General features: G+C 50.1%; 1 protein-coding gene, 1 long non-coding RNA gene and 1 pseudogene across 14 annotated transcripts; 2 read left to right on the top strand and 1 right to left on the bottom strand.

The window, feature by feature from the left end:
• The first annotated feature begins 822 nt into the window (after positions 1-822).
• On the top strand, positions 823-1549 carry LOC149128095 (uncharacterized). Its single transcript, XR_016229683.1, has 2 exons — positions 823-1167; positions 1459-1549. It is a non-coding gene; the product is annotated as an uncharacterized LOC149128095 (long non-coding RNA).
• A 41189-nt stretch (positions 1550-42738) lies between these two features.
• BCL11A (BCL11 transcription factor A) lies at positions 42739-142659 on the bottom strand. Of its 13 annotated transcripts, none has more exons than XM_051838528.3 (5): positions 141133-141876; positions 133933-134262; positions 58775-58876; positions 50854-52876; positions 42739-43258 (listed from the first exon to the last, which is right to left on the bottom strand). In XM_051838528.3, exons 1-4 carry the CDS (start codon positions 141185-141187, stop codon positions 50856-50858), a joined length of 2508 nt encoding a protein of 835 aa, XP_051694488.1. In that variant the 5' UTR covers positions 141188-141876; the 3' UTR covers positions 42739-43258; positions 50854-50855. The 13 variants fall into 13 exon arrangements, with proteins under 13 accessions (XP_051694488.1, XP_051694499.1, XP_051694509.1 ...); XM_051838539.3 differs by having other exon boundaries at positions 50982-52876; positions 141133-141873; XM_051838549.3 differs by having other exon boundaries at positions 51134-52876; positions 141133-141868.
• Positions 139416-141040, top strand: LOC149128094 (uncharacterized; annotated as a pseudogene).
• Positions 142660-142945: the final 286 nt, after the last annotated feature.

Raw genomic sequence — 142945 nt, 5'->3', positions numbered from 1 at the left:
TCAGGGCCAAGACCTCGTGGATCTTTGTAATCGCCTTAGTGACGGCACAGAGCTGCCACGCAATGCACACAGACAGGCCGTCCACAAAGGTTAGACGGAAGGAGGGACGGAGCCGTGGCTCCACACCACAGCAGACCACACGGAGCAAGGCCAGTGAAGCCAAGCCTATCTCCTGAGTTGTTCTTGGCACAGAAAGAGGCAGAAGCTCCAAACTGCAAGCCGCTGTGGCCAGAGAACGACGGGCTAGACCGCAGGAGCTGCCACAGGGCGGCCCCAGCGGCCAGGGAACCTTCCCAGAGTTGCCGCTGAACTGGGCACTTCACTAAACAAGACTTCCCGATTCCTTGCAGGGCTCCTAGCTAGATTTTTTTTTTTTTTTTTTTTTTTTTTTTTTGCAGCTCCTTTCCTGCTAATTGATTTGTATAAATTACGTTCATCAATGTAAATAATTTGCATCCTGAACTTGCTTGTTTTGCTTTATGCATCTTTCACACACTTTAGTCTCTGGGACCCCTGAGGGATGAAGTGTTGCACAAACTGGTTAAAAATTATTTTCAGGAATAGCCTATTTTTTTTTTAGGCCAGACTTCTTGGACTGCGGTTTGCGTGCTGCTACCCAGGCAAGAAGTGGGTGATTATTAGACCCAAACTCAATGCCACTCCCAGGGCACCGCCCCAGGGCCCCCCTCCCACCTTGCCACTGAAGAAGCAGTGGCTGCAGTGCACGCCCGCGGCACAGCGGGGCCGCCCCTCACCTCCCCTCTTTGTCCCATGGCCCCCAGCTGTCCCTTTCCATCACCAAGCAGGCCAGCGACCAGAGCTGAACACGTGTCAGAGGGCAGCCGCTACCCACTGCGGTCCAAGCCTTCCCAGTGAACGAGCCCAGAGCTCCGGAAAGCCCGCTCCCTGTGGGCGCCCCAACCCCTGCCCTGTGGCATCTTTGAGCTTTTGACAAGCAGCTTCTGCCGAGTTCCATTCAGGCCAATTCCGAGAGCTTTCATGGAACAAAAGCTCTGTGCCAGGCACCGTGCTAGAAGCTGGAGATTTAAAGAGGGATTCAAAAGCGGAGCTCCTGGCGGGCACAGACATGCTGACAAATGGTTAGGCGGCTGTGTGGCGGTGCCGCCATCGCAGCAGAAAGGCCAGGACGGGCTCTGGCCCTGCCCGGTGAGAGGGGGAAAATGGCGGCCGCTGGGAGGAAGAGGGGAGGGGAGGGCACGCTCTAACCCTCGGCCCCGGCCAAGTCCCCAGGCTCAGGTTTCCTACGACTTTGATGGCAGTGCTGGGCCGGGCCCTCCCCGCCACACGGGAAACCAGGCCCCCCTCCTGCACCCCCACGGCTCCGCTGCTCAGGAGGGGGCGGGGGTCGCCAGCGAAGTCAGGCCTATCAGGAGTGGGGCTTGCTGGGGCCTGGGGGTCTCCTGCAGACTAAACATTTAAAACCCTGAACTCCCACAGATGTCAGTCTGGCTGGACGGCACAGTCGGACACCTCTGAAAGGCCGGCCGGCTCCCCGTCTGAGAATAAACAGGACCACGGACTGTTGGAATTTTTTTTTTTTTTTTTTTGGCGTGTGTGTGTGTGTGTGTGTGTGTGTGTGGTTTTTCTTTAAGAAAGAAAATGGCATTTCCTTAACTCAGAGGTCAGAGGCTGAGGCCCGCCCACCTCAGCCCCCACACACCAGTGCCCTGGCCCCACAGACTTTCCCATGACTCTGATCCCCTCACCCACACCCACCCAGGGCTGAGGGCGCCTCTGACCCTCCCTTCCATGAAGAATGACTCTCTCTCTCCCTCGCTCCAAGGGGAGGTTGGAGCCACAATGGGCCATCCCTGATGGTGCATGGGGCCACGGCCTGTCTCCCAACCTTACCCTGGGAAGGGGGTGGCTGAAGGCTGAGACTGAACCAGCAGCCCCGTCGGCCCCTGCCCGGCCCCTCCATGTGGAGCAGCCTGGGCTGTTACGTGGACTCTTTCTGTAATCAACCCGGCTGGGGAGAATCATGCATCTCTGTTGCACGTGCCATTCTTTTTCAGCCTCGGCTGAAGGAGAAGAACCTGATAACTATAGACCCAGAGGGCCTAAGGGCCAACAGCTGCAAACCCATCCCGCAAACGCCACCTTGCCGCCTCTCCCACTCCCTCTCAGCACAGCAGCCTCTGCCACCACAGCCCACCCCGACTCTCCCCACCACTCTTTCCCCCAGGCCAGGGATGCCCTGATGGCCTGAGTGTCCTGTGAACAGCCCCTGGGACCCCCCCAGCACCATCAAGCATCCTTGGTGGAGGCGCTCGGGACGACAGGGCAGCCCAGCTGCAAACCTCCTGGAACTCAGAGCCGCCCGGTGTGCACATCTTTAATTTTGTGGCTATTGATCATTTATCAGCCCTTCGTAGGCAAGAAGCTTTGAGGAGGTAGACATGTGCCCTGCTAACATCTGGAACCTTGAATCTAATAGATCCATCAATGCCTCTCTTCCTTTTCCTCTTTCTCTCTTCCTTTTCCTCTTTCTCTCTTCCTTTTCCTCTTTCTCTCTTTCTTCTTTGCCATCCCTGCTTCTCCCTAAACTGGGTTTATCCTGAATTAACCTTACAGAGAAAGCTTCCCTCCCCCACCCCGGGGGGCGCTGACAGTCAACTCAAAGCCAACCGTTGGCGCTCCTTCCTTCCATCAGAGGCCTGCCCGAGTATCAAGCACCAGGGCCGACCAGGGCAGCTGCAGCCGCCTTTGGCCCCTCGTTCTTCTCACAGATCCGAGGCCTCAGTCCAGTAGCGTGGCTCAGCCGGGGCAGACAGGGGCCTCAGGTCGAGGCTGGTCCAGGAGCCAGGGCTGTCCCGTAGCTGTCCAGGAGTAGGCTCACCACCAGGTTTCCAGCTCAAGCCCTGCAAGCCCAACATTCCGCCCACCACCACAAGCACCCTTCCCCACCTTTGACTGCGTGCCTACAGTCCTGTGCGAAAGCCTTCACCCCACAGCCGGAGCTGGAGCCATAAGCGCCCCCAGGAAGTAGCCCACCGCCTTGAGTGTGCACTCGCACGCCCAGTGACATCCAGATGGGGTCCCGGAAGTGCTTTCAGAGAGCGAGCCCGAGGCCCGGGGCAGCAGCCTCTGGCGGGAAGAACCTGGGGTTTGAATTAGACAGCCTAGGATTGAAATCCTGGCTTCACCCCGCTCTAGCTGTGTGCTCTTGGCGGAGTTCCTTAACCTCCCTGAAGGTCAGGTTCTCAACCCATAAAGCAGTTGGCTCCCTGGGTTACCGTAAACAGTGAAGGTGATGGGAAAAATGAAGTGCCTGGCGCATGGTCGTTTTCTTCTATCTCCAAAGGGGCGGGGGGGGGGCACAAAACAAAGAAAACTGATACTTAATTCGTTTCGTCACTGAGCCAGAACCAGGACTAAGTCCCCCAAGTTTACATAGAAATTCAGTCAATTGGCCGGCGCCACGGCTCACTAGGCTAATCCTCTGCCTGTGGCGCTGGCACCCCAGGTTCTAGTCCCTGTCAGGGCACCGGATTCTGTCCTGGTTGCTCCTCTTCCTGTCCAGCTCTCTGCTGTGGCCTGGGAGGGCAGTGGAGGATGGCCCAGGTCCTTGGGCCCTGCACCCGCATGGGAGACCAGGAGGAAGCACCTGGCTCCTGGCTTTGGATCGGCACAGCGTGCCAGCTGCAGCTGCCATTTGGGGGGGTGAATCAAAGGAAGGAAGACCTTTCTCTCTGTCTCTCTAACTCTGCCTGTCAGAAAGAAAGAAAGAAAGAAAGAAAGAAAGAAAGAAAGAAAGAAAGAAAGAAAGAAAGAAAGAAAGAAAGAAAGAAAGAAAGAAAGAAAGAAAGAAAGAAAGAAAGAAAGAAAGAAAGAAAGAAAGAAAGAAAGAAAGAAAGAAAGAAAGAAAGAAAGAAAGAAAGAAAGAAAGAAAGAAAGAAAGAAAGAAAGAAAGAAAGAAAGAAAGAAAGAAAGAAAGAAAGAAAGAAAGAGAGAGAAAGGAATTCACTCAATTAAGATTAAAAAAAAAAAAAAAAAAAAACAAAACTGAGGGAGCGACAGGTTCTCCAGAGGCTTGCATGACAGCACGCTGGGATCTACAGCCTGTGCCTGCAGGTCTCCCAAGCATGGCCACACAGCCAGCGCCTGCCCTAACTGCTCTGCTCTGCCACTGGGAGCAGCCACAGGCATAGGGAGCACAGGTGCAAAACAGCCCAGCCATGTTGCCCTGAAATATTTCCAGCAGCTGGAGGTGGTCTGGATTTGGCCCCCAAGCCATTTGCCAGCCCCCGTTCTATGCCAGCAAGTGTCCTGCTTCATGCCTTTCCGTCCAGCTCCCAGAGGCGCCTCTGAGGGTCTTACCGAAACCTTCTGTCCTGGGGACTCGGGAGCACATCCAGCACCTTGTAGCTTCTCCAAACTGCTGCAGAGCTGAGTGAGTTCTGCTTTATTTGGTTTTTGGGGGGAAGGTTGCTGATACGTGGAGACAGATGACAGCATTTCAAAAGTTTCAGGGAAAATGCAATTTTTAAACTTTATTTGGGGCAGGGCCGCGGCTGTGGCGCAACAAGTTAAAGCCCAGGTCTGCAGTGCCAGCATCCATATGGGCGCCAGTTCTAGTCCCGGCTGCTGCTATTCTGATCCAGCTCTCTGCTGCTGTGGCCTGGGAAAGCAGCAGAAGATGGCCCAAGTCCTTGGGCCCCTGAACCTGCGTGGGAAACCTGGAGGAAGCTCCTGGCTCCTGGCTTCAGAGCAGCGCAGCTCTGGCTGTTGGGGCCAACTGAGGAGTGAACCAGCAGATGGAAGACCTCTCTCTCTGTCTGCCTCTTCTTCTCTCTGAGTAACTCTCTGACTTTCAAGTAAATAAATAAATCTTAAAAAAAAAAAAGTTTATTTTGGTAGCCCGCATCATGACGTAGCAGGTAAAGCCACCGCCTGTGATGGCAGCATCCAATATGGGCACCAGTTCGTGTCCTAGCTTCTCCACTCCAATCCAGCTCCCTGCTAATACACCTGGGAAGGCAGTGGAAGATGCCTGAGTCCTTGGGCCCCTGTACCTGCTTGGGAGACCCAGATGAAGTTCCTAGCTCCTGGCTTTGGATTGGCCCAGCTCCAGCTGTTGCAGCCATTTGGGGAGTAAACCAGTGAATGGAAGACCTTTCTCTCTGTCTCTCCCTCCCTGTGTAACTCTTTCAAATAAACACATAAATCTTTTTTTAAAAGAAAAAGTTAATTTTGGTGCCAAAAATGTTCAAATTCCTGTATAGTTAGTTTTTTTCATAATATGCATTTTAAGTTCACTTTTTGAAGGGCTGCCCGACACCAAGTCCTGACTCTGGACTGTGAGGCCACATGAGGCTTGGCTTGGCCTTGTAAGAGAGACAAGGGAGCAAACAAGACGTGGACCACTTTGCTTCCTTCCTTCCCATTAACTCAGCGCACAGCAAAACAAGGCCAGGAGCTAGAGCAGCCATTACTCCACTTTACAGCCCTGAAAACTGAGGTGGCGAGGTGAGAGCGCACCGAGTCACATATCCAGACATGAGATCCAGTTCTGGCTCTTTCAGCCACATCCCAGTCTGTCTCCCCCCACCCACCCGGTTTTTCCTGCTTTTTCCTTGATAGTGGATCTTGGGACTCGGCAGTGAAGCAGCAGTGAGCCACATCTCCCACACCGAGAGGGACTCTGTTTTCCTGAAAGCGCAGATGTGAGTGAAGCAGTGCGCGCAGGTAGGACTCAACGGCTGCTGGGTGGGGCTGGCCCTGTGTCTCAGGCACCAGCAAGAAGCAACCTCAGCAGCCTGCAAACTGGCTTGGGGCAGGTAGGCCAGGGTCAAGGCTGCAAGCAGGAGGCACCAGCCCCCGCCTCGGGCTTTCTACACAGTGCCGCTGTCCAGTCTTCCCACTGGCTTCTGGCCTCTCGCTTCTTTATCCAAGCAGGTCACTGGACAGGTATAATCTGCCTTGATCTACAAGGTCTCAAAACAGCAGCAAGTGTAAGCAGGACGCGGAGGGCTCATGGATTCTTTCCCTCCACAACAAGAGATCCAGGAGCAGGAACCTCTACAGCTCCCTCAAATTAGGGAAATCGTATTTGGATAAGAAGTGTTTGTCGATTGAACGACTCAAATCTCCTTTCTGGGAGCACACGCCCTTTCCTGTGCCTAATGCATAGCGTGAAAGGCTGCCTTGGCCCGTGTATTTACATATAACTCTTTGAAATAAGGGCTGGATATACATCTTACCAAATGAATAAGGATTAATGTATACCCTGAGCCGACTCCATTTAGGCGTTTTGCTCACAGTAACGCACACAGTGCTTAACAATAACCCCGCCACCACTAAGCCATTGTTGTCTCCATTTTTAAGAAGAGGAAGGAAAGATCTCAGAGAAGTCCCAGCTAAAGTGATGCCCCATGCACGGCCTGCTGACGCAGCCCTGGGTGCCTGGAGTGCTCCCGGCTCCACTGGCGCCAGCTGATTCCTGGAGGGGTGGCTTTCTCAAGTCTCCAGGATAAGCCCAGGCCTGGAACCACAGGCTGGGGAACTGCTATCCATAGGCAGCTCTTTCTCCTCTCTCTGCCCACAATGCCCAGTGCCCAGACAGAGACAGAAAGCGACAAACATACCCAGCAGGCCTGCCTCCTCGGAAAAGGTATCTGTGGCTGCGTTCCTGCACCACCTGTCACCTCCAGCACGGCCGTGCTCATACGGGACAGAGGTGACAGCGGTGATGTCCACAGGGGCTTAGGTGACCATCATCAAGCTCTGGTGACCAGGTCCAGAGGTCAAAGGTCAGCTGTGCTCCAGGCTCCCTGGCTCCCGCCCCTCAGCACAGCCTTGGTTTCAAATGCATCTGGCTGGCCAGATTTCTTTCATCCCCTTTGAGGTTTCTGGGGATGACCTGGCCCTGGGCTGCGGACCCCAGGTTCGCCCTCAAGGATGCAAGCAAGAAATACAACCCTGCTGCCCTGCCCCCAGCCTGCAGTCAACCCCCCAGGCCTCAGGCAGCTGCAGGATCCCAGGAGGGGAGGCAGACAGGCCTGACCTGGGAGAGAGCCGAGAACTTGACCTCCAGAGCTTCTCATGCCTCCACTTTGAAAAAATACGGACGAGGTCAAATTTCATTCATTTCTCCCAGCTTTCAAAAAGCCAGGCTGAGAGTCTGGGAGGAAAGGCGGCACAGAGAAAGGTCCCTTAGGTGCCTGTGGGCAGGGGCCAGGGGCTCACACACTGTTTGACAAAGGTGTCGTGTGATAATAAACGTGGACTCAGACCTGCAAACGCCGACCTTCACCCCCTCTCAGCCCCCTGCTCCCCCCACTTCAAATCTGAAATGTAGATTTGGCTTGAATACAAAACACCTTCCCACGACCAGAACCGAGCGTTTGCACACCCCGACTGCATTGAAATGGTACAATGCAGGGGTCAGAGTAACACAAAATACCAGGCCCACTAGACACAACACAGACTCCGGCTCTAAACACCATCATAGCCGGGGGCAGTCCCCGGCCCCGCCCCCAACCCAGGTCTCCACCGTAAGAAACTCGCACTCCCACTCCTCCCACTTGTTCAGCCTGCACTTGCTCTAGTCACTGTGTGTCCTGGTATTCATGTTCAGCTTTATTAAAAATATATCAGGATCTTGTCTAGATGCAGCCAGTTGGGGAGAAGGGCAGGGAAATCTGTTTGCACCTCGAGGAAGAATGTCCCTCTGCCCTGAGCCGCTGAAAGCTTTAACAAATCCTGCCAGCCCTCCTCGCCCAGGGCCACGACACCCATTCCAGCTGCAATGCCAGATTCCGGAGACAAGGACTTGCAGGCAAAGCCATGCTAACAAGCATCTCTTCTCTCAGTTCATTGTTGAGTTTTGCGTGTGTAATTGCCTGTGTGTTAGAGCACGTGTGTGTTAGAGCATGTGTGTGTGCATATGCATGAGTGCCTATTTGTGCAAACAACAGTGCATATGTGAGGATGAGTGAATGCATGGGTGTGCGAGTGTGCACCTGTGAGTCTATAAGTGTGTGAATGTATGTGAGTGCCTGTGTGTACATGTGTGTGTGTCAGTAGTGCATTCTGTCAGGGCGTATGTGTGTATTAGTGTGCATGCTTGTGTGCATGTGAATGTGATGTGTGTGTGAGATTTCTCAACGTTTCGTCTATTCATTTTGTTTTTCTGAAAAAGAGAGAGAGAGGTCTCCCACCCACAGTTTTACCACAAAGATGTCCACAACAGCCAGGATTGGGCTAGGCTGAAGCCACCAGCCAGCAGCTCAACCCTGGTCTGGCGTGTGGGTGGCGGTGGCCATCATGTGCTGCCTTGCAGGATATGCATTAGCAGGAACGTGGAATCAGATACAGAGCCAGGACTGACCTGTGAACTCCAATACAGGGTGCAGGCAGCCCAGGTGACTTCTCTACCACCGCACCGAATGCCTGCCCGAGTATTGTTTTGTCAGGAAGTTAGGCAGCATCTGATGAGCCAGCAGGACAGGGATCTCTTGGTTCTACCTGGAATCTGCCACCTAACCCTGGCTTCTTTTTTTTCCTTTTTAAAGATTTTATTTATTTATTTGAGAGGTAGAGTTACAGACAGTGAGAGGGAGAGACAGAGAGAAAGGTCTCCCGTCCGCTAGCTCACTCCCCAAATGGTTGCAACCGCTACAGCTGCACTGATCTGAAGCCAGGAGCCAGGTGCCCCTTCCCGGTCTCCCATGCGGGTGCTGGGCCCAAGGACCTGGGCCATCCTCCACTGCACTCCCGGGCCACAGCAGAGAGCTGGACTGGAAGAGGAGCAGCCGGGACTAGAACCAGTGCCCACATCTGATGTTGGCACCGCAGGCGGAGGATTAACCCACTGCACCACAGCGCCGGCCCCTAACCCTTGCTTCTTAAGTCAGAGCAAGGTGAGGTTGGAGAGACTTGGACAGATGCCATGACTCAAGGGCCAGTCAAACACAAAGCAGTGAGAGCCCTAGGGTCCTGGCTGTGTTAGTGAAGACTGACTGGACTTCACTGAACGTCCCAGGAATAGCCTGCCCAAGGGCGGAAGCTGATGGCAAGGTGGGGAAGTGCGCTAGAATGGAAGCAGGAGAGACGGGCAAGACTCCACACTCCTGCCTGTGTGTCCATCTCCTTAGTCAGTGCACCGGCCCCAAGCTCCAGGACCCCCATGCTGAGTCAAGGAGAAGATGCCCAGGCAGAGGGGCTGCCAGGCTCAACATTCAAGGGAGACGGACACATCCACACTGTTTCAGCCCTCCTCAAACCCTTACCCAAGTGTTTCCTCCAGCCCTCCTGCTCCCCAACACGCTAGTCACCAAATGACAGAAGACTCCAGAATTAAATTTTCCCTTTTCCCCATAAATTTATGCTCTTCACTACCCCCTTATATTTCTAATCTCCTAAACTCATTTAATTATGTCCAGAGTAATTAAACTTGCTATCAGGGGGCATCTGGAAGGCAAGTTAATACATTTTAATTTTACTTATACAATGAATATTGGACCACACATGCGGTGTGGGGGAGGGGCTTGTACACACACATTCTCACACCATGCACCGATCAGGATGGTAGGTTACAGGCTGGTGGGGTGGGAGCTGCCAGGATTCACCGGCACATGCCAGGAGACCATACCCCTGACATGGAGAAGGCCTCAGGGTCTGTGTGCTGGAGGTGGGGTAGGCAGGGATTGCCACACACCCCTCTGAAAACAAAGTTCCCAGGATTTCAACCAAATCTTCCTCACCCACATGTGAGGATTTGTATTTCCTTTTCAAGGCAGAAGGGGCAAAAAATAAGAAGAAGAAGATGTAGCTTGCATGGAGCTTCTCTCCCCAATTAAATTCTTCATGGAGCTTTTGTTCTTCAAGTAGCCTGGCAGGAAACGGTGGGTAGGAGAAAAGTCCTCCCGTTCTCCTCTTCTGGGGAGGGGTAGGAGGTAGGTACCTGCCTGCCATGGGTGCACACCGTGTCTCTGTCCAGGCCGTGCCCCAATCCCCACCCCCCATCACTTGCAAACCAAGAAGAGTCCACCCGACTTCTTGCCCAACACATAACAGGCTGCACGGCACTGGGCAAGTCCCTGTGGGCTCCCGGCAACCTCAGTTCTGTCATCTGTGAAGTGAGGAGATGAGCAAGAAGCTGCCCAAGCCCCATCAGCCAGAACGCTGGTGATGCCACACTTCTGTCCTGAGCCCTCCCCAGGGAGCGGTGCCTCCTGGGAGCAGGGCTTGCGGACCAAGATGTGCTGGCTGTAGAGTCCCCCCGCAAGGGACAGTTAACATAACCAAAATTTAATCAAACAAATGGCTAAGACGTAATCGTGAAGTGGGAGCCTGCCTAGGCCATGTGACAGATGGCATCCTCCCTAATCCTACAGCTTACTGCACTGCTGGACGCCATCTGAGGGAAAGGGTAGGACCCTGGCGGTCCCCACTCCCCTCACAGTCCGGCCCCGACCACTCGCACCCACGCACTGGGGAGGCTGCCCATCCACAGAAGGCTCCACTACATTAATCAGCAGCAGAGAGAAGGTGGACAGCTCTGGCAGGGGGCAGGCCAGCTCCGGGGGGAGGGCCTTATGGTCAGACAATGCACCTCCCTGGAAACAGATGTCCTGGTCCCATAACACAACTTGCAGTATCACATCCCCAAAATACAAGCCCTCCCATAAATCATTCAGGGGAGCCTGTTTCGTTTTCCTGTTCTGATGAAAGTGACCCGTGTGTGGGGCTCAAGGCCAAGAGCACCGCCACACTCGAGCAGCTCCACACTTCCCCACAGCTTACTGTAAAGGGGCTGGCCAAAACCACCGCGGCTGCCACCACCCCCCACCCACCCTGCAGAGCTGGCATCGCCCGGGGTTCAGTCCACAACCTGAGCTGCTGCCCTTCCGCTCCTCCTCCACCAACCCTAGCAAGGCCCAAGGCCCATCCTCGCCAGTCTCGTTCCTCGTGCCCCTCCTGGGCCATGGCACAGAAGGGGGGGATCCAGGTTTCACCTCTGAACTTCCACAGGGCTGGTCTGCCCACCTTCTTGGGGCATTCTCTGACCCTACCTTGCATTGCTGTCATGCAAACGTGTTTTCTCGCCCTGTTCTATTTTCTTTCCTCAACTTTATTGAGGTGCAGTTTGCATAAATACAACTCACCAGGTTTAAAGTGCACAGCAATGAGCACTGTCACATACGCATGGGCACGTGACCACCCCCGGAATCGTGTGTGAAACATTACGTCATCTCATCCCCTTTGCCATCTAACCCCTATCCAGGCCCCCTGGCTCTTGGCAGTCACTGATCTTGCTTCATCTTTTCCAGAATTGCACCTGCATGGGATAGTTCGGGACGTACCCTTTTGTGACTGGCTTCTTCCACTTAGCATAGTGTCTGTGAGATTTGCCCACGCTGCACGCATCAGCTCCTCACACCTTCGCATGGCTGCAGCCTCCATACCGCCGCACCCATGAGGTATCTCTCTGATTGCTATAATGAATACAGTACTGTTTTGGCCTCTGAGTAGTTCTCCTATATGAATATATCATAATTGTTTACCCAGTCGGTGACTGGCAGGTTCCCCAGTTGTTTCTGATTTCTCGCTATTACACACAGTGCTACCACAAACACGGGAGCACAGGTCTTTGCGTGGACATGTGTGCTCATTCCTGTTGGGAACACAACTAGCAGGGGGATGGCTGGGCTGGTGTGTATTTCACTTCCTAAGAAATTGCCCAACGTTGCCAAGGTGGCTGCAGCTTTCCTGAGGGTGGAGAGTTCCAGGTGCTCTGCGCCTGTGCCAATGGCAGATTTGTGTTCTTTTAGTCATTCTGTGCTGGTATCTCTTTATGATTTTAATTTGCCTGTCCCTAATAACTAATTAAGTTAAGCATTTTGTTCCATGTGTTTATTTGCCATCCCTTTTTGGGTGAAATGCCTGCTACATTTTTTGCTCTTTTTCTTATTAATGACTTATAAGAGTTCTTCACATAGTCTGGATATAAATTCTTTATCAGGAATATTTTTCACAAATATTTTCTCAATATATATGTCTTGGTTTTTTTATTTTGTTAATAGTATCTTTTAGAGAGTGAACGTTTTAAATTCTGATAATACTCAATCCATTTAAATTTTATTTTTTAATTTGGTGGACGTATTGCATTTTTTTTTCCATTTTCAATTTGAGAGAGATAGACATAGAAAGAGAGCTTCCACCCATTGGTTCACTCCCCAAATGCCTACAACAGTCAGGACAAGGCCAGGTCAAAGCCAGGAGCAGGAACTCAATCCAGGCCCCCAGTGTGGGTAGCAGGAACCCAGTCACTTGCCTCCTGGGGTCTACATTAGCATATAGTTGGAGTCAGGGTGTCAAACTGGGTGTCAAACCTAGATCCTCTGATATGGGACAAGGACATCTTAGCCACTAGATAAATACTTGTCCCTGTAACGTGCAGTGTGTGTGTGTGTGTTTGCGCGCGCGCCCTGTTTTTAAAAAATTTTGCCTAACCCAAGGTCATAGTTTTAAGTCATACATTTCGGTCTATGATCCATTTCAAGTTAATTTTGGTATATGGTGTGAGATACGAATTGAAGTCTCTTTTCCCTAATTCTTTCAGTTCATTTCCAGGAAAAAAAAAAATAAGTCTTTTCCCCTCAATTGAACTGCCTTTACGTCTTTGTCAACGCTCAGTTGATGATACAGATGTGGGTTTATTTCTGAACTCTTTTGTGTTCTATTGATCCACATGTGTATCTGTGCATCAATGCCACAAATTTTGATTATTTGAATTTTAAATCTTTCAGTCAGCTAATGCAAGGTCCTCAAATTTGTTTTTCTTTTTCAAAATTGTTTTGACTATTTTAGGAATTTGCATTTCCATACACACTTTAGAATCAGTTTGTCAACTTCAACAAAAAGCCTACTGGGATTTTGATTTGATTTGCAGTTAATTCAAATGATCAGTTTTTCTCCCCATCATGTTTTGAGCTCTGGGAGGACAAATAACCTAGTCTACTTTTCCCCGTGGTTGCTGAGTGGTGGTCAGATAGGTGCTTGTCTGTAGAAATGTGGCGGGGCGGGAGCAGGATGGCTGAAGGCAGAGTGAAAGAAGGTGGAGGGGTGGGGAAAAGGCAGCCAGCACTGTGGAGCCCAGGGCAGACGGGAGGCGAGGAATGGGAGCTCTCGGGTTGTCATGTAACCTGGGAGTGGCACAGGAAGGTGGTGACCAGGAAGGAGCCGGCTTTTCTCATAGCCAAGATCGCCATGTTTCGCCATCAGAGAAAGTCCCAAGATGCCCAGAACTTGAAATTCCAGGAAAAGCTAGGGTTATCAGGAGACGGATCACTGGGGAACGGAATAGGAGCTGACATCTCCATCTGATGTCAGTTTCCCCTAGAAAGAGCTAGAAAGGTCAGAGCTCCTCCAGCCCACACTTTACCAGGGAGCAGAACACACGGAGGTCACAGGTCAACCAGTGAATTAGCAGCACAGAGAGGACAAGAAGACAATTCAGTCTCTGTCTCAAAGGCCGCTGGCCTGTCCCACCCCAGCACAAATCCCCACTCAAAGCAGGGTCCCTTTCCCGGCCCCTGACTTCAAGCCTGGCCTCAAGCTTGCCTTGCCCGGGCATTTTGGTGAATGAAATGAGAAGTCTTCCGAACCAGGAAGCCTGAGCCAGGCTCTGGGCCACCTACCCGTCTCAGCCGGCAAATCACTTATGGTCTCCAAGTTGACCCGCTCATTAACAAGGCCGCTAAGCCCCTGCCCTGTCTGCTTACAGAAGTGCCCCCACCTGCCTACAGAGCGGCACCCGGGGGAAGAGAGGGATGCCGACCACACACGGTACAACCTGCTTGCTCTGAAGTCTCATCAGCAGAAGGGACAAAGAGGTTTAGATGCAGGTGTGGGACGCGTGCTGTCTCTGTGCAGTTTGGAAGGCTAGATGAGGTCCCTCGGGAATGCCCAGAATGTGTGTCCAGAGGTTTTGTGTGTACAGGAGAGTGGACACCTCAACTCTGTACCAACCTTTCTGTCTCCAACTCCCTTGAAATGGGACGTTCCCAAAGAGACATCAATGCACACCTGTGCTGTGGTCTTGGAAGCCCTTCCCACTCCCGGGTATTTGGCTGCTCGAGCCCTAAACTTGCAACACTCTCATCCCCTCTGTAGTCCAGAGGGACATGCAGGGCACCCCAATTTTCTTCCTCAATGGCTGTCTGAGCTCCGCCGGGCCGAGGTGCCCCATCAGGTCATCATGCCGGGGACCAGCTGTGGAACAGTGTGGAGCCCAGGCAAGCAGTAAGCGGCAGATGCACAAGAGCCACCAGCCGTGACTCCATGATGATGAGCACTGACCATCCTAACAAGCCCCGGGCAGACGGAACTGCTCTGGTTCCGACACCTGCTGCTTCTGTCCACCTTTTCTCTCCCCCCCCCCGCCCCCCACACACACACAAAAGGAGAGCCTCCATCCCTGCTCCCCCAGAGACAGCCTGCTTTTTGGTGAAACAAGCTTCAGGCCCAATTCCCAAAAGGCCCAAAGGTCCGAAACTCAGCATGCCTGGGACCAAACCATAGGCTCTGCTTATCTCTCCTGCTTTGAGCAATTTAATTAGTAAAATAAGGCAATATCATTGTTTTTGTAACCACAAATGGCATTATAACGATCCATGTCGCTAATGGGTAGCTGGATCTCCCTCCAGCCACCTCCCCCACCCACACCCTAATCACCCCACCACCCCCACCAGCACCACCAAGGACAACCACACTGTCTTGTCTCCCCGTGAGAGCACCACATTTCCATGCAAATTGAGTGTCCAGAGTGAATGGGGTGGAGGCGGTGCCCAGACTTTCTCCATGGCTGAGTTGCTGGAGTATTTGCATAATAAAATGCATTAACAGCTTGGAATTAATCATCACTGTTACCCTGAATGGCCTAAGAGCGATTTTCCAGGCCCTCTTCTGTGAAAACCATGGATGGCGTTTGCAGGCAATGGAGCCTCTGTGTGTTTTTCTAATTATCATTTTCCTATCTGTCTCCGAAGTGTGCCCTCTTCCTAGAATATCAAAAATTGTTGTAGAGGTGTTGGGAGTTTTGTATTACACAAAAATCCTTAAATGCTCCATAATTGACACCATGCATACCTGTGTACATGAGGATTACTTTGGAACAATCTGACTAGGGTTTGCACGATAGAATTGACAGGGGAATGGTTTGAATGTTCCTCTGTGGATGATTTAGGGAAAGTCACCTATCCTGGCTAAGCCTTGATTTCCTCTGCTATATAAAAGGAGACATGGAAGGTGGTCTAAAATGACCCAAGTCTGGTATGCACACTCTCGTGTAATCTCTGCCCCCACCCCCACCCCGAGTTGGTTGGACCTGGTGGCTTGATTCTAACAGAAGGAATACAGCAGAAGTGTACAGGAGTGACAGGCGGCAGTTCCAAGATTAGGTTACAGAGGAATCCCACCCCTCATCTGTGTCTATGGCTCTCGCTCTCCCATTACTCTGCCATGGTGTGGGCTGCTCTGTAGAGGCCCTCGCAGGAAGGAACTTAAGGTGGCCTCCAGCCAACAATCACTGGGGCCCTGAGGTCCTCGGTCCCACAGCCCCTAAGAGTGAAATCCTGCCAACGGCCACAAGTAGGGAATGGGGTCCCTCCTGGGAGAACCCCAGGGCCACTGCAGCGCGGCAGCTTTGACTGCAGCCAGGCAGTGCCCCGACTCCTAACTCAGGGTGTTCTGAGGTGAGAAATGTGCCACATGTGAGTGCTAGGTTTTGGAGTAACGGGTAGGTGACGACAAACAACCAATTATATTTATCATTTAGGAGACAAAATCTATACAGTAAGCAACTTCATGGAGATGTTTTCTTCTATAACAGACTTTTTAAAAACCTTTTTATTTGTTTTTATTTGAAAGGCAGAGGAGAAAGAGAGGGAGAGAGAGAGAGAAAGAGACATCTTCCATCTGCAAGTTCACTCCCCAAATGTCCTCAACAACCAGGGCTAAGCAAAGCCAAAGCCAGGAGCCAGGAGCTCCATTCCAGCCTCCCACATGGGTGCAGGGGCCCAAGCACCTGAGCCATCATCCACTGCCTTCCCAGGCACATTAGCAGGGAGCTGGATTGAAGGTGGAGCAGCCAGGGCTTGAACCAGCACTCTGATATGGGATGCTGGCATCACAAGCAGCTGCTTAACCTGCTACACTGCAACGCAGACCCCTGTAAGAGGGTTTTCAATAAGGAAGCGCCGTACAGATGTTTGCCATCTTTTGCTTCTGACCTAGAAAATAGGTCGTTTTCTAAATGCTTAATGTAAGTAGCCAAAGGAAGTTCTGCTGTGCTCCAAATGCCGCCGTCCTTGTGTTTTCTTAGGGGTTCTGTCTGTCACGGTCTTTGCCACGCAGCTTGGGAGTGGCGTGCCTAGATCGGGGGCAGGGGCTCCTCACAAAAGACAGCGGGGGGACAGTGGAGGGACGTGTGCTGACAGTAACGGGGGTGGCCGTCCCCAGTCAACGGCCCTTCCCTGGCGTCCGTCGCCGGCCACAGGCGGCCCTCTGCCACGGACTGTGCAGCCAGGAGCTTTGCAAACAGCCTTTCAGATCCTCACCACGATCCCGAAAAAGATCCAAGGCATCCCCAGTGTTTGTTCAATGGTTAGAACATGCCAGGGGTGAGGGTAGAACCCTACTCTTCTTGTTTGTATTTAGCTGTTCCTGTCTTAAATGTGGGGGGGGGGGGTGCACGTGCCAAAATGAACCATTTTCAGTGAACTTAGAATTTGTTCTGCATCCTTTCTTTTCACTTAATGTTTTATTATAAGCATTTCCCCACATCATTAAAAATTTTTTGAAAACAACTTTATTTCCATTGTCTACAACTTTTTTAAAAGTTTGTTTATTATTGATTATTTAATCTATTATTCGGCAGACAAAGCAAGAGCAACGAGAGAGAGAGAGAGAATCTTCCATATGCTGGTTCACTCCCCATATGCCAGGCAGGGATGGGCCAGGCTGAAGCCAGGAGCCTGGAACTCCATCTGGATCTCCCAAGTGGGTGGCAGGGTCCCAAGTACTTGAGCCCTCACCTGCTGCCTCCCAAGGTACAGCTGAGAAGAACTGAGTCAGAGGCACAGGCAGGCCTCCATTCCAGACGCTCGGGTTTGGGATGTGGGCAGCACCTTCACCCCCCACACCACACTCCCTGCCCCTGGACACACTATTTTTCAAAGCTGCATAATACTCCCTGTTCGGCAGATTCACCTGCCCTCGGTATTCAGCAGTCACGCTGCTCCCAGGTCGTTTGCTGCCATAAATTACCCCGTGGCCGGTGTTGTCGTTCAAGCATCTGTGATCACAGCTCTGATTGTCTTCTTAGCATACAGCACTGAAGGGGGCACTGCCAGGTCAAATAAGAAAACGTCTTTAAGGATCCTGATACGCGTTACCCAGTTGCTTTCCCGAAAAGGTTGCAGCAACTCACGTTCCCAAGGAGATAAACACTTACCTTGGAAAGCAAAGGGAGCTTAAAACTGTGAGCTGAGCCAACACCTTGTTTAAAGAAGCAGCTCCTTCCGTAGCCGGCCAAGGCCCTGGGAGAACTCCGACGGCCACGGAGCGCAGGAGCGTTGCCGGGCCCTCCTGCGTGGCTGGTGAAATTCCCAGCGTCCCAGATGTCATTTCACTCACCGTTGTAGGAGGGGATTGGGTGGGGTACAAGGGGAGATGGATGCATTTGCATGATAATAAACCTGAAACTTAATAATCATGCTTTTACAAAGCGCCTATATGGTCCTTTCTTGAGGCAGCTCTTCCAGAATTGGATGACCTTCTCCAAGGGGATAAGGATATTTTTCACTGCCAGATCTTAAGCTAGGGCATTGAAATGATTTCTATACATGCACAAAGAGAAGGAAAGGGCCAGGGTGCAAATATCTAGTCACCCAGGGAGAGGAGGAAAGGACAGTAATTCTCTAGGTGGGACTTATGGCCAAAGGAAGATTCGCAACAACTGCTTTTTAATTGTCAAAACCCTCCACTCCCATTTGCTATGCCTTGACATAGCCAAGGAATCACTGGCCTAGTTCAACCTTTGAGCACTTTCATTTCACTTCTAGAAATTGGGAGGGGAGGAGAGGACAAGTGGGGAAGGACGGCTATGGGAGGGAGACGGAGACAGAGCAGGGAGAAAAGGCCATTTCAAGTCCCTATGGTTACTTGGGTTTTCAAACCATAGGGAGGCTTCAAGAAATCAAACTCAGGGGCTGGCGCTGTAGCGTAGTGGGTAAAGCTGGGACCCCGGTGTCCCACATGGGCATGGTTCGTGTCCCGGCTGCTCCACTTCTGATCCAACTCCCTGCTAATGGCCTGGAAAAAGGAGTAGAAGATGGCCCAAGCATTTGGGCCCCTGCAACTCACATGGGAGACCCCTGTGAAGCTCCTGGCTCCTAGCTCCTAGCTTTGGCCTGGCTCAGCCCTGGCCATTGCAGACATCTGGGGAATGAACCAGCAGATGAAAGATTTCTCTCTCTCATTCTCTCCCACTCCTTCTCCCTCTCTCTCTCCCTCCCCCTCTCTTGGTAACTCTGCCTTTCAAATAAATAAAATAAATCTTAAAAAATCAAAATCAAAATCAGCATCACATACAGGCCAGGGAGAACAGGACGTGTGCTGTGTGGCATGGTTTTTTAAGAGGCTGAAAAGATTTCTGGCTGTGCCATTATTTCAAATGCTCTCCCTCAGTCAGGGCAGGCCAAGTGCTGTCATAAACAGCCCAATCCTGGTGGCGTCACCTGATAAAGCTTTATTTCTAGATTTTACCACAGTCTGATGCAGGTTAGACAGGGAGTAGGGCAGGTTAAGGAGGACCCACTCCACACAGTCATGCAGGGACCCAAGGCAGTGTGTGCCAAACCGGGAACAGGTCACTTCTGTCCATCAGATTAAGAAACTTTTGAGTTATACGACAAAAACAGGTCTGTATATATACTGTGTGATTCAGAGCTTAGAAATGACAAAATGACTCCTCAGTGTTCTGTGCCCTCCGAGAACACAAGCAAAGCCAGGGGAGCCGAGAAGTAGGTGAAAGCAAAGAGACTCGAGGGCCCCTTGAAGTGACAGCGAGTCCGAGCATTCCCATAATGCATAGCGGCTCACAGGAGGAACAGGCCACACCCAGCCGGGCCCCTCTCAGAACCGCCCTCCAAGAAGCTTTCCCTTTAAAAGAGGACATCTTGGAATCTCGAGCACAAACCTCCACGTTCACCATGGTTCTTACTTACCCGACCCAGGAGTTCCCCGTCAGGGAAGCCCCTCGTTCCAAGGCCCGGGTGAGCTGTGGTGCAAAGCCGCAGCCAGGGCAGGTCCCCGGCTCCCTGGATCTGAGCTAGGTGCTGGGGACGGGGCACGGGGTGAGTGACGAGACAGTTGCAGGAACCTCTCCTACAAGACCAGTTAGGCCAGGTCCAAAGTAGCCTCTGGGACAGGAAGCCTCTCGGGGATCTAGGCCTAGGGGCTGGGAAAGAGCCTATTTCATCATTTAAATTTCATTATTTGTCCAACAGAGACCTGCAGAGACTTCCACGGAAATAAAGCAATTGCCGAAAGAAAGTGGAGCTTCCAAGAACTCTGTCACGCCCGAGAGGTGCCGTCCCTCACCCAGGTTGAGCAGCAGCGTCACCGTGCGTCAGGGAGCAGTGTCCTTCTTGGTGGCACCCTCATTGGGGTTTGCCAGACTCTGACGGTTTTATGACTGGGGGGAGCCCCTTGTCTCAGCCAAGCGGCACTGCTGGTCCCCGAGACCACACGCCATTGTGCGGGCAGCACCGGCCGGGAGCTGCTGTGCACAGAGTGATGAGGGACTTGGTCAGAGCCACGGACGTTCTCACCCAGAGGAGCTGGGTGACGGCGGACGGCTGTGACTCTGTCCTGAGGGGAGACGGAATTTACAGCTTCGGCCCCAGCAGCAGACTTGGAAGGGAGCTTGGAGTCACCCAGTGCAACCGTGCAGGTAGCAAATCAGGAAACTGAGACAAAGAACTGGCTAAAGGCCCCAGAGCAGGAGTGTCCAGGGCCAGGCTTCCTTTCTACTTGAGTGCTCTTTCCACAACACCACAAGGCTCCCAGGAGTGCCCAAACAACCAAATCCACAGGCCCCAAGAGAAGACTCGGGACTGCCATCCCAAATCCCATGGCAAGGGGCGGGTGGACGGAGCCACGGCCTCCTCCTGGGGAGACACAATGTGGGGCCCATGAGGCTGTTCAGCACCATTGTGAGCCCCGCGTTCTTCTGGAACTCCAGCCCTCAGCTCCCCATGTCTCCTGACCAACTTCAGAGCCCCAGTCCATCTCATAATCTCTCCTCCCATCCCAACTCCTCAGGCTCACCCAGTCCTGTAGAGAAGACCAAAGCGGAGGGAAGAGTGGGCATGGCGTGCCTTAAGTTGGTCACCACAGCCTCCTCTGAGACCCTCTTGAAATTAAGTTTATTGGCAACTTGTAAGAAGCAGAGTGAAATACCCAGGTCTGGCTGATTCCACAGAAATGTTATTTCTGTTCTCTGAAAACCAAGCCAGCAGCCACGCGACTATTCACCAGTGAAGCACTTACCTGCAAGCGGATTATGTTGAAAAGGAATAGAAAGGTTTGGATCACACACAGAAAGGACAGTGTCTGCGGCGCATAACATTTGGCCCTTAGGCGAACACAGGGCTTCTAAAATCTCTGCTTTGATGACTTCCCTCCTTCTTATTTCAGGTTTATTAACCCCATCTGGGTAGATGCACCTGTCGAAAGGTCATTGGTTTGGGTATTGTTTTAGGACACGTGAGAAAATTGTCATCAGTGAGTACTTCTATTATGTCCTCCCCCACCCCCCAGGTATCCCAGAGGCACTCACTATTAAGGCAGATGAACATGGGCATGAGGCGTTGGAAGTCACTTCCACCCTGTCCAATATTTGGGGGTTGAAAGGCCACTCCAGGCAGATAGCTTTAATTCAAAACACGTGACATTGCAAAAGGTTAAACATCCACTCTGGTGTCCCTCCGCACCTCACCATCCGCCCAGATTCCTCTCTGTTCTGTGCCCTGAAAATCTTTGTTGTACTCTGAGATGCAGCTTGAGATCTTCCCATGACACCTGGCCAAGCCTCGGCAACCCCCACCATTCTCCTTTCTCTGAATTCATGTAGCGCTTGATGTAGGCACTTACTTACAACATACATGACATTGTGCTATGTTTGATTTGCCCCTCGGAGTACCCAGAATGTCGTTTGACGGGAAATGCTCAATTAAGAAGTGTTAAATGAATGGATTTTCAAGTCAGAAAGACCACATTTCACTCTTCCTAACTAGATGCCCTTTATTAACTCAGTTAGCTAGTTTTAGCCTCAGTTTCTGAAAAACATTATGCTGAGTGAATTAAGCCAGTCCCAAAGGGACAAATATCATATGTTCTCCCTGATCAGCGACAACTGAGCACCAAAGGGGAAACCTGTTGAAGTGAAATGGACACTATGAGAAACAGTGACTTGATCAGCTCTTGTCCTGACTGTTGATGTACAATGTAATACTTTATCCATTTTAGTATTTTCTCTTTGTTTTGTTCTAGTACTCTTGGTTGAACTCTGTGATTAACACAGTTATTCTTAGGTGTTTAAATTTTAACTGAAAAGTGATATCTGTTAAATATAAGAGTGGGAATAAGAGAGGGAGGAGATGTACAATTTGGGACATGCTCAATCGGACTTGCCCCAAATGGTGGAGTTAGAATCATGCCAGGGGATCCCAATACAATCCCATCAAGGTGGCACGTACCAATGCCATCTCACTAGTCCAAGTGATCAATTTCAGTTCACAGTTGATCACACTGATAGGTCTAAGAGTCAAAGGGATCACACAAACAAGACTAGTGTCTGCTAATACTAGCTGATAGAATCAAAAAGGGAGAGAACAATCCATCATGGGAAGCAGGATATGCAGTAGACTCATAGAATGGCAGATGTCCTAAATAGCACTCTGGCCTCAGAATCAGCCCCTTAAGGCATTTAGATATGGCTGAAGAGCCCATGAGAGTATTTTAGGCATGGAAAGCCAAGACACCCTGGCAGAAAAAAAAAAAAAAAAAAAAAAAAAAAAAAAAAAAAAAAAAAACCCTAAATGGAAGATCTTTGCAAGTGAGATCGCAGTGGAAAGAATGGGGCCATCAAAGAAGGAGGGGTACCTTTCTCTGAAGGGAGGAGGGAACTTCCACTTTGACTATGACCCTGTCAGAATAGGATCGAAGTCGGTGAACTCAAAAGGCTTCCATAGCCTTGGCAACTCATGACTAGAGCCTAGGGAGATTACTGACACCATAAACAAGAGTGTCAAATTGTTAAGTCAACAACAGGAGTCACTGTGTACTTATTTCTCATGTGGGATCTGTCCTTAATGTGTTGTCCAATGTAAAGTAATGCTATAACTAGTACTGAAACAGTATTTTACACTCTGTGTTTCTGTGTGGGTGCAAACTGATGAAATCTTTACTTAATATATACTGAATTGATCTTCTGTATATAAAGAGAATTGAAAATGAATCTTGATGTGAATGGAATGGGAGAGGGAGCGGGAGATGGGAGGGATGTGAGTGGGAGGGAAATTATGGGAGGGGAGCCATTGTAATCCATTAACTGTACTTTGAAAATTTATATTTACTAAATAAAAAATTAAAAAAAGAAAAAAACACTTTTTTTTGACAGGCAGAGTGGACAGTGAGAGAGAGACAGAGAGAAAGGTCTTCCTTCTGTTGGTTCACTCCCCAAATGGCCGCCACAGCTGGCGCTACACCGATCTGAAGCCAGGAGCCAGGTTCTTCCTCCTGGTCTCCCATGCGGGTGCAGGGCCCAAGCACTTGGGCCATCCTCCACTGCACTCCCGGGCCACAGCAGAGAGCTGGACTGGAAGAGGAGTAACTGGGACAGAATTCAGCGCCCCAGCCAGGACTAGAACCCAGGGTGCCGGCACCGCAGGCAGAGGATTAGCCTAGTGAGCCACAGCACCGGCCTAACTTCAGTTTCTTTATCCAGAAAGTGGCAACACCACCACCTGGCTCAAAAGAATAAATGAAATACACTCAATCTACGTGCTTAAATATGCAACGTCCTTCACCCTCGCCAAGCGTCCGACGCATAGGAATTCATTTACTGATGGCTAAACCAATCCCCATGCCAGAGTCTATTTTTTGCTTTGGACATTATTCATTCTGGAACACATCTTACCATATTTTGATTAGGATAAAGTTCAACGCATCAATTGTGAAAAAGTTTCCAGGAGCCGAGACCAATTCCTACAGCAAAAAAGACACACAGAAGGCAGTGTAGAGATATGTGTTGATGCGCCTTCTTATCAGAAAAGGAAGATTCTCCAAATGACTTACAATTCAGACAACGTTTTTTGAGCCACCTGCTGTGGCCCTACTGTATTGTTCATTGTCAATTCCTTCACTTGGTTCCCTGCATCTTGCAGTTGTAGACATAGTGGACTCTGTTTGCATTTGTAAACTGAATCACAGGCATGGTCCAAAAGTGTTAGGAATTGAGTTGGTCAGGGCAGGCGGGGGGGCGGGGGGGTTGTTTCCAAGAGGCATTTAGTTGTTGCAATAAATGGAACTCTGAGACAGAAAGCCAAAGGATCACCCGAAGCTGTGGCCACGACAGGCTGGGCCAAGGGTTGTTGAATGGTGTCCTTTAAACTCTGCCTCATAAATACTCCAGGCTAATGAGCCCATGCCCCCAAGCAGCCCCTGAACTGGTCTACTCACCCCAAGAGAAGTTTAAATTTATGATTTCTAAACAAGATAAAAGACTTGATTGGATTTATTTCCTTTTTGAACAAAAAACATTCCACTGCTGGCCAAGCCGGGACCCTGCACAGGCTGGTCCCCTCCTCGGGCAGACCCTTCTGGGGAAGCTCCTGGCGTTTGTAGCAGCCGCCTTCCTTCCCGACTGGCATGAGCCGACACCCCCCCCCCCACCCCACCCCACCCCGCCCCGCCAGGGACTCCTCTGTGGCTCACTGATCCCTCCCTGGCCACCACCAACAGCCGGCTGCCTCAGGTGCCTGCCTGGGTCTTCTGTTTCGGGGAAGGTCATAGAGAACCTTAGAGTCTGAAGTGACCTTGGAATTCATTGCTAGAGAAGAAAATGAGCTGCAAGAGAAGGGACTTGGCTCCAATCCAGCGCCATCCCGAGGCACGTGGCCCGAAGCCACCCAAGAAGTCGACCTGCAGAAGGCTGCACCCTCCCTGCCCACAGCCCGGGGGCTGCAAGCTTCTCTTTGCTGACTTCCCTACATGTCGGCCACACACGGTTGGACAGGGAGCAACCATGGTGAGACGCTGACCGGCAAATCCATCTGAGAGGTGGACACTAAAGATTCCTCCCAGAGAATCGGAGAAGAATGAAGTACAGGCCCTCTGAAGGTCTGACCAGAGCAGGACTTCGGCACTCAGAGAGTGATGGGCAAGCTGATCTCCTAGAGCCCAGGGGGATAGCAGCTGGCCAGGCTCAGACGGGGTCCATAGCATGCAGGTCTTCAGCTTCGTCTTCTTTGCGACCTGAGTGGAATCGCTGAGAACCGTGCTTCGAGATCGTGAACCCGACACCCACACCATCTCCTTCCAGGAAAGGGTCTGTCCTCGATTCCCATCTCCCCTCCATGGCAGGGTTAGGAGCAGCCTCAGCCTGAGCCTTTCGCATCTTCAAGAGCCACCTCCACCCCCACATTTACCCCACCACTTCCGGTACCTTCCCACCTAGCACCTAGTGTGAGTCCAGACCTGGGAGTGGGCATGCCCAGAAGGGGCAAGTGAAACCCCTCCAGGAAGTCTGCGGCCTGAGTCACAGTAACTGGGTCCTGGCCACTGCCTCTTCTCCTGACCGGTCCTGTGGCCTCCACCAACCAACCCACTGGACTGCCCTGTTCATCAGCCCATTCACCTGAGAAATGAGGGTGATGGCATACCTGGGTGACATGGAAACAAAATGAGAAAATAAAAACTCTTCCACATGGTGGGGCAGGGTGGAAGAGTTACAGAGAGAGGTAGAGCCAGAGAGAAAGGTCTTCCATCTGCTGGTTCACTCCCCAGATGGTCACAACAGCCAGAGCTAAGTGGATCCGAAGCCAGGAGCCAGGAGCCAGGAGCCAGGAGCCAGGAGCTTCTTCCAGGTCTCCCACACACGTATAGGACCTCAAGGACTTGGGCCATCTTCTACTGCTTTCCCAGGCCATAGCAGAGAGCTGGATCAGAAGTGGAGCAGCCGGGACTCAAGCCGGAGCCCATTTGGGATGTTGGCACTGTAGGCGGCGGCTTTACCTGCTATACCACAGTGACAGCCCCCTCGCCTTTGCTCTTGACACCTGTTCTTGCTCTCTTTCTGATGGGCGCCCAGACAAAACACACACTTGCACCATTTCATCCGGTGTTCACACTTTGCATTCCAAGGCTTTAGCCATCAGAGTCGGACAGAGAGAGAAACATTTACCATCTTGCCACTGCAGAGGGATAAAGGCAGAGAGGCTTCTATAGGAAACAGGGGTGACCACATAAATCGACACAGGCACCTTTAGAGTCCCAGTCTCTGGATCCAGCCGGAGCACACGTCCAGATGCCACAGCTTTTCTGAACAGACCGTAAGGACAACGTCAAGCTTTTAGAGTCATAAAAGGAGATTTCATAAACTGACAGTCAAGAACCTGGCCTTGGATGAGGCAACATCTTAGGTGACTTGGGGAGGTTACCCCAGAACTTCAAGATGCCCAACTTCTCGCACTTCCTAAATGCTCGGAAATTGCTTAAAAGTGAGAAAAAAATCAAAGGTAGCAGCATCCGCGGAACTGATAACTTCCCCCAATTTCCTCCTCCACAGAGGCCTTTCACTAAAGCCAACAGCTCCGAGGGCGCAGTCCCTGGAGAAGCATTCCCGTCCACCACCGGCCTCCACGCGGGCAGAAGTAGCAGGTGGGCTTCACAGCCGATTAGCTCACTCTGGGGTAAAACATAAGTAAACCGGAAAGGGACACTCTCCCTGGGGAGATGCACCTGCCCAGGGCTCAGACTCCCTGCCATGGAGCCGGGGAGGACACTGGGACCGTTTCTCTGCATGAACCTCAGGACCCCAGTCCAAGGTCACGGCCCTTGTCAGAGCCCTGGCTGCACCCTTCCCAGGGATGCCCTGTTCCCGTTCCTTCTTCCGCTTTGCATCTTTTGCTTCACTTCATCTCTGCCACACCAGCCCCCCCCCCCCCCTTATCTTCCTGCCTCTTCTTCTTTCTTTGCCTCCTCTTTTTATTGTTGTGATTATTATTGCTTATTGCCACACTCTGGAGATAAAACACATAAATAAACTGTTTGCTGTTTGGGTTTGTTTGCTTACTTCTTTCGTTCTTTTTTTTTCTTTTAAAGCAGAGCAAGACAGAAAGAGGGAGATCTCCCACCTGCTAGTTCAGTCCCCAAATGCCCACAGCAGCCAGAGCTGGTCAGGCCAAAGCCAGCAGCCAGGAACTCTCTCGTGTGTGTGGCAGGAACTCAAACGCAGTCGGTTACATCCTCTTCCCAATCCCTCTCCCCACTCCGGCAATCTCTACTCTAATTTCTGTCTCCGTGAATTTTCCTGGTGCAGGACTCCTCATATAAGCAGAATCATTATTGCTCCTCTTAGGCCTGGTTCACTGTCATTGGCATGAAGTTTCCAAGTTCTGTCCACACAGTAGTGTGTGTCACCATTCCATTGCTTTCTACGGCTGAATACTATTCGACTGTGTGCAAATCCCATATTTTGTCTATTCACTCATCTGTTGACGGACATTTGGATTGTTTCTGCTTTTCAGCTACTGTGAATAATCTTGCTATGAACATGAGTGCACAGTTACCTGCTCAAGCCTCTGCTTTCAAATCTTTTGAATATACACTTGGGAGTGTATACTGGATCATACAGTAAGTTCTACATATAACTTCCTGAGAAACTGCCCAATCATTTTCCACCGTTTTCGTTTCCACTAGCAAGGCATGACAGTTCCAATGTCTCTACCTTGTCACCAACATTTGTTTTGTTCCCTGTGTTACTCAGTTGGTTTGTTTCCTTGTCATAGCCATCTTAGCAAGTGCTAAGTGGTGTTTGCTTGTTTTTGTGATGGGGGCAGGAGGGATGAGTAGGACTTGTCCCGAGCTGTAAGTCAACCTCAAGGCCTCAGAGCTCTGTGAGCTGGCTGTGAAGAGAGCCGAGGAGACTCTACCGGGCACTGATGCGATGCTTCCACAGCTGGCCCCGGACAGGGCCCTGCACTTGCTCAGAGTCTTGGTGGGAGGAAGAAGCATGGCAGAGGTTTTGAACTTGTCAGACATAAGCAATGGTCTACAGATCTCCCTTCATGCCGTCCTCTCCCAGTACTGAGACATCCCCCCTGGGTCCTGTGTGATGTCACAGAGCTCCAATCCTGTCTGAGTCTTAGTCTCCCAGACAGGGCAATGTGACAGCGCGTGCCCACAATGCTCATGAACTCCTTTGTCAACTAACAGTTGGGTACAGTAGGAAGAAGAATACGGCCGAGGAATGCAAAAAGGGTTAGAGCTCTCTGCACATTTCTTTTCATGCCTTCTCCAAAACCCAGGGCTGCCCAGCGAGATTCTTGGGTAGTTCAGCTTCCTCTTGTAAATGGTTCCTTCTGATCCCACTTGGCAAAGTCAAATGGTGGGGCAGGCACCGAAGCCGCCTCCTGTGACGCTGGCATCCTGTCTGAGCACTAGTTCCAGCCCCCTCCTGCTCTGCTTCCCATCCAGCTCCTTGCTATTGTACCTAGGAAAGCAGCAGGAGATGGCCCAAATGCTTGGCCTCTGCCACCTGTGTGGGAGACCCTGATGGAGTGCCCTGCTCCTGGCTTTGGCCTGACCCAGCCTTGGCTATTGCAGCCATTTGAGAAGTGAACCAACAGATGGAACCTCTCTCTCTCTCTCTCTCTCTCTCTCTCTCCCCCCACCCCCAATGTGTCACTCTGCTTTTCAAATAAATAAATAAATCTTTTAAAAAGAGAAAGTCAGGCGGAAGCAGTGGCTCCCTCTGAGAGGCGCTCCTAGGGCACTCCCTTCTGAAGGAAGCACTTGGAGACAAGGTGTCTCAAAGCTCCCCCAGAACTGAAGTCAGAGTCTGGATCAGAATGATTCGAAAACCCAGCCTTTTGATCCACATACTTGGAACGCAGTGATTCGCAATCTGCCCCACCCCACCCCATCCTCAGTCCATACCCATCTGAGCACATTAGGCCAATCTGGTGGTGTAATCAGAACTCCAAGAGCCTCAAGAGAAAATGTCTACTTTGCTTTTCAAACATGGAAGAAGAAACAAAAAAGGAAAGTTACCCCAGAGACCTGGATGCACGTGGCTGTTCCGGTGATAACACAATGAGTAAAACTGATCCTTGGAGAGGAAGCGATCCCAGGAGCTTTGGTTGGCCCTTCCAACAGCCACTTACTTCTGCCCCTCTATACCGAGATCAGTCACCCCTCAGGAATGGCGTGCAGGGCACTGCACTGGCTCCAAGGGAAGCCACAGAGTGTGGGATGGGGACGGGTAGAGAGTTGAGACGTTGAAATGCAATGCCCCAGTTCATAAAGCCCTAGGAGGCAAGCGCCTGGGTCTGAAATGACCTGGGTTTAGTAAGCAAAATCAAAGCTCTGAGATGGAATAATGCAAAGGGAGCGGCAGCCCTCGCTTGCCTTGTGAGTTGGTAACTGACTGCTGCTTACCCCTTCACTAGGCCACACTTCAGTGTCGCCTCAACCCAGCTGTTTGCCCTACGAGCATTTGCTCTGCCCTTTCCCCTTCTCCCGGTTCTCACTAACGTCCACTCTTAGGAGGTACCTGGCCTAGGACTGCAGAAGCCTGGGCATGGGCAGATCCCCTGCTATCCACGGCGTCTTCTTGGGTCTGAGCCAATGATCTCCAGGCAGATGCATCCCCACCACAGGCTCTCCGAGTTCCCGCAGGTTGGACCTGCTCCCCTCCCAGTCAAGGTGACCTGGACGTCCTCAAAGGCGGTGTTTAACAGCATTCCGTGCGTATGCCCTGACAACCTCCAATGCCTACCTATGTCTACCAGAATATGTTTTCCCTCTAATCACAAAGTTTTGATCAGAAGAAGAAGAAAATATTTGAAAGACCCTCTTGAGGTTTTGGACCCTAAATGATGAATGTCAAGTGTGCAGTAGGTCAGAGGGTGGGCTTAGCCATCCTCCTACAAAGCTAATGGACCTCATTAAAATGCAGTCATGACCCGGCAGCTCTGAGCAGGGGCTGCAGGTCGTGTGTTCCTAGCAGGCTTGGCTGCCAGGTGACCCTGGAGGCCTTGGAGCCCCAGGTGCCAAGGGCTTATGAAAGGAGGCCAGAGCGGAGGGACCCTTCCTCGCTTGTTGAGACCCCATCCATCCTCCCCAAGTGACTCTGAGAGGGAAGCATAATTCAGCTCCTGGGGAGGGGGGTGGAAGTGGTGGCAGGAAGCCCGGGTGCACCCAGCAGGCTGTTTGTGCCGCCCGAGGAAAGAGGAACCGACCTTGTTCTCAGGGGGAAGTGCACCTTCCCTTCTAAAAACCGCAGGCTACCAGGATACCAGCTCGAGTGAAGTTCCTGCGATGACCACTGGGCGTGGACCTGCCACTTCTGGCCCTGCCCAGAGGGGCTCCCCCCGCCCCGCAGAAGGACCCCAGCCTCCCCAGTCTGGAGCTCAGCCCCACTTGGCTTCAGCTGTGTCTCCCAGCCGAAGCCGGGAAGGAAGCTGTGTGTGCTGACACTTAAATTAGATCCTGGCAATTATCTCTCCATCCTGGCTTTGCCCTGTGCTTCTTTCTCACTTTTTTTTTATAGCAAAAGTTACTCGCCCTCGTTTTGAGTACATTGTGCATAAGGCATAGGCCAACTTCTGATATATTCCCACAAGCAAAATTAAATACCAGTAACATGTGTTTTAGTGAATCGGGTGCCTCAATTTGCATCTTATAATAAGGATGTTATCACACTGGTTTATGGCTCAGCTCTTTAGTCTTTGTGTCTCTGGGGCTAGATTCCCCCTCATGAGTTCAATAGAAGTCTACAAACTAATGCAATTTTTAAAGCACTCTTTTTCTGTGTTATCATTAACACCCTTAAGAGTGAAAGGGTTTTCCTCCCCGAAGTGGACTGACTGTTTGCATTCACCGGGAGGCCTCGGAGGGGATGTCAGCCCTGGGGGACGCCCTGGTTGCTGGTGAGAAAGTGGAGTTGGGCTGGGATCCGGTCTACATCTACAAAGACACCTTTTTCACCTCTCTGCACCGAGGCATAATCTCTGGTGTGTTCCTTCCCTTACACTGAGATTAATTATAAAACATTGTCACCGGAATATTAAAGTAATGTTTAATACACAGAAGGGAATAAGGTATTCTGGAAAATGCATAATTTCCCTATGATGATTCTGCCAGTTGCATGCAATATGATCTTTTGATTGCCAGCTATAGAAATATTGTGACTAAGCTTTCACTAGCTTTTTATTTTTGCAACCATCCTGTCATAGCACTTTGAAAACTGTAAGCTTGGCCCATCAAAAAAAAAAAAAAAAAAAACCCAAAGGGTGCCCATGCTAAAGAGTTCTGTCAGCTCAGCTCCAAGGGAGGGTGATGAAAGGCAAGGGTGAACAGTAGATGGGTAGATGGGTGGCACCTTCCACTTCACCAAGCCTAACACAGCTGGGGGGCTAGGGTAGAGAAGGGATGCATTCCCACGCTCCGTGCAAGCCCAAGCCACGTGTGCGCGCACCATGTCCTTTGAACACTGGAAGGTGTCAACATTCCCAAATGGAAATCTCAAGCGCTCTCACTTGCCTCAGATTTTCCAAGCTCGACCACAGCCACGCACCCAGGAGGAATCATCTAAATCCACACAGAGTAGCAGCAAGCAGAGTGCTCCTTGCCCGCAGTGGCTGAAACGGGACCTCAGGGGACTGGTTTCCTCGGCCACCTCCCTCTAGGCCCTGGGCTCCGTCCTTGCTTGTGTTGGTTAACAACCAGGTGTTGTTTCCAGCCGCTGGCGCCTGTCCTTCGAGGTCTCGCTCCAGGTCTCTGCAGGTGAAACTTTCCGACTCCCTCCTCGCCGTCAGCACTCACAGGGCAAGTTGACGGCCCTGTTCTTCCATCACACCATCAAGGATGCTGGTAAGATGCTTAAGACTTTTTAAAAATGGAATTAATTTTTAAATATGTTTTTTGAATTTAAATTTTATTTTTATTTGAAAAGCAGAGAGAGTCAGAGAAATTTCTGTCTCCATCCATTGGTTCACTTCCCAAATGCCCACATTAGCCAGGGCTGGGCCAGGCCAAAGCCAGAAGCTCTGATCTCAATCGAGGTCTCCAATATGGGTGGCGGGGACTCAAGTACTCAAGTCATCATGTGCTGCCTCCCAGGGTGTGCATCAGCAGGAAGCCGGATTGGAAGCCGAGAAACTGGGACTCAAACCAAGCACTCCAATACAGGGTACAGGCGTCCCAAGTGGGCACCCAACTGTCACACCAAATGCCTGCCCCTCATATGTTTCCTGTTGATCCATACCTCCTAACAGCAATGTACCCAACACCTGGCATCTTGTTTCTGTTCTCTTCAAGGCTTCCTGAGTCTCTCTGACCTCCACCCTCTGCACTTCAAAAATATCCTGGATGTGAAAAACTGAACCCTCTTTCTCCAAAAATCCCCACAGTCTGGCGGTTTAATTACCTCTCCACTCGCAACACGGAGGCCTGCAGCTCACAAGGAAATGCGATTTCCAACAGGCGAGGGGCCAGGTTTCCTCTGCGCCTGCGCACCTTATGGCTGCTCTGCATGCGCAGTGACCCCTCAGCCTGGAAGAAGATAAGCAAATCTTCTACAGTCTCGCTTTCTAGGCTTTGTCCTTAACCGTTGTAGAAGAAGAGGAAGAGCACGGAGTGAATACAGTTTCTGAGAAGACTCTAGAAACCAGGGGCAGTGACTATCAAAGATCAAGACCCAGTCACATCATGAAGAGCATCACTGTCACTAGAGATGAGGTGGGTTTTCCTGCCTAGATGGGTGTGTCCAGGCGGCACAAGAAGACATGGATTGGCTTGTACCGTAAATATATACATGAGGAATTAGATGCGCCACTGTGCATATATCACACTTCCTGTACGTACACCGGGACTCCGCTTCGTGGGGAAACAGCGCGATTCAATGCCAAGTGTCCCTTGGAATGTGCACTTGGGCTTCCCCAGTCCAAATGTATATGGCTTTAGTGATTATGGATTGAGTCTTGCGCTGACAGAGAATTGGGGGAGCTTAGCTAGTGAAGGGAGCTTTGTCTTCTGCTCACAGGCTTCTCACAGAGTCCTCACTTCCCTCCCTCTTCCCCATTGAGGTCTGTGGGGGATACTTCACTTTTCCTGTTACGCTTTACTCTATCTCAGCGGAAGGAGAAATATGGGCCATCCTGGTAATATCAGAGTGTCTCCACACTCAGGGGAATGTCTCTGCTCGTGCTGAACCCCTTGGGCAACTCCAGCACTGACAACTAAGGCTGCGCTTGCGTTGGCATTCTTGTGCCAGGCCATGGTCCTGAGAGGAGCAGCTGTTACTGGGACGGGACACAGGCACGGGGAGGGGGCTCTGGATGAAGCAGGGGTTTACAACCCAACATCCAGATGAATTTTTTATGTACGCTAAATATCCTGGCTTAGGACAGTGGACAGTCATAGAGCAACCCTGCTTCCAGGAGGAACAGGATGGGAGACAGGGAGAGGGAGGTATAGAAGGAGACCATATGACATAACTCATGGATGCATTACAAAAATATAAGGCTTCTATTTGTTAAACATAAGCTCCCAGAGAGCGAATCCCCCGCCTGCTCTGCCTTTGTACAGAGAATGCTTTCCTGGTTACATCGGGCATATAACTTACTTCCAATTCATGCCTTCATTACACAATTCATCTAATGCTTTGAGCAAATGACAATAAAATAATTTTATCACAGGACTTGACTTATACCAGCAAGCATATTGCAAACAAGAAAAAAAAAACTCAACATCATACAACTTTCATTAATAGTCAGACAAATTTAAAAATTCTTAAATGTTCTCCTCCAAGAAAGAAAAGTTCTGGGGCCAGCCTTATGGCATAGTGGGTAAAGCCATTCCACTTCCGATCCAGCTCCCTGCTAATGGTTTGGGAAAGCAGTGGAGGATGGTCCAAGTGCTTGGGCCCCTACACCCACGTGGGAGACCTAGAACAAGCTCCTGGCTCCTGGCTTTGGTCTGGCTCAGCCACTGCCCCACGGCTGTTGTGGCCATTTGAGGAGTAAATTAGCAAATGAAAGATCTCTCTCTCTCTCTCTCTCTCTCTCTCTCTGTGTATGTGTGTGTATGTGTAACTCTGGACTTTCAAATTAAAAAACAAATCTTAAAAAAAAAAAGCAAGTCTTTGGCGCTGGCTGCAAGGCAACTGTAGCTTCCTCTTCTTTTTCTGGTTGAGCTTAACATTTAACTTTGAGATATCCTGCTGAAGTGTTAAAAGCTTAATGTCCTCCTTTGTTTTGTAAAAATAGTCAATTTCTAGGAACCAACAAACCTGTTTGGCCTCAAGGTCTTTATCTTTAGACTCTTCTTTGACTGGGCTTCCTACAGACACCCCTAGGGAAGACCTTTTCTTGGCCGCTGAAGACAGTCTCAGGTGGGCCTGGACCAGGGCAGGTGGGAATCCAGTCAGACCGTGGAACACCACATCACTCTCCATTTGCTGGAGGCGAGGATGAGCGCAGAAAGCCCTTCCTTTGTAAGGAAGGGGACCCACTGCCCATTGGCCTCCTGGCTTCCTTTGCCAGTCCTTCAGTGCAGTCCTTCCATGGCCTGCTACATCCTTCCTAAAACTGTTCTGTGGATATGATTTTGAAAAGCCATATACTGACTGTAGGATTTTTTAAAACTTCATTGACTATAAGATGAAACATAAGCCTAAGTCCATCATATTGCATTCACCTCCAACATCATCTTCCGGTATTTTGCAGGCAAATCTCATGCCACATTGGTCTAGCTATTGCCCTCCAATCCTCACTGTCATGCCTTGAACTGGTTTGCTCTCTTCTTTTCTCTTTATCATCTAAATCCTAGAGTACCTTTGGTGACCAACAAAAAAACTCAGTGTCTCTGTGGGCCCCAGAGAAATTAGCTTCCTCTGTTTTCCTCCAGTCTGTGGCTTTCTTTTGTCAATGGATCACGGTGCAACTTTCCATTGTGGTGTGCTTGCCTCCAGGCAGGACTGACTATTATCCCTTTGAGGACAGAGCTTGGGTCTTGTATCTCCTCGTATTTTCCCAGAGTGCATAGAGCACCACCTTGCACACTGGGAGGGGGACCACTCTGCTCCTGCTGATGTTCTGAGAGAGATCATAGTACTGCACATGGGAGAAATATAGATGTATTTGTCTATTCCATTTAGAATGAATGAGTGACAGGTAATTGGCTACAACAGGGTAAACTACAGGGATTCATTCCCTGTCCAGGTCACTTGTCTTTGATCACAGGACAAAGACTGTTCCTATGACAAGTGCTACCCTCTTTCTAAATCATCTGGTGTTATTACTTACAAGACTGGGCCTAGTGTGTGAGGAAATGTCATTGCATAGTCATCCCGAACATTTGAAAAGCAAGTGTGCCTTCTACTGACAAACTATAAAGAGTAACATTCCCTGGATGCGCATGTGGCATAGTAGCAAAGACACTGCTTGGGACACCCTCAGCCCAAATTGAAGGGTCTGGATTCAAGTCCTAACACCGCTCGCTATCCCAACTTCCTGCCAATGTGCACCCTAGGAGAGGCAGGTGATTCCTTAGAGCTGGCTCCTTGCCATCCACATGGGAGACCTAGATTGAGTTCCTCATTTCAGCAAAACAAGCCCTAAGTGTTGCAAACACTTTGGGGGAGTGAACTGACGGATAGAAGATCTCTCCTCCTCTCTCATTTCTCTCTCTCTCTCTCCCTCCTTTCATCCCTCCCTCTCTATCTCCCTTCCAAATAAGAATAAATAAATAAACATTTTAAAAGAAATAATAACATTCCTTTTCATTCCCTAGCAGTAAAACCCCTTGCCTGGGACTGCTATCCACATTGGCAAAGTGAATTGCATATTAGCATCTTAAAAGGCTCACTGTTCTCACCACATCAGCTTAACTGAGACCAGTTATTTAGTAGGATTCTAATTAATTTAATTCTCCACTGGTGGCAATTTCTGACGGGCAGTGACTGTACCTTTTACCTCTTTGCTTCCCTTCCCCAGCACTTAACTCAGTAGGTTGCATATAGCAGAAACCTAATCAATATTTGTAGATTGAGAAGATTCAAAAGTGAATTCCTCAGATAGGCCTCACAAAGCCCCAACTAGCCTTCCCAGTGCCAAGGACAGACAGAAATGCACCTACCACAAGAGATGATGATACTAGCCTTGCTCCATAGGCAACGGGACCAGAACCCTGAAAGCAAAGCCAACTGCAATAGGCTTCTCACTCAGTTATAGCAGCACCATGGTTAATTTCTTTTAATGTGGCACACTCAGCCTTGGGCCCTGCACCTGCGTGGGAGACCCAGAAGAAGCTCCTGGCTCCTGGCTTCGGATTGGCCCAGTTCAGGCCTTAATGGCCATTTGAGGAGTGAACCAGCACATATCTCTTTCTCTCTCTCTCTGCCTCTGCCCCTCTGGAACTCTGTCTTTCAAATAAATAAATAAATAAATCTTTTTTTAAGAAAAAAAAGTAAAAGTTCTGGAGTCAGATCACAGTGGCAGTACTGGTTGTATATCCTTTAAAAAGATTTACTTACTTATTTATTTGAAAGGCAGAGTGACAGAAAGAGAGGGACACACACACACACACACACACATCATCCATCCACTGATTCATTCCTCAAATGGCTGGAACAGTTGGGGCTGGTCCAGGCCAAAGCTGGGAGCCTGGAACTCCATCTGGGTCTCCCACATGGCGTCAGGGACCCAAGTACTTGGACCATCTTCTACTGCTTTCCCAGGCACATCAGCAAGGTGCTAGATTGGAAGCCTGAATCTGCACTTCGATACGGGATGCCAGCATGGCATTATGGGAGGCAGGCACTGCAGGCGGCGGCTGAACATGCTGCACCACAATGCCAGTCATGGTTTCATGTCCTTGAACATGTCATTTAATTCCTTACGCTTTGGCAGATGGGAATAACAATAACCGTACCTGTTCTACCAGGTAGTTCTGGTTCCACGCACGGAAAACACATACTGCTGTGCCAGAACACAGAAAATTTGCAATAAGCAATAGCTGACACTGCGAGTTCTACTTTAACCTGTATTTTCCTCTTTACCAAGCTCCATGCAGTCCGCCAGTCAAGGAAAAGAAGGGCTGGGTTCTCAGCCAGAGATTACGCTTCAAACCCATTGTAGCCCTTGATCTTCGGGCAACAGAAGGTGCGACAGCCTTTGCCACCTTCAGGGCGGCGCGTAAGGCCCTAGGGGAGAGGGCTCTCCTCAACACTGTCCTCCAGCAGGCCGAGGGGCAGAGAGGGTCCTCCAGAACCTCCAAACCCAAGGTGCAACCACAGCAGTGAAATGCATTGAGGACGCAACTGGTTTTTGTTTTGTTTTGTTTTGTTTTTAACAGGCAGAGTGGACAGTGAGAGAGAAAGAGAGAGAGAAAGGTCTTCCTTTTGCCGTTGGTTCACCCTCCAATGGCCACCACGGCCGGCGCGCTGTGGCTGGCACTTCACGCTGATCCGAAGCCAGGAGCCAGGTGCTTCTCCTGGTCTCCCATGGGGTGCAGGACCCAAGCACTTGGGCCATCCTCCACTGCACTCCCTGGCCACAGCAGAGAGCTGGACTGGAAGAGGGGCAACCGGGACAGAATCCGGCGCCCCAACCAGGACTAGAACCCGGTGTGCCGGTGCCGCAAGGCGGAGGATTAGCCTGTTGAGCCAAGGCGCCGGCCTACACAACTGTTTAAAACTGCGAACAGGGCAGACATTTGGCCTGTCGGTTAGAAGCCTAAATCCAATATCAGAGTGCCTGGGTTGATGCCTGCCTGTGGCTCCTGACTCCAGCTTCCAGCAGGTAGGGACCCTGGGAGGCAGCGTGGTGATCTAAGTGGCTGAGTTCCTGCCATTCAATGGGGGACCTACTTTGGGTCCTGGTTCTTAGCACTGGCTCTAGCCCAGCCCCAGTCATTGCGGGTATTTGGGTGGGAACCAGCAGATGGAGGATTCTGTCTTTGTCTCTCTGTTTCTCTGCCTCTAAAATAAATGTTTTTTAACGTGAACATATTTTCAAACAAAACTCACTGCCACATTTTTCCCCCTGTGGTGTAAATGTATAAAGCAAATGTGCTTACTAGCCCACAGTGAAGGAAATCCCAGCCCTAAAATTTTTAGGACTACGTTTCCACTTCCTCACAGTCATCAAGCCTGGATGCTGGGCCCCTACCCCCACCCAGGGCTCAAACACTTCAGTGCCTCATCCTGTCACGATTATGGTGTGCTGCTGGCAGGTAGGAGGTAGGAAGCAGAGTGTGCCCTTCCTTTTTTGGGGGAGGACTGGCCATTAACTGGGGTCAAGTTCAGAGACAGGGGACATCAGATGGGGCAGCGTGGCAGTGATGAAGCCAGGACCCCCAGCTGCGCTGCAGGATCAGCGACCAGCACCTTTCACCAGAGTGGACCAGAAAGCAGAGAAAGCCACTCCAGACCCATCAGCCTGTGTCAGAGGGAACAGGAAATGTGCTCGGAGAAGCTGAAAAATGAAGAGTTTCACAACAAAGCAGAGCGAATGCAGGCAAATCCACACACAGGGGCTGCTTTGAAGGCAAATCTCTTGCACTCCTGTGCTCTGAGCCGTGGGTGTGTTTCTGAAGAGGAATATTAGCCTCCTGGCTTAGCCTCCTTGTTGCAAGCAACAGGCAAAAACCAGGCCCTTGGAGACAGAGCTCTCTGCGAATCCTGGAGCCCAGCAGAAGGTCACGTCCGCATCCCTCATCGTTGGCTTTCTCTGGATGCAAAACGAGAGGACAACGCAGCAGGGGAAAGAGCAGAAGGGACAGAGATGGCTGCAGGAGACGCCTGTCTACATCATCTAAGAGATCCAGGGGACCATCACTGGGGGGGAAAGCAGGCCTAGCACTTCCTCTCCGACCATCCTCAACAGGGATGTCTGATCCTCTGCTGTGAGGGAGGCTGCCCGCTGCTCCCGGAGCTGCGCTCTGCACAGCTGCCCCGCACAGCACAGCCACTGCAGCCCCCTCGGCCCCCAGGCATTCAGAGTCAACCTGTATCCACTGGAAGAGGTAAGTGTGACCACAAGAAGAGAGACGCATGGAAGAGCTGTGGACAGCAGATCTGATATGGGGGGGGGGGGGGTGCAGAACATGCCCACCTCTGAATGACCCGAGGAGAAAATGGGCGAGGCCTCCTGCTGCGCGGAGGACTGACCCCCTGCAGCCACAAGCCCTGTGTCGCTGCTGGGGCCACTCTCCCTTTAATTCACAGCAAATTCACCGCCGCGGGCCTCAAAATTCAGCAACCCCAGTAACAAGATTGAGGCCATGCTATTGGCGATTTGGATTCCCTAACAGGATGTGATGTGGCCTCGAAATTCAAATGAAGTGGGTGTTTCTCTTAAATCCTGTGTAGAGAATGGAACAGATTGTGAGATCTATTTAAGTCATTTGAGATGAATTTGGTTTGATGAGTAGCTCTTTTTTATGCCCTTTTAACTTTGAAAGCCATCTCTCAGCAATTCTTGCTCCCTAAGTTTCTTTCTACGGTTGCGAGGGTGAATTCGGGAAGAATCCTTCCAGGTAGTGACCTGAATGTTCTGTCGCAGGGCTAGGACTTGGGAACCCTTGGGATGGGGACAGGCATACGTGTCTCCTACTAGGACTGCTGCCAAAAAGCAAGCTTTTGATGTCATTCTTTTTTTTTCTATTATTAAAGATTTATTTATTTGAAAGACAGAGAAAGAGAGAGGAAGAGAGAGAGAGAGAGAGTTTCCTTCCATTGGCTGGTTCATGCCCCAAATGGCCACGACAGTTCAAGGCTAGACCAGCCTGAAGCCAGGAGCCAGGAACTCCATCCTGGTCTACATGGGTGGCCAGGGCCCAAGTACTTGGACTATCTCCACTGCTTTCCCAGGTGCATTAGGGGAGCTGGATCTGAAGTGGAACAGCCGGAACTTGAACTGGAGCTCCTGATGTCATTCTTAAATCCTTGTGAACTTAAAAATGCATACCATTCTGCAACTCGTGTTTCTGAATTTAGTGGTTCACAAAGGAGACGTTTGCTGACTGAATTCCTTCGCACAGGAGCTGGAAGACTAGAACTCCAATACGGGCTCAGCCACTGTGAGGTTTTGGGCTTGGTTCTGCCTTTTTCCCCTCCTTTGTGATCTTAGGGACTGCAGCTTTGGGCCTCTGTGGTGAAGTGAATGATTGCTATGGTTCCTCTCAGCTCCAGTCTCATCTCTTCCTACCTAATTTATGGAATCGCAAGGAAAATTGATGCCATCGCGTATGTACTGGTGAAAGCACTCAGTAATAAAGTATTTCCTAGGAGCATTTTTCAAAAATATAAAGCAATGGGAAAGATAATGGGATTAGCAATAAGGTATCTTAATTTCCACCATGGTAGGAAGGAAAACAATGACTTTGGAATTTTGCCGGAAGTGTGAGGTTCTTAGGCTTAATATAACCCCAAAGAGTGCACCCTAAAGAGTGCTGTCCCTGCTGGGGAGTCGGGAAGGAACACAGTGCTCTTGTCTCCATGCCAGCGAAGCACCCAGACAGCAGGAATTCTTGAAGACGGGAGATGTGCCCGCAACATGTGTTCTTGCTGAATTTCCACCAGACTCCAAATTCCTCACATCTGTTTCCCTCACTCTGCCCCACGAGGAGCCAGAGTCTGTGGCAAGCTGTAAGGAGAGCACCAGGGACCTGCAGCAAACTTCAGTTCCGGTCCTCTTCACTGCTACTCCTGGGGGTTCTCGTTTGCAAAATTAGCAATGTTTTCCTAGGAATAAACATCAGCGCTAACATTAAAAGCCCACTCCATTAATAATTCTTCTCTTCAATGTTAGTCTCACTATCTAGCCCTCCAAAACTTCAATCCAATCCAATCGTGTGCACGCACATCTACAAAGCCTGAGAGGTGTTCCTGCCCACATGAGGGCTCGTCTGCTGCCCAAATGTTCCCAAGAACCCAAAGCCAAAACGCCCAGGCAATAGCCCGCCAAGTTTTAGGCACACTGAAGCAGGCCTGCAGCTTTCAAGTTTTCTCTCCTTGCCTAAGGTGTTTTGCAAACCATCAACAGCTGTTTGATACGATTGTTTTCAAGGTACCAGTGGTGCTCACCCCAACACTCAGTATCCAAGGGCACTCAGTATCCAAGAGCTGAGTCTCTCTCTGCCATCCAGGACGTTAATGTCCAAAGGACCTTTTCCTGGATCTGTGACAGTCCTGACAGAGCACAGAATTGATGTTTGCAGGCCAGGCTTGGGAGGATAAGACCCACGCCCCACGCATGGTCTCCCCCGCACCCAGGTGCTTGGACTGTGCTCTCCAATCCGTGCTCAGTACACGCCTGCAGTCAATTAATCTCCCAGCAACTTCAAGTTCCACTCTCCAGAGAGGGCACGGTGAAGACCCCCGTCAGATTTGTCAGCCCCTTCCCCTGCCTCCAGCCTTGCAGAATAACCATGACCTTGACACACAGCACAGAGAGATGACTTCCCTAATCACAAATCCTGGGCCGGGGAGCGGTTCAGCAGCTCCAGCCCTGGCACAGCGCCGTTTCACAATGAATTCCATAAACGAATTTTTATATTCTTCCAACTAAAAAGGATGTGGAGGAAAAACTCGGGTTGTCATTGCTCCTTTGCTTGGGTGTTTTTCCCTTGTTTGTGTATCTGTTTATATGTTTGGTTTTAGGGAGGAGGAAAAATATCTCCTTTATCCATTGTCATTTTCCCCTCCCCCCAAAAAGGCCCACTTCTTGAGAAACCCATGTACTCACAAACTGGGAAGAAATAAGAGGCAGGGGAGAGACGCGGACCAGAGACGTGCTTGGTTACCACGCTGAAGTGCTGGGAGAGCCCGAGACCTGCCCTGCTTCAGGTCTGGGGCTCCCCTGGGCGGGGTCCCTCTCCAGAGGTCGGCAAGAAGCTCCCCTCCTTTCCGGAAGCTGCTCTCAGAGGCAGAAGGGGCCGGCTCTCCACACTACAGCTTCTTATCTAAAGTCCCATCCTCACTCCAAAACCCCCGAGGCCACTTGGGCAACCTGGGTTCTCTGGTCATAGAAAAGCCGCAGGGGAAAGAAGCCGGCAAGGAGGACCTGGCTGCCAGCTCCCTTCTGCAGTGTACACAGCGCCTGGCGGAGAGACCTTGTAGCGCTGCACCAATGGACACCCTTGGCCCGGGGCTGTGTATGCCACAGGTGTTTCTATGAGTGCATGGCTTGGGTGCTGACCCAGGGGAGCGGCACCCTAGGGAGAGACAATCCCTTTGATGAGTTCCACAGAGGTCCGTGGCATCAGCTCTGGACTAGAAACCAGAAAACCTGGCTCCTCTGCTGCCCTCTTACTGGCCCCCAGCAAACCCTCGCCTTCGTGAGCCTCAGTCTCCTTGACCCTAAAGTGGCCATCGTAAAACCCACCGCAGAGGACCAGGAGACATAACGTAAATGCTAGGTAGACTGCACAGGGTGCGCCAGGGTAAGGAGTCATTATCTGTGATGAATAAGCAGGAAAGAACCCAGATGCCAATTATTGGGCTATCTTTTCACTAGGCTGGGTAATGTAGCCGCGGGCGAGTGCTAAGATGTTTCTCAGTTAGGTTCACAGCCAATATGCAAATCTGCGATACACAGGTGTTTGAGTTCTATTATTTATAACTTATTTTAATGTGCTGTATTGTCTCTGACACCCTGCTGGATCTCTGCGCAGCAGGAAACACCAAATGGAGAACGGGTCTTTGCAAATTAACTGGGCCAGAGTGAGTCTCTGGTACCTGTGTGTGGACCTAACTTACTTGTGTCACTCATTTCTAAAGAACGGGGCATTACTGTAATCACAGCGGTCTTGTCTGACGTGACCTCCCTCCCCTTTATCCTATCTGCCCCCAATGTCCTGATACAAGTGTGAAAGAAGTTTTATGTGCGTTTGTTTGCCTGTATTAAGAATGATTTGCTAAGGGCCCAGGAGCCTAAAATTAGAATATCTAATAAGCAACCCTGACATTCATCACCTTCCTTAGGATTTACCACTCATCCGGTGATGTTATCGTTCCTGGGCTAAATTAAAAGACAAACTCAAATCCTGCACGGTAGCCACCACAAGCATATATTTGAAAAACAGGATTCAGTGTGCTGTATTATGCATTATTTAATGGTATGCAAATTATAGTCAAGACAGTTAGGGAAACCACACTTCCGCATTAATAAATAGCAACGCTACTACTACATTAATTATGATATTGTGATTTACTACTAAGTTGTGCATTTTGATTCTCGAAAATTTATACCATCTGATACGCGGTAACCTATTTCCCCTGGTCTTCTACCCACTCCTCGAGTCTTCCTCCTCCCCGCCCAACGGGTGCCTGTAGGAAACAGCCGAGCTACAAAGTCCTAAAACAGCTGCACCGTCTTAGACGCGTGATAAGTTAAAGAACAAGCAGACACCACCTAAAGCTCCAACATTTATTGTGTCAATGTTAAGCACACTTTTTAAAAGACAACATAGAATGTATAGAAACAAGGGGCCGGGGACTCATGCTCATTTCCACAATACGGGTAGTTAGGTTGGCTGGCTTCAATAGGGCCGGGACGTCACTCGGGTCGGCGATGCTCCGGGGGCCTTCGCTATGGGACGGATTCACTGTTCCAATGTGGGTCTGTTTTTGTGTTTTTACTTTTTATTAAAAAATATAAATAAAATGGCGCTGCAGGCCCAGGCTGGGAGGACTCCGCAGGACTGTCTTCGCACAACGGCTTCTTGGAGGCTACTGTCGGAAAACATCACAAACTAGCAGGGTGACAGACCACGCAGGCGGCAGGCGGCAGGCGTCGGCGGGCGGCGCGCGTCCACCCCGCCCCTGGGGGCTTCACATTTTCTCAGAACTTAAGGGCTCTCGAGCTTCCATCCGAAAACTGCCACACATCTTGAGCTCTCTGGGTACTACGCCGAATGGGGGTGTGTGAAGAACCTAGAGAGAGGTTGGAGACAGAGGAAGGGGAGGGAAAAAAAAAGTACAGGTGTGACTTGGCCCAGCGATTTTCTGTTCTCTGACTAGCTTTTTTAAACGCCAACTCCAACCAGCCACAGGTTGAGCCACGGGTGTCTTAGGCGTGAGTTTCAGACTCAATCTCCCCTCCCCACATAGCCCTGACCCCGGAGTGGAGTGGCTTCCCCAGGCCGCCCTCCCTCCCACCCCGCCGCCGCCGCCGCCCCCACCCCGCGATGGCCCTAATGAACTCTGGATACACCTGGCAGGAAACACTTTCCCTTACATCTGAGAGAACTTAGCAGGGAACAGTCCTTTGGTTGAGGAGAGTGGGGGAGGGAGGTGGGGAGCGGGACACTTTCTTAAAATAATAATAAAATTATAAAGAAACACAAACTCAAAATTGATGTAAAAGCAGCACAACGAAAACATGAAATGTCATCAAGTTCAACGTCAAAGCAGCCAACGATTTACAAGAGGCGAACACATCTCTCAGAAGACCAGAACCCAGAATAGTTGCTCTCAAATTGCACCAAAAACTGCCTGCAGTTTCTTGCCAACATGCAGTTTGTTTTTTTTTTTAATTTTTGTTTTTTTGTTTTTGGTAAGTGGGGAGGCAATGGAGAAAGGGGAGGCAGGAGTGGTCAGTTTCCTCCGGGTTCCTCTCTGGCTGTGGACATTGACTTGAAGTAGCAGAGCTCAGAGTCCGGTGTGCCCAGGGGGAGGCTGCCACAGTGGCATTCCAGGCCTCGTTGCCATGGCGACCTGAAGCTGGGGGCTTGGGGCCTCCTCTGCCCTGACTCGGCGCCGGCAGGAGGCCTGGGGTCTGGCGCTCAGCTGCTCTCTCGCATCCCCCACCCTGAGCCGTGGAGACCTGGGCTGAGGGCCCGCAGCTGTGTCCAGGTGGGCTCTGGGGAATTCCCAGTGCCCCTCCCCAGGCCCTGCCGTTGTAGCCACTGTAGCGGACACCCCAGTCCAACCTCTTTGTCTGACCTGCTCCCGATGGCAACACCCTAGCAGGAGAGCCCGGGCACGGACCACAGCCCCCTGCGGATGTGGGGGCTCCCTCTCCCGAGGGTCCGTGGGGGAAACCGCTTAATTTGTCTTTTCTGTTGTCTGCTATGAAAGACCTGAAACATATGCGCCCTTCGCATAGCTTTAGCCACTTTACAGAAAGGAAAAACAGTATTTGGATAAACCGGTGAGCTGTGTTAGCTAAATTTAGGCAGGTAAGTAAAAGGACCCACTTGAGCCGGTCTCCTTTGCCATTTGGGAGGGAGGGATTACTGTATTCCACATCCACAGATGACACTGGGAAACAGAGAGAGAGAGAGAAACAGGCCCGCCCCTGTGAAGGCTGATGTCCTGGCCATGTGCTGTAGGAAACGGACAGCGGGCTAATGGGATCAGATGAGGGCAACGTGTCTACAACCTGTAGCGGCCGCAGCCATTGAATCCCAAGTGTGTCCACGTGTTCTGATGTCCATTCCTCTAGAAACGAGTTCATTTACTCTCAATCGGGAAAGTGGCAGGGCCTTAAGGAGACGCTTGGGAAAACATGCCAAGCCACTTAAAAGTTAGCAGTCTTTAAAAAAGAACACTGCCAGTCCTACCCTCGTACTGACAAAAGGCGCCTCGGTCCCTGTTCTTATTATTTTTTTAAAAAATGGGAAGTTGTTTATAAAAAAAAAAAAAAAAGAGATTGGGTTGAGAACATTCCAGAACACATCAGGCCCAGGGACAATGGAGTGACAGAATTCCTAAAGAAGCTACACAACGACAATACTGTCCTAAGAAATCAGGGGGTGTGTGTGTGTGTGTGTGTGTAGGGGAAAACCCACTGTCTTTCCTCCCTGAAACGCTGTGAGTTTACAGGTGCTAGCTAGCAGCAGGACAGGATGGAGCCTGCGGCTTCTCAGCTCCGTTTCAGGGTGGGTCCCCCAATAATCCCGGCCCCGTTTAGCAAACTCTTGGAGTGTCTGTGAACAAAGCACCTCGCTTCCTTACTTCTCCGATGGAAATTACATCTAATCCACTCTTCCCCCAGCCACTTCCTCTCAAATTCTCACTTCAAGCGTTATGAATATATACAATATGTACTTATTGCATATACAAAAAAATGGTATTTAAATAAACAGTTCTATCCACAGAGTGCCCTGGGAAACACTCGACTACTTCACACTTCCTGCCATGGCTCGTACAAATGAAAGACGTGTTCGCCTCACTCCTTAGCAACCTTTAAATGTGTGGGGTTCGGTCCTTTTGCAGGTCCTAAATAGAGGGTAGCAGAGGGCCTTGGCAAGGGGAGGGCCTGTGCTTTGGAAGAGTCTCTGGGTTAAAACCTGTGAGGAGAGGTATTTGCTGTCTTCCTGTTTATTAAGCTGAAGGTAAAAAGGCACATTTTCAGCATCAGGAGTTCAGGTAGGGAGAGGACATTCCATCAGCGCACCAACAGGGTTACCAAACTTGACAATTCTGAGAGATATTAATGTCCTGATTATTTCCTCATTTAACAAATATATCATCACTCCACCTTGAAAATTGGGGTGTTTTATTGTTGTTGTTTTATATTTAAAAGATTTTAAATTCTAGGATTTCCGGATACAAAATGTCATTTACAAGTTAACATCCTTGTTGGCTAGGTTTTCAAGCTTCTACTGTTCACTCAGCTTCACAAATGATATTTTATCAGAAGGCTTCAGTAAGTCAGAGCCTACACTAAAGACTGCCTCCCAATAAGTTGATTGAACTTTGAGACCATGTAAATCAGACGTAATCTGTGATTTATCACCAGATATTTGCACCCTTTCCCACTCCCCACTTGATTTAAGAAATCCAAACATGCAAGTATACAGAATCCACCATCAATTCTGTCTGTCAGGATGCAAAACCTAATTATACTAACAGCATCATATACTGATAAATTAAAATGAATACTGGAGATAAAGCCTACACAGCTGCACACATAGCTCGAGTAATAGGGACACTTGGAGGTTTTATGGACATTTAATATGGCAGGGCAGGAGTCACCACACCTAGAACGGGAATGGCGCTGGGGAACAGCTCTGTCTTGAACAGCGATTCGGGTTCAGTTCTGGGGTAACCTAATCTAAAACACACATGTTTCTTCTCAACATCACGTTCTCCACGGCAACTTCCCCACCGCATCCCAGCTCCCATGCAATGTTCCCCAAAATATCTCTTTCGTGGATTCCTCCCTGCCCTACTTTTTTTCAATACCCACCTTCACTATATTTTGGAAAGATAAAAACTATTCTTGCCGCAGATAAAAGGCATTACATGGAAGGTCACCTCACAGGCACTAGGGCACAAGAACTGAGCAACAAAAAAATGCTACCACAAGACAACAGAACAACTTTTGTTTTGGTTTTTACAAAAAATAAGAACAATGTTGTGTCCATTCATCTACACTGGAAACAGGGAGACAGGATCACAGAGGTGTGTGTTTTCATAAAGCAAATAGATGCTGCAACATGCAGGATTTGTTAAACTGACAACACAGATTGCTAAGGAGGGGTTTTTAAGATAGGCCCAACTTGCTTTTCAAATACACTTCATAAATCTGTTGGTCAAAGAGAACTGAGGGCTAATCCTCCCTTGCTGTGAGCCACGAAGACCCTACCAACACACCTGAAACAACCTGTAGCATCGAGGGTCGTTGGGACCTCAGATCCACAAGGCGGACCAACTTGTGTCTCAGGGAATCAACCAATGGCTTATTCCAGAGACTTGGCTATGCCTGGTTGCCCCTGGTTGCCCATTTCTTTTCTTTTCTTTCTCTCTCTCTTTCTCTCTCTCTTAAACCTGGTGCCTTTGTCTCTGGATTTTTACATTTGAGGAGTGGGGTTATTTTGAGAAAGATTCTTACGTGGAAACTAAAGAGCCAATTAAAAACACACACACAAACACCTTCTTTTCTATGATGTTCTAAGATAGGGCAAGGATGGGAGAATAGAAAAGAACTTTTAGACAGGACCAGCAAAAAATCCAAAGGAAATAAAAGTTGAAGACGCTATTACCAGCAAGTTTTTCACTTCTATCTGAATGGATTTCTGCTAAGAGATGGAGCAAAAGTTCTTAGCATCAGACTGAAAATAACTTCAGTTTCTTGAAAATTATTCTAGAACAGTAAAGCCTACAAACTATTTCCATGGTTTGTGATGTCTACTTTAATTAGTAAGTACTTTATGTTCCTTTAGGGTATAATACATGCATCAAAATACCCATAGAAATAATACTGAAAAAGACTGACTGGCCTTCTCTTAAAACCTGTTATTTTTCTTGGAAGTAATTTACAGAGTGTGTCAAATGAGGACACAAGAAGCTGACATTGTGTACTTTAATTTTTTTATTTTTTTCAATAAAGGGACAAAATGGGTGTATGAACAGGTTAATGCAGACAACTGCCAAAAAAACACAGACAGTGGTTTTTCCAATAGAACTTAACAAAGACCAGAAACAAATACAATAAAAAGCCAGGTTGTAATGACCTTTGGTCATCCAAATTAAAAAAAAAAACAAAAACAAAGAAAAATAAAAGATCAAATTCAGTGCCTCTGTTTTGAACAGGGCACACAAGCAATAATAAATAGTGACTCCCATAGTAAAAGATAAAATTTCAAGTTACGACAAACAGCTTTCATTACAGGAATAGAAAAGGCCAATAACAAAATATTCTGCATTGCCATTTACAAAAAAGTATTGACTAAAGCGGGCTTTCTCTTTAATATGCTTTGCATATGAAATTCTTTCCAATCTAAATATAAAGCACCATTTAGTTTTTGGCAATGAAAAAAACTGCAAAACATTGTTTTTTTTTCTTTTTTTTTCTTTCTTTCTTTTACTGCATATGAAGGTAAGATGCTGGAATGTAGGGTGATAGAAGGAAAGGGACAAAAAGCACACTACATAACAAACCAACGTTATTAGCTTGCAGTACTGCATACAGTATGGCAGCAGGAAAAAGGAACAAAAAAGGATATGTACAACCCCTATGACAGCCATCGGTGTGACATTCTAGCAGGCTCCCCCAAACCGCCATTATATGGCTTCTCATCTGTACAATGTCACACTTTTTTGTTTCTCTTTTTTTGAAGCATACAAATAATTTGCACTATATTATCCTGCCAAATTAAAAAAATATACTGTGGCAGCCTGTCTTTTTTTTTTCTACTACCAAAAAAGGTACATTGATACCTTTTAAGAGAACAAGCAACAGTTAAAAATACAAGCTTCAATATAAATACTATAGTGCCTAACACTAGATGAACATTTAATTCAAATACCATTCTAGAAATACAGAAAAAAGACCATAAATGTGTTTTAGCATAGGAATCAACATGAGTGTGCATTTTCCTATATTTAATTACTATATAATCTTAAACCTTTCCCCAATGTATGTTTTTTTTTTTACAACCTGAAGAGCGGTGTGTATCCAAGGCATAGAGTTTCCACTACCATTTTTAAATGGATAACAAGTCTTGTAACACCACCAAGACAATGGAACCCTAAAATGCAGTTCCCCCCTAAACATAATGAAGTGTTTTTTTAAAAAATTTTTTCTTAACATTTATATTTAAAAAACTTTTGTACAAAAAAATCCTTGCACTGTAGAAGCGAAAGCAATCATTCATTTCTATGTTAAGTGTATCCTGTTTCCATTCACAGCGCTTGCAGTGTTGCGTCCGAGTAAGTAAGCTCATTAGTCAAGTAAATGGCTGGCAAAGGTTTTTTTTTCTAAGTTTTTTTTAAAAAAATGCTCATCAATGAGATTGTGTTCAATTTTTTTTTCAGCATTCTTGCAACTTTTCCCTTAAGTATAGACCTGTAAACTGGGAAAATTGTACAGTGCACTTAATTGTCCTATCTGAGCAGGTTTATTTTATACTCAACCTCTGTATCTCTGATTAGAGAAAAGATACAGATATCACAGGCAGAGTCAAGTGCTATTTGAACACCAACTGGGGCAGATGCTAGCTTAATAAAAAAGAAAAAATTAAAAAAAATAAAATAAAAACGATGAATCCTCTTCCATGTTAACACAAATAGCACACAGTGTATGGAAAAGAAATGAAGTACAACTTTTAGGGAACACAGACATATATACTGCTACTCTTAAAACTCTTTTTTTTTAAAAAAAATCACATTTAAACGCAAGTCTTAAGAATTCATAGTTAATCATCATTGTATCAGTATTAGCTTATACACCTGTTCTAGTTTAAATTGGCAAAGATTACCACGTTGTGCTAATAAATCACATCTTTTTTTTTCCTCTGTTCCCCTCTGTCAAATCTTATATTGTCAGTCTCTTTTCAATATGGTATGCAAGGTCTTAAAGTTTATCATTTGATTGTCCATTTGACAACCAAGTGGGTCTGGATCTATTTGTTTTGGTGCCAGAATTTTTTTTCTCAAGACAGTATTTAAAACAAATCATCTTCATCGAACACACTCCATACTAACGCATTTTAATGGTGTCACAGGGCTTTTGCATGTTACACATTCAATTTAATGGTCATTTAAAAAAATAAAAATAAAACTTTGGGCCGAAGAGCCCATTTCTTTTAAGCTCTCAACAGGAGCAAAGTAGCTTTTATACTGGTATAATCAGTTTTTTGTTTACAAAATTAAAACTAAAGGGAAAATGATGATTAACTAGGACATAACGGGTCATACTTTTAGGTAGCCTTTGTTGTGAGAAATACAATATAGAATTAAATGCTAGGTCCTAAGGTTTATGACCTCACCCACTGCAGAATTCAGCTACATGTTTATAACAAGTAGAAAGAACCATCAATGTGGTCTTGATAGCTCCAAGGCACTCATATTTTAAAACCAAATGATAGAATAAACTTTTCTGTTTTTCTCTGAATTTGTCAATTCAAGGCCTTTTTTTTTCCTCTCCAATTGATACATTTAACCCTTTAGAGACAGACATTTAGCTCACAGAGATTTTTATTTCAGTGCTGTCTATTCTGTCTATAGAGGGTTACTCCAAAGACTGCTTTTCCTCCTCACATTATAAAATAAAACTGTACATGATATGTATCACAGAATGTATGCAGCATGGACTTTTTCTCTCTCTCTCTCTTTTTCTCTCAGAACGGAACTGGAAACAGCAACATGTTTGCTTAGCAATGAATTAGGGACAATTTAAAATAGCCATAACATACCATACATGCTGTCTAAGTTTCAGAAAAAAAAAACATACACAACATGTAAATTATTGCACAAGAGAAAGGCTCAAAGTTTGCGTAAAATGCAATAGTATTGCCCCGTACAGATCATGCATTCAAACGGTGAGAACATAAAGGAAAAAAGAAGAAAAAAAAAAAAAGAAAAAGAAAGAAAAAGAAAAAACAAAAAACAGGTGTGCTGGTGACAAGCACTCTCATATTCTTAGCTTCCGTTACTTCTGCTTGCTTGCTTGCTTGTTTGTTTGTTTAAATCACATGGGACTAGAAAAAAATCCTACAGGGGGAGGGGGCTGGAGGGCGATGGGGGGAGGGGGTGGTGAGAAAGGGGGTGTCAGGTGGGAGTGGGGGGTATTAATATACCTCTATTCAGTTTTTATATCATTATTCAACACTCGATCACTGTGCCATTTTTTCATGTGTTTCTCCAGGGTACTGTACACGCTAAAAGGCATCTTACAAATTTCACATTTGTAAACGTCCTTCCCCACCTGGCCATGCGTTTTCATGTGCCTGGTGAGCTTGCTACTCTGGGCACAGGCATAGTTGCACAGCTCGCACTTATAAGGCCTTTCGCCCGTGTGGCTTCTCCTGTGGACAGTGAGATTGCTACAGTTCTTGAAGACTTTCCCACAGTACTCACAAGTGTCGCTGCGTCTGCCCTCTTTTGAGCTGGGCCTGCCCGGGCCCGGACCACTAATATGGGGCGTGCTCCCTCCACTTCCCGTGCCGCTGCGCCCCGAGATCCCTCCGTCCAGCTCCCCGGGCGGCGTGGAGAAGCGCAAGCTCCCGTTCTCCGAGGAGTGCTCCGACGAGGAGGCAAAAGGCGATTGTCGGGAGTCTCCGAAGCTGAGGAAGGGATCTTTGAGCTGCCTGGAGGCCGCGTAGCCGGCCAGCCACTGCGAGTACACGTTCTCCGTGTTGGGCATGGCGGCCGGGGGCAGGTCGAACTCCTTCTCGAGCTTGATGCGCTTGGAGAAGGGGCTCAGCGAGCTGGGGCTGCCCAGCAGCAGCTTTTTGGACAGGCCCCCCGAGGCCGACTCGCCCGGGGAGCAGCCACGGCCATTAACAGTGCCATCGTCTATGCGGTCCGACTCGCCGGCCACCGAGTCTTCGTCGCAAGTGTCCCTGTGGCCCTCGGCCTCGGCCAGGTGGCCGCGCTTATGCTTCTCGCCCAGGACCTGGTGGAAGGCCTCGCTGAAGTGCTGCATGGAGCTGAGCACCATGCCCTGCATGACGTCGGGCAGGGCGCGGCCCTCGTCGCCCACGCCCACGACCGCGCCGCGCGAGCTGTTCTCGTGGTGGCGCGCCGCCTCCAGGCTCAGCCCGAAGCCGTAGTCCACCCTCTCGCTCTCCGTCAGCTCCTCCTCCTCCTCTTCCTCCTCTTCTTCCTCTTCCTCGTCGTCCTCCTCTTCCTCCTCGTCCCCGTTCTCTGGGATCAGGTTGGGGTCGTTCTCGCTCTTGAACTTGGCCACCACGGACTTGAGCGCGCTGCTGGCGCTGCCCACCAGGTCGCTGGTGCCGGGTTCCGGGGAGCTGGCGGTGGAGAGGCCGTCGTCCGACTTGACCGTCATGGGGGACGACTTGTGCATGTGCGTCTTCATGTGGCGCTTTAGCTTGCTGGCCTGCGTGCACGCGTGGTCGCACAGGTTGCACTTGTAGGGCTTCTCGCCCGTGTGGCTGCGCCGGTGCACCACCAGGTTGCTCTGAAATTTGAACGTCTTGCCGCAGAACTCGCAGGACTTGGACTTGACCGGGGGCTGGGAGGGAGGAGGGGCGGACTGCAGAGGAGGGAGGGGGGGCGTCGCCAGGAAGGGCGGCTTGCTACCTGGCTGGAATGGTTGCAGTAACCTTTGCATAGGGCTGGGCCGGCCTGGGGACAGCGGTGGGCTAGACGTGTTCCCTGCCAGCTCTCTAAGTCTCCTAGAGAAATCCATGGCGGGAGGCTCCATAGCCATCGGATTCAACCGCAGCACCCTGTCAAAGGCACTCGGGTGATGGGTGGCCAGGGCCATCTCTTCCGCCCCCAGGCGCTCTATGCGGTGGGGGTCCAAGTGATGTCTCGGTGGCGGACTAAACAGGGGGGGAGTGGGTGGAAAGCGCCCTTCTGCCAGGCCGGAAGCCTCTCTGGATACTGATCCTGGTATTCTGAGCAGGTTAAAGGGGTTATTGTCTGCAATATGAATCCCATGGAGAGGTGGCTGGGAAGGACATTCTGCACCTAGTCCTGAAGGGATACCAACCCGCGGGGTCAGGGGACTTCCGTGTTCGCTTTCTAAGTAGATTCTTAATCCATGAGTGTTCTGTGCGTGTTGCAAGAGAAACCATGCACTGGTGAATGGCTGTTTGCAAGTTGTACATGTGTAGCTGCTGGGCTCATCTTTACCTGCAAAATAATACAACACCAACATCAATGTTTAATCACCGAGGCGGGCATCAGCAATTGCTTATTTATGTTCCGCTTCCAGCCTTTCCTGCCCCCGCCCCCACCCCCCGGCCCAACCCCACGGTCCACCCACCGCCCCCCAACCCTGGGATGGCTGCATGGTGCCTGGTGCCCTATGATTATCTGTCCAACATGGCTTCTTCCGGCCAAGGAGCTCCATTCTAAAGGATTTCATCTCCAATCCCCAAAGTAGAATTCTAGCTTGAGGAGGAGGATCTCCACACTCAACTCTCTTCTGAAGCTTCCAGTCTCACCTGCTGCAGCTCGGGGCCAGCCATTTCATCTCCTGCTCTGTTAAAGGAGGGACCTGGACAAGGCAAGCCAAGCCCTGTGCTTCCTAAATCCCCGTGTTCTGTACCCCCTGGGGGAGCAGGCAAACTTCCTAAACAGGCAATGCTTTCCCAGATATCAAAACGGAGATGGGCGACTCAACTCAGTACAATTCCCCATGCCCCTAGCGATGCTTTGCGTCCTAGCCCGAAACACAGCAAGTGTTGATTAGATTAAATACGGTGTTCGGGGAGACTTCTCTGAGAAACTCGCCACTTTCTCACATCCCAGCCCATGTGTGTCTGTGTGAGAGAGGGAGAGTCAGCGTCAGTTTTGGCTCCACAGCACCCCACAAAGACAACCATTTTTATCTCAAGGGAAGTTGTAAAAATCTCAGAAGGAAAGTATTAATTAATTCAGGGCTCACTGATAGGCTGTATCACATCTCCAGGAGCCATCGCCCTTGTGCAGTAACTACAAAGTCTAGAGAAGTTAGGGGGAGCGCCTGGTGCCAACCTCAGTAGACATGGCATCCTAGTTGAAGGCACAGTTTTCAGCAGCCAGCACCATGACAGGCAGCAGGCTGAGAAATGCTACACCAGCCTCCTCCTCATTATTTTGAGAGGCTAACAACGTGAACCAAATTATACAACATCCTGAGCCCTCGGCTGAGACTCAACTCCAGTTGAGAAAGAAACAGAAAGCTACAGTTCAGCTAGTCAACTCGTTGGCCAGTAGCCAAGCTGTCTGGAGAGGGGCCCTGCTTAAGTCACATTATTTCTCTCTTGCTGAAAAGAACCCCAGAGTGGTAAATGCCACTTTGGCAAAGAGGGGTCGGCTTGACTTCACAAAATCATTCATTTTTGGCGATAGCTAAATTTAAATATATATAGCTAGATAGCCCATGAGGGTGACTAACCAACAGTTCACCAGGCAGCTGCAGCATTAAAAAGCGCCAAAGTGATGGTGGCCAAAGGATAAGGATGAGAAAAACAGATAACGTCCCAGTGATCCCCAAAACAACAGTGCTTAGAATAATAATAACTAAGAAATAAACTTCTCGGCCGGCGCCGCGGCTCAATAGGCTAATCCTCCGCCTTGCAGCATACCGGGTCGGGGCACTGGATTCTGTCCTGGTTTCCCCTCTTCCAGGCCAGCTCTCTGCTGTGGCCCGGGAGGGCAGTGGAGGATGGCCCAAGTGCTTGGGCCCTGCACCTGCATGGGAGACCAGGAGAAGCACCTGGCGCCTGCCATCGGATCAGCGCGGTGCGCTGGCTGCAGTGTGTTGGCCGCAGCGGCCATTGGGGGGTGAACCAACGGTAAAGGAAGACCTTTCTCTCTGTCTCTCTCTCACTGTCCACTCTGCCTGTCAAAAAGAAAAAAAAAAAGAAAAAGAAAAAGAAATAAACTTCTCTGCCTCTTCTCCAAGCAGGGCTAGAAGGCTTTCCTTAAGCTCACAGCTAGTATTCGTCAGCAACTTTTTTCAAGAGGACAAAATTGACCATGGAGCTACAAGAGTGAGAACGAGGAATGAATCAATTATAAGATTCCTCGGAAGGCAAAGCTGTCTCAGGCAGGGCCCCAACGCTCATACTCCAAAACAAGCCAGCCCTGCTCCAGCACTTGTCTAAGTAATGGACTCCTGCCCTGACCTTGTAATTTACTTTACAATGCATTTATAATCTCACTCAATATATCCCACTCCTGGGCAAATCTCTTTAACGAGATTAGATGGTAAGATACCAAAATTAGGTTTCAAACATTTGTCTAATGTGGAAGGGGGGGGGGGGAGAGCAGCAAGATTTTGAAAGAAAACGCTGACATTAGTATCACATTATCTGCCTATTTTTGTTTGCCGCCTCTCTCCAAAGGGAAATAAAAAGCTTCATTGAGAGTATTTTCATAAATTTTTTGTTGTTGTGGAACAATGACTTGGATCCCAAATGGGCAGGAAAAAAAACTATGTGTTTCCAACGACAGTGACCCTCAGTGGCTTTCTCCTGTGCCTGGCTTGGGACTTGGGCTGTTGTCATACTTTTAGCCTGACAATCAGAACTGGGCAATAAGAAAGGAGATTTATTAGCTGAAGCAAGTCCTTAACACTTTTCATCAGTACAAATGCCTTAAAATCATGTTTTACCTTCTAATATTCTATTGAAACCCAGGGCTGGTCCCTTCACTAGGGCCGCTGGTTTTGCAGGCACCGTGAATACGGCCATTGCTAAATGCCGAAACCTGCAGCACACGGCACTGCTACATCAAGGATCTCGTTTGTGTCCTTTCAAAACGGCTTAAATGAGCAAAGTGTATTTTATTTTGTTGCCCTGCGCTGCCTCACATTTTTTTCCTGAGCAAGCCAGTTATGTGATCATACTACAGTATGTTAACACTGTGACGCTATCTTCCCCTCTCTCCTACATCAGGTCAGAGAAAATGGCATTTCATCTTATAATGAGCACACAACATACAGTTTTCACTACTGCATTTTAGTATTCCCATCAACTGGATATTCTAGATCATGAGGGCAGCCAGTGTAATCATAATGTCAATGAGAAGGGCTGTTACGATTGAGACTAAAGATTACATGGAAAGCGCTGCTTTGAAACTGGTAATTATTACCAGTCCGCTAATAGCAAATGATGCATTACAATTTCACCATATAATCTGTATTTCACTCAGCTCACGCTGGTGCGCCATATTATATTACAGTGCTCACCGATTCTAAATTCCTAAACTGCAGTCATCAATAAATGTGTTACTTGCCATAATTTGTGAAATTACTTTGTTCATAACATCTTTGATGGTTGAGAAAGACCAGAATTGATTTCCTGCGTGGCAAAATTAGGGCTACATTGATTTATTGACGTGTAAAATATAATAATATTCTTCATTTACTCTGATGAAAATCAACTTCTCAATTCGAGAGCCTCGTTGGGCATTCACGGGGATTGTTTTGATTTAAAGCAATAAACCAGTCCCCATTGATAGGAACGTGAGGCAGTGAAAGGGTTAAACGCAGCTATTAGCCCACCTACTGGCTTTTGTTTCATTTCATTTTATGGGAAAGAATAACCCCCATCTCTAATGTGTCACCAATGCTAAAAAGTCCCATGATCTAAGCCTTCCGATGGAGAACAAGGAGGTGGTCTGAAGCTCTGTTATTTACTAACTTGCAACCCTGGGACAGGTCGCCAAGTCTTAGGATGCCTATGTGTGAAGTGAGCATAAAGACAGTACCTTTAGAGAATTGTTGTGGAGTTCAAATGACAGAAGCATATAAAAGCCCTCTGTAAACTATCGGGGCCAACATGACTGTGACTTTTCATGACTACCAGGTGTGATTAATGACCCAGGGTAATGACTAACCACACGACACGCCCAGAACAGCTTCCAGAGGAAGGTCCAGGCCTTACCCCCAGCTCCCAGCAACCAGGTTCTGCTTAGTGAGGTGGGAGGGGGCGACTTTTAAGTCAGATGCCTGATTCACAAGCAGGAGGCCCCCAGGCCAGGGCTTGAGGACTCTGAAAGCCACGTGTGGCTGGCTAGTGCGGTGCAGTGGGCACCAGCTTTGTTCTAGAGCTTTCTGGAACCCCACAACCCATTTCCACATACCTTGTTCTGGTCACTCCTAAAGTGGCTATGCCGGCCATGGGCACCAGCAGAACCACGCACCCTCCCTCTGTGGGTAGAGTGGAGAGGGCACCGGCTCCATATCCGGCTCCAACTCCCCACCCTCAGAAAGGCCAAGTTGAAGAAAGAGAGCTGAACAGTGTCCCGGGCCAGCAGCCCTTGGCCTCTAGGCTCCACCCTCCTCTCAGCTAGCCCACTGCCTTCCCTCCTCTTCCCTCCAAGGGTGGCACTGTTCCCACAGCCCAGTGCAGGCCCCAGGCACCCCCAGCGAGAGGAGGAGAGCGCTCCCCACCCAGCTAGCATGTAGGGACTTGAAACCCTGAGTGCAATCCCCTAAACTCTTTGCAATCTGTGACCTAACCCAGGCTTAGGCCCAGCTGGAGGGGAGGAGGAGGGCAGATGAGGTGCTTTTAACCCCTGCACCACCCAGCCCTCAGGGCTCAAGGCCTTGTGAAATTCACACAATAACTCTTTGTTACCTGGGATTACCTAGGAGTTAGCACAAATAAACAACTGGCTTTGCACTGGGTCTCAGGGTGCGTGCCCTGCAGACGCCACTCACGAGATGGGTGAGTCTAGTTTCCCTCCCATGGAAAGCCAGACCCTGCGCAGCCTTAACTCTTGCCTCTTGCTCGTGGGCACTCTCTTCCCATGACCCTTTCCCCATCTTTTCTTGTTTCCTTTCCACTTACTTTCCAAATAGCAACTAGATGGCCACACTTCTTTTCTCCCTTTGAACCTGCTTTGTTCTGCTGAGGGTAGAAGCAGCCGCTCCCCCCTCCATATTTTAGCCATGCATGATTCATGCCATGTGTTCCTACCCAGAGAAGCACACTGTACGACCTCCTCAAACAGCACCTTTCCAAAATCGCTGTTATAAACATGCAAATCTAAATGTCATAAAAGGTTCCCAATTTCCTAGAAAAGTCCTCACTATCAACGTTGGCTTCGACGAGTGACTGGATGATGGTAGTGGTGGTATCTTTACATTTTAACTACAGTGCTGTGTATTTTTCTCCAAAACTAGGAGAAAATGGGTAGAAATCATGTCTGTGTTATGCCTACATACGTGTATGTATACATGTATGCATATGTATCGTCATCCCTCAGTATCTGCAGGGGATCGGGTCTAGGACCTCTTGGATACAGAATCCATGGGTGCTACATAAAATGGCATAGTATTTTCTTACAACCCACACACATCCTCCTGCATACTTTAAATCACCTCTAAACTACTTACAATACCACGCACAATGTAAATGCTAATAAATGGTTGTGAGGCTGTGTTGTTTAGGGAGTGACAACAGCAAGTCTGTTCATGTTCAGTACAGAGGTCATTCCTTTTTTTTCCTGAATATTTTCGATCCCTGATGGGTTACTGTGCAGATGCTGAACCCACAGATACAGAGGGCAGCCTGTATATGCTTATACTTGCACATACATGATGTGCCAGGTATATGTAGAAGTATGCCACGTTCAAATACAAATGTAAATGTATCAATAACATGCAGCAGAGTGACTGCCAATGGACTCCTTTTGGGTCTGGAGTCTGCTGGAGGTGGACATCGTGGAATAATCCCAAGTCCTCCGTGAGGCCCGGGAGTGAGTGTCCAGCTATAACACAGACTCTGCACACACAGCTGTATCCAGTCCCCAGCCTGGAGCCAGCCAAGACCCTGGGGAGCAGACCCACAAGGGAGAGCTGCTGTCAGCTCCGTGCCTGCAGTGAGCAGAGGGAAAAAGGAGAAGGGGAAAGTCACTCTTGGGGCTGAGTGGAGCCAGGGAGCGGGTGCCAAGTGAGTAATGGAATAATGCATCTGCGGGTGCCAGCCTATTTTGGAAGTAACTCCCTTCAGTACTTAAAAAGTAAGGGTAATTTCCAGCAACTCCCATCTCTATACACACGGACACTTGTAGAAGAAATAATGCTCAACTTACAAATACCCTGCGTGGCGTACTCTGCGCTCATCCCGGGCGTGGGGATTAGAGCTCCGTGTGCAGACCGAGGGGAAGCCAGGCCCCTCCAGTGCAGAAGTTTATCTGTGAAAGAAACCCAACATCAGGAGCTGCAGCCACAAACAACACACAAACGACAGGACAGCACATCGCGGTTCCATCAACACAGAGTAACATCATCGAACAGCCTTGCACATAGTGAACAGGCCCAAAGCCTGAGCAAAAGAACACAGGTGAGTGACTTCCCCCAGTTTTTGTTTTGTTTTCAACCCTGGCCTTTTTTGGCTAAAGGAAACAGGCTTCTTACAGGTATGGTGGGAGAGTCTTTGGTTCACCTGTCTGTGGCTGTTTGATTATTCTCTTACGGTAAGAGATGCGCAGCAAGGAGAAAGTGGGGGATACCACAGGTAGGTCGGCAAAATGGGGAGACCTCCCTGCAAGGCTGGTTCCCAGGCATACATTACTTTAAAGACAAACACAAACAAAGAACAATATGCTCATAAAATGAGTGGATTTACCAACCATTTTTTTTAATAGGATGAAGTCCCACTCTCCCTTCCCCAACACACTTCCCGCTCTCCCCTCCCAACTATATTTATGATATGACCTTCAGTGACAAGGAAATTTGGGCATTTTAGGAGTTGGCAGGTCACCTTCTAGAATCCTACCCACAGGGTAGTGGGTGTAGGCATCACTTCTCACAACACACAGCACTGGAGAATAAAGGATTAACATAGCTTTGGCCCAGGACCCCCTTGAGAGTGAGGAATTAAAGCATTAAAGAATAAGGCAAGAACCCTTGTGCAGTAACAGTCACATCCAGAAACCACAGCCTACCGTCCCAGGTCCTCGGCTCCTGTGGCACTCTGGTTAGGACAGGTGACTTCTTGCACTAACAATCATGAACCTAGCAATCAATCAAGCATTTCTGGCACTGATATATTTATTTGTAAGGGAAGTAATTGGTTTGTGCCCCCTGAGATCCTGGTTTTTCCAAATCCAGCTTCCACAAACTGACCAAGTGGATATCCACTGTGAGGAGGAGTGGAGGGTGGACAGGGTAGGGGACACTCCCTATGTTCTGGAGGCCTGCAGTGTGTGATGACTAGGAGAGGTGAGAGAGAAGAAAAACAGATTTCGAGGGTGAGCAGAGTATGTTTTCCATTAGCTTAATATTAAGAGAACTTCGAAGTGTGTTGTTGTGCTCCAGGATAGCAGGTGTCCGGTGTAAAACCACATCCTGTTCTCCTTATACACACCTCAATGCCAAGTGCAGCCAGGGTAGTTGGGACAAGGTCTCCTTTCATGAGCAGCCGGTGGGTAACAGCAGTGTGTTGCTCGAGACAGCTCTTACAGTACAGAAAGCATAAATCTATTGTCAGCAGACCTGCAGTGGAGGCACGACCCAGCCTGAGACCATCTAGAGGCATTTCCTCCGCCCCGACCCAACACACAATAACAACCACAAAAGGAACCAGCAAATGCAGGAAAACCAGACTCAGAGACCAAGTGTGTCTACATCTGACTATCCATGTTAAATGAATTCAGAGTACAGAGTAAAATTAACGACAGATTTAGTCCTAGTAGTTTTCAACAAGAAATCTGAGAATCCATTTTTGCACTTGTTCTTGCCTTGGCTGTTTAATAAGTTTGCTTGCTGCCAAGACTGAAATCCTTTTCTTAGGAAACCCATACAACTGAGGTATCTCTGTGACCTCAGCTTAAGGTCCTTAGACATCCTGCATGCAGAGAGTCTAATTTCAAATTCCCTGCCACTTAACCACGCCAGGGGACCCTAAGGTGCTTCGAAAGGCCTCCTGCGAGAACTGCTAACCTACCCAGCTCAGCCATTAGCATGGCTCTCCAACTGGCAAACTCATCCGCACCCTGAGCGGCTGCAGCCACCGGATCACGCAGCAAAGGGCGGCCTCACCCCTGACAGCATCTCTGCATCTGTCTTCACAGCTTGCTTGCTTTCTAAAGATTTACTGTATTTATTTATTTGAAACACAACAGTGACAGAGAGATCTTCCATCCACTGTGTCACTCCCCAGATGCCCACAACAGCTGAGGCTGAGCCAGGCCAAAGCCAGGAGCCAGGAGCTCCATCTGAGCCCCCCATGTGGGTGGCAGGGATCCATGTCCTTGGGTGATTGTCTGGTGTACCCCAGGTGCATTAGCAGGAAGCTGAATCAGAAGCGGCGGCGGGACTCAAACTAGGGACTCCAATATGGGTTGGGGGAGTCCCAAGAGGCAGCTCTACAATGCCTACTGTTTTTTGATTTTTTTAAATGTTGGTTAAAAAAAAAAAACACCTTAGTGCTCCTCCAATCTGTGCCTAATTGCACAGGTGGGGAAACGGGGTCTTGAGAAATCAAGTGACGTGCCAGTGGCTGTACTGACAGTTCATCACCAAGCAAAGATTAAAACCGGTCTCTGACCACTGCTCTCTCCTGGCGCATCTACTCCACCCTCTGCTGACCCTGCCTTGGTCCTCACTGCCCAAGAAATGCCACGAAGGAGGCTTCTCCATCTATTCATCCATTCACCTCTCAGCGGAAGGAAGAGCAGCCCAGCCCAGCAGTGTCCAGTGGGGCCTTCCAAAGGTCCCCATGGAATAGGAGGAGGAGGAGGAGGAAGGGTGGGAGTGCAAGTGGGGGGTGGGGGGGGTGGGCGGGGAGAATCACTATGTTCCTAAATTTGTGTTTATGAAGCTTATATACCTTAAATAAAATGTTTCTGGGGAAAAGAAAGGACTGAAATAAAAAAAAAAGATCCCAATGAACTGGGTTTCACAACTAGAAAATAGAGCCTGTTCTGCCACCTTGGGGCCCCTGGACTCACTTCCACAGTCCTCCTCCTCTAACTGCTTCCCCTGCAGAATTAGCCCACTAAAGGAAAACAAACCATGTCTCAGCCTGACAAGCCATTCACATAAGCAGACTTTGTGCAGAAGCTGAGGCCGGCCTTGATCTCCCTCCAGGAAGAGGGACAAAGCAAAGCCACATGGGCACCCGGCTTATTCTGCTGCTTCTTCCACCAAACGTGTTCCTAACCGTCTCCTCGGGAAGTAGAATGGGAGTTCCCACGAGGACTGGAAATGTACATGTGAACAGCCTCCCTAGGGTTTAACTTCCTGCTACGATGCCTTCAATCATTTCATCATGGCCTAGGCCAAGCAAAGTCGTCACAATGAACGCTTCCAAGGATCAAACTCAAGGAGCAGCTCTGCCTTCCGAGGTTGGGGACTGGGAGGTGCAGCACTGGCTGGGTGCTCTTGCTAACCCCACGCCCAGGGGCAAATGGTCTCGGCAGCTGGCTGGGAAGCGGGTGTCTACTTCTGCCCTCTTCTCTGGTGCTCTCAGCAAAGTGCTCTCAGAGCACAGATCTGGGCTCAGCAGCATCACCTGGGAGCTTGTTGGAAGGGCAAATGCTTGGGCCCCACCTCAGACTTACCGAACAAGAAACTAGGGCGGAGGGGGCTATGGGAAGCAACAGTCGCTGTGGCGTGAGCCCTCCCGGAGATTCTGATGCACAACCAAGTACAATAAGCCCTGCCTCAGTGGGGGTGGGGGAGCCAGAAGCGCTGATGCTCCCAGCAGAGACGCCCAGGTACTGCCCCTTCTGTCTGGGGCCTTCAGTCAAACGTGGGGAACCTCCAGGCGTCCTTCCATGTGGAATTCGTGTGGTCCATCCTCCTTTCGTCTGTCACTGACCAAGACAGGGACAGGCCAGTCTCTATCAAGCATCAGGACAACACCCAAGCCAGCTTATGTCTGGCAGATGGTGTCCTCAGTGCCGCCACACAAGCTGCAGAAAGGAGCCGAGGCCCTCAGCTCAGATGGAGCAAGACCTGGGCTCTTCTCTGCCTCTCTGGACCTTCAGATGTGCCCTTTCTGAATCGGCCTCCTCTAATGCCTTGGGCTCCTTGTAACCTGTTCTGTGCCAGGGAGCGTTCTTGAGACCCTTGAAGCCTCCGAAACGCAACGCGCATTGTAAGGTTGCAAAGCTGCCTAATGGCTGAATAAAATGATGAATCATGTCCAGGTCTCACTAAAAAAACCTGCATCAAATTGGGAATGGTTTTGATTTAGTGTTCGGGGATGGACACTTTACATTTCTGCATACGCTGGGTACCAACTTCTAACAGAGCTCCAGAAGCCCAAGTGGATGTCCCTGGAATGTAAGGTCAGGTAATCAAGTTTTTGGTTTCCTCAAGAACATCCCAAAGAATCCTTGACTATTAACATGCTATTTGCATCTGAAACTAATCACTGGGCATGTAATCCAGGCACACTGTCTGCTAATCAGCAAGTAATACTGCTGATCTCCAAATATGCCGAAACAGCTAAGCACAAGGCATCGCTTCCAACACATTTAATGATGGCTTTGGAGCCCAACTTTTATCAGGTTATTAAAACTCTCTACAGGAGTACACAGATGCGTGCTATTCACTGGAGTGTGTGTGTGTGTGTGTGTGTGAGGAAGAGCACCTGAAAAGGTTTGCAGGAAATGGGGTTAAAGATTCATGTATTTTGATGCAAAAGCTTCTTGAAACCCATGCATATATGGGATCTTCAAAATTTCATGGAAATGTGTATTATGACAAAACTATGTTGACTTTTGTAAAATTTTTTAACTAAAATAAATGCATCTTCTAATTCCATTATTCCATGAATGTCTGAAGGCACTTTCAGATATGCTTTTCTCTTAAACAGCTGCCTTCAGATAATGGCCCTGTTGTTTCAGAGGGACGTGGCACAAATGCTAGAATGAACTATCCTGTACAGCTGCAGCCTCTCTTGCATCTCGGGTCTTCAAGACAGAACGACGGCGACTCATGCAATGGCAGGGCAATCCCTGCACCGGTGACCAGCCAAAACCAGAGCACTCTCTTCCAAGCCCTTCCAAGCCTCTCCTCCCCCTCCACGCGGCCAGCCTCTGCACCCGGGAGTACCCAATTCCAGCTCTGAATCCAATTACTGGATTCCAGCCACACAAATAATGTGCCGATGGTCTGGGCTGGAAGCTTCTTTCTCTTAACGGGACAGCAACCCACGGAAATGTCATTTCTAGTCAGAGGCATCTCAGCTCTTGACCCTCTGTTTCCCACAGTTGCCAGCTCCTCCCTGGAGTTCCGTGACTGATCAGAGCATTAGAGAGCAAACAGTAGCCAGGCCTGTGTCTTGAGTTGTGTCAATCTGCGCTGAGACTGTGCCAGGCTTGATCATTGCTAACAGACCTCTTAATTAACCTCCTGATATTGTCAAAATCTCACTGCCTTTTGTTCTAGAAATGAGCGTTTACATGAGCATTTTTTTTCCTTCACGGTGTCTTTCACTGGTGAAAGTTTAACGAAATCATGATACTCGTGGAAAGGGTGCATTCTGCAAAAACGAAAGTAAGAGGGTTTTTTGGTCTTTTTTTTGTTTTTGTTTTCTGAAACTTGCTCCTGGTCCTTGCATTACGGGATATTTCAACGGTGACTTTAACCACATCACTTGCTCATATAAAAACTCTTTTTCCTTCTTTTTGACCAATTTTAAGCTCTCAGAACCTTAATTATCCAAACAGGTGTCTAATTTCACCTTTTAAGAGTTCTCATCCTAGGTCTTCTCTCATAAGGGAGGAGGAGGGGGATGACATCTTTCATGCCCCTTCATCTATCAAAATGTGAAAACTGCAACCCACCAATCTGTCAGGCCTAAACAAAAATTTCTGCAATCTGTGTCTTTAACATAAGCAAAGCATATAATTCAAAAAAAAAAAAAAGGCTTGCTTCTCTGAAGAATAACTAAGCCAGAGACATTGTGTTCCATCTTTGTGTTGAAATGCAGATTTCCCACTAAAAGGCAAATCCTTCATTTCAAAAGGTTGAATAGGATGGTACTTAAAAAAAGAATTCCAGCTGGTTAAATTTAGGGTGTTGAAAAAAGTTCACTCCAATAATATTCTCTGGCTCTGGGCCCAAAGTATTTTCACTTGATCGTGTGAATTAGATAAATTTTTATTACACTTTAAGCTTTTGCTGTAGAATGGTGGAACTTGTCTAGGAGACTGGAAGGGCAGCTGCATAAAAAGACAAATTGTCTTAGGACCGTATTTTTGCCTTGTTTGTTTAACCATGTACCTCACTATGCAAAATGTGTGTTCCCAGGATAAATTCCATTCGTTCATTCTTTCATGCATTCATTCAACAAATATTTACCAAGTGCTTACAATGCCCAAAACAAGAGGCCAGCCTCTGTGGGCAGCACACAGAGAACTCAGGCACAGGCCTCCCCACAGGAGCCCTCACAGAACCTGCCTCACTGCAGTGCAGAAGTGTGTCATGAGACAGATGCAGACTGCTATGGAAATTTGAATGAACAGAAATGACGGCTGTTGTGGTGAGGGACTGGCTCCAGGATGCCCAGGGACCCCAGAATCTGAGGATGCTCAGGCCAATTGTACAAAAAGGGCACAGTATTTGCAATAGAACCAAGCCATATCTTCCTGTACACATCACATCATCTCTAGATTGCTTATAACACCTAATGCAATGTCAATGCTGTGTAAACAGTTGTTACACCGTGTTGTCTAGGGACCAATGACAAGAGAAGTCTGTACATGTCCAGTGCACATTGCACATGCAATTAAACTAGATGTGTATTTCCAATCCGCAGTCGGTTGGATCCTTGGATGTGGAGCCAGCGGACAAGGCGGGGGCTAACTGCACTTGCATTTGGAAGGGAGGAGAGGCTGTAGGGGAGAGGCAACTCTGAGCTGGACCTGCAGGGCCAAGAGGAAGGACATTCTAGACAAAAGGAAAAAGCCTGGTCAGAAAGAAGCCACGCCCACAGCACCTGCACAGCACAGGCTGCCCACCAGGTAGTGCAGTGCACCTCAATCAGTCCACTGAGGATCCATGGAGTCTCCCACGCTCACAGGTGCAAATGCAACACCTCCCTAAAGCCAGAGGGGCACAGGCAGGTGGACTATTGTGAGACCCGAGGAAAGCTCCTGCGTCCTGGCTTTGATCCCCCTCCTCACTGAAGGGTGGGTGGGCTGCTAACTGCTCTCTGCTGTTTTCTTCCTGGGAGCAGCCCCACGGCCTGGCTGCAGCACGCGTGTGGTTTCAGACACGGCGCTGCCACTTGAGAGACGGGCTTGCCCTTGCTGACACATTGTCGACAAATGACTGTGTAGGAAATGTTGAGATTTTCCTCTCCTGCCTGGGCTCTTCAATCATCAACTTGACCTCCCCACCAAACTTCCCCTCTTTTTCCTCTCCAAGGCCATGGGGAGGGTGGGCGTAACCTTCCCCAGCATTCTGTCCTCATTTGTGGATTTGGGGCTGGGGGAGGGTGCCTGAGGTATTTTCCAGGTTAGCTGGGGGAAGTTTGGAAGCATCAGCTAAGGCAAAGACACCCTTGCCTGGTGAGTCGCACTGCAGTCACCCCAAGGCTGCCTCCATCAGGAAGTGAAGTCCCCATTTTTAAGCCTAATTCTGGTCCTCACCACTTGTTTGGGACTTTCAGTTCCTTCCCTCCCCTCTCTGGTCCGCAGATTGCATCGCACGGGAGATACCTCTCTCTCCTACACCTCTCTCCAAGGCTCCGTGGCCACGCTGGAAGCCAGCCTGGGCAGGCCTGCATGGCTGTGACCCCGCCAGCGATGAGGAGGAAGCTGCAGAGTGTGGAGCAGCGGGGTTCCACCAGCAGGCTTGGAGAGTGAGCCTGTCAGGGGATTTCACCCTCCTGGGGCGCGCCTGGGCTTCAGCAAGGCCTGAAGCCAATGACACGGAAGGTCAGAGAACCAGGAAGAGACTTCCCGCAAGCCCAGGCTAAATGTCAAGGGAAAAGGTCTCCGCGGCCAGTGCCAGAAAAGCCAGCGGCATGGCTCGGCCTCACGCCTGGGCCTGGCACCCACGGCGCATGCAGGACTCCAAGAAAAGGCTCCGTGGTCCCGGCCTGAGTTCCTGGAAAGCCGTTTCCATAACTCGAATCACACCAACAAACTGACCCATCTCCAGAGCGCGTGCCTCGCCCTTCCAGACCCACGGAAAATCCAGCAGGGCTTCCAACATTTTACCTTTTAAGAGCGCCCTGCTCTCCCGCTCTCCTCTCTGTCAAGTAGCTAATGATCTGTAAACAAACACTTTAAATTCAGTGGGGGAGCTGAACCCCGTGGTGAAACCTTTTGAAAAGTTAACAATCTTTGGGTAATGTGAAAAATCACCCTCTAATTTATCAGTTTCCATTGATGAGATTTTTGTGTGTCTTGGGCCTTCTCAAGGTGAGGTTCAACTGCAGCCGGATGCCTCTGTGCTGGGAAGGACAAACGACTAAATAAAAAAAAGGAGGCCCTAAGCACACTTCTGTCACTCAGCGTCCAGGCTCACCGGAAGTTGTTCCCAGAAAATATTCATGCCTCCCTCCTTCCTCCCTCCCAGGTAGAGGAAGTGGATGGAAAGCCACAACCCAGCCGTCCACAGCACCAGCCTTGCAACCCACACCTGAGTGTCTCCCAGACTCAGTATCAGGTGCCCGAGGAGCCCTTGCAACTGGGAGTGGGGGAGGCACTTGGGCTGTGAAGATGGAGCCCCAGGAGTGACCAGGCGCCTGGCAAACGTTGATTCTGATAACACCTGCCAGGGCAGAGAAGGCTCGTCTATCAAAGCCAACAGAACACGAAACTCCCACATTACTCTGAAGAGGCCCCCCCGGCCGTTTTATCTATGTCAGCTCACAACGAACAGTAACGCAGGCCTCTCTATCGCCATCGTGATCCGCCTTGAGACAACACAAGGAGCAGCTAAGGAAAATCAAGCACGGCAGTTCTAGAGGACACTCGATGCTTGTGTTCTGGGCCGTGGTGCCAGGGGGGCGAGGGAGAGGGACACAGGCCACACAGACAGCTGGAGCCCTTTCTGGTCCTGCCGCCCGCAACGGACCATGGCGAAGGGGCCAGGAGCACAGCAGCCCCAGGCAGGCTCCGGCCCAGGGCTCACCCGTCTTGAGGAAGGGGATCCTGGCCGGGGTGGTAGGCGTGAGCTCCTCGCCCTGTGCCACAGGAGAGCGTCTTCCTTTCCTTGCCTGGAGGGGATGGAAGGATGCAGGGCACAGGGCTGGACCCCAGCATCCGGCCTGCCTCTGGTGTCCGGCTGTGGACACTGCTCCTTACCACTCACCTCAGAAGCCCCCGAGTGGGGTCCGGCCCAGTGCGTGGTCTGCACTTGCGGCCACTTCCAGGCAACCACTTGCCCTTCTGCAACCATCCTGGAGGAGAGGGTATGTGGAGAGAGGGAGGCACAACCCATGGGGCTCAGATTCAAATATTCCTGGCCAAGAGATGCAATTTGTAAAAAGTTTCACTTATTTATTTGAAAGGCAGAGAGAGAGAGAGAGAGAGAGAGAGAGATCTTCCATCTGCTGGTTCACTCCCTCCGATGCCTACAACAGCTGGGGCTGGGCCAGGCTGCAGTCAGGAGCCTAGAACTCAATCCAGGTTTCCTGCATGGGTGACAGGGACCCAACACTGAACCATCACTGCTGCCTCCCAGGGCGCACATCAGCAGAAAGCTAGAATAGAAAGCAGAGCCAGGACTCGAACCCAGGCACTCCCCTATGGAACCAAGCAAGGTCTTCACTGCCACACCAAACACGCGGCCCTGGCCCAGAGATTCTCAGAGTCAGAACTGGCCACTCTCCAGAAATGAAACCTATCCCGTCCTGTGGCTAACACAGAACTGCTCAGAAATTACCAGGACTAATTTAAGGCTTCAAAGCTCTCAAAAAATGAAAATGGTCTAGCAGGTCAGGCTCTGACATCTCTTCAGGAACAAAACTAGGCTGCCCTCTCGCCTGAGGTGAGCCGAGACAAGGAGGGGGCCGGAGCTGTGTGGAGGGCTCGTCCTTCTTTCGGAAGCAGGCCTCTGCCCCGGGCAGGCGGCCATCGCTCCCGTCCCACTGTCCCTCGGCACCTCCCGCCTCCCAGGCGCACAGCAGCCCCGACCTCTCTGACAGAGTCCCGCAGAACAAAAGCCAGGCCTGCTTTCTGGGCTGCACGGTGATTTTCCTGGCTTTTATTCCAGCTCCTAATCCTCCCTTTTCCACCGCTGACTGATCCAGGAAGAATCTGTCCCTTGGACAAAAAGGAGATGCCCACAGGCCCACTCCGCGCTCACCCGAGAGGCCCGATGTGGCCGTGGGGTGTGGAGCTGCCGGCTGCCCCCAGCGGGACTAGGTCTGGTGACTCAACAGCAGAGACAGCGCCTCTGTTCCCGTGCCTCAAGCCCGGCCTGCACCATCACCACGACCTCCCGCCCCCCTGGACAGACAGGTCCTCTTGGGAAGCTGGCCCGTGGAGAAACAAGCCTCTCTGGGCAAAGGGGCCAGGCTCCCTGGGCGTGGTGGTGGTGGTGGGGAGGGCCAGTCAGGGGACCCCACGGTGTCAACTTTTTGCTTCCAACCTCTCTGGGCTGGCCTGGGAAATGACGCCCCAGAGGTGCAGCATCCCCAGCCTCACGGTCCCGGATGCAAAGCGGATCTGAGGCCACCAATGTCTCAGTGTCTCAGGTCTACCAGGAATGCGGAAGGTCTCCAGTCTCCCCTAACAAGCCCCTCAGGCTGAAATCCTTTTGCTTCCAGAGCCTCCACCTTCGACTGCTGGGAAGAAAGCCCCCACCCCCACCACCCCGTCCCTGCCCATAGATCTCCGTGCCGTGGCACTCAAACCCTGTCAGGTGGAGGGGAGCGTGGACAGCAGGGCTGACATGGTTTCAAAGGGGCCGGCCAGGCAAGAACCATCCTGTACTCCTGCCCGGCTCTAACGCAATAAATGTCTTTTATCAACGTAATTCAAGGCAAGGAGTCAAGGGTCTGTCACCATCTTAAAGAGGCTTATTACATGGCCACAAAAATCTGCCTCAGGCTCAAACCTGGCATGTAAGGTATCAGCGTGGGACAGGTTCTTTTGATTTGATTTTATTTTCTTACAAAATCTGAAAATGAAACGCTTCTGTCCCTCCCTTCCACCAACCGTTGTTTGATTTATGGAGAGGAGGAAAGAAATCTGAAGTTGACAGGTTGGGACAACTCCACTCAGCTTTCTCACTCAAAAGCTGCTTTTGTTAAATCATACTTTGCATTTAAGGCCTGCGGCTCTTGGCCGACTCTGGCAGCTGCTCCAGCACAGAGCAGGCTGTGGACTTCCCCGGGCCCAAGCCCCACTGGGATGACTGCTCCCTCTGCACCAAAGGTGGCCAGGGCTGGGGCCAGTAAGGCCACAAAGGACATGCGTGTCCCTGGCTCTCCATGCAACTCGTGTGCATCTACCACAGTTCCCCAGCTGAAGTTCAGGCCCTCTGAGCCTTAGGAGAACTCAGATTGCCTAGCACTGTGTTAGACAAACAAGAGCCCGTCAATAAAAACTCACAAGTCAAGGGCTGTGCAGTGGACTTTTCTTCCTGTTGGAGAGCTGTGCCGAATGACCTACTGGAAGGACAGGGCCATGGAGCCAGCGGTGCCCAGGGAAAACCTTCCCTTTCCCAAGTCATCCAGGTCTGCCTGGTAAATGATTCACTAACCAAGGAGCCTCTGGGTCAGCCTTGAACCAGATGATTACAGCCTCTTGGAAGTGGCTGCTGGTCCACGGTTCACTGTACTATTTTGGCAATCTGTAATTGTATATTTACTCAATGGTTGTTATAGACAATCAGGTTAATCATTCACTTTCCAAATGCTGTGCAATTACAGTTAGAAGAGCTACAATGGATGTCAGATTTCCTTAAGTCTTCTGATGAATTGTTACAATTACTAGTCGGGGTCCCGTTCCTCTTCCCCTCTTGACTTTTTAAGCAATCATTCCTTTTCCTTTATTCTCATCCCCCACCTGCACCCCCAGCTTTCTACCCCGAAAGAAAGAACATTGTGACGACCATTCATTCATATAATGGTTTGCTCCATTCGAAGGGCTTTATAATCAGGCCAGGACTCTGGGCATGGAAGGTGCAGTCAAAGTTGGCTGGATGCCCCTGTCTGCCTCAGCTGCAGGAGGAGCACTTGCAGCAACCTACACCTGGTAGTCCAAGTTGCACCAGATCCCGGCTGAGCCACAGCCCAGATAAGAAGGAATGCAAAGCCCCCACATGCTCTGGGAGGCTGGGGGATCCCAGCCAAATGACCTGCAGGGGCCCTGGAGTGGGAAACCATGGCCATGGACTTGCAGGACCTCCACCCCTACACACACACCAGCACGGCTCTGCATGGGATATGCTGCAAGATGTGGGAAGAGAAACAAATACAGAAAAAGCAAAGACATTCAGAACTCGGGGCCTCACTTATGTCTCCCAAGAGTTAAACCGAGTCCTTCACGCCTCTGTTTTGTGGTTTTCACACGCTACACTTCACCCACCACAAGCATATAAACATGCTCTCAAGGATCAAAGTAATTTCAACATCCCCCCACCCCCAATAAGGCAGTGTGATCAACTGACCCAGGTCACCACGGGCTGCAAGTGAGTCCCCCGGGCACCAGTTGGAGGAGTCTCTAAGCAAGGACAGTGAAGAAGTGGGGACAAGGCTAATTGTGGCTGGCCCCTAGCTAAGAGCAACTGTGGCAGGGACACTGTTTCTTCTCCATTTTGATGCATTATGAGTATTTTAAAGTTTCCTGGGGAGCCAGTGTTGTGCCACAGTGAGTTAAGCCGCCACATGCAATGCTGGTATACCATATCGGGGCACTGGTTTGAGTCCTGGCTGCTGAGCTTCTGATCCAGATCCCTGCGCATGTACCAGGGAAGGCAGTGGAGGATGGCCTAAGTATTTGGACCCATGCCACCCACCCACGTGGAAGGCACTGATGGAGATCTAGGCTCCTGGCTTCAGCCTGGCCCGGCTGTTGTGGTCATTTGGGAAGTGAACTAGCAGATGGAAGATTCTCATTCTCGTCTTCTCTCTCTCTCCTGTAGCTTCCGCACACACAACCCAGAGCCCTGCCATCTCCAATATCTTTTTATAGATGAGATTACTTTTCTTTAAAAAGTTTTTTTGATCTTATGTATTGGAAAGGTAGAGGGACAGAGCCAGCCAGCCAGAGATCTCCCATCCGTTGATTCACTCCTCAAATCCCCACCAGCTGGGCCAGGCTGAAGCCAGGAGACAGGAACTCCATCCAGGGTTCCCACATGGGTGGCAGGAACCCAGCTACTGGAGCCATCATCACCTGCTATCTCCCAGGGAGTGCGTTAGCAAGACGCTGGAATAAGGAGTGGAGCTCTACCTCAAACCCAAGCACACCGATACAGGGGATGCAGGGGTTCCAGGTAGCTTTTTAACTGTTGCACCAAAAGCCCAGACACTGAATACCTCTTATATCCTCGTGGGACAGACAGTCTTTGGACCAGCACAGTGTCCAGGACTGGTAAGAGCCCTGCCCGCCCTCTGAGAAAACCCTCCTCGTCAGGTGGTCCTACAGGCATTCTCACACTCGTGAACCCTATCTAGATACGGAGACCTTAGAACCTCTGCCTGGTTCTCATCCAGAGTCAAAAAAAAAAAAAAAAAAAAAAAAAAGATGGGGATGGACGTCTGTCACTTTCAGAGGTGGCATTCAGCTCCTCAGAGAGACAGATCTCTTAAACTGGAGCTTTTCTATGAGTTTAGTACATTTGGGACCATTCTATCTGGGAGCCAAGTTTGGCTGGAAATTTCTGGGTTGTTTTTCAGGTTGTGGTTTCTTTTCCTCCATGCAAAAAGAAACTGGAGCTGAATTTCTGTTTCCTGTTCGTGGAGCGGACAGAAGGAGGGTGTGCAGTGGAGGTGGTGTGTGGGGAGGAGGCTGAGAGATGGAGCAGAGCCGAGAATATCCGGAACTGGAGAAAAGTGAGAAACGGAGCTTTTTCTTGGCTTCCAAACAGTTGTAATTTCTACTGCCATTGCTTAGTTCCTGGGCACCAGGCTCGGAGAGTGGGAAAGGGGCATGTGACAACTTCACCACAAATCAGGATTTGGCATTTACATGCACAGGAAGCAAGAAGAATAGAGGGACTGCTTATTTATAGACTTGCAGATGAATTGAATGAGATAACCAAAATGCACTTCTCGTGTATCTGAAGGAGCAATTCCATTTTCAGAGTTGGAAAGTTCCCCATAATTGAGTATCGCCCGACCCCAGCAGCATACTGCATCCCAAGGTTAAGACGAGCTTCCTAAAAGCAGGCCGAAGGCTGCGGCTTCAGCTGTAGCTCAGAAATTCTACTTTGAAGGACAGGTTGGGACTACACTACATTTAACTGGATTCAGTTCATCTGATTATACAGTGCCTTGCTTTCTGGAATATGTAATCATCTCTTTCTGATGACATTTTAAATATCCAACTAGACAAATAATTGCAGCAATAATTGATAGCAGAGTCAGGCTGGAAGATCATTGATTGGCAGAGTCCCCACCGAAACAAATCTTCTTTCTTTCAAACATTACAGGAATGATGCTTAAATCTAACTTTTGCTGATAAATGCTCAGAATCTGATTTACTGATAAAGGCACCGCAAGGAAACCTGCAGCTCACCCTGTGATTACTTTGTGAGATGTTTGAGAAGAATCAGGCAGCGTGATTTATATTATTTTATTTCCCATGAATAATTGCCAGGATAGTGCGGGGAGCTCAGAGAGAATCAATACAGGCAAGAGTGTGCTGCTGCTTCGTGAACAAGACCGGCCGGCCGGCCTTCAGGGTGCCCAGCACCGACCCCTCTAACTCGTACGTGGGGGCAGAGAGGTGGTCTTCCCAGAGGGAACACCCAGAAAAGATGACAGGGAAACGATGGCTCCACACAGGCCTTCAAGCATTGCTTTAATCAATCCCCTGAAACAGGACTCAAAACCCCCTGCCCTGTGCAGACAGCGTGGGCCAGGGTCAGGAGGCCTAAGTCCAGGCAAGTCCAGGTGACCTCAGGCTGGCCCAGGGTACTGCTGCAGTTCCCTTAGCCCCGTCTGTCCCTCCCTCCAAGGAAAGACCCAGCGAGGTGGATGTCTCCGCTGCGTGCTTTGATTGTAACACTGAAGTTGGGGCCCTGCGTTGGACAATTCAGGCCCCGTGGAACGCTGCAGTGGTCAGAAATAACTCACAGAGGACGCTCGTCTCCAGGAAACACGGGATGAATGAGCTGGCGTATTAGCAGCGAGAGTACAGTCAGGAAAGCCTCAAAGAGAAGAAGGTTCCGAACGCTTCGGCCGGCAACGAAGGAGGCATTCGGGGATGCGCTCTGAGCCCCTTGCCCGAGCACTGCCGTGAGGGCTTTTTTCGTTCTCTCTCCTATTTCCTTTTCTTCTTGTTCCTCTTTCTTTTTCTTTCTGGGTTGCTTCCCCTCCACCCCTCCCACCCCCTTGAAACTGAACCCTCACGAGCGCGCTGGTGGCACGGCTGCTGCTCGGAGCCAGAAGCTTGTTACACGTGACGAGGATCTGCATGGTGACACTGCCCGCGTGCGAGGGGCTTGTCGAACAGCAGAGCGCCTCCATTAATTAGAAGGCCCTCGGATTTGCTGCAAACGCAGGTCACTATCGACAGCTCATGCTTTCGGTGTCTCGCCTGTGACGGTTGTCAAGGCGCCCTTCCAGGAGCTGGCAGGGTTGTCCAGACTGCAGCAGTGTCAGCGGAGCCAGTCACCGCGGCCGCTGCGCGGGAAGTCACAGCAAGGTCCGTCCGCTTCTCCCCGGCCAGGAAGCCTGATGAAATCTGCACTCCCGTTCCGCTAGGGACAGCTCAAGTTTCTCTCTTCCCCTGTTCTTCTCCTTCCCACCTCTCCTTCCATCCTCTCCTCCCAGCTCCCACCTTCCCTCCTCCAGCCCCAGGGGCCGGGGCTACTGGAAACCAGAAAGGGAAGTGAGTTCCACAGATACAGCAGGTTGCCTGGTATTGAAATAGCAGTGAGGGTGGAACAGAAACTCCCTCCCCCACTCCTCTTAAAAAATATTTCCTATTATTTTGTGCCGGTCAGCAGTTGCACCTGGTGAGCTGAGGTCAAGTCTATACTTCCAGCATGGTGCACTTGTTTTTCTTAAGTGAAGGCGTACATTGGTGGGGGGAGGGGGGGAGCACAGGGGTCTGAGGTTTCCAGCCCTCACCACCACTGCAACATCTCCACGTGCTAGGAATTCTCACCTGGGAACAGGTCGTCATGGGACATTTGCTCTGGGGTGGGGTGCTGTGTGTCCAGGAACCATGGGGTACTCGTGTGCTCTATATTTCATCTGGTTCAAGCCAAAAAAGAAATCCCGTGCTGCACTTGCCTAGGACTTGACCAAGAGCAAGATAGACTAATATTTAAATCAAAATAGGAACTATGAAAACTACTTGCTGGGGCCGGAGCTGTAGCGCGAGTAAAGCTGCCACCTGCGGTGCCAGAATCCCATATGGGCACTGGTTCTAGTCCCGGCTGCTCCACTTCCAATCCAGCTCTCTGCTGTGGCCTGGGATAGCAGCAGAAGATGGCCCAAGTCCTTGGGCCCTTCATCCACGTAGGAGATCTGGAAGAAGCTTCTGGCTCCTGGCTTTGGATCCACGCAGCTCCGGCCGTTGCAGCCATATGGGGAGTGAACCAGCGGATCGAAGACCTCTCTCTCTCTCCCTCTCGTTGCCTCTCCTTCTCTCTGTAACTGTGACTTTCAAGTAAAATAAAATAAATCTTAAAAAAAAAAAAAAAAGAAAAGAAAACTACTTGCCATCGCCACCACCGAGGCATGGCCCTGGGAGAACAAACTGTCCCTTGCAACCACAGTTCCAAGCTGACTCATCTCATCACAGGCCAGAACCCAATTCCCTAAGCAGGCCCCTTTTTCCTTGAGGTCCCTGCAAACAAGAGAGTGGGCAGAAGGTAATGGCAGTCTGGCCTTACAGTTGCTAGCTTACGACATGCAACAGGATGGGGTTGGGTAGATGTCATAAGCCAGACCATGCATGCACACAAACCCAGAATGCACTATGACGCAGCGTGAAACAAGAGGACTCCAGAGAGGCCCGAGCCTCCTTGCTGCTATGAGCCTGGTCAGCTGCTTCCAGAAAGCAGGCCCAGGAAAGTCTTCTAGGCTGAGGGGAAAACAGGATTGCACGAGCCAGATCTCCAAATCTTTTAGGTCCTGTGTGTAAAGGAAAAATAAACCTAGATCTGAAAAATAACATGAAATGTGGCAAAACCCAATCAAGTCATTTAAGAAAAACCCTCCATGCCACGTCACAAAGCTACCGACTCCTAGGTTCCTCAGAAGCTGCCCCAGCAACCTAGATATGGGAAACAATGCTTGCTATTCTGGGTGAGAAGTTAAGCGCCTTTCACTGGGACCGGCAGGCATAGGCTATAAATACCAGCAATGCCCCCTGTGAACAATGGGCTGAGCTCATCCCAGAAGGACAGGGTTTCCCTAAGGTTACACTGCAATTCCAGGCCCCTCAGATCGATCCTTCACCAAGTAGGTGGCTTTGTCTGCTTTTGGAAACACATCCTGCCACGTCTGACTCCCATGTTCGACATGAAGGCTGGGGAATGAGACTGCACATTTTAGTGTCTCTCTCCCTAACTTTCTTTCTCCAACATTCTGCTTTGGTTCTCTTTTCTCCCAACCACAAGAAGAAGAAAAAAAAGATTTTGTTAGTATAGTTAAGGATCTATTTCCACATCCAGCCAAAATCACAAAGACCCCTGCCCTGTCAGCAGGTCAAGAGTAGACAAGCTGTTCTTCACTCAGAAATGGATTTGACTAAAAAAGTGTTGAGGGCCAAGACGCCCCGAGCAGCCTGGTACTGGTGCTTTGAGGATCACTGCTCTCTGTGGGTAGACCTCATCTCATTTCCTGAGAAGACTTCTGATTTGTTCTCTTCCCCACACATCAAGTCGAGACACCAATCGCAGCTCCACTAGCCCACTCTGCCCCACCTCCAATTTGGCACCCATGCCTCCTCCTCACACATTGAGAGAGAAGGGGTGGCCAAATTGTGAGAGTTCCTTTCAGGCACATATGTGTAGTTAAGTACTGACGTAAGCGAGAAATTCAAGAAACCCATACTTAAGACACACACACACACACACACACACACACACTTTAAGAGAGAATTTCTAAGACTTACCCATCTAAGATATTGAAAGAAAATGGGTACATCAAATCTAGACTTGGGAAACTCAAAGCTAAGGCAAATGTCTCTCCTATCACCTACCTCCCCTGTTCAGACATCTGGGAGCTTGTGAGCAGCGAGTTTTCCCTGTTTTGACCAGTTATTTCCCACAGAGCAGCAGAGGGAAAGGCAGCACGACATCCCTAAGTGCATGAAGTGCTAACCTTTTGCCACATAATGATTTACTTCGTATATTTTGTCTTTAATCAAAGAAAGTGTAAGATAATTTGGTATCCCATAAAACTGCCTAACCTATATTTTGCAAGTCAATTAGCCAAGCTCTTGGCACTAATGTCTGCGCCCCACAATGGCACACACCGAGCGCCTGGGGAGAACCCTCCACAGGGGAGCAGTGCAGTGGGCAGTCGCTCTTGCGTCATCTCTGTCGTCTCCTCGAATGGAGATTATCTTCCCTTGGGATTCTTCTAGAGCATGAATAATAGAACACACTAATCCCCAGTAGACGGTAAAAATGAATGCAGAATCAGATTAAGGAAAAACTAAACGATGCCCTTATGAAACCTAGAGCAAAACCAAAAAAGGCATGGAATAGAGGTCTTAGCCCATCCCTCTTATGCTAGTCCCATTCTCTGGCAACCAAGGCAGCCGTTCGTGAGGGCATTCAAGTAACTGTTTCTCACTCTCTTATTTATGAGCAAGGGGACATTAAAACAAGAGGCCTGGCTTGAACCTGTTGACTTTCCCTACAACCAGCCTATCTAAGGAAGCTGCAGGAAGGTGAAGAGTGGAGATGGACAAACTTATTGTGGGCAATCTGGGTAAGAATTTGGTCTACACCCAGAAGGAGGAATGTGAACAGGTGGCACAACTGTGAAACCCAGTGGCTGACACTCCTGGCCTCTCACATCTCCTGGCTCCATTTCCTCAGCTCTAGAATCGATCCCCCTAAGTAAGTCTGGGCGAGCATGAGGAATACTTAGATGTCAAACTCCTAGACAGAGCTCTCTTTCTGCCTTTACATTTTTTTTTAAAGGAAGATTAATTTATTTATTTGAAAGGCAGACTGACAGAATTGTCCAGTTGCTGGTTTACTCCCCAAATGGCCACAACAGCCAGATCTGGGCCAGGCCAAAGCCAGGAGGTCAGAACTCCATCTGGGTGTCCCACATGGGTGACAGGAGCCCAAATACGTGGGCCATCCTCCACTGCTTCCCAGGAGGCACACTAGCAGGAAGCTGGACATGATGTGGGCCAGCTGGGACTCAAACCGGCACTCTGATATGGGATGCAGAATTGCAAGTGGCGGCTTAATGCCCTGCACCACAATGCCAGCCCCTGCCATTACTTTTGACCTTGGTTTTAAAAACACAGTAATAATACTTACAGTCATTCTCACTATGCAGAAATAATAATATCATCCTGGAAGAGTTTATCTCATTGGCTGTTAAAAGACAGCGTCTCTTTCCTTCTAGGAACTTGAGCAGTAAATAGGACTATCTCATCAAAGTTTGCAAAGGATACCTGAGTTATGATTTTTAACAGAACAATTTCTCGACAAGTCAGTGGATGAGAGGGGGTGACTGTCTCTTTGGTGTGTTGGGAAACGCCACAGCGTTCTTCCTGATTCTTGTCCTCTGTCCTTGGCAATCCAGTTATGATTTGACAGCATTTAAAGATGACAGTACTTGAGGTAATAGGACAATGCCATAACGGGATTACAGCAAATGTGAAAGAAAGGACACACGTAGGTACTGTCATTTAGGTAATGTCATCTACGATCAGTTTTTGTTTCCTTTTTTGCTGACACAGAAGTCAGTATCACTTATACAATTCATTGCAAACCCTGTTAGGGCTGTGAATAGTTTGCTTCTCCAACGAAACGAAACACTTACTATAGAGCAGGGAACTCAGTGAAACTTTCTGCTGTCAGTTGATGTAAAAATAACAAAAAGACCTCAAATCAATAGCCAAAGATTCAAAAATAGCCTGAAGTATACCCAAAATGAAATTATCAAGAAAGAAAGAAAACACTGCTGCTGGCCACACACAACAGGTAGCCAAGGTCTCTGAAAGATATCTTGGGCCCCAGTGAAACCGCTGCCATGCAGAGTTTGGGCAGATAAAATAGAAACATCTAACTAAACAGAACAGGGGCAACGAGACAGCACTAGCCTACCTGCCGCAGGGCTTTGTCAGTCCCCTATGTTAGGTCTCATTCTACCTCCTATATGTCAGTTTGCCGACAGCACACCCAAATCCGTATACTGTAAGCCTTTGGAACCCAGTTCTAATCTACTTTCTAACCAATTTCTGCCACTGGGAGTTGTCTCCAAAGCCACCAGGTCTTCTGGAAGCCACTATTCCTCTGTAGTGAACACATGGCCGCCCTGCCATCATTAAAACAGCCTTCTCATTGTCCAGGACAAGGAGCCAGGCTATGCCACGTTGAACAACTACAGTATGAATGACCAACACCAGTGTCAAAAGAAAATTCTGGCTGGAAAAGGAAGTACCAGGAAGGAAACTGGAAAAAATGTTGACGTTTCACACCCTGAAGAGTCCAGCTCTCTCTAGAACATGCTGGGTCCCTCAGAACCCTGCTTGCCATGTTCTCCAGCTAATCTCCTGGTCCCCAGACCCTCTTTCCTTTCCAACTGCCAACTCACTATCTGGTTTATTGACCCCACCCAAAAAGTTCATTCAAATTCAGGCACATTTAATATCCTCCAAAAATAGGGAGGTGCTACTAACAGAGTCCATAAGGAAATGAATTTTGGTGGCTGCTTTGTTTCATCACAGGCCACCTGAATAGTAAGTGTCATCAGGAAGACCATATCCGTGCCATGAACAATCCTCCAGGCATGGATGCACTGGAGGAGGTGGACAGGGGGCCAGCATAGACCTGATGGGCTCTCTCCTCTCGACTTCACTCCTGCCCACTCCACAGCATCAACAGATGCCAAATGAAAGCTTTCCAAGATCCGGCTTGCCTTTGCATTAGTGACACACCCATGTGCTAGTGCCCTACAGTGTTTAGTTCAGGTTCACTTGTGAAAGGAACACCTGGCCATCAATCACATCTACCTCCAGAACTCGGAACTCAGCGCGAGGACATTACACAGCCTCTCTACAACACACAGCCTTCAGCTTGGGGCTCCCAGAATGCTGCCTTAAGCAAATGAGCATTTCAACAACTCCCCCTCATTCTCCAGAATGAGGTCCAACTCCTTAAGCCGTAAGTCCAGAGTTCCAGCAAAAGATCTCTGAATTTCTATTCCAGTCTTAGGCCCCTCTACCTACAACAAAAATATTCTGCTCAAGTGAAAAAAAAAAATCTCATTTCCTTTCTGGCTTTTCTTCTTCCTCTCTCACTTCCTGGATCCTGTTCATGCTCCAGGGCTTTGTGGAAGGTCTTCCTTGGCAAGAAGAATCACCCTCAACCTTCTCCAGCTTCACAGAGCCCTCACACTGCACAGTGCACCTAACCGTGGGTCTGGGCCTTACACGGCTAGGTACCTTTCTAGTCTTTGGTTCATTCTAAGTCTTCTCAATGCACTCTCAAGTGCAGGGACTCTGTCTTCTACTTGTTTTCATTTATTCCAAAGTACCCAGCACACATGTGACATATGATATTCAGAAATCCTAAAGAATTTAACAAATAGTGGTTAAATGGTTGATTTACCTTCCTAAAAGGGAAGTTATTTTTCCAAGTATCACTTATATTCAAAATGGTAATTTTAACCTTCTCAGTACCCACAAACAGTTCCTTCTGATGTCTGCTTGAACTTCCAGATTAAAAAAAAAAAAAAGGCATGTGGCAGTAACATGTTATGCTACACCAAGATTAGCATTAATACCCACCCTCTCCACCCCCTGCAGAAGAGCAAATGTGAAGTTCATGCACCAGGTCGATCAAGTCTGACTGTCAGAGCTACCACAATCTGCCACTACCTTCAAAGTTGGCTGTGTAGCTTGGTAGCTGTGTTTCAGCCATGGTCATCTGTGAAGCCAGGCTCAGCATGAGGACATCCTGAATGCAAAAAGCTAAGTTCTTAAAAAATCTATTTTTAACACTCTTAAATCCAGCACCACTAAAAAGAATTTCATTTGGTTGCCAAGGAGCAGCTAACATAGACATCTTGGCCTCCGTGAGCTATTGGGTGTGGTAAAGGGAAATCCTACAAGCTAGTTTAGCTACTATTTGAAATGTTACCTACGATTCTCAGATGGGGCTGGCTGTTGTATCAAAGCACCCCAGGCATCCTCCTTCCACCCAGAGCACAAAGTCCTCAAGTAAGGTGTGTGGCCAAGTGACTCCCAACACTGCACACACAGGGTCAACACCCACATCTACGCAGCCCTCAGCACCACAGAGTTCAGAAAAGCACTCCACATGAGTCTGCCAAATCAATGAGTTCAGATCTCCCATTTGTGCTGCAGAGAAGACAGGTGTTACAAATAAACAGCTCCCACCTTACAGGGCACTCACCCGACCGTCACACAGTGAGGGTCCCCACCCAAGGAGATTATCAGAGATCAGGACTGAGTTGCGTACCCTTCTTTTTATTTTCTGACCCCACTGGAATCCCATGGGGTACATTCTCTCCCTTTGCTCTCCCTTTGCTCTCCCTTGCTCTCACACACTCACAAGTGCGCCCTCGTTTCTCACCGACACACGTGCTCTGCTCATGGTGGGGAACCCCATCTCAGTAAGCCACTATGGAATCTGCTGAGAACCCAAAGAGCCCCCTTATTTTCCTGAAATGCATTTTAGTGTCCTCCCCAACCCCAGAAGCCAGGGGAGCCCTAAGGACACCTGTGGATAGGCAGCCAGCCTTCCAGGCTGGTCCGATCCAAGTGGTTGGTGCTTTGTTTTTGTTGGCTTTACCAGGGCACAACTTACATACAATAACGGTCAGTCCTTTTAACTGTGCAGCTTGATGCATATTGCAGCCTTGTAACTGCCACCAAAACCAAGACAGGAGGTCTCGTGCCCCTCTTAAGTTTCCTCCTTCCCTAACCCTCTGACCCTTTGCTACCCGGCATCTGCTTCTTGCCCACTATACTTTTGGAGTGCTTCAGAATTTTGAATAGATGGAATCGTTTTTAAAAGTCCATGGAAACATTTTTGTATTATTTAAAACTGTGAATGGATTTCAGAAAATTTTTTAGCCAAAGAAACTTAGCTTTTAATTCCATTTCCCATGGACTGGTTGAAGCACCCACTTGCTAACTTTTCATTCCTGTACCGGTGAGTTATATTCCGTCACAGGGTTGACTATCCATTCACCTACTGGTTGGCATTTGTTTTTTTTTTTTTATTATACTGAACACTTTTTGATTATAATGAACAAAGAACAATGAGCACTGCCTATATGTGAGTTTTAAAAGATATTTGAGAGGCCGATGCTGTGGCGTAGTGGGTAAAGCCACTGCCTGCAGTGCCGGCATCCTATAAAGGTGCCGGTTCTATTGCTGGCTGCTCCACTTCCAATCCAGCTCTCCACTATGGTCTGGGAAAGCAGGAGAAGATGGCCCAGGTGTTTGGGCCCCTGCACTCATGTGAGAGACCTGCAAGAAACTCCTGGTTCCTGGCTTTGGATCGGAGCAGCTCTGACATTGCACTCAATTGGGGAGTGAACCAGTGGATGGAAGACCTCTCTCTCTCTGCCTCTCCTTCTCTCTCTGTGTAACTCTGACTTTCAAATAAATAAATAAATCTTTAAAAAAAATTTGAGAGGTAGAGAGATAGAGACAAGACACACAGAGAGCACGCTCCCATCCACCAGGTCATTCCCCAAAGGCCCTCAATGGCTGGGGGCTGAAGCCAGGAGATGGGAATTCAATCCAGGTCTTCCACACCAATGGCAGGAATTCAAGTACTTGAGCCATCACCACCAGGGTACAACACTAGCAGGAAGCTGAAATCAAGAGCCAGAGACGGGACTTGAACTCAGGCACCCTAATGGGAGACATGAGCTCTTTAACAGACATACTAACGTCTAAGCTGAAGGCTCGCCCCTGTGAGTATGCGTTTACATCTTCACTTCTCTTAGGAGAATTTCTAAGGCATTTGGAAACACAGGACAGGTTTTGAGAGTCCAGAGAGCCCCCATATTGCATATTGTCATCCTGCAGCCTGCCCCACTTCCACTTCATTCCCCGGGGAGTGCAACTCCAAAGTCGGCGTCCCAGCCATCTGTTTGGCTCAACCGCCAAATGTCACCTTATTCTGTGCAGAAACCTCTCCACTACTCTAAGGAAACGATGGGGAAAGCACCCAAAACACTGTTGTAATGAACACTTGTCTGGACAGAGGCTCCTTCTGGGTCAGCAGTCACAGTTAAATGCGATGGTGAGAACCCTAAGCATCCCCACCTGGTGGGAGACAGGGTGGTGGACCAGCCCCTTAGCAGGACAGCCATGGCTCCCAGACAGAATGTCTGCCTTGCCAAAAGGCCCTGGGAAGAAAGTTAGCACCCAGGCCTCAGGTAACACCCCAGGAGGAACAGTGCTGCCCAGCACTGTGGAAAGCAGACTTGGCGCTGGATATGAAGAGTTGCCCTCTTCCCGTGCCCACCCCTCCTCAGCTCTCGCAGGGCAGGGCTGGGGGACCAGAGGTGAGCAGGAAGCAGGAGGACCCCTGAAGGAGCTAGGGCCTTGGGACTGGAGCTGCCACAGCCCAGGCAGTGGCAGAAACCAAGTATGGGAGGGCATGGAGAGGGGCGGAAGGGGACAAAACAGGGGCAGCCACTTACTAGAAAGAAAACAACTCAAGCCGCAGAAAACGAAAGAGAGACGGCTTCTGGCAATAAACTGGAAACAGTAAGCAAAGCCCCATAAGACACCTGCAGCAACAGATCCTGAAGCGAACTAGACCAGGAAGCAACAGGCAAAGAGCACGGTGGTGACAGAGGGGCAGGAGTGATGTGTGGGCTGGGGCTGGGGGTCTTGGCTGCTCATCTTACACTGTCCCTAAAATGGTGGTGGCCACGGACAGGACTCCTCACCATTCTGAACCTCACGTGTCCCACTGTCAACAGATAGGTTGAGGGGTGGGCACCTGGCCTAGCAATTAGCGTGTCTACACCCCATATCAGAGTGTCTTGAGTTCCAGCTCTGGCTTCCAATCCCAGTTGCCTGCTAATGCAGCAGGTGATGGCTCAAGTGGTTGGATCCCTGCCACCCACATGGGAGACCTGGATAGAGTTCCAGGCTTCCAGGCATTTGGAGAGCAAACCAGCAGGTGGGAGTTCTCTGTCTCTCTGCCTTGCAAATAAATTTTTTTAAAAAATATTTTTAATTAAAAAAAAAAATAAGTTGGAATATATTATCTGTAATACCCTAATGTCTTCTAAATCTTGTGCCACTTCTGCAGAGATGGGATACGGGGACAAGAGAGTGGAAGCAGCTCAGAGCTCACTGCAGTGAGACCAGAAAGGGGAGGAAAAGTGCTCCACATCCCCCTACTCTCCTTCCAGTGGGCAGTGCCACTCAGGAGCCAAGATGGACAGCTCTGGGATGACAGGGAGCTCCTGGCCCACTCCTAATGAGTCACCACCGGCTTCACTTCTTCAGCTGGAATTTCAAAACATGGACTCATCTGTAAAATGAGAATTGTCTGCTGCACAGTGTTGTTAGGAAAATTAGCTCATATCTGTACAGTTCTCAGGGCAGAGTCAGGGCTCAGCACTGGTGAAATAAAACCCCTACCTTCTGGTGTTTATTAGTTACACCTCAGCAAAAATGAGGTTTTCAGGCCCTTTCCCAGGAACAAGCTGGGGTCAACAGAATAGGGAAGAGGGAAAGATAAGAGGGAAAGGGAGGGGAGCAAAGTCGACTGGGAATGCAGATTTTCATGCAGTGGCTGGTACCTGATAGGTGCTTCTGTGTGAGGGACAGCTGGACAGACAGCAGATGAAAACTGGAGGCCATGGACAGGAAGAGGGCGGGAGTGCACAGACAGGGAACCTTCACGTCCTTTGCAATTGAGGGAGGGCCAATCCAACCCACCTGGCCTGGTGTGCTCATCACTTCATCTCCACTGAGAAATCAAATCTAATTCTCCACCAGCAAAACAGCTTCCTGGGGCCTTCCGTGATGAAAGTGACTGAGACAGCAGAGCCCAGCGCTAGGGCTGCACTGATCCCGGTGCACTGTGTCTGCGAGTGGGTGCCCTATCTCCTCCTGGTCAGGGTCTGGTCTGCTGGAACCCTGTACTGCCATCAGCTACCTGCCCTTACTTACGCATACCTGGCAGAGACAGCCCCATGTAGCTCTTCGGTCGTAGCCACTGTAGCGAACTCTCAAGTCCCACCAGCTTCCTTCCTTGTTCACAGGGATGACAGCAGGGTCTGCCAGTATCTGAGAGCGGAAACCCCCTAGAACACGTCTGGCTCAGCCAGTGGCGACAGTCAGCTGCCTTCTGGGCCGGGGCACAGACACACGCATGTGCTGTGGCCCCCGAGGCTGGACAATTTGGGGCTTCCCTGAAAGTCAGAGTGTTCAAAAGGGACCCTCAATCTGTCACACACATAAGTGGTGTCTGGCAAACCCCCAATTCCCTTCCTGTTCACACACAGGCCATTTAACACACCTGCAACCCACAGACCTTGGCCCGTGGGAGCCTGGAGCAGAGAGGGCACAGTGAGGGCAAACTGTAGTGCCTGCTCTCAATGGTGCAGCCACTGCTCTGAGTGTCTCCAAGGTGCAAGGATGCTGCCATCCTTCGTAGAAGCATCCTGTAGGTGTGGGGAAGACTGCCACCCTGCAGGGGTGTTGGGGGGTGAGTACACACCAAAAGCAGGGGTCCAGAGGACACCCACATCTGCAACATCATCAAGGAGAAAGGCTTTGACCCTAGCAAGAGGGGAAATGACTGAAAGCTATGCATACAACAAAGGAAATGGGTTAGGAGACCAGAATATTAGGAGCAGGCAAAACCAAGTGTGACCTAACAGTGGCTTGCCTGGCCAAGGAGTGCGGGCCTCAGGGCCAGGGCACCAAATGAGACGGGTGCGACCGAGGGGCAGTGCGGCTACCCTAGGAGGCAGGTGTTCAGGGAAGAATGGTTTTTGAAAGTTTTCCAGGTAGAGACAGAGGGCTAAGCTAGTGCCCACAGTCTAACAGAGGTCACCATCGGCCCCTGGCCAGGTCTGCACGCATGGTGATGGTGAGGCTCCAGGAGCCACTGGCAGGAGCAGGGAGAAGATGATGGCATCTGTCTTCCACTTGGCCACAGGTTCAAACCTGGATTCAAGCCGGCGACCCCTCCTGGAGGAGCCTGCTGAGGGCACCACCCCTGTCTGACACAACCCTTGCTCCTCCTTCTCTCCCTGCAGCAGCAGCCACGGGGGCCTGGCCATTATCAAGAGCAAACCCTGACCGCACAGACTTACATTCCAAGTCAGCCAGTCAGTATTAGCCTCTGGAGGCCAGCGTAAGTGCTCGCCATACTCCTGAGAGGAGCCTTAGGTCAGCTCCTTCCTCTCCTTTCCTTTGCTGTATGCTACAGCAGCGTTCCTCAAAAAGCAGTGTACACCCTGGATTTCTGGAAAGCAGGACCTATCTTTCTACTGAGGATCCTAAGAGATAAGTGAATACAACTTAGCACTTAAACTGTCTTCATGGTAAGTCTGGATTCCAAAGAGAGTGTAAGTTCTCAGATGGAGGAAGCCTGTTCTCCACTCGTGGCCCGGGATGAGGGCACAGGGAGAACTCAGCAGGCACCTGTTGGCCGTGCAATTCTAATTCTCCTTAACCAGCACCACTGAGCTGGGGTTTACAGCCTGCCTTTTCTCAAAAGTCCAGCTACTGAGTCATTAATGACCTGTTAACACGTAACAGAGATAAACATCCATCAAAAGTACCACTGTGGATCCTTTTGCAGGGTGAAAAAAAAGAATCTGCAAAATGAAACACCGCCTTTTAACTGCTGTGGTTAATAAATTTAGATTTTTCAGTATAGGAATGATTAGTGTTCAATACCAGTTGCCTTCAAATCAATCTGTAGAAACTAACATTCAACTTAGCAGGCCGGGGATACATACTGGAAAGCTTTTAGGTCTGGACTCAAACCCTCACTCCTGAATTGAATTGCAGTGGTCCAGGTAGACAAATCCATGACCTCTAACATCAGGAACTGGCTGGAAACTTGATCCATGCTCACCAGTGACCACGTATGGCACCACCATATCCTACGGCAGTGACGACAATGACCATGAAGATGACGACAACAGTTTCCACTGGACAGCACCTTGCAGCTTAGAGAACAATACCACCTTTCCTTCCACGGGCTCTTTGGTCTCCTTTCTCCCTTTGCTAATGGGAGGACCACGATCCAATAGGAAAACCACCAAAGGGGTCCGGTGTGGTCCTAACAGAAGCCAAGCTTCCCCTGCACAGTGGGATGGTGGAGGTGATGAAGGAGGGGTCTGGACCCACGGCTCCATCAGCCGAGAGCCACTCATGGTGCTGCAGAGACTGCTGCAGGTGAGGGACCAGGCAGGCCCCAGAGAGCCAGGTCTAGTCCTTCGGGTAAGGACACTGGCTCTGAGCAGGGCTGGATGAGTCAAAAGTCGGGCAGGCGGAGATTGAGTCAGACTCCAAACAAGGGCCCTTGGGTAAATGAGTGTGTGGGGACACCCCAGCCCTGGATACAGTGGTGGTGAGCAGAGATAATGCCCACAACGATAATCAGCAGGGCCCTGGCAGAAGAGGCCCTGGACACTTCAGGCTGGGCACAGCCTTGGGGACAGCTCCCGGGACACGCAGCCATGTGCTCGGAGGACTCCTCCCCACCAGTGACCCCTATCAGTGCCGAGCAAGTGCACAAGACACACACCCAGGCTGGGCTGGACAGAGGGGGTCCCTGAAAGGTTGCAGGGTGTGCCCTGAGGAGGCCCCAGCCTCCACCTATTGCATCATCGTGGTATCAGGAAGGCACCGGGCTCCCCATACCTACTTCATTCCTAGAAGTGGTTAGGGACATTCAAAATCCAGCCACCTCTGGCACCTGCATTTGTTTTTCAAATTTTAACAGCAAATAGGTTGAGTGTGCTGAATAGAACTGAGCTGGGTGATCTGGTCTCTGCATCGACTTGCCACACATACGATCAGTTAAGGGATGGAAGCAGGCAGATGAGGTGAAGAGGCCACAAGCCAGAGAGGTCACCTGCACGTCCAAGGTCACCCAGAGCCATCCACTGCTGGCTGCTGATCTTCTGAGAAGCCTGGAGACTTTGTGGCGTGGGGAAGCCCCCTGGATTTATACATTACTGTGTGTGCCTTACATATACACATGCATGAGTCACCCGTAAGCCTTGACCAAGCAGAGATGGCTGTCTGAGGCAGCCAGAAGTGACATAATAGAACAGGAAGCATCAGGCAGGGTATGGGGTGAAGGCAGGGGCAGTGTCCCTTCCCTTCTGTGCCCCCACCCCCACCCCAGCCCCTGTCCACACACAGACATCCAAAGGAAGGATACTACAGCCACAGCCATTTATCTCTGTCTCTGCTGAGAGACGACCCTGGGACGTGTCCCTTGGTACTCGGGCTTTCTGGGGCTGCTGCTATCTTCTCCCGTCTTTGGAGCCCAAGGCAATGACCTGGAGAGCGATGCTCCACCACGGAGCCTGGGAAGGCAAGTGGGGCCAGGTGAGCCGCGTGCAGGGTGAACAGGCCGTGCCCATCACACCTCGGCCCCTGCCGCACACTCGGCCTTGGCCAGTCACGCTGAAGGCTGCAGTCCAGGAAGCCCCAGGGCTTGCTCCTCCAGTGGAAGCCGCACATCCTGCAACAGGGCAGGAGTGAGAGTCCAGAGGAGCAGCTCTTCCCACGGGCAAGAAAGGCAATTAGCCCCATCCGACAGATAACGAGCCCAAGGCCCACAGGGGTTGATCAACTCATCAAAGGCCACCTGGCCAGCAGGTAAAACATCTCCGCTGCACCTGGCTCTGGAGCCTACGATCTACCTTTGCAGCTCCGGGGCAGCGGGGTGTTTGGGGAAAGGGATATTCCGAAGCTGCTCGGGCCTCTGTCATCTCTGTTCCTGCTCCTCTTCCTCCCAGCCAGCAAGCTCCAGAGCTGGCAGGGCCTCGGGAGGGACTAAGACTCAGAGCAGGCGTCAATCTGCCTGCTCCCAGGGCAGGCCAGCCCAGGCCAGCCCTCCAGCCAGGGCACCCACCCCACCACCGGCCTGTTTACTCTTAAGCTGGCTTTTGTCTCCTGTCTGCTCTCTGCAGCTCCCTTCCCTCCTTCTCCTCCTCTCCGGTCTCTGCCCAGGCCTGCCTGAGGCTGCTTGCCAGAGTGATTGCATGTCAGGGCTATGCCCCGGGCACCAGGGGCTGGGCTCTTGGCCTCCTGCTGCTCTGTCCGGGTCTGGGGCAGCACAGGGGCTTATGTTCCAGGGTGGTCCTGAGAATGGGGTTCCCCAAGACCGGCCCAGGCAGAGGAGGGGGCTGAGGGCAAGTGAGGTGCCCTGGGACTAGTTCCCCCAGGATGCCCTGCACCACGCCTCTGTGGGCTCACAGACGTGCCTCCAGAGCAGGGTGGGGTGCGGCCGGTGGCCTGGCCAGTGCAGTCACCCAGGCAGGAATGTGCACGGGGGCAGGCACCCCACCCAGGAGCCAGCGGCGGGAGGAGAGGTGAGGCCCTGTGCAAAGCAGGAAGAGAAGGGAAGGGACAAAGTGTAGGCAGGGGATGAACCAGACACCCCACACTTCCCAACTCTGGGGACAAGATCCAGAGCCAGGCACCATGGCGGGGACAAAAGCAGCCAGCAGCCAAGATGCAAGGCTAATGGGCCTCAAACAGCAACCTAGAGGCTTCCCGCTGAGATGGGTCAGTAGGTGAGCATGAGGTACCTGGACAGGAACCTTCACCTACCACCTCGTCCTGGCTGGGAGCCCACGGCGGTCCTGAGCCTCTCCCAGCCTCAGTTTCGTCACTGGTAAAACAGAGCTTGGCGATCTTGTATCGCCAGCCTCCTGGGAAGTGCTGCATGTGCTGTGTGTGCACTCAGCTCCCAGCAGGAGCACAGGGACCCTCGGAACTCAGGAGCCGGGGCCGGGCCCAGCTCAGAGTTGACCGAGTCGGCATCACAGGTCTCCCAGGGCCACAGGAGCCCTTCCCCACTCGACACCTTGGGAGCGCTGGGGTTCTGCCCCCTGTCTATACCCTCACTTCAGAAACACGACCTCCATTCGGTTTGCTATGTAGTCCGCTCGTGTTCTGCTCACGGGAGGAAGAACCAGAGGCACTGAGCCTCATTCCTTGCCCTCCGGGAGCTCCCTGTCTAGTGGCTCCATCTTCACTGAGCTGTAAATACACGTGTACGTGTCCCAGGAAGCCCTGGGTCCTTCAGGGAAAAGGAGGACACTTCTGTAATCGGATTAAAACCTTCCAAGTCATGTACCTGGTTTGTAAGTTCTCGTTCAGGTGCTCACCTGAGTGGCCAGAGACAAAGGCCTTTCGCAAGCGCTTACAATTCTTTCTTCATTTCAGCCATGTGCTCATCTCACATCAAAGTCAAGAAGCGGGAGTGGGAGCACATTTCCTGAGACGTTAGGCTGGCCTCTCTGCCTCTCTGCATTCCAGGACGACCTCTGATTCTAATCATTGTTACTAGGGAAGGAAGGAACCACATCATTTTATGTTTCTTTCTATGGTAGGTGAAATCCCAGGCTCGCAGAGCTGCGGGGGGGGCGGGCCACACGGGAAAGAAACATCCCTCAGTGCACAGAGCACCGGGACCACCAGGAGTTCTGGAAGGCTTTCCGTCCTGCCTGTTGCAACAACACAGCTCCAGACTACCCGAATCAGAGAAATATTTGTGCACACCCTGATCCAAGCATCCATCAGAGCTCAGGTCCCTCCAAATGAGCTGCTGCGAGCATGGTTTACTGTCCTGATTTGTCAAAGTCAACGAAACAAAACACTGCACAGATCTGCTGAGCTCCGAAGTCAGAGAGCAGGTAAGCAGTGCAAACCCGCCGGCTCCCTCCCCGGCCCTCCTACAGGCTGTGAGCAAATGGAAAAATAAACCACGGGCTAAAAGCCTGAGCCTAATGAAAGCACACAGGCGGAGGAACTTCTCTGTGGAATTTGGCAGTTGTATACGGAGTCGCGCTAGCACATAGGAGGGGACTTCAAAAAGTCCATGGAGGGGCAGGTTAAGGTTGGCCTAGCAGTTAAGACACCACTTGGGACACCTGCATCCCACATCGGAGTGCCTGGGTTTGATCCTTGGATCGACTCCCAACTCCAGCTTCCTGCTAACACCAACTCTGGGAGGCAGAGGTGATGATTCAGGTAATTGGGTGCCTGCCACCCATCCGGGAGACCTGGATTGAGTTCCAAGTTCCCAACTTCGGGCTTCAGTCCCCAGCCATATCAGGCATCTGAGAAGTGACCCAGCAGATGGAAACTCTCTATCTCACTGCCTCTCAAATAATTTTTTACAACTCCTGAAAATGGAATTACATGATAAGTTTACTTTGACACAAAGAATTTTGAGACCCACATGCAGTTTTTCTTCATTATAAGTATTTTCCACCAATTTTTCAAAAGCTCCCTCTGAGCTCTGCCAACACACTTTGCACACAAGACAATCCTGCATCCAGAATTGTCCCCAGTTGGCTTCCTTTCTGCATCTTCTTCCTCGATCAAAAACTATCGCTTGCACCAGGGTCATGCTACTTACAGTAAAATACAAGTGTAGAAATACCAGTAAAATAGGGCTTTCTAAACAACAAAGTCCTGAGTTCTGGTGTTCTTACTATGTTTTTTTAATCATCAGAAGGAACGGGGGGTACTCAGCTGGTGACATGGACATGGGTTCTGGAGCTGTCACTCAGAAGCTCTGTGGCCAGGAGGGGCCGATTCCCTTCTAAGGGCAAAGTGAGAAAGACCCAGGGGCCACCTGGGCTCCGAGAGACACAGGAGGCTTCTTGTCTACTCTCTCCCAACACCTCGCTGTCTGGGAGGCCCAAGGCCCATCTAGTGGGGACGGCTGCTGGCTTGGAGCAAGCTCATCTGAATGCACACAGGATATAATACTTGAAATAAAGATCAAGGCAGTCATGAAGGTCCCTGGGGAAGGGTGGGAGCAGATCCACTCCCTGCACTTGCCTAGGTGGTGTGAGCAGGAAAGGAGGCCACTTCCTCCATATCCAGTCCCTCTCAGTCCCAGGAAGGAGGCCACTCAGCCCCCTGCCCTCCATCACCGACCCACTCAGAAGCCTCAGCAGTCTTTGGGCAGGTGCAGGGACACACCAAAGTCCAACCGGGAGTCCCAAAGGACGCTCACTTCTCTGGCGATTCTGACTTCATCCTCAAACCCTCGCTCATGCCACCCACCCCAGCCTGGCAGGCACTCCAGGAACCGGCCTTCCCGCTGGGAGACAGCTGGCTCTCACTTCCTTGCAGCCCTGCAACACTTTCTCTGTACCCTCTCCTTCTGTTCCCAGGCCAGGGCACAACCCTTGCAGCTCCGGGTGAGACCGCCCCCGCACTGCCCACAGCCAGGCTCAGCGCTGAGCGCTGCCCAAGCTCCCGACACTGGGGCCTGTTTCCAGCTTCTCAAAGCCTGGACGGCTCCACACCCTACCCAGAACTGAAGAGCCTTCATTAAACGCCCAGATGACCCTGCTTCACCCTCCTGGAGACCCAGAGCTCTGGCCAGGAAAATGTGACACTGCGTGAGGATGAACTGGACCTGTCTAGGAGATCCGGGGGATGAGACACAAACCCAGCGCCCATGGAAAGGGCTGGGACTCTGCACCTCTTGTCAGAGTTTAATTCTATTTATAAAACTTTTACAATTAAACTCTAATTGGCATTCATCTAAACCACCTGAAAATGTTTATTGGCTGCTTCATTGACGAAGGAAAGGTGGAAGGACAGACGGATGGACAGAGGAAGGAAGGAAGGGAGGGAGGGAGAGAGGGAAACACTGTGTTAAGAACCAGCCAAGCCAAATCCCAGTGCCTTCTGGAAGCACCGTGGCTCTGGGTGACACACTGAGAACTCTAAAAAACCTTCAGCCTACACCGCCCCGTGCCACAGGGCTCTTGCCTGGCAGGGCAGGACTTTCCCCCACAACAGAAGCACTCAGCTGAGCTCTCACAAAGAGAGTGGGGCCCAGGACCCACACCGCACGGTGGCCTCCTCTGCAACTCCAGACCCGCTGTCCACGGGCACAACACGGGGGCCGTGATGAAGACACGCAGTCTTCCAGAGGTCAGTCTGGGTCCATCCCACCCTTGCTAATCACCGCGGGGCTTCACCTGGCCCAGTCACCCACTGCGAAGGCAGAGGCAGCACGGACATAGTGCTAGAATATTACACACACCTGAACCTTCCAGCCACTGTTGGCCTGCTCCCCCGGGGAGGGTAGGATAAAACAGAGAAAGTCCACCTCTGATGACCTGTGGTCTTTGTATTTATGCTAATGTTCTTCTTAAAAGGGAGCTCGGCAGGGAAAGCAAAGTACAAGGCAAAGAGCAAATGGCAGAGTGAGTTTGCTGAGCCAGCCAGCGGCATGTCTGCCTCCCCCAAACCCTTTTCTTCCAGCCCTCTCTCAGCGCTTCCGCAAGACAGCCGAAGCCCAAGAAACAGGCAATGCTGCTCCCTTGGAAGCGGAGCAAACAGCGTCTCCAAGTTAACCCTGACACTGATGCTTAAGGACTATGGCGATAAAGCCTTGAGACTACATTAAGAGACTGAACGTCAGGCACCCCTGTCCCCCCAAACCCTAAAATGATTGTAATCCCCATCGCCTGCCTCGCCTACCAGCTTCCCCCACCAGCTGCCCCACTCCTACCAGCTGCAATACATCTTCCACTGTAAAAACCAGCTTTTGGCAAGTTGAGACTCCACCCCAGGCCAGGCTGCAGGACATGTGGGGGTCCCCCGCTAAGGGAGGCAGCCTGGGTTGGAATCCCCAGTCTACCCCTGCAGCTGGGTGACCAGAGATGCTGTCTGACTTCTTTGGTTAAGAGACCACCTTCTGATGCCTCCTTCAAAAGGCTGCTCATCAGATGAGGCTCAAATACGACACGGCTGTCAAAGAGCTTCCTCAAGACCCCTAAAAACACACGGTGATTTTTATCACTACCTTCTTTAGTAACAGCACAATGGACATTGGCAAGGGATGGGCCCCGTTTCTTTCTCATAAATTAAAAAAAAAAAAGGAAAAATGCTGAGGGGTTGCAGGGAGGGGAAGGATCAAGACTCAGAAGCTGCTTCCAGGTTGTCCTCTGGAGAGCCCTTCTAGCAGTTTCTCAAATGCCTGCTGCGGCAGCACCAGCCCCAAAAGAACTTAGAGCACTTTGTCAGGACTTGCAGGTGCAACGTGCCGGAGCAGCTGTCAGCTCGGGGGAAATCACTCAGCAGGTAGTCAGCCGCACACGGCTGCTTTCCGCTGGACAAACACTGCCCGGGCACTGGGAGTCTCCTGCCCTTCCCTCCTCTGCCACACCAACCCTGCTCTCCCTTCTCGTCCAGCCGAGGCCCCCTAAGCCCTGGCTCAGGGGACAGACAGCCCTCCAGGCCGCCGAGGGAGGAGTGTGATGAAAGCGGCTCCAGCTGGCTGCTCTGACCAGAGTGTGCCGCCCCCGGATGTGGACCTGCAATGTTAGATTGCGTTCTTCATGACAGGCTCCACCAAGGACAACTGTACCTGAAGGAGGGGCAGAGGGCCTGGCAAAGCAAGGCTGCCCAGGAGCAGCCACAGGCCCAGCGGGTTCACCTGCTAGACAGGGCGGCAGCTGGTGAACAACTCCAAGCGGGACTTTCCAGGCACTGGACGCAAGCTAGCCTTGCAGCCCGGGGTGGACCAGATGGTGTGAGACAGCACTGACTCACCCACAGGCCAGAGACCTGTCCTTAACACACCCGGGAACCCCTCTTTCCAACTGTATCCTTTGACATCCCCCACAGTAAGCCACAGGGAGGTGGCAAAGAAGACAGGTTCACCTGTCCTGTTCACCAAGTGCTCTCACTCAGTCTGCAAGGCCTGTGGGGAAGGTGGCATGACTGGGCTCTGGCCTGTTCCTGTAACCCCCTCTGCATCACAGGAAAGAGGGCTGGGTCTGATGAGCCACATCCCAAGCCACAAGGCCCTGCCCAGGGCGCTTCCATTCTTGTCGGTAAACCCTCTGCCCCCACAGAACCACGAGACAGGTTCAGGGCAGAGCTGGCTTGGGGTGCCCAAGTGCCCCAACACTCAGACCCTGCAAAGTGACAAGGACCTCACCAGACCACTCTCTTCTTTACAGCCCTAGGAAGCCGGCCCAGGCTGGCCTCTGCCTTCCAGGAAAGCCCTGGCTGTATCGAGTGCAGCACCCACGTGCCGGGTGCAGCACCACTCAGGGGGCTAACGACTAAGGCGGCTCATAAGGGAATGGTGTGCCCGCAGCCTCCACAATTACCAAGGCAGCATTTGCCACTGATGAGAGACGCCCTCACGCTGCCTCCGAAACGCCTGATATATATGCATTTTTCTGTCAGCCACCTCAAATAATGTCTATAATGCCGAGATTTATACATGTGTACTTATAAATGTTATTTCATTATAGCCCCTGCAAAACTACCTTTCCACCTAAACATTCAATTAATGTAATTAAATTGCTACCTGATGGCATTATCTAATTTAACTTGGGATCCAAACTATTGAAAAACATGTGCCTTTTAACCCCCTGACGAGAAAGGCACATGATGAACAGAGCTATAAACATGATGGCGGAACCGAGCTGTTTAAAAATAAATTAGCAAACTATAAAAATAAACAGTAACATACATGTGTGCTCAATTATGAACTAACTCTAATTTTTGTTCTGAAATACTGTCTTTGACCTTAGTCATAAACAAGCACTATTAAAAAAACATAATATCCCAACAGACAGGAGGCCAGGGATTAAACCGTCTTCCAGTTCAGCAGAATGCAAAACAAAAGAAAATAAAGGAAGGAAGGAAGAAGACTAGAAGAAGAGAAAGCATTCGTCTTTCTTGAAAAGCTGGAAAAAGAGTGTACAAAATCTCCCAAGTCTGCCGCAGCCCAGTTGACTTGAAGCCGCTTCTGTGTCCAGCTGGGAGAGTGAGAGCCTGGTGCAGCGCTTGGGTGAGGGAAGAGCTCCTCCGTTCACAGCACGCCTCGCAGGGCCAGCCGCCCCCCACCTGCACTGACTCGCTGTGCGAATGCACAGGAATGCACAGGTGCCACGGCTCCCTGCACTGGGGCCCGGCTAAGACATACGGCCGAAATGCAGGAACCGCCTCCCAAACAGCACCAGACAGACAGGGCAGGGGGAGCAAGCAGCAACACCAAGCTGTTGCAAGTGTACACAGGCCACGTTTGCACACTAATCCAACGCTCCTATAACAAAGCACAGCATACTATGGGGTGATTACTGTGGATTATTACTACAGTTTCTACAGCAAAAGAACCAGAAAAAGTCACTGACGGCGGACGACACACAGAGACTTCTACCGCTTTAAACTCCCATGGCCTCCATTGGGTTCCAATGGGGTCACAGATAATGCCCTAAGTGAGCCGGACAGATGCAAACACAATCAACCTGGATTTCTCTCCTGTCTGGGTGCTGGTGTCCTTTATTTCATAAACAAAAGTAGCTGCGCAGTGGCTAAGAACTCACTCTTCCAGTAGAATCAACCTAAGCTGCTGACAGCCCATGGTTGTCTGCCCCGCCCCCAACAACCACCCAGAACTCACAGGAGGAGGCTCACCCCGGGGGACACACATGGCTGGGACCCTGGAGAAGATGAGAAAGAAGGGTCTGAGAAAACGGTCCTGGGTCTGCAGAATTACGCGGAGGCCCTAGTCCCAGGTCCCAGGCCCCAGGCCCAGGAGTCAGACCTGGACACAGACATCCCCAACACGTTTGCACAGGGATACGACTGTCAGCGCTGCCCTGGGTTCTCCCCATTCCGAGAGGGCTCCGCCGCCCACCGGGATGGGAAGGCTGAACACTCAGCTCAGCGCAGCGGGCCTCTGGCCTAGCGGAACGCCATACCCAGATCCAAATGCTCCGCTCCCATTCCGGCTTCCTGCTGACGCACACCCTGGGAGGCGGCAGGCGAGGGCTCAGGTACTTGGGTCTCTGCCACCCATGTGGGAGACTCAGATTGAGTTCCCCGCTCCTGACTTCCACAGTTGCAGCTTCTAGGGAGTGAGCCAGCAGATGGGGAGTGCTCTCTCTCTCCCTCTCTCTCTCCCTCCCTCCCTCACAAATAAGTAAAAATAGGCAAGTAAAAAATGAAAATTTGCTGGAACTACAGCAAACTAAAAGAGGCAGAGCCCTAAGACCCAGCCTGGCTCTCGGGGAGGGGCTGGCTTTGGGCACAGGAGGAGCCTGGGACTGGCTGGAGGCCTCGCATTTCCCTGGGGGTCTCCCTGAGCATGCAGCTGGGCCTCAGGGCTGGGAGCTGGACGCCTTTGAGGGACTCTCTCTGGGTCACAAAGCAATTCCCAAATAATCTGTGCTGCCTGCGAGGAAGCCAACAGCATAGAGGCGACAGAGCGGAAACCAGGGCCCCCCCTGGAGGACTGCTGAGCCTGTGCTACCGAAGGTCCTGTTGAGACCCCAGGACCCCAGTGCTCTCCTGCTCCACTGGCTCACTGGCGAACCCCAAGGCCCCCAAGAGCTCCTCTCTCAAAAGCAGAGGCCCAGATGAAAATGTCACCACACTCCTCAAATCCGGGGCTGCTGAGCCAAAGACGGAAGCGGGGGTCCGAGCAAGACAGCCACTTGCCCGAGTCGGGTCCTTGCAAACTACCCCCCAAATGATTCACTTGAGCTCAGCTCTGGCTGCCTTGGGTGTCTGGAGGATTCCAAGAATTATTTCACTTTTCCATTAGAGGGCTCTCCAGTCTCCTTTCAAGGAAAAAGGCTCTGTGTGCCAGCCCACTTCTTTCCAGGAATGGGGAGCGGGAGGAGGCGGCCGTGGGGGTTGGAGGAAGGGATTTCCATAAGCAAGTCCAACCCGCGGGCTGACCCCAGCACAGCCCAGCCACGAAGACCTCCTGGGCGAAGGACTCTTGGCCGGGACCAGACCCGGGGCGCAGCAAGTCCAGGGACACACGCAGCTCCGAGTTCACCTCTGCGCCCCAAGCATCATCAGCAACCCCCGGGTGGTCTTTGGCAGTGAATGAAGAGCATGGGGAGGGGGCACCAGCCTTTGCTGAAGAACGGCAGTGACAGTCTGACCCAAATCCAGCCGGGGACAGTCGGCTGGCGCTCTCCTTTCCGAGGGCCCCTCCTGAACAGGGGTGCCAGTCTAGCACCCTAAGGCCCCCAGAGGGGGAGGAGAAGTGGGAGGAGCCCGGCTATGCTCAGCCCCTCCAGCTCCTCCCAGTGAACAGCAGTCCCAGGCTCTGTCAGCAAGCCCCCGAGGGTCCCCCTGGACTGCTCCCTTCCTCTCCTACCCCACATCCAACCTGTCAGCAAGTCCCTTCCCACTTCCCCAGCACCCTGCTTCATCATCTCGCCTGGATTTTGGCAGCACCTCCTGACTTCTCCCGCCTCACCTCCCCCCACGCTCGATTCTCAGAACGCAGCCAAACTCCTACGACATCACTCGTGCAGTGGCTCCCATCTCCCTGGGGGTCAAAGCCAGGGTCCTTCCCATGGCCTTCAAGGAGCTGCCCCGCCCCAACACAGGCCTTCCCCCACCTGCTGCCTCCAACAACCAGACCTATGATGGCACCACCTCTGCACCTGCTCAGAACCCTCTCTCCTACTTCCTCACCTCCACGGGGGCCTTCCCCACCATCCCGTCAGAGAGCATGCCGGCCACACGTGCCCCGTGCCTCTTCCTCGGTGAGGCCGTGTGACCACCACCCACACCCACTGCGCCTCTGCGTCCTTGGCTCTCCTAGCCAGAACGGGGGCGTCCCGAGGGCAGGAGCTTTGGGTTGCTTTGACCACTGCCGTATGCCCACCTCCAAAAACAGTTCCCGGCACATGGCAGGTGTTCAAAATATTTGCTGAGAAATGAGCGCACAAACCTTCACAACTCGCACCTGCCAGGCGGCCGCTCAGCGCCGGGTCTATAAAACTGCCAGGCAGCCCGACCCAGGGCGCTTAGCTTGGGAGCCTGGGTTAGGGCCAAATCCCATCTTCTCCACAGGCCCTGAGGCCTTGGGGAAAGAGCCCCTTATGTTGTAATTTAGGGACACAGAGAGGAGCTTGGCTGGTTTGGGGGAAGGGAAAAAGGGGGCACCCTTGACAGGAGCCAGCGAGAACCAGAGCAGAAGCTCCTTCCTGAGGCTTCCGGGGAGCCTGCAGCAGGAGAGGCTGAGAGCCTAGGGGATGCCTAGCCCAGCAGCTCCTCCGGGCTGGTGGTGCCAGCGCCCCCACGGAGCCCGCTGCATGGCCAGCACACTGGGAGGCCCCCCTCACACCAGGGCAGCCTAAACCCCAGTGATGCCAGCTGCCCCCTGGCCTGGCAGGGCTGGTCCCTCTGTTGAAGGGAGGGGCAGCAGGAGCAAAGTGGTGGGGAGAGAGAGAGAAACCCCTCACACCTGAGAGCCCAACACACAGCCAGAAACACGGAAGCCCTCTTTCCGGCCTTGGCATACATTTTGACAGGTGAATAAATGCTCCCCAGTAGGCAATAACAAGGAGAAGTCTGAATTAAAAAGAACTTGCCAATTTGGAAAGTAATGCCATTCTCTGTGACTCCACTCTATTCTGTTACCAATAAAACACTTAAAGATGCCATTCATGCGGACATAAAGTGCTAATGGCCACTTGTTAACATGTTTCATAATGCTAATATTTCCCTCTGATTTCCGACAGTTCTTTTTTTTTTCTCTTTCTTCTTTTTTGGGGCTATTTTGAGTTAACAGCACTAATCTGATTCGAAACTGAAGACTTAAAGACCTACTCTCTACATAACTGCACTATTAATGACAACCGTGGCTTTACATGTTGCACCATTTCACGAAAACAATCATCACTCAGTCAACGTATTTTCCAAGCCACAGAATAGCTGAAAATGCAGCAGGCAAAGCAGCTCGTAGTGTAAGACATTGGGGTGCGGGCCACGGTGGCAGCGGGGAGGGGGGAGGAGGCGGGGGGCTGCCGTTCATTCTCCACGCTTATGAGAACTCTGTTGCTAAGAAGGCGAGAAGAGGAGGAACTGTCAAGCAAGTCGGGAAAAGAACGGTTGTCTTTCAAATCCATCAGTAGGACTGGGAGGTGCTCCATCTCTTACAGCCAGCAGCCCAGACTGGCCAGGCTGCCCTAGCACCTGGAGGCGTGATGGGGCAGGTAGGAGATCCGAGGCCACAGGAGGAGAGGGGCTCAGGGCTTAGGACTAACAGAGCCAAAGACACGCAACTCTTCCAGGGAATGCAAGTGTCACACATCTCCATGGCAGCTCCAACTTTATTCTAGCAAGCTGCAGGGCTAAGAAACACTGAAGCTGGGGCACCAGAAAGGATCTGTGTGTCTCTACCAGCCCTGGACAGGAAGTCTGCTTACCTGGAGTTTTTGAAAGGGGACAACTCAGAAGCCACCTAGAGCCCTGCCTACAAGTTCTATGGAGCTGCTCCAAGTAGCAGCCTGATGTGCTAGAAAAACCCAGAGCTCTGGGGTTGGTGCTGTGGCGCAGCAGCTAAAGCCACCACCTGCGGCGCCGGCATCCCCTATAGGCACCGGTTCAAGTCTCAGCTGCTCCACTTCCAAACCAGCTCTCTGCTATGGCCTGGGAAAGCAGTGGAAGATGGCCCAAGTCCTTGTGGCCCCTGCACCCACGTGGGAGACTCAGAAGAAGCTCCTGGCTCCAGATCGGCATGGCTCCAGCCATCACGGTCATCTGGGGAGTGAACCAGTAGATGGAGGACACTTCTCTCTCTCTCTCTCTTTCTCTCTCTCTGTAACTCTGTCACTCAAATAAGTCAATAAATCTAAAAAAAAAAAAAAAAGCATAGCTCTGGGACTCAGAAAAATTTATGTGGGTTTGTGCCCAAGCTCTGCCAGGCAGCTGGGTGGCGCCTTGGCCTGGGTCCTTCAGCTTTCCCGCCTCCAGGTCTTGCTCTCCTTCCCCCTACCCCTGCCCACCCCGCCCACCCACATCTCAGATGAGAAAGTGAGCTGCCTTGCCACCCTCACTCCTTTCCAACACCCATCAGGGGCCTGGCACAGAGTAAAGACTCAACGAACACATGCTGAAGCTTTTTCAAAAGTGAGATTAGATGATGTCTTCCTTCAGCTCTAAATCCTCTGGTCTACAGGAAACCAAGGCCCCCAGGAAGTACGTTTCGCTTATGCGCTTGTCACTTAAGACGGCTTCAACGGTGCAAACACCGGGGCTTCCCTGCAGTACTTGACGCTGGCTCATAGTCTAGCAAAGACGGTTCACTCCCTTTCAGTTTCTCGGCTGAGTCATCTTTGACGAGGGGTGCGGGAACAGGCAGGTTTTACTACGTGATACGCCTCAAACAGATGAAAAGATCATCACCCCCACATGGCGTCCATTTGCAGAAAGGAGTTTTACCTTGGACATCTCAGAGATGAACCTGACCCTGACACAGACGCCCAGGGCAACATGTGACAGACAGGTCACACTGGGCCACGCCACCCGCCATGGCTCCCCCTGAGAAGGGATGAACAGACCAGGGGACTCAGGCACCAGCTGGGTTCCCAGTACACCCCTATCACACCCCAGCTCAGCCCATTTTCTCTGCCGCTGACACTGCCCCAGGCCGGTGGGTCGTGGGACAGGGAATTCAGTCCCAGGAGTGGCACTACATGGGGTCCTTGCCCTGGTGGGTGCCTGCACTCCGCAGGGGCTGCCAGTGCCAGGTGGTGAAGGAGAGGCCGTGTCCACGCCCACACGAGGCTGCGTGCAGCAGGGGCCAGGGCCCGGGTGCTCTGCAGCCAATCAGCGCGCACGCGCTCTCGCCAGGTGTGGTACTGGGTAAGCCCTGAGCGCCACTCCTGCTCTACTCTTTTTGGAGCACGCGTTCATGTCCTGCCAGGATCTTCTCTGCCTTTCCTTCTCCCTTCTGGAACCTCCCACTTCTCCAGGGGCCGACTGCCTCCTCGGTCTCCCCATTCACACCCCCAATAGGTCCGACTCGTCTCTGGCCAGGAAAAGGCTTCTGCCACAACGAACGCTGCCACAGCCTCACCATCCGCGAGATGAGAACTGAGCGCTGCCGGCGGAGCTCTGGAGCTATGGCACGTGGCAGCCTGCCACGGGGTGCGGGGCTACAAATACACAAACACAGGGGTGTGAAGGGCAGCGGCCCCCTTTCTGCACGCAGGCACCTCCATGGGGAGAAAAGCTACTTCCTGGCCTGCGCGGGGCAGAAAACCTGGGCCATGTCAAGAGCCTTGTTCTCCAGCTCCACCATCTTGAATTCCTAAGCCCGCGGTCCTCCAACTCCCAAGTCTCCAAGAGGGAGTGCAGGCTTGCAAGAGGGCAGGTGGGCAGCTGGCTGGCCAGGCTTGGGCTGAGGCAGGAGCTGCTGCACAAGGCTTGGGGCCACCTCCAGCTTGGAAAGAAGTGGAAGCAGAAAAGGTCATAGCTGTGGGCCACCCTAGCCACTACTGGACGGCAGTCCTGGGACCCAGGGGAGAAGCCATGTACACAGACATGAAGTTTGGGTGGCTTTTCCTTGGAAAGAAATGAAAAGACATAAACCCTCCTGTACCTGGCCACATTCCCTCCACTGAGACAGGGTCTGGGCTGTTCACGGGATGCTGCTCCCAGCTTCCCATACCCCAGGGGATCCCCTGCTCCCCAGTGTCTGCCCAGCTCTGAGGAGCCTCCCCCACACTGACTTCAGGTGAGAAGGGCAGAAGCTGCAGGCAAGCTCCCTGCCTGGCCACGGAGGGCAGGTCACAAAGGGCGTGTCCCACCCTCGCCCCATACCCCACCCCTCCACTCGGATGTCTTCTCCACTGGGAGAAAGGAGGAAATCAACTCACAGCCCCCCACCTTCCCAGGACACAGAGCCAGGGACCCGGATCCAAAGCCAGCCCAACCCATATCAACATGCGTATAGTGGACACCATGAAGATACAATAAACACACTGTGAGCCTCACCCTCAAAAAGGTTATCGTTTTGGAAGCAGAAAATAGCAGCAGCCCCGAGGGCACCTGAACTGAGCCCCTTTCCCTAGTCCCAGAGTGACACCCCTCCTAAGGAAGCAGCGTGCTGGCAGAGTCAGGCCTCGGCCGGGCCACCACCCAGAGACTCTCAGTCACCTAGACACATAGCCTGGGGAGATCTGGCCCACCGGGAGATACCGGGAGTGCAGTCTGGTGCAGAGCATTTTTTAAATCCATGCGTAATTTTTTCATGCCACATATTTCCTATGAACTTTTAGAAGACCCCTCTCAGGCATACATTTCAAAACTTTATGCACCAAAATAAACTTAGCTTTTAATTCCATTTTCTATGAACTTTTTGAAGTATCTTTATATTAGAAGCAAGCATTTAATAAATGTCTTTGGGACCCTCTTTGACTTTTATTTTTCCATTTTATTGAATGCAGGAGAGACAGAGCTCTCCCACCCACTAATCTACTCCCCAAATGTCTGCAATGGCCAGGGCTGGATCAGGCTGAAGCCAGGAGCCTGGAACTCAAACTGGGTCTCTCACGTGGGTGGAAGGTACCCACACACTTGAGCCACCACCTGCTGCTTCCTAGGGTGCACATTAGCAGAATGCTGGATTGGAAGTGGAGGATCTAGGACTCAAACCCAGGCACTCAGATACAGGATGCCAGTGCCCCAAGCAGCACCTTAACCACTGCACCAAGCACCCAGCCCCAGCCGGGTACCTCTTTGAAACACAGCCCCGTGCTCTCAGGCAGGGGCAGGCGTGAGCAGGGTCTGACACAGACACAGGGGTTTCCTAATGACTCTTGATCGTCCAATTCCCCAGCTTCCCCATTTCTGCTCCTGACCTGAGACTTGAGGCAGAAGTTCCCAGGCACCCCAGCCCAACGTGAGGTCACACCGTGGGGATTACCGAGTCGCCGCCGGGCTGGGCAGGATGGGGAGTGAGCAGGCCAGTCTGAGAGAGGAGCAAGCAGGGGTGTCGTCTGGGCACTGCTGGGCCAACACCACAAGGAAGGGGTCCTGGGGGCGCAAACACCTTGGGTTCTCAAGGGCAGGTGGCCCCCCATCTCACCACTGCAGCTAAGTCTTCACTGAGTACCAAAAAAAAAAAAAAGGAGGCAGGGACTGGAAATCTAGCCTGTGGCTATGAGCCTGTGATTACTCATGCCACATTGGTGTTCTGTGAAATGCTTTCCCATGTCTGCAATGCTTTTCAGATCATCCTACACACTCGCTGTCACCTCTCCTCACCCCGGCACACAGAAAGGATGTGCTTATTACATGCACGCGGGTTCTGTTGTACTGTTAAACACAATGACCAACTGCTATCATTTTAACACAGGTTTTCGGAAACTCAAAAAGACTTGGCCCTGCTGGCTCGTGGGGAATCTGGGCTCCGCTCCTCCAAAACCTTTGTTCTCCAGATGTCAGAGGAAAGTTATGAACAGCTCGCCACACTGCCGCCCTCAACCCCCGAGCTAAGTTACTGAGCAGTAAGTGAGGCAAGATAGGCCACTCGCTGCATTTCTCAGCCTCTAGAAAGTTGTCACTGGGCAAAGAGCCAAGAGGGAGGAGGCACCTTTGGAGATGGGATCGTAACTCTCCATCACCCAGTGAAGGGGAGACGGAGTCGGGGAACTTGTGTCCAAGATGGACAAGGACAGAGAGAGACGTCTGGGGAGCCATGTGGCATCGCTGCAGCTGGGAGTGACAACTGAACTGCACTCAACCTGGCTGACGAAGATCTAGAATTCCTAGTGGACCTCAATCCGAGCAGCAGTCACCAATGAAGCACTGTTTTTGTTAAAAGGCCAGCAGGACAGAGGGGTGCAGAGAGAAGAGTGAGGAAGGTGGAAAACACGGAAGTATCTTGCCATTGTCCTCTGCTAATCAGGCTAGCGATTTTGAGGAAAGAGTCTGGGAAACCAGCAGGTTCTAAAGAGGGGCACAGAAATGCTAAGGGGGCCCACAGAATAGATCCATCAGTTCAAGTTCAGGGAAGAGAGGTTATCAGGAAGAAGCAGTGGCAGAGCAGAGCAAAGAATTCCCAAATCTGAGGAGTTTTAGCCCAAAGTTGGTAATGGGATACTTTGTCTTTTCTGCAATGAAGAGGAAACGGGTTTAAACTGAAGCATGAGGGATTGAAGATAGACGAAAGGAAGGATTTCCTGCGATTGAGAGCCGTCTTTAAAAATAGAACCCATGTGGTGTGGAAGAGGTTGGGCTGGCCAAGTCTCAGGACTTGCAGTCTGCCCCTGAGAAGGTACAGGTTGCTCCACCCCGCTGGCTCCATTTACCCCAAACGTCAGGTTAGCTGGATCCAAAAGGCACACCATCCACTGCAAGCCTCCGACCTGCGGCAGGATGGAAGCCCACAAGAGGCTCGAAGACAGGACAATGACGGCCTGGGCCAAGGGCAACAGCAGAGGCGGCTCTGAGGTCAGCACAGCTGCGAGAGCCCCGTGCTCTGTGTCAGCAAAGCTCCCACTTGGAGAAGGACCCGGCCATCACACGTCCAAATACTGGCACATACTCATCAGCACAGCCCCAAAGGGCCGCCCTGGTCCCTGCTGGCCAGGGGAGGCTGTGAGAGCTGGCACAGCCAGCCAGGAGTGGAAGTGTGGAGCCCCAGGCTTGGGGCCAATTCTGTCACAGCCTAGCAAGTGGCCCCTGGCACACAGTTTCTCTCCAGCCTCAACCCTTCTCACCTGTAAAATGAGAGGGTCAACGACACGACTTCCGGGTTCTGTCTACACAGAAGATTCCCAATACAAACATCCTCTGCTCTCCCACAAAGGACAGCGCCTGTGTTCAGAGACCTATTCTGTCTTCTGCGATCCCTCAGATAGCTCTTGTCAGACACATGAACAAGAGCCTCACCCTAAAAGTCCATTTTAGGGGAAGAAAGACATTTTTGAAACTCTTTAGTTATACTGAGATTTAGCTATCTTAATGTAAAAGAATTAGGCTCTGTTTTTTTCTGGATTCAGATTCTCTCCAACAAGCCCAGGGCTAAAATCCTCTTGCCTGGCTCCCCCAGTCACTGCTAACTCACACCCTCTAGAAAACATCACAGGGGAAGGAGGCAGCAAATCGGTCCACGGATCCACCCCAGCGTGGGATGGCCTGTCCTCAAGTGGACCCGCAGAGCGCTGTGGCAGCTCAGGGCTGTGGCTTGACAATTACTTGCTTTTTCAATGTCTGTGTTAGAGTAGATGACATCCCAACACACCTCCACACCTGAACTGCAGGGAGTTGCTGGGGTGGGAAGTAAGAGAGGGGCACTGAGCAAAAGCTGCCCAGGGAACGGCAATGCACCGGCCACTGCCAGCTCCTCACGTGCATGGGCACAGGGGCAAGAAGCTTCGTGGAGACCTGAGACTCACTCCACCCAGAGAGGTCCAGGCTTAGCACACAAACCCAGCAGAGAGAGTTGAGGACATCTGGGTTTTGAGAGCCTACTCGTCATCACAGAGTTCCCCTCAAAGTCCCTCTAAAATTAGAATGTGGGACAGACACTTGGCACAGGAGTTAAGACGCCACTTGGGACACCCACAGCCCGTACTGGAGCACCTGGGTTTGAGTCCTGGCTCCACTCCCAATTTCAGCTTCCTGCTAATGTGTACGCCGAGAGGCAGCAGCTGACGGCTCAAGCAGTTAGTCCCTGTCGCCTCCATGAGAGGCCTGCGCTGCGTTCCTGGCTTCGGCCTGCTCCAGCCCCAGCTGCTTGCAAGGATTTAGAGTGAACCAGCAGATGGGAGATCTCGCCCTCTTGCTCCCTCGCTTTCTCTCTTTCTCTCTATCCCTCTCTCTTTTAATTACATAAATAATTTTAAAATAATCAGAATGTAAGAGGGGGTGTCACAAGGTTTTCTGGGGGAGGGGCCATTCTAAGGACCCAGGCAGTTCAAGTGAAGCTGCTTCATGGGCAAAGATCAACACGCAGTCACTCACAGCTGTATTTCCTGGGGCTGCCTGTCATTCAAGTTGGGACTTGAAGTCACAGTAAGCAACAAACCTGTCTCCCTACCATCCACAGCAAAAGGGGAGCTCATTCTTTAAAAGAGCTGCAACACACATCTCTCAAGGCACAAGAGAAAAAGGAAGAGAAGTGGAAATGTTCAGTCTTGACCCTAGCAGGAGGCAGGGTGCCGCTAGTGGGTAGTACCAAGGCAGGAAGTTTCTTTTTGCTCAAGTGTACCAAGGGCGCCTTTCAAATACAGGTGCTACAAGTAGCTGGGGGCGGGGGGAGTGGAGGAAGAGGAGAGGAGGGGGAGAAGAAGGGGGAGGAGGAGAAGAAGGTGTGAAAGGGGGTGAGGAGGGAGACCACGCTTGCTCCATCTATGCTATCAACATCTTTAAGGCATTTTGCGGCCTTTTTGATTCTATAACCTCCATATTGAGAAACATAAAACACAGACCATTACACCTGTCAGGTGCTGCGCCCTGAACTGTCTCCAGGCAGCTGAAAGTCAGTACATCAGACTTTTAATGACGTGAAAGCTAAAGATTAAAAACATGTTGGAACGCTTACTTCATGCCGTGCCAAAAATGTGTCCAGAACCTGTAAGGAGAGATGGGTGTGGAGCAGCGAACGAGAAAGACTCCTGCACTTGCCTCGGAGGAGACAGAAGGTCCTCACTTGGCTTTCTTCCCTCCCTTCCTTCTCCCTTCCTTCCTTCCTCCTGAGGGAAATTGCTCCTGAAATCTTATATGCTCTGCACCAGTAGTAAGGTCGACTGCTCAAGAGACAGGGGCTGGAACCACCGGAATCCTGTGCAGATTCCGGAGGCCAATTCTGCTTTCACACAAGAGTGGGGGGTCGCTGGTGCGGGCCTGCATATGGGCGCGGGAGCACGCTCACTCACACAAGGGCTCCAGTCGCTTCCTGTATTCTCCAGCAACACTCCAATGACAATAAAAACCCACTGTTGGGGTGGGCACATCCCACATCCCAGTATCTAGGTATTTGAGTCGTGGTTCTGCTCCTGATTCCAGCTTCCTGCTAATGTACACCCTGGGAGGCAGCAGATGATGGCTCAAGGAGTTGGGTCCCTGCCTCCCATGTGGGAGACCTGGATGGAGTTCCCAAGCTCCCAGCTTCGGTTTGGCTCAGTCCCAGCTCTTGCAGGCATCTGGGGAGTGAACCAGCAGATGGAAGCTCTGTACTCTCTCACTCTCTCTCTTTCTCTCCCTCTCTCTCTCTCTCTGTCTCCCTCCCTCCCTCCCTCTCCCTGTCTCTAACATAAATAAATAAGACACTGAACTCTGTTTCTTTCCTGCTCTGTCTCTCTGATAGTTAAATAAATAACCCACTGAGAGGAAAGAGGCTTTTCCTAGGGCACCTCCATTTGCCAACTTGCAGCTTAGGAATTCCTGGCTTGGCTAACTCTCAACATAGAGCTGGGTTTCCACCTGCTAACTCCTGCCCCTCCCTGGCAAGAGGATCACGTCACTGGTAAACAATCATGAGACCCTCTTCAAATAACCCAGCCTGGATTTTAATTTATTGCTCACAAATGTGTATAGAACATGGTGTTACAGTTTCTTTTTTCAAAAAACTTGAAAAATTCAGAAGGCCAAAGATAATATAATATACCTTGAATGGCATGTCCTATGGGTAGAAGCCCTCCCCCCCCCAAAAAAAAAGCCTTGCACAATTACTTATGTAGGAATATTAAAAATTTCCTCAAAAGTTCCCAGGCAAATGGGTGTCTCTTTAATTTGCACCCTTACAATAAACTCTTCTACAGGTTTTGTTTATTTTGAGGAAACATTTCACTTTTTTTTTCCAAGACATGAGGTGTGAATGATGCAAAACAGTATTTGGATATGTAAACTGAATGATTTGCATAATGCATTACTAATCAGTGAGTATAAATTCTGGAATCTGAGGAACTGAAATCAGGTGCCACAGAAATTTCTAAAAATCTCGATTAGAAAAGTAAAGAGCATCGCCCTTTGGTGGAATAATGCCCACATTTGCATTCCATTTATAAGAAGGAGAAAGTACCCCAAATTTTCTGAAGAATTTTAAATCAGTAGCCTTTGATGTGCACTGCTTTGCTCTGACTCAACCCGGTAAGGCAGAAAGGCACGGAGCTCCAAGGCCAGTGCAGATATTTGCATCCGAAAGGGCAGCCCATCTCCATTTCCTCCTTGTGTCTGCCTGATGAACCTGGAGGTGCGTCCACCAGCACCACCAGCACATCAACTCGGTGGCCACACAGCCCAGAGCCAAACCGTCTACACTTTCCTCCAACTGGATTCCACTGGTGTTTTTCATGCAAGTTAACCCTTCTTGGCAGAAAAGCGCTGACATGGAAGCACAAAGAATAGAAAGAAGGAAAAATGACTCCAGCTTTGTACACTTCCTTTGTCAACCAAGCATGATGAAGCCAAGATTGAGAAACAAGTCGCCGGAGCAAATCTAAGGAAGGAATGACACCGGGAGAAGAGACGCCAGGAGATGTGGCCTAGTGGTCATGCCCAGACAATGGTGCCTTCCCCATTGCCACAACAGAGGAATTGGTGAGTAGCTGCTTAGACAGCTCCCTAATCTCTTGAAAGTCACCTGCAGGCTCACAACTCCCAGATGCAAGCGTGTGCACACACACACACTCACACATGTGTGCCCGCGCACATACACACTCACACCGATCCTGGAGGTGCCAGCTTCCATTTCTACAACAGCTGCTCCTATTGTCTACTACCAGGGACGCTAAACCAACCTAGAATTTAATTTAATCCGCTGTAAGCCCAAGTGTCAGACACTTAGATGGCAGCTAAAAAGCAACACTCTCAGATAACTGAGTGACACTTGCTAATAATAGCCTCTGCTTGAAGCGAACGGAGCAGACATTTTGGGAACCCAGAGTCTCAGCTTCTAGGCGGCAGCTCTGGCAGACACCAGGCCCACAGGCTCCCAGGTGACTAGCTGTGCAAAGTCCAAGGGTGGCCCTGGCCTTGGCCTTGGCTTCCAGGAGAACACCATGCCCTTCTCCAGCTCAGCCACGGCTGCACGGCTCCCTTTCCTCTGCCTGGGCTGTACTCCAGTTGTCCACTGGAGGAGACCCTGTGTTACCCAAACTGTGTTCTTTGCGCCTTCTTTTTCAGAGGGTGGCCGGCGTCTTCTCAGGTGAGTCATCTTCTTTCAAGGCACAGAGCCCAAATGACCGTGTCTCCATCGACACCCTCAACCAAGTGGGAGTCTTCCTCCTGCTTCTTCCCAACACCCACACCCCCCAAAAGAAGCACCAATCTCCTCTCTCCAACTCTTCCTCACACACTGAGAAAGTCATGGGACCTCCTCTTCTAGGAGAGCAAAGTACGGTGCACCATACAGACCTTGCAACAATTCCCTTGACCGGAAGCCTTGCCGATCCAATGCCTAAGCACTCAGGAACTTTCTTCCCCACAGGACGTCCACGGGTCTCCTCGCTCCCTCCCAGCTGAAACCTTGGGAAAGAAAACAGCTCCCACTGGACAAGGCCATTCGCTCTTGACCAAGCACACAGTATCGTTATTTTCTGGAAAGATCTCAAATATATATATATATACAGAAGGAAAGTATGGTAAAAATCCATCCCCCAGCACACATAACACAGCTTCAACGACCAGCAACTCAGCCACTCTTATCTATAACCCTATCGCCTCCGCTGCCCACTGCATTATTTAAGCTGATCCCAGACATCCTATCATTTCATCAGTAAATACTTCAGTATGTATTTCAAAAAGATAAGAACTCCTTTTTTTCCCCTCTTAAGCACAACCGCAAAACTATTATCACACCTAAGAAAATATACAATGACAATAATGTCTTATCATCAAATCGGAGAGTGACTTTAAACTCAGAAATGCTTCTTCCCTTTGGGCCATGCTTTGGGGGTGGGGAGAACTCTTCCTCTCCTCCAAGTCTCTCCTTCAAGACTGAGGCTGCCAAGGACAGCCTCAGAGAAGCACACTCCCTGGCAGGGCCGTGGACTTCGTGGGAAGCCACTCCGCACTCAGCCCTAGTTCCTGCCCCTTGCAGTGGGCTTTGTCCTATTTAGGGCCAAATGTACCCTCTGGGAGTCCTCTGAGACAGTCCTCACACTTCTGGACTTCCTGGCAGGTCCCAAGCCTTCCCCACTCCCCACCACATGGCCCATGACCACCCAGGATGGGCAGGTGCACTCCCAGTGTTCAGAACTGGTATTTATTTTTCTTCCAAGCAAGCGTTCTCCGGGTCGTCTCTGCACAGAATTTCATTCAAAGAGCATGTCTTGGATATACAGCTGACTAGATATGTCAGTTATGTTCCAAATGGGTTTTCACAGGTCAAGGTTCTGCAGGCAAGAGCAAATACTATTTTTAGACAGGATAAGGTCACATAGCTTTTAGAGACAGTGAGGTCTACAATAAAACCTATTGATCAGTCTCTGGAACTAGTGCTCCAGAGAGACACAGAGATTGAAACAAAAATTGCCTGGCCATTTTCTCTGCAGATTCGGTGGGTAAAAAGCTTGTTGGACTTAATATCTTTCAGGATATAAAACAAGTAAGAAGGAGCAGCGGACAGATTACTGAAGTCCACTTAACCAGATGCAGGGGCGGCTCGCAGGAAGCACAGTCATGGTGGAGCGTTACAGGAGGGAAGCAGTGAAGAAGGAACCTGGAGGAGCCGGGTCAGCTCAGGGTACGCACGGAGCACAGGCCACTGCCCAGGGCTGTGGGAGGAGCAGACACTCGGTCAGATCTGGCCAAGAGGGAGTCGATGGCAATCTGACAAAAAATAGTATCTGCTAGGGCCCTTCAGAAAGTTTGTGGAAAATACAATTGACAGAGTTTATTTTGGGGCCAAAAAAATTGAAATCCACATACAGTTTTTTCGCAATACACGTTTTCCATGAGCATTTTGTGGACCTCTTGTACACGGACAATTTTTTTTAAGCTTCTACAGTGAATTAATGGAATCATGCTAAATATTTTCCTATTCTCTATCTCTCAGTATGTATGCATATATACTTACATATCTATACACTATACATCCATGTGTCTATAGATAGTAGTGGTCTATTCATATCTGTATGGATGTGTGTGTGTGTGTGTGTGTGTATGCTGTATCTTAACAATGACAGTGCTGGCATGCTGAGGTTTCTTTTTTTTGAAAAGAGATAATAAGCCTTTTATTTGTGTGCCACATAATACGCTAGTAAGAAAAATCATTCTTAGCCAGGAGATACTTGAGAAGTAAATATAAAAACATACAAACACACAGGGGCTCAAGCGAATGGAGTACCAAGGCACATAAAGCCACTGGAAAGTTACTTAGCCTGAAGGCTCACGAATTTACCAAGGTTTTAGCAAGAAGCCCTAAATAATTTATTTAAGTCAAACAGGAGCTTCAGGCAAAGATATTCATGTAATGGACATTCACATCTGAAACTTCGGCCAGGGATCTAAAACTTCAGTAAATTACGTAGCCATAAACACCTCTTCGTTATCAGGGCCGCCTCATTGTTTTGAAGACTGGGGATCACAGGAACGAGTGTGAAAACTGTAGGGTATCCTCATTTATCATCTGCTCCCATCTCACAGCCCAGCTCACAAACAAAATACGCCACGGTAAACATAATCCATATATCACATGGTGACACAGCTGACCCCATTAGTGAGCCACGACTGTCCGGGCAGCGGCTTCTCACCACACATTAACAATACAAAGGCTGCTACATTAGCACAGTGCCAGGAGGCTGGGGAATATCTGGCTAGGGAATCCTAAACTTCACGTCTGGGCACCTGCTTCATCTCCAAACTCTGATTTCAGGCAGAACCTCTGGTGGCTGCCACTCATTCGGTCTGTCCATCATCTTCGTTTGGGTTGGGTGGGGGCTAAGCTTTCCTTGCGCTTTCCTATTCGGGGGGGGGGGGCTCTTACTTTTCGCCAGTGAGAGAAGAACATCCAAAGTCTGAAACAGCTGATTATCAGTGCCCTGATAGAGCACTCCTAATAAAAATCCCCAAAACATTATAAATTAAAGAGGCAGTAATTTAAATAAATTACTTTTTTATTGACGCTATAGATCTCGAGAGTGCCTGTGTCCTACAAGGAACACATGATTCATTTTCCCCTCACTCGGAGCCCATGGGATAATAAAAGAAAGTTTTAGACAATCATTATCCCTGGAGTAACTGTGAATGCTCTTTTTCAGTATGCTTCTCAGAACATCATCTAATTTAACGCCGCATATAAATGGTATCTGCCGGACGGTGAGGAAAACAGAAACTTCCGTGCTCAAAGTCCATGGTAAACACCAAGTTTAGAACATGGATTGCAAAGACTGCATGTCCCAGAAGAGGCCATATGCTTTTACCTACATGACGAATAAAAAAAGAATGCTTCCCCTCAATTTATGCCGTCTTCAACACTAACAGAGGGAGAGCTCTCCGAAACATGCTGCCTCAGATGCCTGTGACAAGCAGGGATCGGTAACTCCACGAACTCGGCATATGCACGCCACGTCCAGACCGGGAAACCAGCTCTGGGGAGGAGGCAGGCGGAAAATATCACTGTGTTTGGTCAGTTACTTGAATTTAAAATACCTGGGTGTTGGAATCCAACCGATTTCTTTTTCAAACATATTTCTATTTTGACATAGTTACAGTTGCCCAAAAAAAGCAAGCTGGGAGAAAAATACACATTACATTTTTTGGAGTTTATCAAAAAAACAGCTTGCGACAATTAAAAGATGGAGAAATCTCGTAAGGCTTGAAGCGCCTGTGAATTATCACCATTCCATTATACTGCGCTTCAACTTTGCTTCCAGCAATTTGCAAGACTTCGTTAAGCTTTCTGCAGGGGACCATGAGCCCAGCCTAGTTATCTCCACCACAGCTCCCATGTTTGAAGCAAATAAAAAAAACAATTACCCTGCTTTCTTTGCAGGTGAGCCCCATTTGGCCAGCAGGTTCCTAGGAGAGCAAAGTGGAAGGGGGCCCGAGGTGCTGACAGTACACTGATACACGGTGGGAGCTCAGAGACCCGCCCAGGCCCGGCTACCTGTCTGATCTGTTTTACAGATGAGGAAACCAAAATGCCAACACGTGAAGGTCTCACATCCCAACACAGTCAGGGTCACAACCCAGGCACCTTGGTTCTCAGACCATGTACCTTTTCACTGTCATTAAAAGTCACAGTTTGGTTCTAGCAAATTCTATAATACCCCAAAGCCCTCAACTCCTCCCAACCAATCTGGGTAATTTTTCTACTTCTCCCATGGAAAGGTAAATATCTAGTTGTAAGGCCCATACTAATTTTTATTTTACTGCTTGATAAGTAACAGTTTATCATAATGCTCAGTCTTCACATATAGGCAGATGTTCTAGCAGGCACTGACAGCAGGGCTAGGAAAAAGGATGCAATTTTTCTCCAACACCGTTAGGTATTCTCCGCAAGAACTACTTCACATCCTAGGTACAAAACAGGTCTGAGTCCTTTCCCCCTTAACTTGTGCCAGATCTGAATCTCACCAAATTCAGTGGCGATCTGAGTACATTCAGAACCCCACAGTTTAGGATGATAATTTCTGGCAGCAAGCTACTGGTTGGCTATATTTTGGTTCTTTCCTCCCAACACCCCAAAAAAGATTTTGAAATAGTTTTCACATTTAAAAAGATTTCAACTTTGGACTGCGCCAATGCCAAAGTCTCTATATGTCTAATCAATCAATCAATCAGACAAACAAAGCAGCATGTGTTTACCCTTTACCATTTGGAAGTGTACATTCATTGCCACGGATTGTCTCCTAGGCATCCCGCCCCCCTCCTGGCCACTCCAGACAGCCGTGCTCAAAAGGGTCCCCAAAATAAAAACGTATGGGGTAATTAAATGGATATTTATAATGAGAACTTAATAACTGGCATCAGGGACAAATGAGCGCTGATTCTAATCTGCAGCACGCTTAGATTAGCCTGGAGATAGTGTAATTTGATGGTTTACAGGCTTCTTCTCGGATTAGCAAACAATGCCAAGCCTTCAAGTGCAGCGTGTCCGTGGCAGGAGTGTGCTAAAGAAGAAGACGCAATGAAAATGTTTGACAACGTGAAAGCAGCCATAAATTACATGACAACTGTGTAAAAGTCATGATGAAACAAATAAAGGGCTGACCCATAATGCGTCTGACTCATTGTGACACACACAGCTCCCTACACTAATCTCTGCCCAGCCAAGGCATTCCTAAGCAGAGATCTACTTAGCACCGGGAACGCTGTAAATTATCACTAGTCAACAGCATTGATTTTTAGTCGACATTTCAATCAGGTTGAAGTAGAAATACTACCCAGCTCATCCAACAGCCTCTTAACCAGTCGGCTGGCCCTCGGAGGTCTCCTCAGTCATGGCTTTGTTAAATTCCCATTGCTCTCACCACTCGATATTTATTGTAGCTTTGCCACATCCAGGCACTTGGACTGAAGGGTCACCAGCCTGCCCCCTGGGACATTAAATTCCTGCTTACCTTAACGAAGACAGAACCAGAAAAAGAAAAAGAAACAAAAGGCCACCATCAGAGATCTGGCCTGATTTTCAAGGGAACAGAAGGAAAACACGGGGAAAGAGAGACACATAAGGGTTCTAAAGCAATGGTGTTCCTTTTATCATGTCAGCTTCCCAGTCCGGGAGTCCCAGCAATCGAAACCAAGAGTTCTCCTCCAGGGAGATCTCGAACCAGGGGTGCGAAGAGACATGGGGCAGAGTCAGAGGGGGAAGGAGAAGGCTAGGTCCTGAACGAAACCCGCGGAGGGTGGACATGCGCTGGACACGCATGTCCGGGGCAGCATGGGAACTGAAGGTCTGTAGCTCTTTGCCTGTCTTCCCAGCGGCCACCTGCAGGCCGGAAATCTGCTGGCCCCATACCACGGCCAGTCTCTTGGTGGTGGCCCCAAGCGGCCTGGCTCCTCCTGACACCTCTACACACAGTAAGGGCCTTCCTAACCCCTGAAGCTGTGTCTGCGGTGGGCGGAGCTGGCCAGCTGGAAAGGACGAGGACTGTGAGGGGGAAGTAGGGACATTTGGTATGGGGGCCCCTGATGTAGTCCCTCAGCAACGACCCTCAGGTCTTGATGCAGCAAATGTCACCAGTGTCAGCCCAGGGGCGGGAGTGAGGGTGGGGGTGCTGTGGGAGGCCAGTGGCTGAAAACTCGCCCCTGGGAAAGCCACATGTGGTTCCTACGGAGTTGTAGATGCCACACTCCTGCACCTTCCAGACCTGCCTCACCACAGGGCTTGCTCGGCCAGAAATGAAAACAGATCCCGACCCCTGGCACCCTTCGTCCCCAACACACTCACCCTGGGACTCAACCCCAGCCTTTACAGGTGTGGCCAGAGAAGCACACAGAGCTGTGGGAAGCCAGCCCAGCCCTGCCCAGCCCTTCAAAGCCTTGGCCTGGTCTCCTGCTCAGCCCACTGTTCTTCTCCTGGTCTCCTGCTCAGCCCACTGCTCTCTCCAAGTCACACCTCCTCCCTCTTCTTCACAAGACCCATGCCCAGTCTCTGGCTCCTAGAGAACAGATGGGGAAGCGACTACGTGCAAAGCAGGATCCCTTACACTGTAACTGTTCCAAAGCTCCCAGCCTCCTCCAATATGCCCAGAACAACTGCCCAGGGGCTCGATGGGAACATTCTTCTCTTTCCCAGACTACTCAAGAACCTGACCGCAGAACTCACGAGAGGGACTGCTCTCCAGTGCCACAGGTTCCTGCCCAATCAGTGCCTAGCCCCACCACAGAAAGCAGCAAATCTTTTGACGAGGTAGCAGAAGGTGATGCTGGCGGCTGAAGGACTGAATCCTTAACAACCATGGACACTCAGAAAGTTATTCAGCCCTTCCTGAACCTCAATTTCCACCTCCACTGTTGGAGTATTTCCCTCCTGGGGTTATGGAGGAATGGAGTAAGAACGTGCCAGACACCCAAGAATGATGACAGCAACCTTCGCATCCTGTGTGGCAAGTGACTTTGGTGCTGCCTCCCTCCATCCTGGAAGGTAGAGGCCTTGGGCTGCCTCTACTTCACAGAGTTAAATGACTGCCCCAACCTCCACCAACCAGGCAGTGGTGAGGCAGAAATCTGAAACCAGCGTGATAACATCATGCACCCAGGAACACACTCCTGGGGCAGGGGGCAGTTATGGGGAGAGGGCAATCCCAGGAACTGCCAGCGGCCCCAATCACCCCACCTCCCCAGATCTCTCTACCCATGCACCCTGCACACCCCGCTCTGGCTGACAGGAAGAAGCCCACTCTGAGACATAGAGACTGAGCTCGCCTCTCATCCCAACCCACTCCCCCCACACACAAGGCCACCACACTGAGACCTCAGTTCTTCCAGGAGGGAAAAAGCTCCAAGCCAGCAGTCACAGCCCTAGTAGTAACTGGCTTTGGTTGGAAGCTTACCTCATGTCCAGCAGTGAGCCGCAGGCACCAAGTGCGCTCATCTGAGGCTCAAGGCCCTGTAGGGGGAAGGGAGGGACTTAGACTCCTCCCACTTTACAGATGAGGAAACTGAGGCTTAGACATGAAATCTGCCCAAATTTGCACAACCAGAAATAGCACTACCTCTTAACCTTCAACCAAAACGATTGCATTTCATGTAGTTGGAGGCTGAAGAGGAAAAAACAGAGTATAAAACACATTTTCAAGGGCATAATTCCAGTTATAGCCCCTCTGCCCTTTCTTAGCAGCTCAAGTTATAAACACGTACGTGAAGAAGACTACAATAATAATGCTAGGCTGAGGCACAGTGGTTAAGTTCCCACCTGGGACACCCCCATCCCATATCAGGGGAATCCCTGATTGGAGTCCTGGCCCTGCTTCTGATTCCAGCCTCCTGCTGATGCACACCCCAGGAGGCAGTGGGTGATGGCTCAAGTACTTCAGTCTCTACCACCCGTGTGGGGGAACTGGATTGAGTTCCAGGCTTCTGGCGTTGGCCTGGTCCAGCTCCGGTTGTTGTGAGCATTTGGAGAGTGAACCAGCATATGAGAGGATGTGTGTGTGGGTGGGTGTGGGTGTGGGTGTGTCTCCCCTGTCTCTCTGCCTTTCAAATGAAAAGAAATAAAAAACTTTTTAAATGAAAGCTTGGCTTAGTTGTGTAATTTACTTGCAGATCAGAGGACCCCAGATTTTCTCAGTTTCTCTTTGCTACCAGGTTAGGAGGAAGAAAACCCAGCTGCCTTATGAGGCTCCAGCCTGGAGAAGTAAGCATGATTTTTCCCCTTGTGTACGGATGTTCTCAACAGCAGCTTTTGAAGTCTATGGTGGGGGAAAATGTGTTAGTGTGTGAAGCACACTGTAGACAGGGCCTCAAACCACTTGGAAGCCCTCTTGTCCCCCAGGTGCAATGCTATGCACCTGGCTCCAGCCGAAGCAGCCCCTCTGGTGGGAACCAGAACATGCCTCCTGCCAGGAAGTAACAGGGAAATTCAATTACCTGGCCACTTCTGGCAGAAGGGCAAAGACGGCACATTAAAAGAACTAAAAATGTCAGGAAGTTCCTGGGCTGATGACTCCTGCTTGCCAACACTCGTATGTGAATGCATAATGTCACAATAAACTAGAAAACACAGAAAGCGCGCGCACACAGACCCAAGAACAGAAGATAATCGAGAACAAAACAAGCCCAAACACAAGGGCTTGCCATCAGCCCTGCAGGCGAAAGGCTGTGCTTCCCCCAAACCAAGGGTGCCTCCTGCCCACCCCTGCTTTTCCTGCACGTAATCTCTCTCAGCCACCAACTCATTAATTCACAGGCCCTTTCCAACAAGTTAAACTTCAGCCGTTTAAAAAAAAAACAATTTCCCCAGATTTCCTACCTGCACAGCAGGCCCCCTAACCATGCCCCAGCCAGCTGCACCCAGGGGCTCAGAGGCTGGCCTCCTGGACACCTGGCAGCCCTCACCTGCCCACCCCGAGGGGCCCTGGGTGACTGGCGTTATTGTCACAAGTCTTCTCCTCTCCCCAGTGGCAGGCCAGGAAAGATGACAGAACCCGCATCTGCAGCCAAAAGATTGGCCTCAACTGGCTCAAAGGGGGGAAAAAATTGAACTGTGTGTGTCTTTTTATTATTTTTGCCTTTAGCCAAAAGACCTGGGAGTATTTGATGTATAGTCAGCAGGTACTTTGTAAAAAATAGGAGAAAAATGAGGGAAAACAAAACAAACTAACAAAAACAAAACAAAACAAAAAAAAAAAACACTGAAAAGGCCTGGCTGCACTGGAGCCTGCCACGCTCCCATCTAAAGCCTGGCCCTCCGCCAAGTTCATCTGTTAATGGACAGCCACAACCAGGGCCTGCCCCTCCCCCACCTCCCCGGCCCCTCCCCAAGTCTTCTCTGTTCTCCTACCTCTTTCCAGCTCCTAAAAACTAGACATCGATTATGTCTGGGCTTTTCCCTTTCTATTCAAGATAAACAAAGTGCTTCAAGTTCAGGGCGCACCCTGGGACCCTTGACAAAACAATCTATCATTCTGTCTGCTAAACCAGTCTGGCTACACCACGGCCAGGGAGAGCAACGCTCCCAACGTACAATTTTCCCTTTGTGCTCCTTCCCTCTTGCCACTAACCTCTTTTCTTTACCACCTTCTCCGGAGCAGATGGACTTGACCACTTTGCTGAAGTCCCTCCTGGCAACCTCAGAAATTAAAGAAAAGGGCTCCCGGCTGCCCCTCCCTCCTGTGCACGTCCCCTCCCCCCACCACCCCCCATCGCCCCCTCTTGGTCCTGCAGAACCACAACCTGATTCCCTTAGACCCCCAGGGTCCCTTCCACCCCCACACGGGCAGACACTCACCCAGAGAAACAAATGAAATGCAGGGGCTGCCCCCTCCTTTGCTCCCTGCAAGAATATTTTAAGTGAGTTTTGTTTTAAATCAGATCCATTAATTTATCCTGACTTGCAATTAAATGCAAGTACACTTTTTACAACCCGTACGGAATGTATTAATTATAACTACAAATGGTCAAATGAGAGCACAGTCCCTCCTAAAAATATTAATAAAATACATAATAAATAATATTAATGAAACAAAAATAGATTCCTAAGCCTTGGCCAGGGCTTTTATTATTTCACGCGAGCGGAACTCCAGCCAAGGAAACTTGCTGCACACACTTTGGCAGGACCCCGACCAAACCAACCACCACTCAAGATCGGGCCTGGCCGTGGCCCGGGGGACCGGCCCCGTGCAGGCGGTGGGGCCGCGGGCAGCCCAGGGCCCGGGGTCCTTGGTGTTCACCGCCCCCCACCCCCGCCCGGGCTTTCCCGTGGGGCCGGCAAAAGTTCGCCACAGGCTGCCTCTCCATTCTAGGCCAGCCGGGGTCGTTTTGTCCGCGTCTCCGTCCCGCCCCTCACGGGACAAATGAAAACCCCCAGCCCCAAATGGGAAAGGAGCCCAGGCAACTCCCAAGGGCTCGGCATTCCGGCACCCTCAGCATCTGGGTTAAGACATCACCCCGCGCGCCAGCACCAGCGCTGGAGCGCGCTTTTGTTCCCGCCGGCCAGCCAGGCCCCTGCCCACCTGTCCCAGCGCACCCTGCCCCTGTCACCACTCCTCCAGTACCCCCTGGCCCACCTGCCCACCAGTCCAAGGCAGCCACCGCACAATTCAATCTCATTAAGATCAGAAAGAAATCTGCATTTTCTTTGCACTGTACACCCAGTAATCACAGAAGTTCTTCAAATTTCCAGAATTTTGTTCCTCTGCTAATTATTTCCCTCATTTTGCATTTCAAGGCACAAAGACAGTCTCTCTCACTGGTGGTCTGCTAATAGTTGGAAGTTGGGAGCGTCAGAAGGTGGGGCTCCCCGTTCTTTAAAACTCTTCTGTCATTTCCAGCTTTGTAAGGAGGTTTTTTTGTGGGTTGTGGCAGAGGTGGCTAGTGTGACTTCAAAAAGACAGCTCTGTGCCATTCTGTGCGTGAGGATCTGGCTCCCCTTGGAAGAGTTAGTCTGCCTGGTTTACTGATTTACAGAACCCTGGTATGTGAATGGCAAAGAAAAGAAAAGAAAAAGAAAGAAAATTCCTTGGCATAAGTATATGTTTGCTGATCAAATTTCAGATCATGTGTTGTTCATTATTATGACTTTCCTTGAGAAACAGCGTGCCACAGTGAGATGGATTCACTTTCTCTGCCTACCCCTTCACTCCCTTTAAGGACTTTGAAAAAACATTCTCATTTTTTTAAGGTGCATGGAAAGCATGAGCTGGTTTGGATTAAAACAATGCTTCAATGTGTATAAATTCCCTCAAAGTACATTTTCCAAAGACTTATGCAAAGCCACACATGATTTTGAGGGAACTAATGAGATTGTCCCACCAACAAAATTTAATGGTGATTTAAGAAATTCTAATACTTTTCATTTACTTCCTGCAGAATTATTTGTGTACTTGACATTTATACAGTTTCTCCATTATATAACAATCCACCCTGGGTACACTAGATTATGCCAATCTATTAGAAGGAAATTTGCACTTCATATAAGCAGAAGTTGCCAGTGGGTTTTGACTTACCATTATGTTTCGCTGTGCAGTGTTATTATAGCTGAGGACGAAGCACAGCTACTCCTTGCTCACGTTTTTAACTCTAATACTGTAATCTTTCTTGCTGCTTCTAAGGGCTGTGTCAGTGTTTACATTCCTGGAAGTTAAATAAACCGACATGGCAAAACTCCTGGATAGACTGAATAATAAGGCTTGTGATGATGAAACTGTTTACTTTTTACCTTGTTAGGATCCCTTCCTCGTAAAGTTTGGGGGAGAGACAGAGAGGGAACATAGGAGGATGAGAAGAGATAGAAACAGACAGAGAGAGAGAGGAAGAGGGAGAGAAAGAGATTTATACACTGGTATCCATATGTCACAAAGGCCTTCCTAGCCACAGTCCACACAATTGAAGCAGCCTTGTCCAGGTTAGTCCTGCCTGTTTTGCTCTCTGTGTTCAAATACCAGGCCATCTGAATACCCCTTTCTCCACTCCCCACCCACCCCCCAATATAAAGTATGAAGATATTTTTGCCCATTTTCAAATAGCAAATTATCCATTAGATTTCATCATATCTTAGTAAAGCAATTACATCAAGAAAATGATAGTGCGTGTGGAATCAATTATGCATGCAGTTGGCCAGAGACCAAAGGCTGTGAAGTCGGAGAGGGCAGAACCGCTCGACACACACAAATAAAAAGCCCCTGGATCTCACAGATGGACCCCATCAGTTCATCTTACTGCCTAAAAAGTTCATGCACTTAATAATTTATTTGTGTTCTGGATACTGTTTCCCAGCTGAATATTAACAACTTTGAACTGAAGCATGCTTTTAGCATGGTATGGATGGAAGTCACGGTAGGGCAACGCTAGGTCCCTCGGAGGTTAAAATTATAGTTATGTTTCTTACACACTGTTCAGTTGCCATCACAATTTATTTTCTTTCATTAAACATTCCTTTTAATCAGAATATCAGTTTCAGTGTTCTGATTCTGCTTGTTAACCAGTGATAAACCCATAAACCGAAGACGAACATCAATAATACAGCACAGGCTATTCAACAGCAAAGGTAAACACCAAATCACAGGCTCTCAAAAATCGGAAACGGTGAGTTAGCACCTTGTTTCCACAAGCAGGGCATTCCTGTACCTGGAGGGAGGCCCTGGGAGCGGGGCGGTTTGCTTTAGTGCCCAGAGGAGGATGCTGAGTAGCTTAGAGCTGGAGCTGAACAGAAAAACTTGCTTGATCTCAACAACAAACAAGGCAGCCAGACCCTGGCCCAAGACATTCAGGTGCTAACCCTACAGTGAGAGAGGCAGCCCAAGCCATTGTTGGAAAGATTTGTTAATTCTGTAGCCTTCTCTCCTCCAGAGCGGGAGCCTGATGTCTTAATACTCCGGAATATCCAAGCCTCCCTGCCATCAGCCTGCGAACAATGAGAGTGCCCAGCAGTGCTCGTGGGGGAACCTAAGAGACAGGCGACCCAGACCTCTGTCCCTCTCTGGATATGCCTCCCTCCCAGGCTTCAGTTTCACAGTCTTCTCCCCAAATGAGAACGGTTTCCAGCCAACACGTCCACAAACTGTACTTAACGTTAAAAGAAAACGGATAAAACATATGTAATTACTCAAGGTTAGACTTCTAATTCCTCAATTCACTAAAGGAAACTTGGCAAGAAGATGCCTCATTTTGCTTCTTTCTACTGGGGCATCTGAGGAGGAGAGCCACTGAGGCAGCTAATACACAAAACATGATCAAAAGTGATTAACAACAGCTTCATATGCAAATTGCATTAATGAAGGAGTGCAAAGTCATCATGTAAATTAAATATGTCAAATCTCTTGGTGAACTTTCAATCTTGAGAAGAAAAAACACTGCTTTAATTTTTTTACATCATCAATTTTGCAAGATTGAAAATCTAAGAATCTTGGTGCTATAAACAATTTTCACCTTTTTTTTCTCCTTCAGCAGGCTGACAGGCCGGCCTGATGTGCACCGAATGTACATGTTAATAGGCCAATCAAAAATGCAAAACAATTCGCAATTACTGGAAGGACCTAATGGTCATTAGAATTTACAACTAGGTAATGAACTGAAGTCTGCCCACACCATGCATATTCATAAAGCAATTTAGCCTTTGAAGATTAAAGAAGTGCTTAAAATTCAAATGAGCTTTAGCAAATTATCAGTAAGATTCATCCAAAAAGCAAAGGGTTTTTCTTCCTATGATTTCCTCATTTTTTTAATGCAAAATTGTTATATCTTCCAGACTGAGCTTAAACTAAACATAGAGCTTCCAGTCAAGCCAAAGGGGCGACGCAGACAAACAGAGGCTGCAAACATCGTTACGGACTTTGTTCATAAAACTAAGCCCTTAAGAGCCAAACCTATCTCTAAACATGGTAATTTATCAAAAACAGCCCAGGGTTGCTCGCAGGCAGCACTGCACAGCCCTCCAACAGAACAGATTAACACCCCTCCACCCCCCAAAAAGAGCCTTTCTCCCCTCAAGTTGCCTCTCCCGTGTAAACATCCACTGTGGTATAAAAACAGCTTTTTCATGGGCACGAAGGGTAGAAGCTTCTGCTTCCACAGGGAAAAAGAGCAAGACAGGAGAGGCACAGCAGGCCGGGGAGTGAGGTCTGAGGAGGCAGGGGCCTGACCTTGGTGTGTCTTTCTGATGGCCCCATTCTGCACCGACAGTGAGGAGTCCAAGAGGAAGGGGCTGTGCAGACATCAGTTGAGGCTGAGAAAGTTGTGGTGCCCACCACCCCCCACACACACACACACTATCATCCCATCTCAGTTATTAGAGTATCCTGGGAATTGGGGCTTTCACGCTTCCCAGTTGCCAGTCTGCAGAAGCAGCCTTCCCCTGAATGCTAACTGGCACCTTACTAACCTGACCGTGTTAAAAATTCCAGGGACAGAATTCCCAATGAACCCCTCCCTTCCCCCCACCCCAAGCACCCAGGTGAAAGCACAGAAGTACAAGGAAGTCGGATCCCAGCTGGAGAACAAGTCGGACGGAGGATAACAGCTTGGAGGGCCACGTGTCAGTGCTTCCTGCTGCACTGCTGGGCCCACAAGGCTCCCTGCTAGCGGGATTCTGCTGAAACTCTCACAGTACTATATCCCAGTGACTTCTCGCTGCCACACTCCTGCCCCTCCACCTCCCAAGCCTGGGACTTTCTGCGGCAGCTGATCTTACCTGAAATGTGGGTGGAAGTGGGAAGGGGGCAGAGAGGGAGGGGAGGGAACCTCAGGTGCTCTGGCTGTGGCCTCCCTCTCTGCTCAGATATGTGCCACATCCTCGCTTTATGAAGAAGGATGGGGCGCAGAGCTGCACGAAACCCGCATCCAGCAGCACCTGCAGGAGCCACAGCCCCGCAGTCTGGACGGATTCCATCTGACACTAATGTTACTCCCCATGAGCAGAGTTCAATGAGGGTTGATATGGGATGTGACAGGGTAGATCAGAATTAGATTAAAAACAAAAGTTTAGAAGCCGATGCTACACTGCAGAGCAAATGGGACCTGAAGGCCAAATTTCCCCCTAACTGCCTTCAAGTCGCTCTCCCCATTAGAGCAGCTGCCTGGCACCCCCCTGCTGGCACGGCAGAAAGCAGAGTGCGCGAAGGCTTGGGACGCTCCTCTTTAAATGCAATACCTATAGATTTAATATCCAGCAATTAACTTCTGGTCAGGAGTCTGCAGGCAGCAGGCTGCCCCAAGCAGATAGGAGGGGAGGAGGCCCGGGAGCTGGGACTAGCACAAAAGACAGGTCCAACAACAATGCCTGCTGTCAACAGCTGACTTATTTTTATACAGGAATTTTTATCTCTATTGTACAAACAAGTACGTGTCTGTGCTGACTTGTTAAGCAATCCACTTGTATGGAGAATAAGAATTTTTTTCTTTCTTGCTACCAGTCACACAGCTCCAAGATCAGAAGAAATACATGGTCTTTGAAGCTGCTCAAATGTTTTAGTTAAAAGGACAGCAGTTGTTTTCAAAGATCCAAGAGTATCTTTATCAGAATTAAATTTTTCCTTATTGATTTTTTCCCCTTAACATAACAAAAACATAACATGAGAAGGTTACGATGTATTATTAAAATTTTTTCAGCCTTTCAATCGTTCTTCAGTAGCCAGTGTTCACTTTTAAATGTAAAGGAATAATTAAAAAAAAAATCTCAGGGTGGGATGAAGTAGGGGAGAGAAACTCAGGAGATTTAAAATTTAACATGGGTTAATGCATTGTTTTAACTATGAACTCAGAGGATTTGCAGTGGGGGAGTTGGCATGGGCAGCACATGGTAGACATGCCCCTAACAGGAACTCAGTCATGAGATCCTCATATACCTTGAGCTGGTGACGGGAAAATGCTTCAGGTTTCTTCCTTTTTTTTTTTTTTTTTTTTGGCGGGGGGGGGGGGGGGGGCAGGGGTTGGGGCTGGTTGTTTGTATGGGGTTTTTGTTTTGCCCAAAGAGAAACTCCACATTTAAAACATAAAAGATCAGACTTGGCACGTGGAGCCTTGTGCTCCAGCTAAGGTAAGAACCCACACTTTATCTTATTTCCCTGCAAATTAACAGAGGTGACTGGTTTTTCTGCAGCTTTCTCAATGCACCACTACATATAAGAAAATGAACAACTGATGGACAGAAATGCAAATGCCCTGATGCCTGGCAGGCGGCTGCCTTGTTTTCCAGAAAGTTCAAAAAGAAAACAGCAAGGGCAGGGGGTACACAGCAGCACCTGTGTTCTGTCTGAAAGCACCTCTGCACGTCCCACAATAATTCCATTCTTTATTTTCATGGGAGTTTTTAATCAGTGGATCCACCGCTATCTAAAACGAAGATCAAATTGTAGGTGTAATTGTTCAGCGGCTGCGCTAACAACAGCGAGGATACAAACAAAAACTCATTGTGAGTGACCAAAGGTCCCCAGGTATCCCCTTCATCAGCAGCCCTGCTCCAGGGCCCCGGTGGGAATTCCCTGGCGGAGAGCTACTGCGTGCTGAGTCGCTCCCGGCCAAGCCTATCTGGGAGCGGGCGTGCCAGGCTCCTTCTCAGCCCTCTCTCAGGAAGTTTCAACCTGATCAGCTCACCTGTAGGTGGATAGAACTTGTCCTTTAGCACTCCAAGAACCTGGCCGTTTATCTATCTCAGGAGATGGAACTGAGAAAAGGAGAGGGGAAGAGGGAGTGGGCTGGGGCCCAGGCCGCTCAGGTGCAGCACACCCGCTCAGGTGGCCCTGCCAGCGGCCTTATTGCATCAGATCCTCGCGGCTCAGTCTCTGGGGTGAACCCAGACGGGAGACGCTTTGCCTGCCCGTCTGCAAACTTCTCACTCGCCAGTTCTTAGCAGCTCATTTCTCCAAGTGTTTTGCTTCAGAAAACGTGTGTATTTTTTTTCTTTGTACGTTTGTGTGGATTTACCACAACTGGATCTGACAGCTGTTGATTCTGTTAAATGAACACATTATAAAAATCCTGTTTAAAACCTCTAGCAACAGTGAACTCAAAAATATAATGGAAAAATATTTTAATGGAGTTCCAGTGAAGAGTTGCTTAAAAAAAATTAATAGAAGTACAAACGAAGGTACAACAAGGCCCTTCAAGTCAGCACTGGATTTAAACCAAATGTCAGTGTGTGTGTGTGTGTGTGTGTGTTGAATGGGGAAAGAGGAGTGCTGCAAATCACCACAAATATTTACACTGTAATCCCTTTGTTCAAATCACATACTTTTAACAGGAAAAGCTGGAACTGTGGCTATTTAAAATTTTAAATATTCAAACGCCTGTAATTAACCATATGAAACAAATTATGGCGCATTTCTTCATACAGGCACATGCAAAAAAAAAATCCTGCCAGTGGATTGGGAGGTGGCAGAGTTGGGGAGACTACTCCAAGAGAAGGAAAGAATGATGTTTTCATTCTGCTATTGATCAAAAGAGAACAAGGATGGGAAGCGTGGCCTAGCAAGCACTTTTCCACTGCTGTCTTTCACACTGGGCTATCTAAGTTTATACAATTCCCCAGACTGGCTGCATATTAAGCTCACCGTGTACAGCTTTATTACTGAGCGGTGCTGGAAGAAGCATGACTATTGGGCTCTGCATCTGACAGGGCATTTACATGCGCCCATCTGAGCGGCACGGGAGAGCTCCTCCAAGGTGCAGGGACTGTGCGCCTATTGTAAAGGCAAATGAAGCTCACCTATTCCCTGCTGGGATCACAAGTGACCTCACCACCCCCCATGCCTCAAATCCTTCCCTTGCCAACCTAACTCCGTGCCACTGCAGAATGACGAATGAGCTCAGAAATAGACCTCAAGTTACTCACCCTGCTAAGGACAGCAAAAGGCTTTGCTGAAATGTTTTAAAAATGCATAGGCAGTGCAGCTGGCCAGTAAAATGCAGGGGCACAAATTCCAGCAAACCCAATGTGGAATACGTTACAGTCTAGAACTGATGAGAAAGACAGCCCCGTGTTTACTGGCTTCCAACGGACTCTGGCATCAGGCATACTGGCTTTAATAATGCTAGCATTTTTAATTATTATTATTATTATTATTTTAAATCTGCCTTTGGTCTTTAGGAGCACATTGAGAGAGTTAAAGAATTCTTATTCGTCAGGTTGCATTTCCTGGAAATTAAGTTTGTGACAGAAAATGACTTCAGTAGCAATAATATGGTTTGTGCTCAAATTAATTAGGTCATTGTTGTAAAAACTACATGGCAAATTACAGAGGTAAATGTGCTGATACTGGCCAGTGCTCTCTCCCCTGGCAGGGAGGGGAGAAGCAGTTTAAGGATGCTTATTTATCTGGCTGGGAAAGAAGAGGAGAAGGGGGAGGGACACAGTGGTCAATTTTCTGTTTGTACTACAAATATCGATATCAGCCATTGAATTATACAGTCTGCACATATTTTATGAACTTTACACAATGTCCTCCAAATTGACACATAAAATAAAAAACCTGCTTGGTCTGAAATAATGTCAAAACAGGCCCTAAGTTAGAAATCTTTTTTCCCCCCTTTTTAATTCTTGAAATAACAACACTGCTGACATAGTCATGACCCAAATGAAATCTGAACAAGCAGACAGGTACTAAAGATCCTTGGTGATTAAATCTCATGCTAAAAAAGTGGCAAGATGCCAGGCTGGGCCCAGCCTGATGCTAAGTGCTTTCTACTGCATAGAGCTTGCACTACTACTCTGCTAGAAACAGATCTGGGCTTAGGGTAAATTCTGTCCAATGATTTCTTTGTGCAATAAGGGTGTGAACAGACCAACCAAAGTAGATGAAACCAACACCCAGTGACGCAAGCAATCTCGGTGCATCTCCCTAGCTGAGCCTACTACTTTGGTTAAATTTCATATTCTCCTCCAAAGGAAAGCCAAACTTTCTTCCTCGCTCACTGGGGAGTACTGCCGAAGCCACCCTTCACCCGTTGCCCTTATTAAACACTTTCAATTAAGAAATCCTGAAAATCTGAAAAATGTCTCCCAATTCAGCCCTCCCAGATCAGCCCAACGACGTGGAGGCTGCCGTGTGAAATTAATGATTTTCCAGGACGCTAGCCTGTGCCATTAATATGCATCCCACTGGCCTCCTCCCTGAGCTGAAGGCTGCCTGTCCTGACCCTGTCTCTACCCAGTCGCCTTTGCAGCCCACGGGCAGCCTCAGTGAAGTGCCACCTCCACCAGCAGAAGGGTGTGCAAAACAGGGTTCAGGTCCCTTAAAGTCAAAGGCACAACTTCCGACACCACAAGGAATGGAGTGATTTCAGAAATTACAGCTCTGTTTTTTTAAGCTTTCACAGAATAAACACAGAGAATGGGAGGGAAACTCTGTCCCCCTCCTGTTCTTGAAGTGAATACATATTTGTGTTTCCAATAAAAGGCCATTTTTACATTAACTGTCTGTAACAGCAGGAGACAGAAAAACTAACACAATCTCCACATCACACACAGGATGCTCTTCATACCACGTGGACCTATTCTCACAACCATTATTTATAAAAGGCGGCACAATGCCTTCTTTCTGTGTCACCAAAAGGATAACTTTAGGATCCTTGGGATCTTCTACATTTTAGATTTTTTAGATCTCTCTCTCTCTCTCTTTTTTTCTTTTTCTTTTTTTTTTTTTTCCTTTTTGGTTTTCCGAAGTAAATTTAGCAGTCATGCGGGCCATGGTGTTTAATTAAGCTTTCAAAAGTCCTCTGACAATGCCAACAATTGTAGGACACTTCTGCGGCCCCATCATGCAATCACTGTGACAGTTCTATTTACAATTTGTCTTAGAAAGAGTTTCTCTGACATTGTACTTTGACAAAACATCCAAGCTGCCAGTTCACAACCTTTCTCTGTCTTATTTACAAATACAGCTTGTATATAGGACTCCCAGTTTCATGCACATGAGTCTTTGGGTAGTGGCCTGGCAAACACAGGCTCTGGAGGAAAATCCCAGGTATTTATTAGAGAAATGATACTTTTCTACTTTGAGGACTCTGGAGATAACAGAATGTTCATCAGTATATTGTTTCTCTTGGTGGTAACGGGTTTTTGTTTTGTTTTGTTTCAGCTGCTACACTGAGAATTCGCTTCAGAGGTCAGTAGTTTTTATTCAGAATCACACAGATAAAGAGAAATGAAAAATAGGTAGTCATAATAGGATACTCTAATTTACAGTCTCATTGACAGTTACAGCATAGCGTACACAAACACATCCTCCAGTTCAGTCTAAGAGAGAATGAGAATGGGTACAAAAGGAAAAGGCAAGTTGACTCTCTAAATTATGAAAAGCATAAGCATGTTATCCTTGATTCACCTGTAACACGCTCATGGATTTCCATTGTGAATTACCATTGCTCCCGTCATTAGGGAATCTGCCTTACATATCATTATCTGGATTTGCACTGTATTGTCTAGACAAAAAACATTTCAATACCTGGATATCAGTGTCTGTGTCCATGATTTCAAAGAGAACAAAGTTATGTGTCCACAGCAGCAGACTTGACTACGTTTTATAGGACTTGTCATATTCTTCCTCATTCTCTCAACACACTCACTTTAGGATAGCACAACCCTGATTTAAAGACTCCCTATGTGCAGGTACCCCAAACCTTGAATCTGACACTGTGGGATCACGTTTTTGCCTTTTTCTATAAAGGAACAGCAGGAACCTTCCATGAATATTCTCCGCACCCCCCCCACACATCGAATATGAGACTAGAAAACAAAACACAACCCTTGTTGAATGCTCTGACTTCCAGTAAAGGCTGCTCGTATCCAAGGTGGGTGTTTGACACACATCTTGATACACTGGGCTCAGACAATGTAAGTTGCTAATTTCCAGTCAAATTAACACTATTTCAGTGCTCTCAACAGGCCACAATCACACCATATTTTGAACATTTGAATAAGGTGGAAGAAGCAACCTGATCAATGTCTTATGTGTCTAATCACCACACATACATTGATGAAGTGCAGGCACACAGACTCATCCGTTTTCCAGGTAAGGACCATCTTCTCTGAAAACTGCTCAGCTCCGGGTGGGGGTGGGGGTGCTATGCACAGTCCAATGCATACCATTTTACTGCTCATGCAAAGAACTCGACCTTCTTCTATTTGGAAGGCCCCAAATTCTAAGCTCTGTTTCTCTTAGGAGGATCTGTCACTGTTTTATTCCTGCTCCCTGCCTGTAAAATGGCACAGAGCACTCAGTGAACTCAAACCCAACTTACATCACTTTAACAAAGCCTTTCCCAACCCAGCACACTTAAATAACTACATTTTATGTGGTCACCAAACGTATCCTCCTAGAGATTCCTTAATATATCTCTTTCCTGATACACAGCAGTGCTTCCCCTTTCTTTTTGCCACAATTCAAATATCTATTGAATGACGACTGTTATTGTTTCCTTCCTCATCATAAAAAAAAAAGGAAAGCAGACTTGGAATTGTGGAGATGTGTGCTTTGGAGCAGCGGGCTGGGACTACAACCGCCGTCTTCCGGAACCGCTTCAGGCGCACCTGAGGGCCGCGGCATCATAATTTACGTGCAACGGTAGAATGTTAATTTCACCATAGGAAACTCTTAATTCATTACTGTGAATTATGAGAAGTCGTGATTCTAGTTACTGACATCTCGCTTTGAGATGTGACCAGGCTATTTATGTTCAGCCAATTCCAGGGTGGGAACAGGTGATTAAACACAATGAAAGGAATCAAGACTTTGTAATTATTCGTGCATGAAAGGTCTGCCTCACCTGGGTCGTGGCCCTTATGCACCCACCAGGTTGCTTAGCCACCTTAGATAGCTTTTCATCTCAGTAAACTGATCTAGCATTCACCCATAAAATGTATTTAAAATTTGTTGTTTGTTTTTGCTTTGCTTTTGCATCCCTAGGCTCTGCTCTTGTCCTCGTTCTTTAAAAAAAAAAAAAATAATAATAATAATAGGACCCTTATGCCCATCAGGGAGCTAAGGTCTTTCCCTATGTAGATTCCCAGCTGCAATTTCCCTGCTTGTATGAGGTCTTCCCCCAGCTTTTAGATCCCTCCTCTATGCACAGAGCTGGTTAATCTGAGCCTGAATAACCTATCTGGGACCTCAGCAAGAAGTGTGGTTTTAATTCCTGCTTGACAGACACTGTGTTTTGTCTTTTAAACGAGCAGCCCGATATGTAAATACGATGTTACATCACGCAAGTGTTACTCCATATTTGGTGATTTAGCAAGAGGACAAATCCCCTTCCGCCTGCTCTTGCTTCATTAATCACGCCTTACACTTCTGTTCGTTTTCCTTCCAGCCACAAGACAGCACATGGAAATGGTCACTGCCATGTCCTGCTCCCGAGCTGGGGAAGATAAAAACCTTCGCCTGCCCGCCCAGAAGCCAAAGGTGGGGGCGCAGGCTAAGACTTGGCAAACGCCTTTGTTGGTGGCAGATCTCTCATTTCACTAAAGGAAAAGTATCTGAAGGGTATTACAGAAAGCGGTTTAAAAAAAAAAAAAAGGAAGAAAATGTCACATTTGATTTTAATGATCAAATTCCAGAGGGGGTGAGGAGAAATAATATGACATTTAATCCCCTCTGGACAACTGACCTACTACGGTTCAACTTTGTGAACAGACTCAGTTGGGGAAACAAGTTCCAAAGAATCAATGGATTCTAGGCAGTACCTTCCCCAAAACCCAGCCAACCCACCCTTCAGGGATTCGGGGAGACGCGGGAGGAGCGCACCCACTGCCTCGCCCAGCGGTGTCACCACCACAGAATCCGTGCTCACTGTCTCGTGTGTTCAATCAGAAGCCGTGGGGAGAGTCACCACCCAGCGCTGCTGTTTATCACTCGGAGTGGAGGACCTAAGTCCCTCTGGTGGCCTTCAATGCCTGTTCCCTTGAGCGACTAAGGAACCCACACACCCCGCTCCCTCCCTGCCCTGAGGAACCCCAGGAAGGAGCGCTGCACTGGATGTGCACCCATCGTTCCAGGACACTTGCACCTAGTGCTAAAGCAGCAACAGTGGAGCCTGGACTGGACATTTGTAAGGGTGACATGTGGTTGTGTAAACCACAAACAAAATCAAGATACATCTGTCAAAACCACATCAGAGACAAGAGAGAGCGTGGAGAAGCATTTATCATTTAGCTGAGGCGGCAGACTGCAGGGAGCAGCCGTTCCTGTCAAACCAACCTTTTGAAATTTCCAACATGCCCTTAAACTTTTCGAGTAAGCATGTCTGTGCGCTTCAGCAACTGCCCTCTCTACTCTGGCCTGGCCAGTCGAAAATGGCATCTTAAAGTCAAGGTCACAGTGTCATCCCACCGCGGGGCTGTGTTTAATTACAGCCCCATACGGGCTGACAGCCAATATGGATCCAAGGCTAGCCCTGAAGCTCAGTTAACTCCTTCCACCTCCTCCAGACCACCCTATCAGCCCACCTCACTCCAGGGAAGCCTGCAGAACTAACTGCACCCCTGGGGAGGCCTGGCCAGGGATTCCAAGTGGAACAGGTACCCTGCTGACCCGGATGGCCACTTTGCCTCTGACACGTCACCAAGGCTGGAAGTGGACACTGGAAACCGGGCTAGGTGTAGTCAGGTTCAACACTTTCAAACGAGCAGGTCAGGAGAGGGAAGAAATTCAGACCCAGGAGAGCCAGAGAGGGGCTGTCAGGTGTGTGTGTGTACCTACTCCACCTACAGCTGACTCCGAGGGATGGGAAATATTTATTCTTCTCTATTCTGGACGTAAGCAATAGGCATGATTATTTTAACATGACAGCCCCATGGAGAAATACAGAAAGCACTTCACCACTCCTTACTGCTTGGCTTCAACGCCTCTGAAAATGAAAAGAAAACATGCAAACAGCTTTCCTCCTTGCTTCTCATTTACCTGCTATGTGTTCCTGTTTGGGGCAAATTCCTCTAGATGACGTTGATAAACAATCGTCATCCTCTGGCGTGACCTGGATGCCAACCTCCACGGGATTGGATGCTTTTTTCATCTCGATGGGTGAAGGGGAAGGTGGCTTATCCACAGCTTTTTCTAAGCAGAGGCTGCCATTGCATTGTTTCCGTTTGTGCTCGATAAAAATAAGAATGTCCCCCAATGGGAAGTTCATCTGGCACTGCCCACAGGTGAGGAGGTCATGGTCCCCTTCCGGAGCTCCCAACGGGCCGTGGTCTGGTTCATCATCTGTAAGAATGGCTTCAAGAGGTTCGGCTGTGGTTGGAGAAACAAAAGCACAATTATTAGAATGCCAGCGAGGCGAGAAAAGGGGGAGCCACACTCTCCACCTCACCCCATCCCACCATATTGTAAAAAGCAGTTCTAGGCTTCTCAGTGTTAACACCCAGAAAATGTGAGCACACAGCGTGTGTAAGGATGTGCAGGTTGTCCACAAAAAGGTGCATTTGTCAATGAGGCAAATTGTTGAGTATTTTTAGAAAACTGACCTGCCTAACTCCAGAGATACACAAGCACACACACACACACATTATAAATATGCCTGATTTGTAACTTCAGAAAGAATGTGACTTAAATAGTTAAGGCAGGGGACAATAAGAAAGCTTAAATAAGAACTACAGAGCAACCTGATGAAAACATGGATTAAAACCAAAATTGTTTCCTTTTTTCCTATACACTAAGTTGTCTATTGTGCCAAACAATAAAAGGAGATGTGAATAAACACACACGCTTTGTGTGTGACTGCAGACACTCCTAACTGTACACACACAGCTTCATAAATTAGAAAGCTACCACATCACACAGCAAATGTGCCCCATTTACACCACTGTAATAAGAAAACCTCTGCATTCACCTGTGAAACGGATCTAAATAATAATCATAACACAGCATAATCCACACAAGCAAAACCCTTTCCGAGTTCATACTCAGCAGTGCCACAAAAATCAAAGAAATACCAAATTCACTGGCAATTCTTCTCAGACACATTAGCTAAATAGGATACTTCTGAGTACTTAAGAAAATAAGCCAATTAGTCATTTTTTCATTCTCAAGAAAGGAATGCCTAAAATATTCTAAACATGTTTGCACTTGGTGGCATCCAGGACATAAAAATCAAAATGGTCAGGCCAATAGCACCTTTCAGAACCAGACTGAGAAATCCTTTCTTTAGATTGGAAATACTTTGCCTAATGTTGTCAAAGTTGACTAATTTTCTGAATGAGCTCCAAAACGCTTCATTATGGGACTATTTCTGCACACAGCCACCAGCGGATGGTAAAACAAGGTAGACATGTCTTTCTTCCCTGTTCTGCTTTTTTAAAAACTTTGCACCAAAATACTCCAGCATCTATCTGAACAGCTTCTATCATTTTTTAACCTCCCAAAGGGAAAAGGGGAGTTGAAAAGGCTTTGCTTATAAACCTTTTGCTTACTCCATCCAAAAAAAAAAAAAAATCACAAAATACAAAACACCTCCAGGATGCTGCCAGTTAATAAAACTGAAGCAGAAAATGTACAAGTCTTAAACAGTTAATCAGTCTGACCTTCTTTAGCAAGCTGCCAATTTCACATTTAATGAACTTAAAGCCACAGAGAATCAAAAAATAGATTTTAATTTGAGTGTAGAATATTGGAACAGATTTTGATAAAGTGCAAAAATCCAGTGAACTCAGGTTAAATTTATTTCAACCCTACCCAGGCTGCATATTGAGGGGGAAGATCTGGAGTAACTCCCAGATGTGCTGGGTGAAATAATATTGAGAGAGCCCTGCCTAGCTGCACCTGTGCTCAAATAGGACATGTCATAATTTCTAGCCTCTGGTCCTCCTCCTAATTTAACATAAGGTCACCACAGGAATATGAAGGTTATATTCCTACTAATAAAGACAGCAAAGTAAGCACTTGCTTCTTTGCCCAACATTCTGACCAAAAGATAAATACAGAATACACAAGATACTTTCAAATAAATGGAGACAAACAAAAGTGCTTCTGCATTGTACCTAAATGTCATTTGTTTCTCCTACATTTGCTTTCGTTTTGCCCAAGTGAGAAACTGAACAGGGAAGTCATTCTCCAAGATCTCTGCTATTTGAATTAAGGATTTTACACTATTTGAATTAAGGATTGTAAGTACATATTGACAAACGTGGAATTTTTTTTTGTTTAGCATTAACTACAAGTTCTTAGGTTTATGCATCGAAAGAAGACCCAAGAAAAAATATTTTATTTTATTCAAGTTAATAGTACATGGAACATTTTCAAAAACATTTTTATAAATTCCACCGTTAAAATTCCATCTCTCTCTCTCTCTCATTTATTCCCAAGGCCTGACACATTTCTCAAAGTGGGAATATTACTTAGGAGCAAAAGGAAATGCTTTCCTAGGTTTCCAATAGTTAAAGGAAATTCTGTACAAAACAGACTTGGTTAAAGTCTTGTAGATGTAGTGACTGAAGTGATTTACACTCACAACCAGGAAATGAAGTGGTAATTCAGAGGTTACTGATTACACCTCCACACTTCACCTAATTAATTTTATAGGAGGCAAAGTTCTTGAAAATAACAAGATGATCAAATGTACAGATATAAAACCTGTAACCTCAACATTTTCTATGCTCTTAACGTAAATTATTGCTAATTAACAAGAATTATATCCTAATGTATGAAATACGTGTAACATCGTCCTCCTTGCAAAACATTTGGCTAGTGGTGTTCTGAGAAATACCGAAATGTGTTTCTCCTGCTGCTGCTCCATTATTAAAAATCAGACGAAGTGAGGCACAAAGGAAATATGAAAACACAGTTCTCTGGGTGCAGCCTGCCGAGGTGCAGTGACATCTCTTCTCGGTGGCAGTCAGCACTGCCTTTCTGGGCATCTGATAATTTCTCTGTATTTTAATGCAAATTCCTCCTCCCCTAAAAACATTCCTGGCCTCAGCCATTTTACCCCCTCCCCTCAATTCAACTCCAGCCGCCCTCGCCCCCACACCACCATCATTTCTGAGCTTCGGCCTAAACTCCGGCTACAAAGCGGGGAGGGCTCCATTGAAGTGGAAGGGAGTGGGCAAATCATCAGAATAATTAGCCGCGAATCCTCTCCACCAGGGGAGGAAGAAATAGAAAACAAAATGCTTCTGCGTTCAGATAGCAAGACAGCCTGAAAGGTCTCAACGTCCCAGAGGCAGCCTGAGATCCCTTTCCTCTCTCTGTAGTTGCAAAAGAATTATTTAAAAAAAAAAAAAAAAAAAACCTTAGAAGACGTGTGGGGAAGGAGCAGGGGAAGCGCGAGCTGCAGGGGTGGGGGAGGGGAGGGTACCGGAGATGGGTCTCCAAGTTTGCTTCCCAAGTGCTTCCCCTGGATAGTCTGAGCGCGCGGTAAAGGAGCCAACGCAGGCTGAAATGAGCGGGGGGAGGGGGGAGCCAGGAGACAAAAGCGAAGCCAGGGGGCTGCAGGCTCGGGGCAGGGGTCCGGGCCGGGGTGCGCCGTGCCCAAAGTGAAGTTGGGCGCTGGGACTCGTGCAGCACAAAGCGAGCGGCTTGCGGGCTGCAGACTCGGGCTGCGCCGGCTGCGAGCACGTGCTGCAGCGGCCGCGGGGCCTTGGGTTCCGGGGCCCGGAGGCGGCGGGCAGCCAGGGGCCTCCACGCCCATCCAGCCCGGCCGCGGGAGGACGGCTCGCCGGGCCCGCCAGTTGGTGAAAAAGGAAGTGAGGTTGTGGGAAACTCGGTTGGTTAAGAGGGCTTGCAGTCTTGGTATCACCGCGTCCACCCCGGGCGCGGGTCCTGAGACCCATTCTGTGTCCACACGCTTACCCCTTTTACTTTAGGGAATCTGTGCAAATGAGTCTCCCCCGCAATCCCGGGCACCGGCGTGCGCGCGGCGGCTGCGGTTATCCATTATTAATGACGGTGCTTGCCCGCATCATTATGATGATAACTATTACTATTGTTGTGATTTCGGACTCCGAGGAAGCGGCGGGAGGCGGGGAGGGGAGGGGTGGCCGCGCAGCGAGAGCCGCTCGGCGAGCCCTCGGCGGCCGCCGAAGTCTGTGCTTTTGCGCGGGGGTGAGGTGGTGCAGGAAGTGAACCTGGAGACCAAGTGCAAACTTGCCACAGCATTGCCTTCGGCCGTGCCCGGACGCCCGAGAGCGCGCCCGCCCTCCCCAAAACGCCTGCCCGAAAGCCAGCGACAACTGCACCCCGAGCCGCTCCAGGAGCGCACGGCTCCCCTCGGCTGGAGCGCGGGGGTGCCGGCCGCGCGCTTCTCCGCGGCCCTGGCCAGACGCATTTTAAAAGTCAAAATGAAGAACAAAGACATAAGGGGTGATGGAGGGGAGGGAATTCTGCCTAACCGTTCGCTTCCCCCCCACCCCCACCCTCGCAACGCTGGTCCCTCCCTGGCCGAGAAAAGCCGAGCGGGGGGTGGGGTGGGGGGGTTCTGGTACAGGTTCAAGTTCGCTGAGCTTTCTTGATCTTGTTCTGCCTCCTAGCGACCGAACGGCTCATTCAGCCCACGTAGCGAAAGCAGGGGGTGGGGGTGGGGGGTCCCGAGGCACAGGATGGCTCCCGCCCCCCTCTGCGCATCCAGAAAACGAGGCAAGCAGTGACCTCTGCCCTCCCGGTGCCCGCACCCAGGGCCCGGGGCAGGCTGGGGGGTGGGGGAGGAAGGGGGCCGCTAACCCTCCCAGCCTGGAGTGTCCCGAGATGGGCCCGAGAAGCAAGGGATCAAGAGCGAGCAGCCCGCACTGCGCGCCTGTCTGTCCTTCGAGCCCCCAGTGCATCCTTCGCCAGAAGGGCCGGGCTTTCCCGAGTCCTGCGAACACTGCCCTTCCTTCCCGCCGGTACCTGGCCGGGCTGTAACTTCACACCGCCGCGCGCCGCGTCTGCTCCGCATCCGGCGCAGCCGGGGGAGTGGGGGGCGGGGAAGAGCGGCGAGGGAGGGATGCGCGGGGGTGGGGAGAGGGAGGGCCCCGCGATGTGCCGGGGCGGGGGAGCTTCGGAAGTGTGTGACAAGTTCCAGGGCCCAGTGAAAAATTCGCTCCTCTGTGCCCACCCTCCCCCTTTAAAAAAAGAAATACAGAATTGAGTATAGGTGGTCCTTAAAAATTGCATCAAAAACTAGAATAAGAGTCATGAATGGGGGGGGGAGGGTCGATGCGGGCCCTCTCACGCCTTTCTCTCCCTGGAGAACAAACTTTCCCAAGTGCCCACCGCTCGCCATTCCAGGCGCGCTCGTCCGGACAGCCACTGCAGCCACCACCCCTTATATAGACTCTCAAGGACCTCTGACCGAGCCAGGCCCAGGGTAAAGGACAAGAATACTGGAGTGGGGTGCGTGGGGTGTCAGGAACCAGCGCTCCCAAAATGCATACACACTTCTCTGCGTGCCCCCCACACACCCTTACCTGGCCTGGCCGCAGTCTGAAGCTGTGGGCAGCTGGCGGGGGGGGGGTGGGGGGGAGCACGTGGTGACCTCCTCGCCGTCCAGAGCCGTGGACAAGAGGAGTCTGAGAGTACCCTGGGCCGAGGGGAGGGGGCGCGAACGTGCTTCTACAGCTGCTTTGCAAAATTAAAAAAAAAAAAATGCTTTCCAAAGCCGAGTTCCACCCAGCAGATCTCCCAGCCTGCGAGGTTGGGATGGAGCCCTGGGCATTGTGCTGGGGCGGACTCAGACCGCGGGCCAGGCTGGCGCGGGAGTCGCAGCGCGGCCTGCTGCTGTGCCCCGCGGGTGGGCGGCGGGCGCCCGGTGGGCGATCCCGGGCTGGGCTGGGCGCGGCGAGGTCGGGCAAGGCCCGGGCGAGGCCGGGCCGCCGCGGCCGCCTGCTCCGGGGCTGCCGCGCCGCGCTCGGTCCTCTGTCTGTTTGTTGGCAGGAGGCTCCCGCACACGCGGTGCTTGTAAACATTCAGACACGAGATTTTTCCCAATCAAAATCCACTTCCACTTTTTTTGAAAATCTTCCAAAAAATAGTAAGAGGAGGGAGTTCCTCGCTCCCTCTCTGCGCCGCTGGCGCTCTAAGTTTGCAACTGAGAGGGTTTGGGGAAGGGGGTGTTTTTTTCCCTCAATCAGAGATTGCAAGATTTTTTGGGGGGGAGTCAAAGAGGAAAGCGTTGCAGGAGGACTGGCTGAGCGTCTGGCATCTATTTGGGGGCAAGAAACTACATTCTCTTTCCTTGTTTCTTTTTTTTTTTTTTTTCTATTTTTTCTTTATTTTGTTTGTTTATTTTGCACGCCGCCTCGCTGCCTCTGGGGTTCGGCGGGGAGGGGCGGGCAGTGGCCACCCGGGCGGCGGTGGCCCGGGCTCGCTCTCTCCAGCTCCCGCGTGCCCCTGGCCGCCTCCTCCCCTGGCCCTTGCTCCTGCCCTTCGCCGGCGGCGGCGGCGCAGGAGGGCCAGCTCGAGGAGCCGGCACAAAAGGCAAGCGGGACAAACACCCACCTCAGGCCGGAACAAAAGGCGGCAGCGCCGGCCGCCTCCCCCGTGCTTCCCGGTCACCCCGTTCTCCCCGCGGCCGCGGCCCCTCTCCCGACTCGGCAGACTCTGGAGCTCCGGAGGCCCTTCGCTCAGTCCCACTTTCTCACTATTGTGGGGATGACTACTTTGCTCCCCGTGCACACTCGCCAGTGAGCGCGCCGGTGTGCAAGGGCCAGTCGCACTTCTCTCCCCAGGAATTGTTTGTGAGACTTGAACTCACTCGGACCCCTCCATTTTCCTGCGGCGAGTGGAAGCAACCCCCCTTTCCCCCCCCAGCTTCCACCTCCAGGTTTGCATATGAGTTGTCCGCATCCTTAGCATTGTTCATTATTTTTGCAAAACTGGGGAGTGGGGGGATCATTTCATTCCCTTTCGAAAAGAAATAAAGCGGCGGAAAGGAGGAGGAGTCCAATTTTTGTAAAATTAAATAAAATGTAAAAGGTATGTGCTACCTCAAAAGTGCACACACAGCTCTGTTTCGAGATCGGATGAGGGGTCCCCCCCCTTTTAATCTCTTTTACTCGACTCTCAGAGGTTTTTCTCGTGAAAAATTTAAAAATGCATGCACACACCCCTCTCTCCCCCTTGCTCTTGCTCCTCGTCCTGCGCACTCTCGTGATTATTAATAATTATTAATACTATTATTGGGTTACTTACGCGAGAATTCCCGTTTGCTTAAGTGCTGGGGTTTGCCTTGCTTGCGGCGAGACATGGTGAGCTGCGGGGCGGGCGGGCGGCGGCGGCGGCGGCGGCGGCGGCGGCGGCGGGCGGACGACGGCTCGGTTCACATCGGGAGAGCCGGGTTAGAAAGAAGGAGACTCCAGAGAAAATATCTTCATCAGTGCCTTTTGACATCCAAAATAAATTAGAAATAATACAAAGATGGCGCAGGGAAGATGAATTGTGGGAGAGCCGTCATGGCTTTTTTTTTTTTAAAGCAAAAAAAAAAAAAAGAGAGAGAGAGAGAGAGAGAGAAGAGAGATAGAGGGAGAGAGAGAGAGAGATGAAAAAAATGGCAAAAGCCCCCCTGAGCTGCAAGTTCAAGTGCGGACGTGACGTCCCTGCGAACTTGAACGTCAGGAGTCTGGATGGACAGAGACACACAAAACATGGGCAGGGCGAGCAGGAGAGAAGGGGAGGAGGGAAGGGGAAGCTCACACCAATGGACACACATCAGGGGCTGGACATGAAAAAGAGACCAGGACAAGCCAATGGCCAGTGCGGGGCGGGGGAGGTGCGGGGCGGGGGGCTCTGCAGACGCCAGACGCGGCCCCTGGGGGAGGGGCGGGCAGAGGGGAGGGGGCTTTGGGGCCGCTGGCTCACCAGTGGCCACAGCGAGCGCCGCGGCGGTGGCGTGGCGGGGAGAGAAGAAAGGGGCGGCGGGGGTGGGAGGGAGGAGTAGGGGGGAGCAAGACGTGCGCCCTGCTCCCCCCCATACGCGGATCCCAAAAGAAAGATTATTTTTAAAAGAAAGAAAGAAAAAATAATAAAAGGAGTGCACCAGGAGGCTGCAGCCCGGGGCCGGGGAAGCGCGGGCGGAGGGAAGCCAGGTAGAGTTGCTCTCGGACACCCTCCTCCGTGCGCACACCCACTTCCCCTCCCCGCCGCCGCGCTCGCGCCCCGCGTGCAGACGCCCGGGGCCCCAGTGAAAGCCCCGAGCCCGCGGCTGCGCTCAGGAAACTTTGCCGAAGGAGAAGCTAGCAGAGAAAAATCACCCGAAGTTGAGAGCTGAGCCTCCAAGTTGGAGCTCCGCAGCGGGCGAGGGGAGACAAGAGGGAGCGCGCGGCGAGGCGTGATCCAGCCCAAGTTTAGAGGGTTGAGGGTCCGGAAGGGCAGCGCCCGGGCCTCCCTGGAGCCAGAGCAACCTAGAGAGAGGGAGCTGGGATGAGGGAGGCGGCGCAGGCCCGGGCCCGAGGGCCGAGAGGGCGCCCCCAAAGCCGAGCCTGGGATCAGGGATCTAAGCGCCCCAACAAGCGGCGGAGTCTGAATGTAACTGGAAGCACCGGGTCCCAGGCTTCCCCAGGGTCGCCGAAAGACAGAGAGAGAGGTCGAGGAATAAAGAACGCGGAGCCGGAGTCAGGGCTCGATCCAGCCCCGAGAGGGGGGCGCCGGGGGCTGGGGCGAGGGAGGCGCCTAGAGGTCCACCTCTCCGAGCGGCCGAGGGCCGAAGGACAAAGCGCGGGCAGTCCCGGGAGTCCCGGCCCCTGGGAAGCTGTTCCTGGGGCCGCAGGAGGTCCCCGACTCGGGTCCCGGGGAGGGACACACCCCCCTCCCACTCCAGAGCAACCGCGAACGCACAGAAGGGCGGAAAGAAAATGTTTCCTACGGGCAGAGCCCAACTGTTCCTGCGCTGTTACCCGGGGAAGGAAAAAATGGGGAAAGGAAAGCGAGCGGCCGGCTCCGCAGGAGCAGAGCGGAGGCCACGGCGGTGAGCTGACCGCCCCGGGGTCAGTGCCGGCGGCCGGGGCGC

Source organism: Oryctolagus cuniculus, chromosome 2 (genome assembly GCF_051225735.1).
Source record: "Oryctolagus cuniculus isolate XC-2025 breed Fujian yellow rabbit chromosome 2, ASM5122573v1, whole genome shotgun sequence".
NCBI lineage: Eukaryota > Metazoa > Chordata > Mammalia > Lagomorpha > Leporidae > Oryctolagus > Oryctolagus cuniculus.
The sequence above is the reverse complement of the archived record's forward strand: the minus strand, read 5'-3'. Positions and strand labels throughout refer to the sequence as shown.

What these genes read in the sequence shown, in the direction of transcription:
- BCL11A (XM_051838528.3), bottom strand. Translation starts at nt 141,187, where the DNA reads ATGTCTCGCCGCAAGCAAGGCAAACCCCAGCACTTAAGCAAACGGGAA. An exon ending in AAGCAAACGGGAATTCTCGC is followed by an intron (nt 134,263 to 141,132) that starts GTAAGTAACCCA and finishes CTCCAACCACAG; the next exon opens with CCGAACCTCTTGAAGCCATT. An exon ending in GTACGCCACGCAGGGTATTT is followed by an intron (nt 52,877 to 58,774) that starts GTAAGTTGAGCA and finishes ATTATTTTGCAG; the next exon opens with GTAAAGATGAGCCCAGCAGC.